This window comes from Hibiscus syriacus, unplaced genomic scaffold (assembly GCF_006381635.1).
Source record: "Hibiscus syriacus cultivar Baekdansim isolate YM2019G1 unplaced genomic scaffold, ASM638163v2 tig00111085_pilon, whole genome shotgun sequence".
Lineage (NCBI taxonomy): Eukaryota > Viridiplantae > Streptophyta > Magnoliopsida > Malvales > Malvaceae > Hibiscus > Hibiscus syriacus.
The window spans coordinates 311,992-440,059 of NW_024062976.1; the positions used below are offsets into that span (position 1 = coordinate 311,992).

Here is a 128,068-nt window from a genome sequence, read left to right on the forward strand (position 1 = left end):
CTCTAGTCGTTGTTTCCACGGAAGAGGAGGGTTTTCGGTGTTGTAAAGATGATCACGAAGTGTTCCATTGGCCATGTAATCGTACACGAGGATCATCTCGCTGCCATCGTTGCAATAGCCTATCAATGAGACCAAATGGACGTGGCGTAGCTGGGAAAGCATCTCGATCTCGGTCCTGAATTCGTGAGAACCTTGTTGAGACCCCGGTTTCAACCGCTTGATTGCAACTTGCGTAGCCCCACAGTCAATGAATCCTTTGTACACGTTGCCGAAACCTCCGACGCCGATAATGGAAACATCGTCGAAGTTGTGAGTTGCAACTTGGTTGACTTGGATGATTTCACTGTAGAGGAAAACTGACTCAACTGTAAAACTCCCTCAGTATCTTTGACTCTCATCTTTCGACGCAAAATGAAGAAACAAAGAAGAGAAAGAACAACAAAGCCCGATATTACGCCTCCCACGATGCCGAATACTGCTTTGTTGTTCTTCTTGGAATTGGTTGAAGTCTGCAGGGAATTTCCTCCTTCATTTACTAGAAGTGGATCAGGGTTAGGTCATGTCCAGGGTTTTAAATCGCGGTCGCATTTTCGGTTATTTCGGATTTATCGTGATTACGGCCGTCGCGAGTAACTTGGACGGCGGCAAAATTGCTATATCGCGGCCGAAATCGCGGTCGCATACCGTTTTTTAAAATCCTGATCCTGCCAGAACAACATCATTGCTCAACTTGAAGATTTCCAGGCCACTCAAGATTGCATCAGAATAAAGAGTTCTCCAAGCTGGCGAAGGATGCAAACCAATAGAGAGATTTTGTTGTTTTTTATTTCCCTTTGGTCCTATTGCCACTACGTAATCCCTATATACTGGAATCACATGCCCACCACTCCATGCTATAAGCCTATAACATGTGCTTGAGTTTCCGCAGTTAAATTAGCTAAGAAGATCTCAAAGACTCGATCACCTTGTTGAGTTATCTCATTTTGGAACTCATAAAAATGTAACCTTACAAAGTAATTGAACCCAGAATCAACAGGAAACTCCCAGGTGAGAGTGTAGTTCTCATTCTCTGTCTTGTTCGTCCCCATGGTCCTGGCAGTTACATAAACCTCCTTTGGAGCAGAGAATGATGGGATTTTACTGCTGAAGGTGAGCTCAGTCGTGGTATTAACAGGAAGAGCACTTGGTTTCATTATTGTCGCATAGTCGTTGTCTTTTAACCAGTGCCGGAGCATCTCAGAATCATCTCCTGGTGAGATTTCCTTCCCACCAACATTGATTCGATACATCTTCTCAAAGGTAGTGTTGTTTTTTAGGGTGTACATATTATTTGTCATACAAAATTATTAGTTGTCATACAACTAATAATAGTTGTATAATGCATAATAATGATTCATAATGCATTGTAAGTTGGCAACAATAATGGTTCATAGTTGGCACTAAAAATGGTTGAAAAGTGACATGGCAAAATCTCACATTTAATCATTGTAATTTAGGGTATTTTCAATATTAGTCCTTAAAGCTTCTACTATAAATACCCTAGCTCATTTAGCTTTAAAACTATCCAAAGCATTCTAGCTTTCTTCCAATACTAGAGAGAATTTAGAGAGTTTCTTGAGAGTTGTTTTCTCCTTTTTATCAAGAGAGAATTATTATTGTTTTTCCTTGGTAGATTGAGAGAAGTTATAATTCTTATTTTCTCATAGTGAAATTCTTCTACCGTTGCCCGTGGTTTTTACCCTTTATTATTTAGAGGTTTTTCACGTAAATTTTGTGTCTCTTTTATCTTCATTTTTATTTTCTCAAATTATCAGTTGCGATTTTGCTCTATCCGATAGCCGTATTCCGCAACAATTGGTATCAGAGCCAGATTTGAGTGTATAAAATCTGTTTATTGTCTTTGTGGTTGCCATCAAAAGGTGAATCCTCCAACATAAGAAAGTAAGAATGTATTACCCATTCTTTGAAGGTTCCAGAGAACTATTCACGATAGTGAAATAGTGGGAGCTATCCGTAATAGCAGCTATGACAACGAAATTTGATATTGAAAAATTTAATGGGAGAAATTTCTCATTGTGGAAATTGAAGATGAAGGCAATCCTGAGGAAAGACGGTTGTCTAGCAGCTATCAGTGAAAGGTCGATAGATTTCACAGAAGACAACAAATGGATCGAAATGGACGGGAATGCTATGACAAACTTTCATCTAGCATTAACAGATGAAGTATTGTCAAGCATCGAGGAGAAGAAGACAACTAAGGAGATATGGGATCATCTCACCAAATTGTACGAGGCTACATCGTTGCACAATAAAATTTTTCTTAAGAGGAAATTGTACACTCTCCGGATGTCAGAATCTATTTTAGTGACGGAGCACTTAAACACACTGAACACTTTATTTTCTCAGCTTACATCCTGAGCTGTAAAATAGTAGAACAATAACGTTCTGAACTTCTACTTCAAAGTCTACCAGATTCGTATGATCAACTCATCATTAACTTGACAAATAGTAATATCACCAGTCTAGTCTTCGATGACGTTGCAACTGTTGTTCTACAAGAAGAAAATCGGCGCAAGAACAAGGAAGACAAACAAGTAAATCTATAACAAGCAGAAGCGTTGACAACGATGAGAGGGAGATCAACAGAACGTGGCCAAAGCAGCAGTCACAAACATGGTAGATCGAAGTCGAGAAACAAGAAGAATTTAAAGTGTTACAACTGTGGAAAGAAGGGTCACTTGAAAAAGGATCGTTGGAGTCTAAATAAAAACTCCAATCCACAAGGCAATACTGCAAACACTTCAGATGATGGAGATGCTTTATGCTGTGAAGCGTCAACCACCGTAGAAGGTAGAAAGAGATATGCAGACATATGTCTCATTGATTCGGGAGCTACATATCACATGACCTCAAGAAGAGAATGGTTCCATCATTATGAACCTGTCTCAGGAGGATCTATGTATAGTTGCAATGATCATGCCTTAGAGATCATTGGTGTGGAAACCATAAAATTGAAGATGTATGATGGAACAATTAAAGTTTTTTGAGATATGCGGCACATGAAAAGCCTGAAGAAAAATTTATTATCCTACGGATTGTTGGATAATAATGCAAGCAAGATTGAAACACGGAATGGAATCATGAAGATGTTCCGTGGAGCGCTTGTGGTGCTGAAAGGCGAAAAGATAGCAGCAAACTTGTACATGCTGAAGGGAGAGACTATGCTAGAAGCAGAAGCCTCTATTGCCTCATGTAGTTCAGATTCTGCAATGTTATGGCATTAGAAACTTAGACACATGTCAGAACAAGGAATGAAAGTCCTTGTGGAGCAAAAGCTACTTCCAGGCTTAACAAATGTATCACTTCCTTTGTGTGAGCATTACATAACAAGGTAAGAAGCACCGGTTGAAATTCAACATGTCAAATTCTAGAGCCAAAAGTGTTCTAGAATTGGTTCACTCTGATGTATGGCAAGCACCATTACATCCCTAGGCGGAGCAAATACTTTGTCTCATTTATTGATGACTACTCTAGGAGATGTTGGGTGTACCCTATTAAGAAGAAGTCAGATGTGTTTTCCACTTTCAAAAACTTCAAAGCGTGGGTGGAACTTGATTCTGAAAATAAGATCAAGTGTTTCTGAACAGATAATATAGGAGAATACACAAGTGAAGAATTTGATGATTTTTGCAGGAAATATTGCATCAAAAGACAGTTCACAGTGGCAAACACTCCTTAACAAAATGGAGTGGCAGAGCGGATGAACAGAACCTTGTTAGAAAGAACAAGAGCAATGTTGAGGGATGCATGCCTAGAAAAATCATTATGGGCAGAAGCAGTCAATACCGCCTGTTTTTTGGTGAATCGAGCTCCATCAACTGCAATAGAGCTGAAGACACCAATGAAGATGTGGACTGGTAAACCAGCTGATTATTCAAACCTCCATGTATTTGGAAGTATTGTGTATGTGATGTACAACGCCCAAGAAATTTCAAAGTTGGATCTAAAATCCAGGAAATGTAAATTCTTGGGGTATGCTAATGGAGTAAAGGGGTATCGCTTGTGGGATCCCACTGCCGCAAAGTGATCATCAGCAGAGATGTTGTCTTTGTAGAAGATAAACTACAAAGAAAAGAAGACGATGATAGCGCTGAAAAGTCAAAGACTACACATATACATGTGAAAAATGAGTTTGAACAAGGAGATTCTTCTGAAGTAGAACCAGCACAAATGAACAAGAACCAAAGAGCTCTGAAGTTTCAACAACTCGTCAATCAGATCGTGTGAGAAGACGTCACAATTGGCACTCAGATTATGTTATAGAAGGTAATATTGTATATTGCCTTTTAATAGAGGACGGTGAGCCATCAACATACCAGGAGGCAATAAACAACTCAGATGCTTCACTGTGGATGATGGCGATGCAAGAAGAAATTGAAGCTCTTCATAAAAATAATACATGGGACCTTGTTCCACTACCACAAGGAAGGAAGCCAATTGGTAAGAAATGGGTCTTCAAAATCAAACGATATGGTGACTATCAAGTTGAGAGGTATCGTGCAAGACTGGTGGTCAAAGAATATGCTCAAAAGGAATGTATTGATTTCAATGAAATATTTTCTCCTGTGGTTCGACTAACAACAGTTCGAGTAGCTTTGGTAATGTGTGCTACATTGAATTTACATCTAGAGCAGCTAGATGTTAAAACAACTTTTCTTCATGGAGATCTTGAAGAAGAGATTTACATGCTCCAACCTGAAGGTTTTGAAGAAAAAGAAAAGAAGAACTTGATTTGCAGGTTGAACAAATCTCTGTACGGTCTAAAGCAGGCGCCAATGTGTTGGTATAAGAGATTTGATTCCTTCATTATGTGCCTTGGATACAACAGACTTAATGCACCCAACAAAGATAATATTGAAGAATTGAAGACGCAACTGGCTAGGGAATTTGAAATGAAGGACTTGGGATCAACAAACAAGATTCTAGGGATGCAAATTCACCGAGACAGAAGTAATAGGAAGATTTGGCTTTCACAAAAGAATTACTTAAAGAAGATCTTGTCACGATTCAGTATGCAAGATTGTAAGCCAATTTATACCCCTCTTCCTATTAACTTCAAATTATCCTCCAGTATGAGTCCTAGCAGTGAAGAAGAGAGGATGAAGATGTCTCGAGTACCGTATGGATCGGCAGTGAGAAGTTTAATGTTCGCTATGATATGCACAAGACCAGACATTGCACAAGCAGTGGGAGTGGTTAGTCGGTACATGGCGAATCTAGGAAAAGACCATTAGAATATAGTAAAGATGATCCTGAGATACATCAAAGGGACCTCAAATGTTGCATTATGTTACGGAGATCAAATTTACTTATCAATGGGTATGTTGATTCTGACTATGCAGGGGATTTGGATAAAAGCAAATCTACTACAGGATATGTGTTTAAAGTTGCTGGTGGAGCTGTAAGCTGGGTTTCAAAATTGCAGTCAGTTGTGGCTACATCCACAACATAAGCAGAATATGTAGCAGCTACACAAGCCAGTAAAGAAGCAATTTGGTTGAAGATGTTATTGGAGGAGCTTGGGCACAATCAAGAGTATGTCTCTCTGTTTTGTGACAGTCAAAGCACATTGCATCTAGTAAGAATCCAACATTTCATTCAAGGACAAAGCACATACGAGTTCAATTCCATTTCATTCGTGAAAAGGTGGAAGAATGGATGGTAGATATGCAGAAGATCCATACCAAAGACAATATAGCAGATTTCATGACGAAGGCGATCAATGCTGATAAATTTACCTGGTGTCGATCCTCTTGTGGCCTGTCAGAAACGTAAGCAACATAAAGGTACAAGGTAGAAAGAATGGTGTGAAGATATGATTATAAGTTGTAAGTTGTATAAGTTGTATAATGCATAATAATGATTCATAATGCATTGTAAGTTGGCAACAATAATGGTTCATAGTTGGCACTAATAATAGTTGAAAAGTGACATGGCAAAATCTCACATTTAGTCATTGTAATTTAGAGTATTTTCAAGATTAGTCATTACAGCTTGTACTATAAATACCCTAGCTCATTTAGCTTCAAAACCATCCCAAAGCATTCTAGCTTTCTTCCAATACTAGAGAGAATTTAGAGAGTTTCTTGAGAGTTGTTTCCTCCTTTTTATCAAGAGAGAATTATCATTATTTTCTCCTTGGTAGATTGAGAGAAGTTGTAATTCCTATTTTCTCATAGTGAAATTTTTCTACCGTTGCCCGTGGTTTTTACCCTTTATTATTTAGGGGGTTTTTCACGTAAATTTTGTGTCTCTTTTATCTTCATTTTTATTTCTCAAATTATCAGTTGCGATTTTGCTCTATCCGATAGCCGTATTCCGTAACAGTACAATGTTCCCTGAGCCTGGCCTGTAAAAGTTACCCCATCTTCATCTCCGGCTGCTGCATAATATAGATCGGATGGCATGGAAACAACTTCGATTCCATTGATGAAGGCAAAAGAATCAGTGATATCAGGACTTGGAGGGAAGGTTATGTTTAACCTTTGACCCTAATCAACATATAAACAATATTCCTTGACAAGTTTAGGTTCACCACGAGCATGAAGTAGAGCACTGAAATTCCGGAGAAGTATAGAAGAACCAGCTTTAACAGAGAAGAAAGCTTTATTAGAATGGTCTGCAAAGTCTGGATACAAAGTTGGATGGAAGTAGAAGCGAATGAACTTTGGGCCAGCGGTGAGGGGAATTGAATAGGTGAACTCTGAGTAAGATAGACGTGCGGTGGAATAAGGGGTCGGATCAACTGATGAGGGCAGTTGGGATTCAAGTTTAACAGCTGATGATTTGTTCTTATTGTTTGGTTGCTCTATGGGGATGAATTTTGCACCGACATCTCCGAACCATAGACGGCCATCAAGAGAAGGGACACTCGTGGAAGAACCACAATCAATTCTGATGTTTTCTCTAGGGATGTAAGGTGTAGCATAGACATCTCCTGTAACAGGAACGACATGGTATTGAATGAAGAAGAAGAGGCAGGGAAGCAGGAGAAATAAGAGGTTTTGAAGGCAAAAAGTAGTTTTGCTTGAATTCTCCATTGTAGGGGAAAAACGGAGAACCAGAGAGAGATGCATAAGGAGAACAAAGCTTGCAAATGAATACAGCAGGACAGTGTTACTGTATTACATTTTAATTTTCTTACAACATTCTTCCTTTCCCTTCTTCCACATTTGTTTTCATTTGCGTAGTCTATTTACTGCAATTCCACATTGTAGATTGATGTATATTAGATTAAATGTCGCGAAAAACCATTAAGAAATATTTGATAAGTTACTGCCATTACACCGTATGGGCCATGGAGGACTTTGTCGTTAGTACTAGACCTTTCGGCACGACATTTTTGGTGCTATTTATCATCTGTCCAAATGATACGACGCAGTTGTCCGAAAAAATAGAGGTCGTGAGAGACTCACTTTGTAGATATTTTGTTTAACATGAAGTGAATCACGTTGACAAGTCAATGCATGTAATAACTATATCTACTCTGACTACTACTAAAAGTTCGCAACTACCCCATTTAATGTGAATTAATAAACGCCCTCAATAGGAAAAAATATTTTATTAAAATGATAAAAGTATTATTATAATAATATTTATAATTATTTAAATTTATATTATTGATTATATCTCTCAGTGAGTTGATACTAAAGTAAATTGAGAACTAATTAATTGAGAAAATATTAAAAATATACTTTTAAAATGATAATAAAATTATTATAAGTTTATTTTTATCTTTTACACTTAAATAAAATTTAAATAAAATATCTAAAAAAATTTATTTAATTCATATACATGATCAATAGAAATTTATATAACTCTTTAGTTAATCCACTTATAATTATTTGTTGAATAAATTTTTTAATATAAAGTATTTTATCCATTTAAATTAAAAGAGTGAAATTACCTGATATATATATAATTTAAATTTTTATACTTTTTAATTAAATTAGGATCAAAAAGCTGTTAAGTCACTTTATTCAGTAAATATTTGATAATATTAATGAAATGTGTGTTATATTTTTATATTAATATAAGTTAGTCTATTTTCTCCGTAGATATCACATAATTTAATATATATAATTTGTTTTCTAACGTTTTTTGTGTAATTAAATTTGTTTAACCAAATCAAATTCAATCAACGTTTAACAAGACGGACGGAAGTATAACACGTTGACAAGTCAATGCTTGTGAGTGAATAAGACTCTTGAAACCTAGTTTCCAGGAATTGATGTAATTCTCGATAACTATCTACCATCAAAACGGTTGCCTTGGAAAAGGGTTATTGTTTCTTTTAGATATTAAAAAAACTTAAGGATTTTTTATTTTGATTTTCTTCTATTCCAATATTTCGTTTATTATTTATGGAAATTTAACAGCCAAATTATTCATAATGAATTCGTTTGATAAATAAAATTAATTATTTTTTTCATAAACAATACAATTTGATATAAGTTAACATGAAGGCTTAATTAAATATTCAAATTTCTACTTAATTTTTTCTAGTAATTAAGAAAGAACCAAGGATTGATCGTTTTCTCTTCATATGGTTCTTGTTTTCCCCCAACCATATATGCAGGCATTTATGAACTTACTTCACGAGAAATTGAGTTGAAAGGATACGCACATCCACTTTTTTAATCATTTCAATGCCAAAAAGCTCTTAAATTTTGAAAACATGCACTATATATCTCTTGACGACATTGCATTTGTGTGGGGATATTTTCATTTCCAGAGTAGAAACATGGAAACTTGTTTCCCAAGACATATCTTTTTAGGAACTCTTATAATTACCCTTATGGTTCTGCATGTTACGAGCACCTCTCATGCAACCGGCTTTGCTTCACTGACTGAGAAGATCAATGTCACTGCCACCAGCTTTGCCGACAGCGATGATTTTGATTTGGAGTTCTTAACGAACCCCGATATCGGTAGAATGCTTTTCGACTTTAGATACCTGATAAGTCGCTCCCGCATCCGTATGCGGCCGATTGTGAATTGCAACAGAGGGAACGCTTATGCGTCATGCTTGCCTGCTAAAAACCAACGGATAAGATCAGAACGTTGCGGTATTTACAAGCGTCGTGGTTGCTTCTAGTTCTACCTAAGTTTCTTTGATGAGACCAATTGGTAACTCTTGTGAATGAACTTCCTTTATTACATATTTTTCTTTTCTTTTATCAGTTTCAATGTCAAGATTTATGGCTTCTATGTGTAAAATTTACTTAGCATCTACCCTACGGATAATGGAATTTTATGTTTTGTACTTAATTTCACATAAATTATAGTTATTTAACTGAATTAATGTAGGTTGATACTATATTTTTCAATAATAATGTAGATATATTTTGACGTGTTTACAAATAATTTATATGAAGTGAGATTTAAATTCAAGTAAAAAATTTATTACCTTAATGATGTTCTTATAGTGATTCATGAATTTATTGATAAATTATATATATTATCATCTTCATCGTATGATTGATGACTTGTGACTCTTTTAATATACACCTTTGATTTTGCAAGCCTACGACGTGCAATTAACAATGCAAAAGGTGTACGTTTGTTGGATGATTGTGGTATATCACTTATATCTCATAATTTATATATGCTAGTTTAATCTATTTACTTGGTTCAATTTCACATTGCTCCTATAACCTTCTCCTATGGCTTATAGATCTTTACCATGTAACCTATATGTCATAGTTTCATTTAAGTACATGAATCTTCCCCATATAGTTTATCTTACATGTTCGTATCATCATTTATGTACATGTCTCCTAATTGATATACTATTCTCATATTATCATATAGGTCAATACTACTTATCTTATCTCACTTCTCATTTAATCATATAATTCCATTAAACTAGTTCACATATATTATCACACAATCATGTACTTGCCTAGCTCATGTTCATATTGTTTATATCACATTTTCACATACTTACCAAGATCATATCACATATATCAATGTCATTGAACTTATTTCACTGTCTCGTGTTATTATATAGGCATATAATCTCATATGGTCACTTAGATCATAACATATACCTTTGCTTATATATCTCATGTCATTTCTCATATAAATCACATATGTCATGTCTAATAACATATTTCATATATGCATATAAGTATCATATCATATAGCTTATGTTTTATTCTCTTATATTCATATAGATCACATAACATATAATGCATACAAGGCATATTCACATAGTACAATCATAATCATTATTCTACTCATACCATCATATATTTAAAATGTCGAAGATATACTTATCGCAAGTCTAATTTCCATCAAATAATATTTCATCCTAGTATGCACTCACCTTAGCCTCACTAGTCCAAACAATAAACTTATCTCTTCATGATCGATCGTATCTCGTTGACTCATCTGGTACTTATTTCCTTTCGATATCTACATAATTCATATAATCGATATAAATATTGGAATTCGAATTACTCTAAAAGATTTTACTAATGTAAACTAATCAAAGCACTAATTTCTAAATTTCCATTTGACTAGTATCGGTACTACAAGTACAGTACCGATACTTCTATGCTTATGGTATCGATACCATCCCACGGTATCGATACCTATTTTGGGTTCTTGTTGAGTTAATCGATTGACAGAATCGGCCAAGAGGGGGTGAATTGGCAATAAAAATTTTGGTGGAAGCTTTTGCAGAAAATTGAAAGAAATTGCACAGCGATTTAGAGTGGTTCGACTTTATCAACCAAAGTCTACGTCCACTACCTTAGCTATCCACACTAAGGATTTTCCAACAAATTCACTAATTTATTCTTTCTTTTAAGGCCAAAGAGATAACCTTACAACTCCCTCAAGAATATACCCCAATTCTTGAGAACACTCTTTTCTCAAAGAGAAATATAAATTTGCAAACTTACAAGAAAAACCTCACAAGGCAAATATGTTTTCACAATTCTAGAACAAAGAAAGAACACTCAAGAATAAATACAATTGAGCACAATAAGTGTTCTTGAAAGCAAAATGAATATTGAATGAAAAATAGGCTTGAAATGCTCAAACTTGAGGTTTGATGCTTTATCTTTGATTCTCTCTTGATTCTAGTTACTTAATGTTTCTTGTTATTGATCAATGGCTTCTAAGCTTGCTTAAATACACCTTGAATCACTTCTGAACGTTGGGGATGATTAGAGAAGATAATATAGCCGTTTTAGTGTGAAAACAATTAATAAAACAGCTTGGAGCGTGGGGGGAATTGGTACCCCCTATGGGGAATCGGTTCCCTAAATGTAAAATTCAAATATTTTGACCGTTATATAAGGGGGGAATCGGTACCCCCTGGGGGGGAATCGGTTCCCTCTGAGCATACTGGAATTCTCAGAGCCAAACCATTCAGGGGGAATCGGTACCCCCTTGGGGGGAATCGATTCCCTTTGAGCAATCTAGAATTTTTATCTTTTAAATGGTTCAAAATACTTTGTAAGATTATTTTGAAATTTTTTTAAGATTAAAACTTAATTTTACACTTGAGTAAGGATTAAAAATGATTTTTGAAAGTTTTGGAGTAATGTTTTGATATTCGAATAGTTATATCGAATATACTTAGAAAATTATTTGGAAAATCTTAAAATTCATTTAACTTAATTTGTTATATCGAAATATAAAAATGTTTTCAACAATCTCCCCCTTTTTGATATAAAAAAACATTTTAGTAATTTTAAGATTTTGAAATCAAGTTTTGAAATTACTCCCCCTTACTTTAACACTTCTTCCATTTATCATTTAAAACACACACTTCTCCCCCTTTTTGTTAAATCAAAAAGACATTTTAAAGAATTTAAACAAGGTTTTGAAATCATTTATCCAATTGATTATATATAATATAAGCTGCTAAGATCACAAGCAAGAGAAACGTTAGCCATTAGTTACATAATCAATATTCATAATTAATGTGACATGACAAAATTGGTCATATTGCTATAATGATGTAAATGATGCAACAAATTTAACTAAACCATCAAAAGAAAATATATAAATTCAAACAAACAAATCTAAAGTCACAAAATCAAACAATCCAAAAAGTTGAAGCAATAATCGTTTTAGTTCAAAGTTTTAAATTTAAGCACAGAATCACATATCCGGATCGGGAGGAGGAAAACAAGCTCGCATAGCGGCCATTTCTTGAGTGAGGTCATTAATACGTGCGTTGGTTGCTTCATTGTTTGCACGCATCTCCCGAATAATTTCTAATTGTTGAGCTCCCATTGTGGATAAGTAGGACTCTATAGAAGTAAAGCGCGAATCCATGGTAGCATATCGGAAATCGAATGTCTCCATAAAGGATTGAAAATATGGAGGCATTTGATGCATTTGTTGTGCTTGCTCCTCGGGCTGCTCAGGCTCATCTTCGGCTTCATCGATGTCTCGCTTTAATTGCTCAAGCTCGAGATCTTCGTCAGCTTCGGGTGGAGCTTGTGAAGAACTAGCTCCCGGAGTATTTGCAAAAGATCGAACCCATTCACCGATTTCCTTATCCTTAATCCATCCCGCTCTCGTTAAGGAAAGAAGGTTAATTTGTTTCTTAAGGGGAAAAACGGCATCTAGACCGACTCTAAGCCCAGCTTTGGAAAACATATTACTCAAAATACAACCGTAAACAAGAGATTAACAGAGTTTCTTATTAGGAACAAGATTTACGGTTTCAATAATTTCAACAAAAATAATCTGAGGTAGGTTAATTTTAATATTGTTTTCGAAACAATATAACCACCAAAGATCTAAGGCTCTAAGAGTAGAATAACGACCTCCGGATGGTTGAAACCACCAAGAAATCATTAAATGAAGAAAACGTTCATATAGGTCTAAGACACTCGCACTATCTCTTCTTTTATAACGAGATCCTAAAACATGTTTTTCATTTGAAATATCATTGTTATCTAATCCGAATGTAATGGCTATGTAAGCCGAGTCAATATATAAGAATTGTCCTAGGAGGTAGGAACGAATTCCTATGGTTTCAGTTTCAGTTTGGTTTTTAACACAAACAACATTAGAATAGAAAATGCGAACAAGTTGATGGTAAACGATGGGTTCAAGGTCAAAGAGTTTATCAAAATTTCACTCTTGTAAAAGAGGAAGATATTTAAAATTAATAGCTAACATAGCTTGACGAGAAGGAATACGTTCTTCCTGGATTTTGTAAGAGTCGAAATATTGATAATACCAAAAACGATGATTTCTAGGACCAGGATGATTGAAACACGAATTTTGGATAGTCAAGTTAGGATCAATGGGATTAGGATTAGAAATTGGAATAGGAGGAGGATTTGGAGGTGGATTTGGTTGACGATGTGAGCGACTAGATGATGACCTAGCACGTTTAGGATTGGACATGGTTTAGGAAATCGGAATAGAATGGATAACCTGCAATTTAAAACACATGTATGCAATTCAATCAATCCCAAAACTCAAATATTTCAAGGTTCTCTAAATCAATCCTAATGGGCAAAGTTTTTTTTTAGAAAACTTTTGAAAAATATGATTTTGAGAAACAATACATGTATAGTTTTCATAACAACAACATAATTTAATCAAAACACAATAATTTGAAAATTAACAATTTTTTTTTAATTTCGAAAATTTAAAAAAAAATGGAAAATTCTTGTGTTTTTATGAAATTAGTTGTAATATCTAGTTTCTAATCACTAAACAATCAATGTCCGATCTAAAGTTCATCCTAGAACTAATTAAAACTAGTCCTATGTTCAAAATCAATAAAATAGTGAGTTTAGAAAATTTTACCTTGAAGGATGAGATTGAGTGGATTTTGATGTTGTTTGCACAATTTTAATGATGATTGCAAGTTTAGGAGATGATATTTGAAGTGAATTCCGATTAAAATTGATGATTTGAGGCAAGAATGGAGATAGGGAGAGAGTTTGGTGGCAAGGAAGAAAATATAGGGTTTTTGAGGATTTTGAAGGGTTATGCCCGTGTATAACCAGAACCCCAGGGGGGTATCGATTCCCCTGTGGGGGGAATCGGTTCCCTCATGGGGGGATCGATTCTCTCTGCACCAAAATGCTAAAATCCAATTTTAAACACCCAAAATGCTAAATTAATTTCCTCTAGTGGTATTGGTAACTCATATATTGAAAATTAAACTCCCCCTAACTAATAGCAATGAATGCAATAAAAAATTACTATTATAAGCATTTTTCATTTATTCTTAAAAATGTTAAAATTATTTTTAAACACTAAGTGAAGATAGGTTGGTCAAACCTAATTCTCTCATAAGTGTCCAAAATCTTTCCTTGTCTAAAGGTTTTGTGAAGATATCTGCTAATTGGTGCAAAGTATCAATAAATTCTAGAACTACATCTTCCTTAGTGACATAGTCTCTAATGAAGTGATGTCTTATTTCAATGTGCTTAGTTCTAGAGTGTTGGATGGGATTTTTAGTGAGACAAATAGCACTAGTATTGTCACACTTGATAGGAATGGTACCTACTTCAATTCCATAATCAAAAAGTTATTGTTTCATCCATAAAACCTGTGCACAGCAACTACCAACTGAAATGTATTCGGCTTCAGGGGTAGATAATGCAACACAATTTTGTTTCTTTGAAACCCAAGAAATTAGCATATTTCCAAGGAATTGGCAAGTACCAGAGGATCAAGTCTAGCCTTGTTCCTCACTATATTACCACTTTCATCAAGTTTATTTCTAAAAACTCATCTAGTACCTACAGTAGATTTATTACTAGGCCTTTCAACTAATGTACATACTTTACTTCTCTCAAATTGATTTAATTCATCTTGCATAGCCATAATCCAATGTTCATCTTTTAATGCTTCTTTGATGTTCTTAGGCTCTATGCATGAAATAAATGCAACATAATTACAAATATTTCTAAGAGAAGATCGAGTTGTTACCCCTTTGGATGGATCACCTATAATTTCACCATCCTTGACATAGTTGTACTCTCTTGGATAAGATACTTCCCTTTCTTCAATGGTTGGATTCTCAAGAGGATCATGAGTTTCCTCATTTTTCGTTTCTTCCTTTGATGATGGTTCTCCAACGGCATGTCTAACATCATTTGTATTTATAACACCTACATCATCATTCACACAAGAATCCTTCATCGGAAGGGGATTATCATCGAAAACAACATGTATAGACTCTTCTACAACTAAAGTTATTTTATTAAATACTCGATAAGCTTTAGAATTTAAGGAATAACCCAGAAAAATTCCTTCATCACTTTTAGCATCAAATTTGCCAAGGTTTTCTTTATCGTTGTTTAAAACAAAACATTTACATCCAAAAGGATGAAAATAACTAATGTTAGGCTTTTTATTTTTGAAAATTTCATATGGAGTTTTCTTTAAAATTGGCCTAATCGTTACTCGATTTACAACATAACAAACTGTATTTGTGGCTTCCGCCCAAAAATATTTTGGCAAATTATTTTCACAAAGCATGGTTCTAGCCATTTCTTCTAAAGTTCAATTTTTCCTCTCAACAACTCCATTTTGTTGAGGGGTTTGTTGAGGGGTTCTAGGTGCTGAAAAATTATGGCTAATACCGTTAGAGTTACAAAATTCAGTAAATCCAAGATTTTCAAATTCAGTTCCATGATCACTCCTAACACTAGTTATAGAGTAACCTTTTTCATTTTGGATTACTTTTGAAAACGTGATGAATTGTTCTAATGCTTCATTCATCTTTAGTACTTAAAAATAGAACCCAAGTATATCTAGAATAGTCATCTACCAAGACAAATGCATATTGTTTTCCACCCAAGCTAGTAGTCCTAGTTTGCCCAAAAAGATCTATATGGATCAATTGTAATACTCTACTAGTTGATACGTCATTAATGGATTTAAAAGAAATTCGCTTTTGTTTTCCTTTAGCACAAGCATCATAGATTTTATCATTATCAAATTTTATGACCAACAAGCATAATCGAAAATAGATGCAATGTCAATCAATTTTGCAATCATTTAAAATAAAACATTGTATCTTTTATCAAATTTATTTTTCAAAAGATTATGCTTTTAACCCATTCACATATAAAAACATTATGCAATGTTGATTATAGAGATTAAGAGCACATGCATAAAGTTTTTGAAAATATTATGCATTAAAACTTTATAATATTTAAACAAAAATCTATGCATAAACATTAAGAAAAATTTCAGGTCAAAATTTTGCAAAACCAAAGTTCTTGAAAAATCGATATCAATTGTTAAAGAGATATCAATTACTTTTTAAAAACAATTTTGACCAAAAATTAATATGATGAACTAAAGTTTATAAAACATTACCAAAAATTACCATGTTCATCATACAATATTTTTCAACATACATGAGATAAAACATAATTCAACATTTAAAACCTCATGCATGCATAAACTAAATGAGCAACCAAATAATAAAAACATTAAGTTTAGAGGTTACTCATTCCCTTTTTATGTGTGGCTAGAGCATCTTGAATATCATCATCTTTATCACCATTGCTCTCGCACACCTACAAGAGACATTTAAGTAGATTTTGATATCCAAATTGCTTTGGATCCTTGAACATTAGTTTCAATGCCTCTTGTTCCTTTTGGAACCCATACTTGTCTAATTTTAAATCGTTTTCATTTCTTTAAAGGACAAGTATGTTCCTTATGACCATAATAATGGCAATGCGAACATATTGTCATTATTGAACTAGATGAATTATTTAGAATGATCTCTTTTTCTCTTGTTAAACATTCAAGCTTATCTTTCAAATTGAAAATTTCTTTTTCAATACTTTCAAATTTCATTTTTGAGAGTTCTAAATCCTTCTTCAAGATTTCATTTTGATTTTCAAAATCCATTTTCATTTCTAGAAGAAGTTTGTTTAATTTGAAAATTTATTTTTCAAAGTTTTCAGATTTTATTTTTGAAAGCTCTAACTCTTTTCTCAACATTTCATTTTGATTTTCCAAGTCTGTTTTAGCTTTCAAAAGAAGATCATTTTTAGCAATAAATTTAGAAATCAATTTATTGTATTTGGAGTTCATGGTCTCAAACTCCGAATATAATTTATCATAAGCATCTTGTAACTCATTAAAAGATTTTGAATTTGATATATTTGAGTTAGAAGATACCTTTGGCTCTGTGAGAGCTAATAGAGACATCACTTTTATTGATTCTTCTTCTTCCTTGTCTCTATAGATCTCCTCAAGCTTATCCCACATTTCCTTGGCACTTGAACAAGAAGAAACTCCTTTATATACATTATGATCAATTGCACAACACAACATGTGCATAGCCTTTGAGTTTTGTTGAGCTTCCTTCCGTTCTTGAACACTCCACTTCTTTGCCTTCTTAGTAGGAGAAGAATATTCTTTATTGATTATCATCCAAGCTTCCATATCAAATTCTTTGATGAATATCATCATACACCTCTTCCAATGACGATAATTTATTCCATTGAAGTGTGGAGGCACGTCAATAGGTCTGGATTCTTCCATAGAGAATGAACCGGAAGTAGACGCCATCTTTATCGATTTAACTCTTCCTGAATCGACTCAAGAGGCAATTAAACCTTCAAATGAGTGAGGCTCTGATACCAATTGTTGAGTTAATCGATTGATGGAATCGGCCAAGGGGGTGAATTGGCAAAAAATATTTTGGTGGAAGCTTTTGCAGAAAATTGAAAGAAATTGCACAGCGATTTAGAGTGGTTCGACTTTATCAACCAAAGTCTACGTCCACTACCTTAGCTATCCACACTAAGGATTTTCCAAAAAATTCACTAATTTGTTCTTTCTTTTGAGGCCAAAGAGATAACCTTACAACTCCCTCAAGAATATACCCCAATTCTTGAGAACACTCTTTTCTCAAAGAGAAATACAAATTTGCAAACTTACAAGAAAAACCTCACAAGGCAAATATGTTTGCACAATTCTAGAACAAAGAAAGAACACTCAAGAATAAATACAATTGAGCGCAATAAGTGTTCTTGAAAGAAAAATGAATATTGAATGAAAAATAGGCTTGAAATGCTCAAACTTGAGGTTTGATGCTTTATCTTTGATTCTCTCTTGATTCTAGTTACTTAATGTTTCTTGTTATTGATCAATGGCTTCTAAGCTTGCTTAAATACACCTTGAATCACTTCTGAATGTTGGGGATAGTGTGAAAACAATTAATAAAACAGCTTGGAGCATGGGGGGAATTGGTACCCCCTATGGGGAATCAGTTCCCTAAGTGTAAAATTCAAATATTTTGACCGTTATATAAGGGGGGAATCGGTACCCCCTGGGGGGGAATCGGTTCCCTCTGAGCATACTGGAATTCTCAGAGCCAAACCATTCAGGGGGAATCGGTACCCCCTTGGGGGGGAATCGGTTCCCTCTGAGCAATCTGGAATTTTTGGCTTTGAAATGGTTCGAAATACTTTGTAAGATTATTTTGAAATTATTTTAAGATTAAAACTTAATTTTACACTTGAGTAAGGATTAAAAATGATTTTTGAAAGATTTGGAGTAATGTTTTGATATTCGAATAGTTATATCGAATATACTTAGAAAATTATTTGGAAAATCTTAAAATTCATTTAACTTAATTTGTTATATCGAAACATCAAAATGTTTTCAACAGTTCTAGAATTTATTCTAAAATGGTACTGATACTAATACATTGGTATTGATACCCATGGTACTGATACTACCACTTCAGTATCGGTACATCATGAAGAATTGTCAATATTTGCCTTATGGTATCGATACTGTTCATGCAATATCGATATCTACCCAATATTTTTATGTATTATTGCTTTGTAGTATCAGTACTACTCATCCAATACCGATACGACCAGCCCAGAATAGACTTCTACCACCCGAAAATTATCAACACTTCACATAAACTTCACTTCTAGAACTCATTTCATACTATCAAACTCAACTATATTCACTTTAATCATCTTTTATCATTCTAACACCTTATCATCTTCAACGTCTCATCATGATTTTTTAAACTAAGAATCTTACTAGATTTTCAATATAGTCCAAATCCCTTTTTAACACTTTAGATTTCTTATTCCAGCTTATGACAAGTCAAATTCAATTTTAAAATCCATTTACTTCTTCTTTTTCAACAATTCACTCAAAAACTCCTTATATTCAATCTCTCATAACGTATTCATTTTTGAGTTTTAAGCCACATTAAACTTTCCTTAAGCTTATGTATCACCCATAGACCAAAACCCAAACTTAAAATCAAAAAAATACCAACTTACCAAGAACTCACCTTTGAAATGAAGCTCACGGGAAGAGAAGAAGAAAATAGCTCTCCAGATTTTTCTTTTTCCCCTTCTCCACGTGCTTAAATACCTTATAAATAAAAGATAAAAATATTTCCATTGAAAATACCAATTTGCCCTTATTTCATTCAATATTTACTAAACAATGATTCACAAAACATTCCCTATAAATCCCTGAACTTATTAAAAATTTTCGAATCTGACCTCAAATTTTCAAAACTTACATTTTAGTCTCTAGCCCTATTTTTGGGATGTTACAGTACCGATATTGTTCTTCTAGTACCAATACTCGTACCCAAAAATGCCTTATTTGGGCACGAATTTATCTCCCCAAACTACCCTAAATGCCATGTTGAGGTTTCCCAAACATTATTAAGTCTTATATATGTAAGAGAGGGTAATAATTATGTCTTTAACATGCTAAAAACACCAAATTACTTGTATCTACCATGAATGCTAATATATGTTTTTCAACTCAAGACTCATAAGCTAGGTACATTCCAATGACCACAAATAGTATAAAAGAGTTGTGAAAGTGCTCTCAAATAAACCAAGGGTCAACTTCTCCTTCCATCTAACCTTGAAGTTTTCTCTCACCTCTTTCACTAATCAATGACAAGTTTAATGAGTTACTGGCTCATCTATGAGCTTGGATTGAAGTTAATGACACTTCCTAACACTTAAATCCACTAAAAATGAGCTGCAATCATTTGGTTTCTTAAACCTACACTAAAACCCATTTTTTAACTACCATGGCTAAAAATCTATATTTGGGGGCTTGAATTGAAGCTCTAGTGATGGAGATGAAAACTTTTACCTTTGCAAATCCGAACAAGGCTTAGAGAACTACAAAGTTTTAATCTCTACTTAGTTTTTATGCAGTGGAAAAGAAGATGGAGAAGAGAGAGTGAGACAAAGTGGTGGAGATAAAGATGACAACTTTTAGCCTCTTACATCACCCCCTCATTAAAAGGATTTTAGCTTTTGTTTTGAAAGATGTGAAATTTTCTCTTTTTTTATAACATAAGACTAAGAATAGTTCAAACTACACTATTCACCATTTGCATCATTTTGTAGAAAATCCAATATCTTATTTGATGGAATTATATTTTACACACTCCAATTGATTTCTTCCCGCAATTGATGCCATGTAGTTTACCGCTCGATTACATTGTCTTGATTCATATTGCACTCTAACTTATCATTCTCATTTCATCATTTTATCAAGATGTTGTAGAAGAGTAATCTAGGCAAGGCCCGGGTAAGTATGTTGCAGCGTCGTGACAACCTCTAAATTATCCAATACCAGTATGGCATGCCTCATACCCAAATCCCATACATATGAGAGACTTAGATACATCCCCCAACGTTTTCTCTCAAAGACTGAACAATGGCCAAGAAACTTGGAGAATCTAATATGCCATTTCCCACTAGAATTTTGTATTGTCCCACCACAAGCAGCTAAACCATCCTCCTTATGGCGAGCCCCATCAATGTGGGTCCTAACATAAGCACAATTCATACTCCAAATGGGTCTAGCTCTCCTAAATGGTTTTTGGGCTCATCTAAACTCTCTTGGGTCAACCCGAAATTTCTAACCTAAAATTTGGGGTGTTACAATAGGGGTATAACTATAAATTTAACCTTAATGTTTATGATTTTCAATAAATTAGTCATTACTATTTGAAGATTAATATCATATATATTATAAATCAATTAAAAGTAATAATTATGTTGGGATTTGCGGAAGCTCGAATTGGCAACCGAAAAAGTTTACCAATAGGGGTTGAATTGGTTTTTGTGTTTAGTGAGTAAGGAGATTAAAAAGATAGAGAAATTGCACAACGTTTTATAGTTGTTCAACTTCTCAACTAATTCTACCTCCACTACCTTAGCTCCTCACCAAGAATTTTCTAAAAAATTCACTAATTTGTTCTTTCTTTTTTATAGGATCAATAGATAACATTTACACTCCCTAGTTTTTCACTTGACTAAACTAGAACCAATCCTTTTTACACAAAGGAAAAGAAATATAAACAAATAAAACCTCTAAAAATGAAGGTGTTTACAAAATTTATCTCACAAGAACAAAATATCTACAAAAGAAAGTAAAATAGGAATGAAAAAATATTCTCTTGTGTTTGAATGCTTTGATAGGTGTTCTAACCCCTCTTCAAGCATCTTGAACTTGTATTTATATGTTGGAATGAAGTTGTGGACGTTTCTAGCCGTTGGGGATGATTTTTAGCAGTTTGGGGATGAAATCTCTACAAAATAAAACTGTCAAGTACAGAGGGTATCAGTACTCCTAAAGGGAGTATCGGTACTCCTAAAGGGAGTATCGGTACTACCTTTGTTATTTTTAAATCAACTAGTTGTTACTAGCCATTAGGGCCTGATGGTATTGATATTATGCCTATGGTATCGATACTACTATGTAAAGTAGTATCGGTACCCCTTTGGGTATCAGTACCATTTTTTCATTCTGGAATTGAGTAATGCTGATAGTATCAATACTATCTAGTGGTATCTATACTTCCCTTATCTTTGGTATCAGTACCATATGAATAATATCGGTAATGTTCATGAGGTATCGATAATGTAAGAACAATATCGGTACTGCTTGTCCAGAAAATTATTTTGTTCTCAATTCTAAGTTAGATGGACTTTGCATTATTTTTGAAAAATTTGAATAAATTCAATTCAAATCCAAAAAAAAACATTTTGCTTAATTGTTATGTCAAAATATAACAAATTAAAATATCTAAATTCAAATATTATATAAATCTTAAAAAACAATACGTTTATCTTAAAGTATTTAAAATTCACACTACCTCTTATTATTATCTTAAACAAAATGAGGACAAAAAGGATGTTTTGTTTGTGATAACATGTGCTATGTTATAACGATAATAATAAAGGGGGAGCAGCTTATATGTAGTAAATGATGAGTGGATTGGGTTCACCAACACTTATGTTCCATGCAATTTATAATTATAAAGGGAAAATACACAAATGGTCCTACGATCATATAATATTATTTTATTGAATATTTTAATTATTAAAAGTTATTAAATGATAATAAAGTATATGATACTGCTTTATTGAGTCTTTTAACTATTAAAAATTACTAAATGATCATGGCTACAGGGAGTTGCTTTGTTAAGTCTATTAACTATTAAAAGGTACAAAATTTAACAACAATATGAGTTGTACGTTAACCTATTGACTGAGATATGATAAAATATGATCCCATAATCTCAAACGACTATTATATTGTAGTCAACATGTAAACATCCAGCTCAGACGATCATTAATATTATAATGGAAAATAATGATTTTGGAACATAATAAATAGTTAAGTGATTATTTTATAATTTTTAATAGTCGAAGAAACTAACAAAACAACTTTCTATAATCAAAGGACAATTTTATAACTTTTATTGATCAAGGGACTCAATAAAATAATATCTTATATTCAGGGGACTATTTGTGTACTTTACCATATTGATAAAAGGTGTCATATTATTTTTCGGTATTTGATAAGTCGGATAAGACAACATATATATATATATTCGACACTTCAGCATAAAAAGTGGACATTTTACCGCAAAAATGGAAACATTGCTCGTGATCTCGGCAATCCGTGAAGGAGAAGAAGTTTGGTCCAAGTCTGTGTACCACACCCGTTAACGTCAAATATTTTTCATTCATAAGATTTGAGCATATACATTCTTCAAGCAATCTATACATCTATAATTACTCTAATAATAATAAATAGCAATAATTTTATGCGAATACTATTGTTAATTATTTCTTTTAAATACTTAAATAGACTAAATTTACGGTCCACATCAATAGGTACACGTCATAAGGGTGGATGCCATATAGATTATTCTAAAAGGAAATCATGGAGAGGAAAGAACCCTAGCAATTAAAAAATAATTATTTGACATGCTAATAAAAGAAGATAATAATTATTGTTAATCCCTAGGATTTAAGGTTTTTTTTCCCAAAGACGAAACCTAAGATTTAAAATAGACATTGTAAAACAGAAGTATAATCAAATTTCATTTTTTACGACGGGTCTCCGACAGAAGATCGACCAGTATATCAGAAAGGGTATGACTAACTGAAACGCCGTTACCACCATCCCGCGTAACCTGTTCCCCTGCCCTTAGCATTTCTTAATGATTTCCAATTGCATAACATCCTATTTTCATTATTCACGTACGTACCCTCTCGTGCATGGCTGATGTAAGATGGTCGTTCCCTTCATGCAACCCACTCATTGCTTTCTCTTTAGAGTTTTGCATGAGCATCAGACCAACTAAAACTGATTCATTCTTATCTTGAGCTTTTGCACCCTTCTTCGCGTGAGAAGGAGCTGTTTGCACTTCCAATTATCAAAGAATCCTTAGGATAAGTGGAGTGCCAACTGAGTCATCCACACGTGTCGGAACCCCAGGTTGAGTGTCAACCTGAGTCATCTGCACATGTGTCGGAACCCCAGGTGGGTTTATCAAATGTACATGCGCCACTTGTTTTTTTTATTATTATTAGCAACGGTTTGGCGTCGTATTAGTCATCACAATCGCCTTGTAATAATTTTAATAATATTGTATTAAATTCTTTAATTTTATTTGGTTTATTACGTATGTGTATAATATATGCATATTTATGCGTACAACTCTTATATACTAAAATATTACTATTTAAATGATTACTTTTGTTGATCGTAAATTTACTAATAAGTGATTCAAATATTATTGTGATCATATTTTTTTCATACTTTTATAAACAGATACAGATGGCCATGTAATCTCTCACATTTTCTTTTATAATTTGGATTATTTTTTATAGATAAAACCATTTTTTTCTTTTCTGATTTTATTTAATTGACGACGCACTAATTTTGATATTCATTGTCGATCGTCGGTTGTCTTTCTTTTTTTTTTTTATAAATAATTATATATTTATGACATGTTTATCTATTTCTTTGTGGTACGTTTATTTCTGTCTTTTGGCAGTTTTCGATTTTTTGCCGTTGGTTTAGTTTATCTCGGTTTTTCATAAATATTTTTTAATATTACACAATTATTATTATTTTTATAAAAAATATGATTTTGATTTTGGTGATAGCTTGAAAATGCGGGAAATTGATATCTACAAGTATAAGCATCGTTGATAGAGCAGCCATGGATGTGATTGGTAGTCGGAATGGCAATCCCGACAATTGTATTCGATAAGCTATTAATAATCTTCCATTAATTGATTACCATTTTAGGTAATATACTGATTTAACTTTAAAAAAATTATCACTCGACCATAACTATAACCGAGTAACGAAATCGAGAAAACTGAAAAAATCGATTCGAAATATATGATTTAATTTGGTTTAAGCTTTTCTAATTTGAAGCTCCATTTCAGTTCGGTTTTTAAAAATAAATATACAATTTGATTCGGTTTCAACCAAATTAAAAAATAAAAGAAAATAAGTATCTAAAATATATTTATTTTAAATTTATTATAAAAACAATTTAAATAAATAAAATATTAAAACTAATAACATTTTCTTATAAATTTAAATCTATATATTTCCACCCAATTTAACTTTAAATTTGTTTTTTAAGTTGAGTTTAAAAAATGATGAACAGTCAAAAATAGTTGAACTGATTCGACCCGAATCGAGCCAACTACAACATCATGATTTTTATGTCATTCGATTTTGGTTTCTATTTTTAAAATCCATGAAGTATGTTTAATTCATATTTTAGTGAAAACCAATCCGAACCGAATCAAATATAAATAACTAAATTTAATATAAAATTAATGAAGCAGGGTTCGGTGCAGTGATTGACGCGTATACCAGTGGTGACGTTGCATGCTTCATTTGGTGACAGCTGGAGAGAATAATAATATGTACGATAAACGACATAATAATTGATAATGGAAAATGAATAAGAAGAATTAACAGCTAGGGTTTTTTTTTTGTTTGGTTTTATTGCAGAGATGGCGTGTATTGAGAGAAGGGTTTTAGGGTTCATGAGCTGATTTAACTCGGTTAAGACGCCATCAATATTTTTAATTCGCTGAGCGCCGCAAATGTAAACAACATTGATTGAGAGGTACACCATTTTTGGAGCTTTGTTTTTTGACAAAGAATCCCATGCATGAGCATAACTATCGCATGAAGAGTTCTTGCTTTTCAAGCATAAGCAATCTGGATATTTTGGAGAAATTAACTTGGGGTTACTGCTTACTGGATCTTGAAAACTATCCTTCACCTACATATATACATGCATGACTCACTGAGTCATTAGCCTCCGAGCTGTTGTTTTCAACCCCAAGCCCTAGTATAGCACCTGATTGGCATTTAGCCTGACATAATATTATTCTTAAATGACATATCATTAATATTTAAAAGATTCTGTTAAAATATATAAATATGTAGGGATAGTTTTAGAATCTGATCCATAATTTAAGGATGTTATGGATAATTGATCCAATTATATGTACCCGTGAAGTTTAAGCTAAGAAAGATCATTAGTCTTCGATCTTCTTCTGTCAGCTCAACCTGTTTTTTCTTTTTCCTTTTTAAAAATGAAATTTAATTATAATTCTCATCGACTGTAATTTTGTAGTTGAAAGACAAAGGAAGACGCGTGTCCTTGTAATGCTTGGTTGTCGATAAACACTGACAAACAGTAACGATGTTCTTTATCACAAGCAAAACAATTATGTCAATCAATCTTAAGACATTCTATGTAAAAAGAAGCATCTGTGAAACTGGAGGGGCCATAGCTGTATAGCTTGACAACATCTGCAGCTCTTTGATTGCCCTTTGGATTTAACTCTAGGATCCATTAATCTAAACCATAACCCTAATTATTACCCAAAACTTGCCCATTTCTTACTTTCTTATTCATCATTAATGTTTTGTTTTTGGCAGATAGCTTCATCGTCATATTCAATCAAGCTCGACTTCTTCTGCTCAAGGGATTAATCCCAATCTCATTATTAGGCTGATCAATACGAGTGTTCAAACGGTTAATTTAGTCATCGATTAAACTAAATTTTCGTTAATCGAATTAATTGAATATTTTTTAACCGTTAATCGAATCAATTTTTTTTTGAAAATATTAATCGAACCGAACAAAATTTGATTATTTCGGTCGGTTAACCGAATTTACCGAACAAAATTTGATTATTTTGGTCGGTTAACTGAATTTACCGAACAAAATTTGATTATTTCGGTCTGTAGAAAATCTGCGCTGGAAGATTCACCCACCGAAATTAGGTGTGCGATCCGTGTCGATTTAAATTATTTAGGACAAAACCTTAGAACCGGAGAAAAAAAAGAAAGAACCTTGAAAAGATCAAACTACATAAAAGGATAATTAATTACTTACAAAGTATTTGAAATTGATATTTCGCACATAAAATACTTTTAAAAGATTCTACAACATACATCACATTATGCAACGTACCATTAAAGCGACGTATTAAAATGTACCACAAATAAATTTGTCTTTATAATGTAAATATTAAAAAGTATAAGGATTTATCTAAAATTATTTATTAATTAAAATTTTATTTTTTAATATAATTATAATTAAATTATGTTTTTATTAAAAATAATAATTAATTTAAGCGATTTAATTTATTTATAATTAGAATTTGTAATTTTTTTTGGATAAGTAAATTATATTTCATCCAAAAGAAACAGCATAGTTGTTACAAACAAACCTGCCTCAGCCTAGATCAGGCTCCAATTTGTGTACAAGTATCTATTACCCTCATCAACTCTGTGTATACTAAGGCTATACATTTTTGTTTTCACCGCTACTTTAATTCTATTTACAATTACCTCGCTAGTGCTTGAAAGACCACGGAACTGCCTGTGGCTGCGTTCTTCCCAAATATGATAAAGAAACCCCGGTCCAAGCAAGCTTAAGGATCCGACTGCGAAGGGATTTGCCCTTCAAATTCTCGATCAACCAATAAAGACGCTGATCCCAGCTGAAATCCACATAACGAATCTCACACAGTCGTAGAACATTACTCCATACATCCTTAGCATAAGGACAATCTGCAAATAGATGATCACGTGATTCCCTACCAGAACCGCAAACCATACACACATCATCAATATCCAAGCAAAAACGAACAAGCTTGTCCTTAGTTGGCAGCCTATCGAGGGTAACCATCCACGCAATAAGGGAAAATTTTGGAATATGAAAAGGGAACCAGATAATCTTGTGCCAACTCACCTTCTCTCTACTTATTCGAACACCATCCCAAATCCATTTACCATTGATCTGGCTTAAATCAGTACCAGGAGTAAATAATCTCCTCGCATCGTCTCGAAGCCTCAGTAGTTTACTTAAAATCCAACTATAATGAGGCTTGCAGGGAACTTGCCAGTAACTATCTGATTTAAAGCAGTAAGCCTTTATCCAAACTATCCACAATGAACCAACATTAGCTAGGATATTCCTAATTAGCATCAGGCAACACGATTTGCTCCATAGAGCAAGATCCCTGAGTCCCAACCCACCCTCAGACTTCAAGGAGCAGATCTGACTCCAACCTACTCGAGCTCCTCTAGCCGGGGTGTCACACCCTTCAGAAATTGTAAATTATTTAAGTTAAATGGTAATAAGTAGTAGTCATTGTCGGTGACCTTAATTTGCCAAAAATTTCGTCAAAAAACTCATCGAAAAATATTATATTATAAATCCAACGTTGCTGTTTGACAACGTCCGGTTCACCGTCGCCCAACAATCACCGAAAAACCATTCAACAGTCGCCCAGAAGCTCTGCAGAAAAGTAGGCGACGCCCCCCTCTATGTTTCCATTGAATTGCACGAAGGTGAGAGGTGAATTCTAATTATTGAATAGTAAAATTACATTCCAACCCCTACCTTATTTGTGTTATTTTCAAATGTTTAAATTAATGAAACCCCCCATAATTTCTCCAATTTAGATTTTAGACTGTTATATGATTCTTTTAATAAAAAAATTATCCGACCATATTCCCATATGTAATAGGGTAAGGGGGAGGTAGGGAAGTAGGCTGCCCCCAATGCTAGGTTGAGAGTAACTTCCGTGGAAGACTTCCAGCAATTATGAATTGCCCACCGTGAGACTCGATCCCACGACCACAAGGTTAATATGATTATTTTAATAGACATGGCTAAATTACACTAATCTCATACTTTTGTTTTAATTTAAATGGTCGAATTTCATACAACCCCCTCACTTTCCCCTATTTAGATTTTAGACTTCTAGGTTTTTAAATCTTCTATAATTTTTATTTTATTTTTAGTTTGATAATTAATTTCAAATTTATTATTTAATTTTAATTAAAAATAATATTAATATCATTTTATTCTTTCTTATCATTTCATTAATTTTGATGTTTAATTTTAACTTGTTATTCATTTTTATTATTGCATTTGATTTAATATTAATTTTGACACGTAAGTTTGATATCAGATTTTATAACTATTTGAACTATTTAATGGATCTTAATTTGACTCTTTCAAAACAAGCAAAAATGGAATGTAAGCGACATCTCGATATGAATTCATAAAATATCAATATTAGGGTATATTCATTGTGATTAATTGAAAGAGTTTTGTATGTTTAGTGTAGTGGTTAAAATGTTAAATATATTGTCATGAAAGAAAATTTAATTTTTATTTATTAATTATAACAAGTTTTTTTTGTACTTTATGTAATGTTTATGTTGTTAATTTAATGAAATTTTTATGGATCTCTATATTTTGTATAAATGTTATTTTACAATTATTATTTATTTTATTTTTATGTATGAAATAGTTGAACTTGTACATAAGGCACGTCCAATAAGTTTATAGTATTGCAAACAAATTAGATACCATCATCGACATTAGATTTAAGTTGTTTTCTTTGGTATAAGTTTTACTATTTGGGTAATCTATTTAGTCTTTTTATTAGATATAATTTATTGTTTCCTTGTTCTCAATCTTTCCCTCATCATCGATAGTCACTAATATGCTGCAATTTAAGTTTGATGAAAAAATTAATATTAAATTAATATGAATGCTCAACAGTAATAGCAAGTCAAACTTACGCATCAAAATTAATATTATATAATCACAATTAATATTTGATTAAAATTAAACATTTAAATTAATATTATTAAAAATCAATTATGTTTTTATAATAATCAATGGTCATTTATTAAAACAAACTATTAGAAAAGTTTTAAGATCCAACTTTATTAGCATCAAGTTAAAAATTAATGAATAAATTAAAATATTAATATTATTGTTAAATAAAATTAAATAATAGATTTGAAATTAATTATCAAAAATAAAATTTGACCATTTAAACTAAAACAAAATTAATATTATAGAAGATTTAAAACCTAAAAATCTAAAATCTAAATAAGGGAAAGTAAGGAGATTTGCTGAAATTTGACCATTTAAATTATAACAAAATTATGGGGTAATGTAGTTTAGCCATGTCTATTAAAACTGAAACATATAATTGTCAATGTAAGTTAAGCTTTTTGACGTGACTGTTATTTATGGTCATTTTTTTTATTAATTTAATGTAAGTATAAGATAATATCTGTTTAAAAATAATTTTTAATATTTTGATAATGATCGTATACACTCCTGACATTTATGACGTTCGAACTTGAATTTTCAATCAATAACAACAATTAATTTAAGATAAGTATAAGACAATATCATAATCATTTCTAACTTAAATAATTTACAAATCTTAATTCTAAATAAATTAAATTACTTAAATTAATTATTATTTTTTAAAAAAATTATAATTTTATAAAAAAAAGAATTAAATTTTAATTACTGATTAATTTTAAATAAATCATTATAATTTTTAATATTTACACAATAAAAATAAATTTACTTATGATATATTTTAGTATATCATTTTAATGATATGTTACAGTAAATAATTTATGATTGGAAATTTGGTTTCCATCATAAGTTTCTATGGTGAATTTGAACAACAATAAGGGTATTAAGGATAAATAGTATTATTAATTTTGATTTATTTTAATATTTTTATTTTTTATTTTTTAAATCATATATAAATTTTAATTTTTTTTATCATGTTAATAAATTTTCGTTAAAGATTTAAGTTTTTATTTCATTTTAGTATTTCGTTCAATATTTAATGTTAAATTTTGAAAAATTAAAAATTTAGGTACTAAAATAAATCAAAATTAATAGTTTAGATATTAAATCTGTTAAGTTTTTAACGATAATATACTAAAATAAAAATTAAACATTAGATATAATTTTGAAAAAATTAAAAACTTAACTATTAAAACAGATTAAAACTGATAGTTTAAGTATTAAATTAGACCAAAACTGAAAGTTTAAGTGCTAATTGTATAGTTTACCCGGTATTAAAGCTGCCGCGAAAAGATGTAAGGGACTTCGGACATCTACTAAAATGGCGGAGCAAGATTGTTACAGTTCAGTAGAAGAAAAAGAGAATGGAGAATCGAAAACCATCGCCGTATGTGGTATGCAATTTGCATACCAATTGCAGCATCCACTCTTTTTCGATTTCAATATCGATATCGCTCGCGGATCTCGTTGCCTTCTCGTCGGTGCCAACGGATCTGGTAATTTCAATCACTTCCGATTTCATTTCCCCTCTCAGTTTGCCTTCAAACAGAGATGATTTTGCAAAAAGAAAATAATAATAATAAATAAACTGTAGTTTTTTCATTGTGAGCAGGGAAGACGACATTGCTGAAAATTTTAGCAGGAAAGCATATGGTTGGTGGAAGAGATGTTGTGAGAGTACTTAACCGTTCGGCTTTTCACGACACTCAACTTGTTTGTAGTGGTGATTTAGCTTATTTGGGAGGATCTTGGAGTAAAACTGTTGGCTCCGCTGTCAGTAATTTTTCCCAACTTATTTTTTCAAGATTAGGTTTAGTTATGAATTTCATTTACACAATTTGAGAAATTAATCTTTCTAGAAGGCATTTGATCCTGGTACTTAGCAAAAAGCAGTAGTTCAAGTTTATATTTTTGTCGATAACTAGACTAACTTCTGGGTTCCGTAAAGGATGAGGATAAATTTTGACAAATTAAGGTTTAAATTTTTAGTTTTCTTAAAGTAGAGAGAAAGAAATTTGAAATTAGACCTAAATATCAATTGTCCATAATTTTTTAACTGTAATTTTGCTGGGCCAAACATATGCAGGGGGAGGTTCCATTGCAGGGAGACTTCTCCGCGGAACACATGATATTTGGAGGTGAGTGCAAATTAGCCTCTTGTTTGATTGTTTCTTTCCTTGCTTGCTCTTTAGTTCCCTTTTGAAATTAAACAGCTACCTTTCGGGGTATAATTTCATTGTTGGCAGTTGAAGCGATTGATCCTGTGAGGAGAGATAAATTGATTGAGTTGCTTGATATTGATTTGCAATGGCGAATGCATAAGGTATCTGATGGGCAACGGCGTCGAGTCCAAATTTGTATGGGTCTACTTCATCCTTTTCAGGTATATCTGAAGTTTTGAGTGTCACTTTTGTGTGATCGATATCATCACTTAAACCTTTACCAATCTCCTATTGCTATTATCTATGTACTGATGAGTGTAATGATACCTTTTATTATCTTGTGACAAACAAAAGTACAACTGCCACCTTCCACTATAATTAAAAATACATGTTTTGGGTAATTTTGTCTTTACTATCCTGCATGATTACTCGTTTTTTTAATTTGTTTGCTGTGCAAACTCCATTTTTTCCAAGGTTCTTCTGCTAGATGAGGTTACTGTCGACCTGGACGTTGTTGCAAGGATGGATTTACTTGACTACTTTAAGGAAGAATGTGAACAGGTACTGACTTCAGTTTTCTGTTCTTACATTTACATGCTGTGGACTGATGTTGAAGAGCTAGAAAATGAGAGATTACGTATGAATAGGGTGCTGGAATTTCACTATGTTGAAACTGTTGTAGCTTTTCATCATCGCATATATTCTTTCTGCAACAATCAGCTAAAATAAGAGTTTCATTTTGATTGACTTTGTCTATTAATTTTTACACAGGCTCACTTATTCAATTGCCAAACATATCTAGAGCATAGATGTTGGTGTTATTGTTCAAGCACTCTAATTTATGATTGCTTCTTTATTCTGTGACCAGTATGTCATGTTCATTGTCTAACTAGCATTTACTATTGTATTTTAGAGAGGAGCCACTATCGTATATGCTACCCACATTTTTGATGGGCTAGAGACATGGGCAACGCATCTGGCTTACATCCAAGATGGTCAATTGAAGAGATCTGAGAAGTTAACCGAGACCAAGGAGTTGAAAAGTTCAGAAAACTTACTCTCTGTTGTTGAAGCCTGGCTTCGCTCTGAAACCAAGTGTGAGAAGAAGAAACTGTCAGACACCCCTGCCCAAGTCCAGAAGGCCTCGCCTCATGCTACTTCTCCTTTCATGTCATCGAGGCACATGGCATACTACCGTTGATCTCTCTGAATCCAGTTGTTCTTCTATAACCTTTAAAGACCACAGCCAGGTATAGAATTAGCAAAGTTCTTTTGTAGTCATCTTCTACTGACGTATAGTTGGCCACAATCGATCGATATGCTTGTTTAGCTCATGGTTGCCTAATGGGTATAGCTACATATTTCTCCTTTTGGCTGCTTCATTTAGAAGTGAAAATGGTGACACCGATGGACTTTCTTTGGCAAATAGTTTCGTAATTTGTAATCTACTTTGGTAGTGAAATACCTTTGGTGTTTGTTGAAAGAAGCCGATGCCGAATAGGTGCTTCCTGATCTTGTTGGCCACACAAGTGAAGCCCTGATCCAACAAAATTTCCTTTCGGTCAATAATGTCTTTCTCTCATTTGATTAGTGGAAATGCTTCGAGTTCATTTTATATTTATCTTCTATGTTTTTCTTTTGAAGAAACGCTATTATAGAAGAGTGATTAAATAAATATTTACCTTAAAATATCTTAAAGTTTTGGATGAATTTAAAATACGAATTATAATTCTAAATATTAAATACAATTAATCCACTTGCAATAGACATTTTTACTCATAAATGTATTAAAATTAGAGAAATAAAATAAAATATTAGTATTAAACATAATTATATATGTTAAGTTGATTTATAATTATTCTATTACTCGAGTGTTGGTGTGTGGTCTTAACGTGTGTCATCATCATTAACCAAACCAGGCATTATTATTACCCTTTCTAAATTAGTTAATGGTTAATACCTTAAATATACTTTTATATTATGAACCGTCATATTATTATTATATACCGGCTTACTAAATCAGCATTTGACCAAGAACACTACGAGTTAAGCTTTTGCTTAAAGTAATTTCCTTCTGATATTTTTATTAATTAATGCATGTTATTGATATTAGAATTTATAAATTATTTATCAAATAATATTATTGAATTAATGGATAATCAATTAATTGCGTCATTTCAATCACTTGTAAAAACGAAACTATGATATTTGTAAAGATAAGTACTTTATTGAAGATCTAAAGGAGGTTAATAATGGTGAAAATCACTACCAAAATGACGTCTGCATGTCTTTTAGCTTCTTAGATTCATCTCTGTGTCCTGGCTACGCCGGCCGGCGGCCGCGCTGTTTCATTAAACAAATTCCCAAAACTTTCAAGTCTTGGCTCATTTCTTCGGTCATCATTGCCCCAAAATTTCCCTTTAAAAAATGCTCCCCACCTTTCCTTAACACCCTCCACCATTTTTCTCTTAATTTCCACCCCTTTTTTTGCTTCGTCTTCCAATGATGAAAGGAGGATTCGAAGTGGTTCATTGGGAGAATCAGCCCCATTTGGAACCCATATGGGATTTCACAAGCTCCATTCCGAGACAACAAACTCACTCTCGAAACTCAGTGCGTAAACTCGGAGAGAAACGAACTCTCCGAGTCCAGGCAACTCATCGATGACTTTCCGGCTGCCAACACGGAAACCAATCACCGTAGCAGCCTGCAGGCAGCTGATACATCAATGGCATGCGATGATAACATCAATGATTTCTGGCCGAGGGAAACTGTTAACAGTGAAGGGCTTCAGTGGAATAATAGGTTAGACGAGCAAGGTTTAAGCTTGATAACGCTTCTGTTAGAGTGTGCTGCTGCTATCTCCACCGACAACCTTGGGGAAGCTCATAGAATGTTGCTTGAATTGACTCAAATGGCTTCTCCTTACACTCTTTCTTGTGGCGAAAGGGTTGTCGCGTATTTCTCCAAGGCCATGTCTAGTAGGGTTATTAATTCGTGGTTAGGGCTTTACTTTCCGTTGATAAACTTCGAAAGCGTTCTCTGTGCTCTCCAAGTTTACAACAATGTCTCTCCGTTTATCAAGTTCGCTCATTTCACCTCCAACCAAGTCATCCTCGAAGCGTTTCATCGACGCGATCGAGTTCATATAATAGACCTTGATATCATGCAGGGTTTGCAATGGCCGGCCTTGTTTCATATCCTCGCGACTCGTATGGAAGGACCTCCGCATGTAACGATGACCGGCTTCGGCAGTTCGATTGAGCTTCTCGTGGAGACGGGAAAACAACTATCGAATTTCGCTAGACGCCTCGGGATGTCGTTCGAATTCCACCCGGTCGCGAAGAAGTTTGGAGAGATCGATGTTACGACGGTACAACACCGAAGAGGGGAGACACTAGCTGTTCACTGGCTACAACATTCACTATACGATGCCACGGGACCGGATTGGAAGACGATGACACTAATAGAGCAATTGGCTCCGAAAATTATGACATTGGTGGAGCAAGACCTGTCCCACGGTGGATTATTCTTAGACCGATTCGTCGGGTCTCTCCATTATTATTCCACTATGTTTGAATCCCTCGGGGCGTACCTACCGGCCGACGACCCCAACTGGCATCGCATCGAGCATTGCCTATTGTATAGGGAAATCAACAACATACTGGCAATAGGAGGCCCAGCGAGAAGTGGGGAAGACAAGTTCAAGCAATGGAGAAGCGAGCTCGCAGCGAGTAATCGCTTCGTGCAGGTGCCGATGAGCAGCAACTCGATGGCGCAGGCACAGCTGATATTGAACATGTACCCCTCCGGCTCACGGCTATAGGCTCGTACTCGGAGATGGCACACTTAGGCTGGGCTGGAAAGATACTAGCTTGTTCACTGCTTCGGCTTGGACATCCCATTCCTCTCCATAGCTTTGTAAACCTGTTGGGATTCTTTTGGTGTTTTTCTTGTCTCTAGATCTGTTTGTAAAATTCTCCTTCTCCTTCTTCAATACAAAAACTTTAATTAACGAATATTCTTTCACAGATCTTAAAATTGAAAGAAATAGATAAAATTATTTGTTTCCATCAATAAAATATACTATATGGTTTATGAGAACACCGATATTGTGGCTTTCTCTTTTCAGCTTCGGATTCTCTTGCAGTCGGTCCAGTGGATATAGTAAGTTAAGGGGACGTGACAGTGAAATGTGAGGAATTAAGAACTTAAGGTAAATGCAATATATTATAGGACTTTGGCTTTAGACAAATTGGGAATCTATGTTTACTTAGGGTGCGTTTGGTTTACGGAATATAAGATTACTAGTGGGAATAAAAGATTACCAAGGAATATGATTACTGAGAATGTTGTATTTTGTGTTTGGTTGGTTTAGCATGAATGTAAGATTGACGTGTTTGGTTAAAGGAATAAAATATTATTAGAATGTATATTTAACCAAATTGTCGTTATTATATATTTGTATAATATTACAAATTGTAAAATATTTATATATTTTCTTTAAAAAATTAAATTCATAATATTTATATAATTTTTTTACTAAATTAAAAATATAAAAAAGGTTTAATGAAAGGGTAAAAAAAATTTAATCCCTGAACTTTATATAAAATTTTAATTATAGATTTTTTTTGTAAATCTAAAATAATTTAAGGATAAATTTGTAATTTAACATTCGTTGAATTTTTATTATTCAATGACAGAAGAATGATATTTTTGAAAAAAAATAAAAATTTAAAGGCATTTTAGTCCAAAACGCCGGTAATGTTACAATACCTAAGGGAATGGAGGTAATGACATTTCCGGTAATATTCCCAAAAAAATCTACTATTGGTAATAAAACATTACCGGAAATGTGGGAATGTGGGATTCCCATCCCATGAGAATCCCACAATCCTTGAACCAAACACCCCTCTTTAAATATTGATGATTGTTTACCCCGCCAAACTGCTTTGTCACAATAATGTATTCACATGGAAATGTTTCAATATTTTGGGCCAAACTATACTTAAAAATAAATTTTAATTAAATTTATACAATCTTAAAATTTTAAATTTAAATTTTACTAATCAAAATTTAAAGTAAAATTTAAACTTTTGGGCCAATATTTTATTTATTTTTACTAATTAAACTTGTACATTTAAATAATTTCTCATTTAAAATTGATTGTATGTATATTTTAAGCCTTACAGACTAAAACAATAATAATATAATTTTAAATACATAAATTGTGGTGGTTAATAATAAGGGTAAATTACAAATTTGACAACTGAAACTTTCTCTTTTCTATTCCACTCACTATACTTTAAATCTTTTCAATTTCTCCATTAAACTTAATATATTGAGTTTTTTTTGTCACTCAATCATTTTCTCACTAACGACGTTATAAATGGGCTTTAATATAGATGCAAAACGACGTCGTTTTGGTGAAAGTTTTATTTTTTTAAAGTGATGTCATTTTTATGGTGTTAACTATTTAATGGTAAAGTGAACAAAAAACCCCAATGTATTAAGTTTAGTGAGAAAATTAAAAAGTTTTAAAGTTAAGTAATCAAAATAAGAGAGTGTAAAGATTAGTGATGGGATTTGGAATTTACCCTAATAATAAAAGTTAAAAGAAAATCGAAAGTCGAAAAGTGAGAAGGGAAGAAAGTGTCAGAGCAGGCAGAACACTTGCAATATTATAATGGGTAAAATACATTAGAGGTCACTAAGCTATTATATAATAATAGTTTGGTAATTGATTTTTTGAAACTTACAAAGTATTCATTAAATTTGTCAAAATATTGTAGAATAGCCATTATATTTTTTAAATTTGCATTTTTATAATAAAGTTACAGTGATTATTTGATATCATTTTGATAAATTTAACAATTATTTTATAACTTTTAAATATTTATTAATCAAAACAATTATTTAAACATAGTTCAATGGACTGTAATGTACTTTACCCTATCATAATTTTAATTTATAAAAGGCTTAAGTATAAAATAAATGCCCAAACTACAACTATTTTCACGAATAGTTGTCTAAAGTATTTTTCGATCCATCTAAGTGCATAACGTTACTAACGTTAATTTCTTCCGTTAAGTGACATATGTCACAATCTAGTGATTTTGAAATTATTTTTTTAATATTAAAAATATTATTATTTTTATAAAAAAATTCATTTATCTTAAATTATAAAATAGCCTCTAAATCCCCAAAATCTCTAAATCCTAACCTTAATTCGTCGTTCTTTTCGACCACGACCACCGTCGCCGATGTAGTCTTTGCCATCCTCCTAGCCAAATTCCACCGTATTTTTTTTTCGATTGGCCGCAGGAATCATGTGGGATCGTATTTTTAACCTAGGGTTCGAGGGGTATAAATCATCGCTTTGCCGTCAATCGATCACGATTTCATAGGGGTTTTGATTGTCGAGAGAGGTGAGGTCGGATGCAGCTTCGTCGACGAGAAAGGGCAGTGGCCGATGTGGGTTTATGAGTCAAAATGAAGATTTTCTATGTTTTAGGTTTATTTCAAAATTTATGTGTTTTAATTTTAATATATATATATATATATATATTAAATTTTATACAAAAAATTTAAATTTATAAGATCGTGAAACATATTAGTTAACGGAGAAATTAACTCCATTGATGATCCTGACACCTAAAATTTAACGTTTGTAACGTTAGACACCTAAATAGATAAAAAAATATTTTAAATACTTATTCGTGAAAATATATATAGTTTATTTTTTTTTATATTTAACCTTTATAAAACAAATATATATTATAGTACGCTACTGTTACTTTGTCTCTTTCCCCTTCCATACTGTCAAATCTCTATTTATTTCCTTCAATTTCATCGTTAACAAACACCTGAAAATTATTTCTTTATTGTCCCCCCCCCCCCCAAAAAAAATTCATCCCAGATATTTCATCTGATTTGTAATTTCCGGCAATTTCTGATTGTTCAACCGTTTTTTTTATTATTTGATTACAGTTGGCCATTTGGATTTGCCAGCTGAGCCCTCAAGTCAATGTAGCTGCGTTTTTCTCCTTAATAATGTTTTCCGTTTCAGACTTTGGGGTTTTGCTTTCGAAAATCAAACTGTGTTGTGGGTAAAGCTGGATATGAATCTCCAATTTCTCCTTTGCCAAAGATTTCTTTTTTCTTCTTTGGTCAAAATCTTTGCTTTTTTGTTTTTGGATCTATTAGAAACTTGGAGTAGTCACTTTGGTAAATCACTTGAGCTTTGAGGGAGTATTTAGATTATATAAGTGAAGTTAGCTTAGATTAAGCTCTTTAGGTTGTTATTGAAGATTGTCCCCTCTCCCTTTGAGAATGGATAATGTGATTGGTGGCAAGTTCAAGCTAGGAAGAAAGATTGGCAGCGGCTCTTTTGGAGAGCTCTATTTAGGTATAATATTCCAAAGCTCTCTTTGATGGCTTTCTTATTAATTGAAAATATGTGTTATTTTTCTTCGATTTCTTTGTCAGCTTGTGCCCCTTCCCCCCTGATTTTTATGGGGTTTTTGTTGAAGGTGTAAATGTGCAAACTAAAGAGGAAGTTGCTGTCAAGCTGGTATGATGATATTTTCTCAAGGATGTGTTTTATGGTAGTGTTTTATATTGGTCTGCATATGGATTTATTTCTAGTTCTGGTATTTATATTTATGATTATATGGATCCTTTAATACCCATAAATAAATCAATCTTTAGTTTTTCTTATCCTTGCTTTGTAATTCGTTGTCTCTAAAAAGCAAAAGAACAAACCTTTGGAGTTTAAATTGCATTAAATCTTGTACATTGGTCTAAAAGAACGATCAGTAATATGCTCTTTAGTTTATTGATTGCTTTTGTTTTAAAAAAGGAGAAGTGGTTCATTTTTTAATTTGGGTAAAGAAAGCTTCTTTTTCCGATACAATGTTTCCTTATTTAGCCTTGTTAAGATTTATATTGTTCATCATTTAAGTATAAAGGGAAAGGACATTTGTTATTGTTGCACCCAATGTTTCTACACAAATGAGAAATTGAAACCACATGTTTATGCTGATTGTTAGGCGTAATTCCATTCTGTAGTTTCATAATCTTTTGTCATTTGTTTTGCCACCTTGACCTTTTTCTTCCTCTTCCTATTTTCAGGAATCTGCAAAGACCAAGCATCCACAGCTTCATTATGAGTCAAAATTGTATATGCTTCTTCAAGGAGGAAGTAAGCATCTATTTGTGCTTTGCCCCCCGCCCCCTCTGTCTCAAAAATGATTTGGTCCTACATAACTTGACCACGGTCTTCTTTCCTTTACATGATTTTTGCACCACCAGATTAGGCTTGAAACTATTTGTTCAATAACATATTACAAACCCTTTTTTTGGGAACATGCTAGCATGTTATGTTTTATCTCAAGATGATGTTGCTAGTTGTTTCTTGGAGAAATCTTTAACTTAGTGAGGGTTCTCATTGATATAGCGGGTATTCCCCACCTCAAGTGGTTCGGAATTGAGGCTGATTACAATGTCATGGTAATTGACCTTCTTGGACCTAGTTTGGAAGATTTGTTCAACTACTGCAACAGGAAACTTTTTCAGAAGCTGATGCTTGCCGATCAACTAGTAGCATAAGGCTTTTTTGAAAAAGGAATATGAGTTATATATTATATTCTCCCTGTTTAACTTTATTTATTTTTCAGATAATAGATATATGCATTCAAGGGGGGGTTCTCGTGATATAAAGCCTGACAACTTCTTGATGGGCCTAGGACGCAAGGCTAATCAGGTATTTAAAATTATTGTCTTTTCTTGTATGTAATGTTGGTTGATACAGCATATATTACATTGTTGGCATGGCCACCTTCAATTTTGAATTTCTGGGTATTGGACTTTGTTATACTTGAAAAGTATAAAATATTATGGTATTAATTTTTCATTTTTGTTATTACAGGTCTATATCATTGACTATGGTCTTGCGAAGAAGTATAGGAATCTTCAAACTCATAAGCACATCCCATATAGGTGATTATCTTTATGTTGACCTGTGAATACCAAAATTCAAAGTTGAAGCTCTCAAGATTGTATAGTTTTCATAATCATGCATCATGCATGACTATTGAATTAAGATACTAGATAAGAGTTAAGAGTGTTACTTCTTGATCTGTCTACTTTTTTTCAGCTGTGTTTTTGCTTTTCAAGCGGTTGCAACAAATTATATTGCCTTAGCATGTTGTACAATTCAAGGAAGATCATAGTGAAAGTTTATCAGCCTTCTGAGCCTTGTAAATAGGGAACTCTTAACACTTTTGGAAATACCCACATCATGTGCTATTTTTTTTAATTTGGATGGCATTTTGTTAGCCATTTACTTTTTTCAGCTGTGTTTTTGCTTTTCAAGCGGTTGCAACAAATTATATTGCCTTAGCATGTTGTACAATTCAAGGAAGATCATAGTGAAAGTTTATCAGCCTTCTGAGCCTTTGTAAATAAAGGGAACTCTTAACACTTTTGGAAATACCCACATCATGTGCTATTTTTTTTTAATTTGGATGGCATTTTGTTAGCCATTTAACCATGCATGCTGCCTCCTTGGAGTGAGATCAGTCTGACTTAACGGAATTGACTTTGATACGGATAAAGTCAGAAAGGTCTCTTTTGTTTTCAGTGGATTTGAACTTGGAGTTAGTTCATGTACTCTTGACTCTTAACCGGTTATAGATCGCAAATTGCCAGTCAAATTTACTCATCTTCCATCTATACACTTATACATAGTTGCCATCAATTCTCACTTTCTTGTTCGCTCAGTTTTCTTTCTTTGCCAAGTTACCTCCTTTGTATTAAGTTCATACTCGGTAATGATGTACCGATTATATGGTGCAACCTTGTACCAAATTCATTTGTCTGTGAAACAACTCATCAAAATCTTTGCTGCAGAGAAAACAAAAACCTTACAGGCACTGCTCGTTATGCAAGTGTGAACACTCACCTTGGAATTGGTGAGTCATGTTACTTCTGTGGCACAACTAGGAACATTGAATCATATATAATAGATGCAAGTTTCCTTCTTTCTTTTTATTAATACTATCTTCTCTTTCATTGGCAGAGCAAAGTCGCAGAGATGATTTGGAATCCCTTGGTTATGTGCTTATGTATTTCCTTAGAGGCAGGTTGTTTATATGATCGCCCCATGCTATTTCATTCAGAGTTTTATGCATTTCCGATGAATAATGTTTAATTTTTTCTTGTTACTGAATCTTCATTCTTGGTTTTCCTTCACATTGATTTTGATTTTAATTCAGTTTGCACAATTTCTCTGCTTCAGTCTTCCTTGGCAGGGGCTAAGAGCTGGCACGAAAAAGCAAAAATATGATAAGATTAGTGAAAAGAAAGTCTCAACTCCTGTAGAGGTGTGTTTACTTACATCATCCTTAGACAAACTGGCTTCCTTTGGAAAATTCGATTGATTTTTACTAACCTGGTGTAGGAATTGCTAGTGCTTTATCTGTCTCTGTCTTTGGCCAGGATTGATATTTGTGGCTCGCCCTGTCCCATTTTTATGAAATGTTCAATGATATCCTTTTTTAAGCAATTTGAATTCTTTGATGATACATTGTTCTTCATGAATTGATGCTTCGATAAATAGTTTTGAGATTCCTTTTCTTTTGAGATAAGATTAATGTAAAAGGCAGAGAATTAAATTATTTGATTTTATTGTGGTGAAGTTTAATTTTGACTTAACTAGTAAATGGAACGTGTAAGGTAAAAATTTGATAAAGGGAATACGGACATAAGGCTAAGTTAATGTTCTCATGTGGTCCCAAGATTTCAGTGTTAATCCATCGTATGATTATTATTTTTTATTCGTTGTTGAGTAACATTGGTGTATGCATGTTTAACAGGTACTATGTAAGTCATATCCATCTGAGTTTGTATCGTATTTTTACTACTGTCGTTCATTGCGGTTTGAAGATAAACCAGATTATTCTTATTTGAAGAGGCTTTTCCTAGACTTGTTTATAAGAGAAGGTTAGATATCATCATTGTTGCTAATTCCTATGTAGCCTGTGTTCTTCTCTTTCTTCATGGAATGTGAAGTTTGAATCCCCCCCCCCTCTTTAGTCGGTTGAAAAACTCATATTGCTGCAGGTTATCAATTTGACTATGTTTTTGACTGGACCGTATTGAAGTACCCACAGATTGGTGGAAGCTCCAAAGGGCGGGTAAGTGCTTATAAACTTCTTGCGGTCAGTTACCGTCATCTCAAGAATATCACTCAGTTTTTCCATCTGTTTCTCAGCACTCCAGTGGAAGAGCAGGTTTAACTGCAGGAGCAGCCATTGAAAAACCAGAAAGAATCTCAGGTTTTCTTTGTTTTAAAAGACTAGATTTCTTCTTAGGTTGTATACTCGTATACCTTTTTTCGTGGAACTCAACTATTTGATACTGAACTATTTGGCTTACAAGGTGGTCATGTATTAACTATTATGATGTTAAACTAGCCTCTATGCATTCATTTTTCGGAATCTCTTATGGGTTATTCCACTTGATAACAACATTCAGTGGGAAGAGAGATTCGGGATAGATTCTTCGGTGCCGTTGAAGCATTTTCCAAAAGAAATGTTTCAAGTACTAGCCCTCATCGTGATCATTCTAGACACAAGACTGCTGAGGGTGCAACATTATCAAAGCATGTGGTGAGCTTTAATTTCCAGTCACAATTTTCTTTATCTTAGCCTATGCCTTGTTTACTGTTTCAGTGCATTATATGATTAACTGACATTATAACAACAATCTCTTGTTTCCGACACCCTAATCTCCGGTTTCCTATTTTCAGCAACCAGATTCAGAAAAAAGACGCAGTTCTTCTCGGTATGGTAGCACTTCAAGGAAAGCTGTAGTAGCAAGCAGGCCTAGTTCGTCCGGTGAACACAATGACATATCGCAAAACCGGCAAGTATCCAGTGCCGGTCGCCTGTCTACCGCACAAAGATCCCAAGTTGCCTTTGAGTCCAAAACATCCAGTCGTGCTGCTGCTGTTAGAGGTATCCGTGATGATCACCCTCACCCTCTTCGAAGTTTTGAGCTCCTCTCGATAAGAAAATGATAGAGCAGTTTATCAGTTGTAAGCCGATGTTTTCAAGAACTTCCGATATCGGTTGTCGACACCTTACTTCGTCCAACATCTTTCGATAATCTTATTCGTGAAAATGTCGAATCGGATTACTAGATTGATTCTGTTTTCGGCTTAGTTCGGTGTTCATTTTAATTTGCTTAAAGGCAACCCAACTTTTGTAATTCCATGGTTAAATTTCAGTAAGCAAAATTCGAGGTTCGTGTTTGGTACACCTTTTGGAATCCATAAACTTCTATATTATCCCCACCACAGTCAGAAACAGGAGTTTAAACGAGTGGAATCAAGTTCGAGTTTTATTGAGTTCAACTTGATTTGAAAACTCTCTAAAATAAAGTTCAACTAGAAATGGAAATTCACAAGTTAAAAATTTTCAAACTCTACTTGAAAACTGAACCATATATATATATGGATAAACTACATAAATGGCCACTGAATTTTTAGGATATTTGCATTTTGATCACCTAACTTTTATAATTTGTAATATAGTCATTAAATTTTTAATTCGTTTTCCAAAAGACCCCTTATGTTTTCTCTTATTAGTTTTATCTGATACGCTACCTTCCGTCAACCCCTTCTTATTTTTTTCTTCTTTTTCTTCTTCTACTTAACGATCCCACCAACAATAAAAAAATGACATGAAGCTAAAAGACAAGAAGGATAAGGACACTATGGCTTAATTTGTTTTCACTGTGCAAGCTCTTCAAACCACTTATGTCTGCGCCGCGCAGACATTAGGCTTCGCAGACTGTTTGTTTTTTATAAGACAGAAGCTCTTCAAACGTCTGCGCGTGCTCTTCTTGGTGCAGACATGATTTTATGTCTCCAAAGGTCTTCAAACCTCTTCAAGAACAATTATAAAATATAGCTATTTATTAAAATAATTTTAAATAATTTAATAAGGTTATTTATTTTAAAATAATTTATTTTAAAATAATTTATTATAAAATATGGATTGACTTTTAAAATTTATTTTAAATAATTTATTAGTATGGATTGATTTATTTTAAAATATTGATTGATTTATTTTAAATAATTTATTAGTATGGATTGATTTATTTTAAAATATGGATTGATTTATTTTAAATAATTTATTAGTATGAATTGATTTATTTTAAAATATGGATTGATTTATTATTGTAGTTGTATGAATTGATTTATTTTAAATAATTTATTAGTATAGATTGGTTTATTTTAAAATATGGATTGATTTATTTTAAATAATTTATTAGTATAGATTGATTTATTTTAAAATATGGATTGATTTATTTTAAATAATTTATTAGTATGGATTGATTTATTTTAAATAATTTATTTGTATGGATTGATTTATTTTAAAATATGAATTGATTTATTATTGTAGTTGTATGGATTGATTTATTTTAAATAATTTATTAGTATGAATTGATTTATTTTAAAATATGGATTGATTTATTTTAAATAATTTATTATTGTAGCTGTATGGATTATTTAAATTTCAGTATTGTAAAACTAAAATTATTTAAATCTCAGTATTACAAAACTCTTTTAAGTTTAAAAAATCAGTTTATTTATATTTCAGTTCATTTTAGCAGTCTGCATATGTTAAAAAACAAACAGTATTCTTCTCGTAGACTGCAGACTTTTGATCCACCTCTTCTGCTGCAGATGCCTGCAGATATAATCCGCAGAGTGCATACCTTTTACCTATGAAAAAACAAACGCCACCTATATACTTTCATTCTTCTTTTTTGTCAATCGAAATTCGAAGGTTGAAGAAGAAACAAAGAAGCTGACATACTTGGCATTTGTGCAAGTAGCCAAATCCATTAAGTTCTGTTGTTCACCAACCTCTACACTAACCTAAAGCAAAAGTCAGGGCTCTTGAAGCATATTTTTGAGATAGCTGAAAGAATAATTAAAATTTTACTCGGAACAATTTTCGATAAGCTCTTTGATACCCTTTACAAGCGACTCAAATCTGTTGATGACAAGGTAAAGCCTTTGTTCATTAAATTTGTTGATGATGTATGAGAAAATGAAAGGAGATTTAAGAATTCTTCTTTATTTTATTGTAGGTTGGTGAATTTGTGACTAAAATGGATAGACTTGTACCTTCAATTATCGAGCAGGTTTTATCCAAATTCATCTGTACTGTCCGAGATGCTTTAGAAATGACTGTCGATGTGCATATCGCCTTCAGATTCCTCGAGCAGATCTCATCCAGCGCCGTCCCGACTGTAGAAGGTGTGACTAGTAGTCAAGTTCAACATTCTGAATTGGTGAGTTCTGCCTCAAGAAGAATGAAAGCATCTTGTAACACACCAAAAATCCCCCAAATTAAACCCTAGAATTTGAGAAATTTTGACTTAAATTCCTAAATTAAGAATAATGACCAAATTGTAAATTTAAAAGTTTGGAGCCGTTTCAAAACCTTAGGAAGTTTGGTGGCTTTCTTTGTAATTAATCCATTTTTGTTTAAATCGAACTCCTCCCCGATTATAATACTGTGCGGCGCGCCTTAGAATCTCCCCCACCGTCGCCGTCAAACACCCAAGGTAAGGTCACCGGACGTTCTTGAGACCCTCGTCGCAATCTCCATCCTTCTTTTTGTTGATTCCGAACAGAAGTTATAATCAAACAAGGAATTCGCTATCTTTAGCAACCAGGTCAGCCACTTCAATCGGTGCTTCATCATATTGAATCAAACCAATCGGGTTTCCTCTAGCCATGCTCGCAAACTTATCGGCAACTTTATTCGCCTCTCGGTAAATGTGATGAACCTGAACTTGCCATTCCTTCTTCAGTAAATCCTTAATCAGAACCAGCAGGGGTTGACCTTCAACGGCAATCTCCATCCTTTTCCTGTCGTCGTTGAGCAACTTTGGGTTGTGAAACCCACGAACCGTGGTTCGCGTCCGCCGTCGTTGAGGCCTAGTTTCGGCAGTTTATGGCCTTGCGCGGCAGGCGTTCGCAAGAAGAAGGACTAGCCTGGTCGGGGGCTCTCCAGGGAGGCCCCCGTCGGGCCTGTTTGTTTGCTGCCGCCGTTTGGAAGCATATGGGCACTGTGGCCGGCTGTTTTAGGCATCGGCAAGGCCGGCCGTGACATTTCCTACCGTTGGGAACTGCTGCCGGTGAAGTTCGTCTCCGGCAGTCCCATTTTTCCGATCTGACAGATCACTAGATTCGAACCAAACTCTCTGTCGGATCCCCGTTCGATTCGGAAATAATTTTAATGTCGTCTCTAATTATTATTTTGTTCTGAGTTGGTTTCTGTTATCGGTTTAGCAGATATAGAGCCCCGTTATCGCCACTCTCTTCTTTACACTGCTATTCGCTGCCGCAATCGAGATCTTTAGCGGCGGAGGTACGCGCTGTTATCCCGAAATAGCTGCGTCTATATTTCTATCCACCGCTGTTTGAAACACTAGTAGGCAGAGGAGTTGCTGCCCGGAGAAACCACCGAAATGGGGAAAAGAAAGAAAAAGAGAAAATATTCTGAAAAACCATACACATCGGACCAACTGGTCCCCGTCCCCATCGCCTCCCCCACTCCTCTTGCTAATTTATCCCTCAATTCTGTAAGTTTTTTCTTTTTCTTTCTTTCTTTAGTTGCACTATTTTTTCATTCTAATAAAAATTGAATTTCGGGTTACAGGTGTTGCTGTATAGTTGGTGGTTGTGAACGGTGAAGTCCCGAGGTTTAGCTGTCGGAGGGTTTGAATGCAGAGGGTACCCTTGATAACTTGTCCTTTAATTTTTTGTTCTTTTCATTTCTATAAATATGCATATTCAAATATCAGTAGGAAAGACAAGGAGGGATTTACTTTTTATCTCAAGCACATGGATTTAAATAGCTGTTGTGTCCATCGCTACTGCACAAATAGCCGGTGCCGTGATTGCGAATATCACGGTCATGCAAGGTTTTGGATGGCACCACTACCCCTATTTAAGGGGCGTTATTGTGATAGCGGATCGCTATTTAAATCCCTGCTCAAGCATACTAGTTAGACATAACACATTTGTAATTTTTTATGAAAAGTTGTTTTTGTGTAATGGCTTTTTAATAGTTGTAATGAGGTAATGGATGACAAACAGGAGACAAGGACAAAGAGTGTTGTACTCGGCAGCCAACGCCAAAAGACATGATGCCACCACTCTTGAAACTGCCGATGGCATCATGGTTGCTATCAGCGGCTTATCAATAGCTCTCGTACACTTGAAAATGGCTTTTCACCTAAGGTCGAGTTTCTCATTGCGCTGCTATTAATGCTTATCCTATTAATATTTGCCAACAATGTCATCTTATCACATCCCTATGCTTGAAACTGCCGATGGCATCACAGTTGCTATCAGCGGCTTCATCAATACCTCTTGTACGCTTGAAAATGGCTTTTCATCTAAGGTTGAGTTTCTCATTGCACTGCTATCCATGCTTATCCTGTTTATTTGCCAACAATTTCATCTTATATTATCTCTAGTAGTAATACTATACTATATTATCTTCTTTAAACCCTGCCTTTGCTTGAACTTTTTGCATCTTTGGTACATCTAATTATCTAAACCAATTTGTTTATTCTGTTTCTCCGTTTTGGCAAGAATTGGAGCTCAAATTTCTCGATCTTAACCCCTTGCAGGTTTGCAGCTATTTACTTTTTGAGTTTCCATTTGAGTGGGAGGAATATGCATCACCTTCAGAAGGTTGTTCTTCTAATGAAGAATCTGTTTGTCATGGAAGCTGTGCAATTTCTTCCCTGCCACCTTTAGACAAGCTCCCTGTCCCTGCTGCCAGGATGCGCAATCTTCTGATGTTTTCTGCCGGAGACTCTCGAAAATTGGTTTTCAATCACATGCTGCAGAAATTGAGCTCCCATGATTTCAAAACACATTTATTACTGTCGATTCAAACACGGGAAGTAAACATCCGGAAGTACGTCCTTATTCTGCTGCTGATGGTGAAAATTCAAATTGCAAAAAGAAGGTTAAGGTTATCGAGAATGATAATAATACGTCGTGTTCAAGGAGTAAAACAAAAGCGGAATCCAAGGAGGAGGATCAGTTGAGGATTGGCGTAGGCAGCATTACTCAAACTGTAGGTGTTACAACCAGAAGCATGATACGGTTTAAGCAGAAGAGAGATTGCCTTCGTTCATCAGACTTCCAAGAGAAAAGCATTGCAGGGAAAATCTACAATAAACATGAATTAGTATTGTAGCACTTCAAGGAAAACTGTAGTAGCAAGCAGACCTAGTTCGTCTGGTGAACACAATGACATCTCACAAAACCGGCAAGTATCAAGTGCCGGTCACGTGTCTACTGCACAAGGACCCCAACTTGCCTTTGAGTCCAAAACATTCAGTCATGCCGCTGCTGTTAGAGGTAGCCGTGATGATCACCCTCACCTCTTCGAAGTTTTGAGCTCCTTTCGATAAGGAAATGATGGAGCAATTGATCAGCTGTAAGCCGATGTTTTCAAGAACTTTCGATCTCGGTTGTAGACATCTTACTTCGACCAACATCTTTCGAAAATTTTATTCGTGCAAATTTCGAATTGTATTACTAGATTGATCCTCTTTTCGGCTTTAGTTCGGTGTTCTATTTAATTTGCTTAAAAGCAACCCAATTTTTGTAATTCCATGGCTAAATTTCAATAAGCAGCATTCGAGGTTTGTGTTTGGTACACCATTTGAGAATCCATAAAGCTTATATATTACTCTTCCATTCAGAAACACTAGAGGCTAGAGAGCCCAAGACACGAATGGCCGTAGATGGGCAAGAAGGAAATCCAACGGTTAAGCATCACTCAAAACAATACTAAATAATTTTCATTAGTCGGGCTGAGCAACGAAACCGAGAAAATCGAAAAATCGACACGAATCGAATAAAACGGTTCAGTTCGATTCGGTTCGGTTTAAAGTCTTCATTTTTTTGATTCAGTTCGGTTCGAGTTTTTCATATGGAACCCATTTTTCCATATTGAACCGAATAGATAATTTTTCTTAAAAAAATTATAGTTTCAAGTGATTTTTTATTGAAAAACCGATAAATCGAACCGAAAAATTGAACCGTTAAAAAATTGAACCGAACCAAAAAAACCGATTTCAGTTTTTTCGATTTTTTAATCATTTAATTTCGGTTTCGGTTTAGATTTAAATTTTAAAAAATCATTTATTTCGATTCGATTCAACTTTTGGTAAAAGATCAAACCGAATCGAACCGAATACACCCTAACCAAACGGATAAGAACTACGGATGAGATGACCAATGGTCAACCCAAGTAGACCGTATAATAATCCTTTTTGACTTTCTTCTTCCTTATTATTAATTATTATCATTTTTATCGAACATAAACTGTTCGAGGTAAATGATTCTCTAAGTTTCGTTTTCATGGCAAAACGGGTTGTATTTCGAAGAATTTGATGTTTCACTTTATTCTTAAATTGACGTGTTAGGGTTTCGGTGAAAGGCGTGGTTTAATCGGTGAATTTATACTTCCGGTGAGGAAATAAAAAAGATCGTCTAGTCCTTTTTAAAAACCGGAGTTAAGTTTTGTAATAATTATTATTTCTATTATTTCTACAGTTTCGTAAGTCACCTAGGCTTTAGAAGCGCTTTCCCTCGGTTATAAAATTCTTAAAAGTGAAGTGGCGTTGGTTTCTTTTGACTGGTGAGTTTGAAGAATTGAAAGAGTTAGGGTTTTAGAGTGGTTGATAAGGTATGCGAGATGCCATTATCTTTAAAAATGGAGATTGATACAGCGGAAGATGTTACCTGTTTGGATCCCGAGCTTTTGCAGCTTCCTGAAGTGTCTCCATTTGCACTAAAAACCAGTCCTCATCTTGTCGATGATTTGTTCTCTCAATGGCTTTCGCTTCCAGAGACCGGCAATCTGGTACATCACTTTTTTATAAAATAAATAAATAAAATTAAACTGTTGTTACACTTGATTTGTCTTTATATATGTTTTCCCAATAATTTGTACATGTTAGATTTTGGTTTCAACTTTTGTTGGCTTCCTATTGTTGAATATAACGTCTAATATTGTTAATTCTTGTAATTTATTGCAACCTAGCTCAACATTTTGACTCATAGTCATGGAGTAACTTATTTGGTAGTTGCTTATGGTAGTAATTGCAAATACTTTATTTGAGTCATATTAATGTCATTAGTTCTTGGTAATAGATTACAAAATTCGTGTGTATTAACATGGTATTCTACAGACACAACGTGTTACCTATAAATTTATGGTAGAATTTTGAATGATTTTGAGATTTTTTATCATTTAAATGGCTATGATTGGAATAATTTTGACTTCCCTTAATGGCCGGAGTTTTCTGCTGTTAGGTCATTTTCTTTTCCGTTTGCCGGAGTTTCCTTTGCTAGCAACTTTCCTTTATCAATATATGAATATTTTTGTCTTGCAATGAGCCTTTATTTTTTGAGAACAGGTGAAATCTTTGATTGATGATGCAAAGACGGGGGCTGCTGTAAATGCCTGTGCAAACTTTTCTAATGCAAATGCTGTTGGGAGCAATTCATTGCCTTCCATGTTTTCCAGTGTCAGTGCACCTCCACTTTCTCCAAGAAGCTCATCTGGTTCTCCTCGCTCATCAAAGCAGAAATCCAGCCCTTCAGCCCTTGGCTCTCCATTGAAATTAGTTTGTGAACCAATAAAACAAGTCATTCCACAGGTTTGCTCGCTACTGGAAGTCCTCTTCCAGATATTGTTATCTTGAGAGCTCTCTTGCATATGTGGCTTTGGATTTTTACCACCAAAAGTTGCTAAAATGTACTTACAAAGGCTGTCTGATAATTGCTTGCAGTTTTACTTCCAAAATGGTCATCCTCCTACAAAGGAATTGAAAGAACAATATATTTCAAAAATTAATCACCTTTTCGATAATCCTCTAAATGGATTGAAAATAAATGGTGAGATATACAAATGATCTTTATCTGTTCGTTTATATTTTAAATAGTATTCTCCCCTTTGCATTCTTCCAGTTATTAAGGTTTAACCTCCCCCCGCCCTTGAAAATTGAACGAAATTATCTTTTCTCTGGCTATACAGAATATAAAACAGTGACAAAGGAAGTTTGCAAGCTACCATCTTTCCTCTCTTCCTCGCTTTTTAGAAAGATAGATATAGACTGTGTGGGATTGGTGACCAGGTATGCACTCTATTCATCTATCTATAAAGATGAATAGTTGTTCTATGTGAAGAATAACTCTGACTGCTGAAACACCATGGTGAATGACCAGGTATGCACTCTATTCATCTATCTATAAAGATGAATAGTTGTTCTATGTGAAGAATAACTCTGACTGCTGAAACACCGTCTGGTGAATATACTTGGTAGATGGGATTGACTGCATTTTCATTCAACAAATGCTTCTATCATTAATTATTAAGTTGAACGCTTTGTTTCAGAGATGCTTTCATTAAGTATTGGGTGGATGGCAATATGATGACAATGGATATAGCAACTCAAATATTTGAAATTCTTAAGCGGCCAGGCTGCAGATTCCTCACTCAGGTTTGTTTTGCACTCTACCACTTAGGTTTTCCTTGTGTTTGCTTTGAAAAATTGTCTTGATTAACACTTGTTCTGTTAAAAGTATCCTTTTGAAGGCCTAAATTTTCATGTATTTGACACTTTTCTTCATGATCATTTGGGATTTGGGATGCAGATTGACTTCAAACCTGTTGTCCAAGAGCTTTTGGCAACCCATCCAGGATTAAAATTCTTGCGAAATACACCTGAATTTCAAGATAGATATGGTATGCATTTGATTAATTGTGAGTTATTTTAATAATGTCTATAAAGTTGTGAATATTTCCTTTTTCCATGTGTTTTCTTTTTTGAAATTATTCAGGCAAATCTAGATTAGTTTTTGAACATACAATATCCTAGCTAATTTGAATGCAGTTTATCCCATTGATTGATTCAATCTTAAGGACGGTGATGTTGATTGGAGAACACCATATGCTCATAATTTATCAAGGACTTGTATGCATAGTTGATAGTACACAACATATGTCTAATGTTCTTATAGTCTCCTTGAACCATCTTACTTTTTTTTCTTTAAAAAAAAGAAGACTAAAATAGGATTAAACTTTGGGAGGTTTCTATGTCAATGAATTTTCTGAATGACTCAAACTGAATTAATATAATTGAAATCTAATCCTAAGCCTTGCCCTTGTTGGTTGACAAGCACTCAGAAGTCAGAACATTGTTTTTTAACAGCAGCTAATTCATACATCCCGAATTTAGCTGGCAGGCTGAACATGTTCATGCCAATTTTATATTTTCCTGTGGAAATCTCATCAAAAATTGAATCTTGAACCTCATGATAAAAAAAATTAGAGCGGTTATCAAATGAGAAATGTATAGCTGGTGAAACTCTCAATTTAGTAACCAGGATAATAACCACAGATTCTATGCAGTTTTTTTACAATAATTATGTGATTAAGAGCTAGTAAATAAAGGGACCTAATGATGGGAATTGTCATTCTTGATTCTCAAGACAACATATTTGATTCAGGAATCGTTATCACTTAATTTAAAATTAAGGGAGAAGATGGAATTGGGGAGGGGGGACCATTCTCTCTGCATTGTTGGGATGATAAATGTCTCTAGAAGAGTTGATTTTGTTATAACAGTTTTGGGGGGGGGGGTAACAGGGACCATTTTATTCATTTATGTTATTTTTGATTCACCAATATTTGGACATTCTATTCTGCGCAACTGATACTGGACAATATATATTTCTTTGTTAATGTTTCAGCTGAAACTGTCATATACAGAATCTTTTATAACTTGAATAGATCGGGAAATGGCAGTCTTACCCTCAGGGAGCTCAAACGTGGAGAACTGATTTCTGCCATGCAACATGCAGATGAGGAAGAGGACATAAACAAAGTCCTCAGGTTAGTTTCCGGGTGGAATTATTTACAGTATATGTGCTTTCTTTATTGAAAGCAGTGGCATACAAAACCTTTCACACCAAACAGTAATTATGTAAAACCGAGGCTGGACCATCTCTGTCTACTGTTTTTACTTGGGTGGTAAAATCAAGGAAATTATTTCCCCTTGCTCTCCTGAATGTTCAGTTAACAATTGAACATTGTGGAGAGCTGGGTTTATTAAATTGTTGTCATGTGATTTACTAATGTTGTAAATTATACATCTTTTAGGTACTTCTCGTATGAACACTTTTATGTTATATACTGTAAGTTCTGGGAGTTGGACACAGACCATGATTTCTTCATCAACAGAGAAAACCTCATCAGATATGGCAATCATGCCCTTACCTACAGGATTGTCGATAGGATTTTTTCACAGGTCAGTTTTCCCTGGTTCTGGGAGTTAGACTCTATTTTCAAATACAATATAAACCATTTCCTATTTATGATGTTGCTTTGGCCGAAATCCTAAATGCATGAATTCCCTCTCAGGCTCCTCGGAAGTTTACAAGTGAGGTAGAAGGGAAGATGGGTTATGAAGACTTTGTTTACTTTATGCTTTCAGAGGAGGACAAATCATCTGACCCTAGTCTTGAATATTGGTATCTTTACATTTGTTTTTAAATCTCCCATTTCCAAAATGAATTACACTACAGAGTTTTACTTATTTCAAGTTAGTTGATTCTTGTTGTCCATGTATTTACAAGTCAACACACTCCTTGTTTATCCCTCCCCCTAGTCTTAGGTTGACATTGAGGGTTTTAATTTATGTTTTCTGGTTCTCCTGCAAAATTCCCTGTGGTTCATCATTTCAAATTAACATTTGTTTGCAAAAACAATATATGACCTTTCTTTTGTGCCTTGTATCATTAAAGACTTTTTCCCTCTGGTCTACTAAATCAGCCATCCAAATCTTTGCTTGGGAAGATGATTCAACTTGCTGATATTTTGCAGAGAGAAGATTGTATCACACTAAGGGACTTGAAAGGTAGCAAACTTTCAGGAAATGTCTTTAACATCCTTTTCAATCTTCACAAGTTTATGGCATTCGAAACCCGTGATCCATTCCTCATCCAACAGGTCAGCGATTGCTCAATTAGATATTGAGCACTAAATCGATGCCTACTTTAGTTCTGTGGGATGACAATAGCCTGATCTTTTCTTTTGGCTGTGTGTATGAGCAGGAACGAGAGGACCCAACTTTGACCGAGTGGGATCGTTTTGCACATAGGGAGTATATCAGGCTTTCAATGGAAGAAGATGTCGAAGATGCCTCAAATGGAAGTGCCAATGTATGGGATGAGTCCCTCGAAGCTCCGTTTTAAGTTTACCAAAGCAAGTTTCTGAGGAACCCTTGTCAAACACATTCAAAATGAATGAAGCTACATGAACTGCTCTGATCAGACCAGCAATTTCATCTGCCAAAAATACAAAGTCGGTTAGTATAGTTTTTTCATGCATGTATTCTGATCGGCATGATATATGCTTTTGCCGTGTTGTGCGCGATGAAAACTCTCGTATTAGGGGAAAGCCAATCGCTTCATTCAATGAGGGAGGGAGATGATGAATGGCTGACCCTTTTCCTTCCCTGCAGTCTCAACCCAGGTATCAACATATATTTGCTAGTGTGCTAAAGGTCGTTAAAGTTCCATTAATTGATTAAACAACCATCTGTCCTTTTTCTCATCCCTTTCTTTTTACCTTTTGTTTTTGGTTTATGTGGTCTGTACAATGTAGATGTTCTTTTGGGATTCTGTAGGGGTAAAAGGGGGAAACATTAGTTCCCGCGTTAAAATATTTAATTTTATTTCTTAAATTATCGCCAGAAAGGAAAATTGTAATTTATAAATAAATCAGAATAGTTTTTAATTAAGATTTTTTTTTGAATAAATTTAGATTTGGGAGAATCCATACATAAACTCTCAAGCAGGTTAATAACAGTTAATAATTTTTAAATATAAAATCGGTGAAGTCCTACCTTAATTTTCTTTATTAAAAAATTAAATAAATAATTTGGTCTGGATTTTAAAAATTAAATAAATTTATTTGTGTTTGATATAGTTTTTCATTACTCAACTAAATTATTAAAAAATAATAATAGATTAAAATAACAGACATTAAACGTTGTGTGTTATAACCAAATTAATGATTAAAATATTACATCAATTTATGTGCCAAAAATTATCAAACTTAAAGGTTAAATATTTATTTTGTTTAAAATATGATTTTAGTGCTTTGGGAGGAAAGATTAATTCCCAGATTAGGTAGCTGTAGGGATGGCAAAAAAGGGAAAATCGAAAATTGAATTAAACGAGTAGGGTTCGAAGATAATAAATGGGGACGGAGAAAAATTATTTATGTTAAATCGGGACGGGTTTGGTAATCCCTGCTCCGATTACCTGGCCCGATAAATATTAAAAATAATAATTATTATATATATATATAATATTAATAAATTTAATTTAAATATATATATCCGGTTCGATATACTTTTAAATAACTGTTTATGCTAAACGGGGATACCCGTTTTTTCATGGTTTTTCCCGATTACTCGATGAGGATCCCCGTTTAAATCTTTGCGGTTTTTTAAGTGGAGATGAGTACGAATTTTTTAAACGGGACGGAATATCCGGCCCGTTGCCATCCTAGGTAGGTGTCAAAAGGAACGAGAAATTTCCCGCTTTGCCGTATTTAAGATACGGATAAATTATACCCTTAGCTATTAATTTATTATATTTTTTATTTTGGTCACTGAATTTTTTTGGCCAAATCATCATTATCATTATGGTTATTTTTTTTTATTTTGTTCATCAGAGTTAAAAAAATTAAAGAAAATGTTTTAATAATTTTATTCAGATCAACTACGTAAGACAACATATTAGCATGTTATTAGTTGAATAAAACTAAAAAAAATAAATTCATTGCTGTTGGATATGGACCGAATTGTAGGTGTCAAAAGAAACGAGAAATTTCCCGCTTTGCCGTATTTAAGATACGGATAAATTATACCCTTAGCTATTAATTTATTATATTTTTTATTTTGGTCACTGAATTTTTTTGGCCAAATCATCATTATCATTATGGTTATTTTTTTTTATTTTGTTCATCAGAGTTAAAAAAATTAAAGAAAATGTTTTTTAATAATTTTATTCAGATCAACTACGTAATGACACATATTAGCATGTTATTAGTTGAATAAAACTAAAAAAAATAAATTCATTGCTGTTGGATATGGACCGAATTGAACCAAGGACCTCACATATGATTAAGCCGATATAAAATATAACAATACACCTAATTACTTGTTTTTAAATTTAATGGTTTTTGCTATTCGAAAATATATTTAATTAATTTTGAATTTTATAAATTTTAACTTTAAAATTTAGATATTTAATCTTAATTTCAAAATACTTTTAAATAATAAAATAATTTCTTTAATAGAAATATAAAGTTATAAATTTTAGCTTTTTGAAAAGTACTCTTAATCTAAAAAATTATCTATTTTACATTTTTATCCTAAAAGTACTTTTAATCAAAAAACATTTTTAAAAAGTAACATAAATTATATGAAAAATAAAATTAAGGATATAAAAAATAAATTTAGGGATCAAATTAAAATAAATTATTGAGTGCAAGGACTAAATGTTATTTTATCGTATAATTCATTTCATCCCCGTCATTCGTCGTTGCGTTTGTTTCACTGCTGCCTTGTGCCCTTGTCTCCTAGAAAATAGAAAGAAAATACAAAAGAAACGCGGCGATGAAGGAATTTTTGTAGCATTTCCAATCCGTTGCTACTTGCCTGCAACGAAGTTGGCTTTTTCTATCCAATTTCATCACTCTGCAAAGTAAGCTTTCGAAAGACAACGATAATGATGTTACATAAAGATGCAATTTTAAACATACCCTTAATTCAGAAATTCCCATTTGGATTTGGATCTTCCATGATTGGGGAAAGAGAGGGAGACTCTGCTCCAAATAGGGTGATGGGTTGTTTTGAATTTGAGAAATATTTGAATCTACCATTGGAGTTTGGATTGCCTAACGATGATTTTTATTTCTGGCTTTGAATCAATGAAATTGATCTGGCATTCTAATGTTTGCATGATGTTATTTATTTGTTCTGTTTCTTTCATGCTGGTCATGTTTTTCATCGTTTCCTTCTTTCTATTTACCAGTGACAACGATTTTGATGTTTGTATTCACAGTTTCCTATGTACTATTTTGTTAATGTCTTTAATTTGATTGTGTTGGCAGTAAATGATTAGGGTCTCTTGTTTAGAATTAGATGGTTGATTGGGCGACAATATCAGGGATATTTGGTAGAAATGCCGGAGCAGAGGAGTTGGACTCCTTTTATCCAATAAGACCAGAATGCTTAGCTGATATTCAAAAGACCCGCTTTCGGCCTAGGGTTTGCATCTTTTACTCATCACTTCCCTTAATTTTCTGTTCACTGTGTCTTGCTTTTTTACTTGACCTATTTTCCTAGGTAGGAAAAACACTTAGTTCAAGGAGATGGCATGCTGCATTCTCTGAAGATGGTCACCTCGATATAGAAAAAGTTCTTAGACGGATCCAACGAGGAGTATGCTTCTTTCGAGTTCTATTTATAATTAATTATGTTTATTCGACTACACAAATTGACATATACATATATTTAATGTTGGACATTGAGTAAGGAGCATGCTATACTATTTAAGATTTTTGTTAGTATGATTAATAGTTGATTAGAGGAGATTTCTGAGTCTTTAATGACATTCTTGAATGTTTTTTCAGTGTGTGATTGCCTTTGTAAGTTTGATCATTGATGATATTAGCACCCCAATAATCAATATCATATTCATATTTCTTTAAGCGTATGAAAACTGAAAATCTCAGGAGGCTATGGAGAACTGAATTTTCTCAGGGCAATCAAAGCAAGTTTGAGTGGGTATAAATTACTCGTACATCATATATTATAAAATGTTTCACCTTTGCCTTCCCCAGATTCCAACGTAACTGAAAACCTTATTACTCTCCCAATCCATCAACTGACTTATATATACGTGAATGCATATTTATGTGTTTATGCACAAGTTTTTGTCTCTTTTTTCATGAATTTTATTCAACTGGTTGTCTGCTTTTTGTCATTTTGAAGTGGTTAAACATCTGTAACTCCTTTGAATTAGCCAATAACTCCTTGTATCTGTTCACAATGGTGTGGTTTGCATATAATTGTTTAATGTTTTTCTATTTCTATATGTTGAAAAGTTTGAACAAACTTATTATCGATAATTAATTGTGTTTAGCTTTACTTGATTTGTTATGGTAGGGTATTCACCCTTCAATCAAAGGGTTAGTCTGGGAGTTCCTTTTAGGTTGCTTTGATCCTAACAGTACCTTTGATGAACGGAATCAGCTTAGAGAGCAAAGGAGGTAACAACTTTACACCGATACTTCGAACTGGGAAATTGATTCTAACATCTCAACAAGTATAAGTTATTCATGACTCATTTCCTTTTTTTCACTTCTAAATTTAATAGCGCTTCATATGGTTACCACTTACCCTGATTAACATTTTATAGCTCAGTAACTTTTGAAGGACCCTTTAGTAGTTTAGTTTGCTTCATTCACAACGCTCAGCTTTTTCTTTCTCTTAACTTTGATGTTATACTTTCCGTAAGTTGGTTGATCACTGTGACTGAACTTTTCACACTAACCACCCCAGGGAGCGTTATGGCATGTGGAAGACTGAATGCCAGAAGATTGTGCGAGTCATTGGTAGTGGAAAGTTCATTACAGAACCAATTATTACTGATGACGGCCAACCAATAGGAGTCGTATGCGGTGATGTGCCACCTGATGTTTCAGACCAGAAAGTTGCTCAGTGGATGCGATCCTTGCATCAAATTGGTATGTACGATATATAGTTTCATGCTCAACTGATTGGATCTTCCATATACTTTACAGCATTGGAACATAAATGTCTAGCATATTCTTATTTATATAGTCTATGCTCCTAGGTTAATAGCAAGAAGAACCCGGGTTTCTTCTGCATCTCTAGATCATCCATGCTTCTCTCAGAAATTATAATTGTAGCTTTGTTTACATTGCAATGGTCCTTAAATGTACTTGATCTAATTGGAATGTAGGTTTGGATGTTGTTCGAACTGATCGAGCACTTGTCTTTTATGAGGATGAAGCTAATCAAGCAAAACTCTGGGATGTTCTTGCTATATATTCCTGGGTAGATGCTGATATCGGTTATGTTCAAGGTGAGGAGTAGCTGGTAATTGCATTATTTATTACCAAACTGAAGTCTTCTTGTCCGACGACATTTTTGGCTTTGTTCTTTCTTGAGCAGGAATGAATGACATATGCTCTCCAATGGTAATACTTCTTGAAGACGAAGCTGACGCGTTTTGGTGCTTTGAGCGTGCAATGCGCAGACTGGTAGAATGTTTGTTTTCTTGCAGGATTGTTGCCATCTTTTAGTATTTCATATCCTTGGAATTTGTTTGTAAAGATTCCATGATGGCATAATTGATTTGTGCTTTGGCTTTCATGCTTGTTTCCTGTAATGTTTATGATTTATATACCGTATAGGATGGAATTGAACTTCTGATTTTGTTTTATGCAACAGAGGGAGAACTTTAGGTGCAGTACAACTTCAATAGGAGTGCAGTCCCAGCTTGGTACACTTTCACAAGTTGTTAAAACTATTGACCCCAAGCTTCATCAACACCTTGGTATGTTATATTAGTTCGATTTACCGTTCTACTTAACATTGACCTTTTTTTGCCATCTTTGTAGTTTACAATTTTTACATTGTTCAACTAAAACCCCGGGAAATTTTTGTTACAGAGGATCTGGATGGAGGGGAGTATTTGTTTGCGTTCCGCATGCTAATGGTGCTTTTCAGGAGAGAGTTCTCGTTTGTCGATGCTTTGTATCTTTGGGAGGTGAGGAATGAATTATATTAATTCGAGCTTCAAGCAGTAGTGTGCTCTATTTAGCATGCTTATACTAAGACAGAGATTGGTTCTAGGTAATGTGGGCAATGGAGTACAACCCTAATATCTTCTCGTATTACGAGCAACCCGATGCAGCTCTAGATGACGAAGCTACAGAACCAATAGATCCGAAGACGCTTATGCAGTACGGTAAATTCCAAAGAAAAAATGTGCAGTGTGGGCATGCAGATAAAAGCAGCGCACTCTCAATCTTCCTTGTCGCAAGCGTTCTCGAGACCAAGAATAAACAGATTCTAAAGGACGCCAAGGGTCTCGATGACGTCGTCAATGTCTCTCTCTCTTAAATCTTCGTGAGTTTGCATTGTTCTTGCAGCTTTTTTCTGACCTTGAAGTCCTTTTCTTCTTATTCTAGATATTGGGTGAGATTACCGGAAACTTGGATGCCAAGAAAGCATGTCAAAAGGCACTGAAGATTCAAGACAAGTACTTAAAAAAGGTAAGGTTTTTTTTTTATTATTTATAAAAGAAAACAGTTAATTAAATGGATAACAGTGATTATTTATTTATTTAATTACATTTTTTAAAATGTAGGCCAAGAAGTGATGGGTGCAATCTCATCAAACCATCAATCTTTGTCGGAACCTTTCCTTGCTTTTGCTTCGTTTTGTAATTCTTTCTATTCATCAAATCCATTTAGTTTTTAATAAAAAAAATTAATTAAATTCTTATGAAAAAGTTAATTGGTAAAAGGATTATTTTATCCCTTACGTTAATCGTTTTCGTCAGATAATTAACAAACAAATCAAATCAAATCATTATTATATTTTGAAAATCTCGTGAAACAGTGAACATTATTAGAAATTATTAAAAAAAACGTAAAAAGTTGTCAAACTCATTTCACTTAACCAGGCAAATGATGTTACATATAGCCGTAATTAATCTTAAATTATTTTCAGCGGGACATAAATTCTGTCATTAGTTCATATATTATGTATTTGAATTTAGTCTTTATATTTTAATTTAGTCAATTTTAATACCTATACTTTTTAAATTTTAAAATTTCAATCATAACTCAAACTGTAAAATGTAATATAATTAAATTAATAGAAGCGAAAAACAAGAACTGAATTTATAACTTGTGCATAATCGAGAGACAAACAATAGAATTTTATTTAGCAAATTTGATGGTTAATATCTGGGCCAGGACTAAAATTCCAAAACCTAAGATGTACGAGACTAAAAACATCAAATTAAAATACAATGACTAAGTTCACAATTTATACTAAAAACGATGACTAATAAAAGAGTTTGATAAAAAAAAGGGTAAACTACACATATAGTGCATAAACTATCAATTTTGATCTGCTTTAGTGCTTAAACTTTCAATTTTCAAAATCATACCTCACATTTAGTTTTTATTTCATTTTAATATCTTGTCATTAAAAACATAACGCATTTAATACCTAAACTATCAAATTTGATAATTTTTAATGCCTAAACTTTCAAAAACAATTCAAAATTTAACGTTAAATTTTGAACGGGATACTAAAATGAAACAAAAACTAAACTTTAGGTATGAATTTAAAAAAAATGAAAGTTTAGATACTAAAACAGACCAAGATTAATAGTTTAGGTATTAAACGCATAGTTTACCCAAAAAATTGTATCATGTTAATAAAAACAGGAAAAAGAACAAAGAAACAATAATCTGAATGTTCTTACTAAATAAGACAATTTGTTAAAACCTTCCGAAATATACATCCTCCAAGTCTAAAACCTAAATTATCGTTAAATCATTGTTATTTAAGATTGCATTTCCATTGAATTAACGCACGTTTTGCCTTAAAACAGAAAATTTCCTTCCTAATAAACACACGTTTTTCCTAAACGGTCCAACTTTCTGATCCAATATTATCATTTCTTTAACTTATTTTCCCCCTATTTAAGGCTCAAGAAACAAAATTACTGCTCCCCCTCATTTGCATTTTAAATTCCTTGCACACCTGCATGTGTTTTTGCATGCATGAAAACCATGCATGCTTGTTCTATCACACAACCTTTTGTTCCTTCCCTGAAGGTGAAATGTGTTAGCAGGGCCAATGTTCCAAAGCTGTAAGAAAGAAAAAAACACTTCTTGTGTTATCTGGTCAAGAATCTTGTACGGATATATTCGTTTTTTCATGTATTTGAAGGATCGTGCCTGCGTCGATACGCAAATATATGGCAGATAAGATGATGATGATGATTTTTCTCTTTTTCTCGGTTTTCAGATTCAGATTTGAAGCTTGATTTATTCCACATCCATATGCTGGTTTAGTTTAGATATCATTAAATCAAACATGATGAAAGGGTTGCTAAAAGGTCTTAAATACTTTACTCACATATTTGGTATGTATTTCCATCTCTCCTTATGACATTATAAGATGCATATATATACACACAATCATTCAGACATGTATATATATATATGACCTCAAGAGCAAAGCAACCACTGGATGTGTTTGGCTTTTGAGTTTGTTGGTAATAATGGCAAGAAATGGATGGAACTTGTTTTTGCAGAGAGCGAAAAAGAGCCTGAAATGCATATTGGTATGCCAACAGATGTAAAGCACGTGGCTCATATAGGATGGGATGGTCCTTCAACAGTACACTCTAAACCTAGCTGGGTAGTTCACTCAAATCTAACTATAATTATATTACTACTCGGATGGATATAACCTCTAAAGATCCTATGTTCGATACTAACCCGTGTCCGACACTTGCATCCATGTTCAAGTACCATAGCTATTGAGTAAAAGTGTTTCATCTTGTTCTTGTAACCACAGAATCAGAAGTTGTCAATACGATGAATGGTTATATTTCTGACTCTTTTTCTTTAATTACATGCAGATGAATGAGTTTCAAACACCTGCAGGAGGGTTTCAGACACCACCTTTATCTCTTGGAGGTATAAACAAGAAATATTTTGGTTGCATCATTTGATTAATTTGTATATATGCAATCATCATTTTGGATATAATTTTACAGATAACAATAATTTGAGCCGGAAAGGCTCAAGGGGTAAAAGTTCTGCGGCAAAAGACTTGCCACAAGTGCCAAAATCATCGAAGCGCACTATATCCACAAACGGGAGTGGTGCCTCTTCAACAAAGGAGAAAACAGACAAATCAAAGCAATCAAAGAAGACTAGAAAACCCAAGGACTCGAACCTAGCTACCGAGTCGAAAGAACCAAAGAAAAGTAAGAGAAAGAAGGTGAAAGAGTTGGTTGGTGAAGGAAGCTCGAGGCGGTCCAAAGCCACAGAGTCGGATACTTTTTCGGAAGCAGGGTCCCAATTTAGTTATGCTTCGGATTTAATAGAAGGGGAGAACAATTGAGTTGAGAAGGAGTTTTTCGGGGAGGGGGGGGGCTCTTTTGGTTGGTATATAAACATATTGGTAAATACCATGACTAGCTAGTGTACCAGGCGCTTTTTACTTTAGCAGAAATCAAGAAGAGTTACAGATTCTTCCTTTACGTTTATATTTTCTTCTATTTATGTCTCCCACATCCGGGAAACCTTGTATGATAACAGAGGCTGGGGTATTCATTTTAAATATAAACTCGTATTTGATATTTATGCAATTCTTCAAATGTTTAGAATTTAGAAATCAAAAGTATGGAAAGATGATTCATTACTTGTTCATGCTTCCCTGGCTCAACTTCTGTTTTTTTGCATGGGTGTCCGTTATCTTCATCCAGGATAAGGCTTAGGGATTACTTGCCTTGAAGCATATAAAACCCCTGGTCAAAAGGATTACAAATATTATTATCCCAACCAAAAACAGAAGCAAAACAATTGACAACAAAGTACGACGAATAAACATTTTCTTGACTGTAGATTTGGAGTGTCAATATACAAACCTAATAAGGTTGACGCATGGATGCCTCATCAATCCATGCAGGCTTCTTCGAGTTATAATAGAAATACGCAATCATTTGGACCAATTCATCGGCCTTGCGAAACTCTGCAAGACCCTCAATAAGTTGTAGCATCAAATAAAGGAGCCGAGAGCAATTTGACAGAGCAATAATTTGTATAATACCAACCTTTCTCTCTGTACACGATCTTGTTTCCACGTAAAAATAAAACCTGCGGGCAATCCCTGACTTTAAGAGCATATGCCAAATCTCTCTCAATATTGATATCCAGTTTGACTGCCTGTTTCAAGGAATATTTCAAGGCATTTTTATCGCCGGACAAATAATACAAAATATTTGAAGGAAATTTGGACCTTTCCCTAACAAAATAGATCACAATCCGCTTTCACAAGCAGCCAAATGGATAAATTTGTACAAGAACTGAAACTTGTGTCTAACCAAATGGAGAGTCAATAAAGTTTTCGAGAGTGATTTATATTTCAGATAAAAGACAAAGCAAAGATTCTTACCCGAGGTGGTAGTCGGTCATTGGAGTTCCAATATACCTGGATTGCCTTCTCTAGCTCTTTCAAAGTCTTCCAATTGTGAGTTGCCCTGTCCACAAAATTAAATGGATGTTTATTCCTTATTAACCCGTAATTAAAATATGGCATATGACAGATATTAGGAAAGTATTTGCCTCTATATAAGCGCAAACATGAAAAACCATATTTATGCATTAAATTGTGCTTCATGCATCTGGAGGAGTTTTTTTTTTTTAATTAATCACTGGTATCCAATCTATTGACCGACTAATCCAAATCAGGTACAGTAAAGGCGAGGGCGACCCTCTCAACCCAGTTTGCTCCATTCGCAAATGTCAGGATTCGAACCTCTGACCTTGCTTAAGGGACCTACTGCCTCATCCCACTAGATCAACTAGTTGTTGGTTGGAGGAGTCTTTTTTTGTCCGCATGCTCTTACTAACAACAGGTAAAATTAATTAACAAAAACTGTACAAAAAACACAAACTAAATATCTCGTGTCATAATGCAACAATATCCCAAAAACTGGAGTGTGTCATTTGAAAGAGAATCACGGCAACACAATAAATTTGACACGAAAAGAGTTACCTATTGTATCTCTCAAATACAAGAACGATTAGCGGGCTTGGATGGAAAGCAAAGCTCTCCCACTCGAGACAGTTAATTGTTAGGAAAATAAACCGAGTACAAGTAATTTCCCTATAACTAGATTAGTGAGAATGCGAAATAAAAGCGGAAAAATAATACCCGAAAATTGATAACGGAGTTCAGCCAATTGTGCTTACGTCTCCGGGCTGCTGCAGATCTTTTACTAAGAGAGAAAATTTACATGTGTTTACAAAACACTCACTACTCACAAGAAAGCTCTCTAGTATAGGAAGAAAGAAATGTTTTGGGATGATTTTGAAGCTAAATGGGTAAGGGTATTTATAGTAGAAACTTAGGGACTAATCTTTGAAAATACCCTAAAGTGCAATGACTAAAGTGAATTTACCCATTCCTATTTTCAACAAACATCTACCAAAATTTTACCAAACTTTGAAAAACATTTTTCAAAGAAACATTTACCAAACTTTGAAAAAAAAACATTTTCCAAAGTTGGTTGCCAAACTTTGAAACTTTTAACAATCTCCCACTTGAAGACTGATTTTAATATGTCTTCACACCTCGATCAATGCAGCAGCATGTCTGGTCTATTTATTCTAGCATGCCAACTGAAGTTGAACACAACTTCAGTTTGTCCGTAGTCACCGTCTTTGTCAACATGTCTGCCGGATTTTGAGCTCCACTAATCTTTTCAAGTTTCAAAATCCCATCTTCCAGAAGAGACCGGATAAAATGATATCTCAATGTATGTGCTTTGTCCTGGAATGAAAAGACGGATTCTTTGCTAGATGGATAGCACTTTGACTGTCGCAATACAAGATATGTTTTCTTGTTTCTTGCCTAACTCTTCCAAGAAACTTTGGAGCCAAACCATCTCCTTGCTGGCTTCCGTAACAGCGACATATTCTGCTTCAGTGTGGGAGAGCAACTATCTTCTGTAGTTGAGAAACCCAACTCACTGCAGTTCCTCCTAGAGTATAGACATACCCTGTAGTGCTCCTTCTGATGTCGACATTTCCGGCTAAGTCAGCATCTACATACCTGTCAGTATCATATCTCCACCTTTGAAACAAAGTGCTTTGTTTGTGGTACCACGAAGATATCTGAGGATCCATTTGACTGCTTCCCAGTGTACCTTGCCCGGATTATTCATGTACCTGCTAACAGCTCCCACTGCATGAGCAATATCTGGTCTGGTACAAACCATGGCATACATTAGACTTCCAATTGCTGAGGCATACGGCACCTTCACCATGTGTGCACGTTCTTCCTCCGTCTTTGGTGATTGGTCTTTGGAGAGTCTGAAATGAACACCTAAAGGTGTACTTACTGGTTTAGCATCTTGCATGTTGAACCTGGAGAGTACTTTGTTGATGTACTCAGCCTGTGATAACATCAAAGTCCCCGACTTTGTGTCTCTCTTGATCCTCATCCCAAGAATCTGCTTTGCAGCGCCCAGATCCTTCATAGCAAACTGCTTCGACAATTTTTGCTTCAAGTGTATAATCTCTTGCATGTCTGAGCCTGCAACGAGCATGTCATCAACGTACAATAATAAAATAATGAAGCTGTTGTCGAACCTCTTGATGTAGCAACAATGATCTGCTTGGCATCTGATAAAACCACTGCTACTCATGAAGCTATCGAACTTCTTGTACCACTGTCTAGGAGCTTGTTTTAAACCATACAAGCTCTTCTTCAACCTGCATACCAGGTTTTTCTTGTCTGCCTCTATGAAGCCTTCTGGCTGCCTCATATAGATTTCTTCCTCCAAATCACCATGAAGGAAAGCTGTCTTTACATCTAACTGCTCAAGATGTAAATTCTCTGCAGCTACAATTTTCAACACCAGTCTGATTGTAGACAATTTAACGACTGGAGAGAAAATTTCATTGTAGTCAATACCTTCTTTTTGCTGAAAGCCTTTGACAACCAATCTTGCTTTGTAGCGTTTGCTCCCATCGTGCTCTTCTTTGATCCTGTAAATCCACTTGTTGTGGAGCGCTTTCTTGCCTGGTGGTAATTCAGCTAATTCCCATGTCTGATTTGACATAAGCGAGTCCATCTCATCTTTCATGGAAGACTCCCACTTGACTGAATCCTCCACTTGCATTGCTTCATCATAGCACTCTGGTTCACCATTGTCAGTCAGCAACAAGTAGTGTAAAGAAGGAGAATACCGTTGGGTTGGTTTAGGAATTCTGGAGGAGCGTCTCAGTTCTGGTGTGCCTGGTTCTTCTTGAACTGCTTCAGGATTGATCTGAACATCATTTCCAGAAATCTCCTCGAACTCAGCAAATTCCTTTGTTTCAGCTTCGGTATTACTTGATTCTGCGGTTGATCTATCTTTGTACATCACATTTCATTGAAAATGACGTCTCTGCTTCTGATGATCTTCCGATTTTCATAGTCCCAAAACCGGTAACCGAACTCATCACCGCCATAACCAACAAAGGCACATTTGTTGGACTTAGCATCAAGCTTACTTCTTTCAGCAGAGTCTATGTGTACATAAGAAATACAACCAAACACTCTTAAGTGTGAAAGGTTTATTTCTTTCTTGCTCCAAACTTCCTCTGGTATTCTGCCATCCAAAGGAACTGAGGGCCCACGGTTGATCAAGTAAGCTGCAGTGTTGATTGCTTCAGCCCATAGAAATTTGGGCAAGCCGGCATGTATCCTCATACTTCTGACACGTTCATTCAGAGTTCTGTTCATGCGCTCTGCTACACCATTATGTTGCGGTGTCTTGGGAACTGTTGTCTCCATCTTGATCCCATTGTTTGCACAGAAATCTCTGAATCTACTGTCTCTGTACTCTCCTCCATTGTCAGACCTCAACCGCTTGACTTTCAAACCAGTCTCATTTTCCACCATGGCCTTCCATTTTCTGAAGGTATCAAAGACTTCTGATTTCTTCTTCAGAAAATAACCCACACCTTCCTTGTTGATCATCGATGAAGGTGACATAATATAGTGAGCCTGCAAGAGATGGAATTGGGGATGGTCCCCATACATCAGTATGAATCAATTCTAACCTTTCTGTCTTGGGTGTCTTGCCAATCTTTGCAAAACTGACTTTCTTTTGTTTGCCAAAGATGCAATCCTCGCATAGTCCGACATCTACATTCTTTAGATCCGGCAGCTTCCCTTTTGACAAAAGTGTCTTCATCCCTTTCTCGCTCATATGGCCGAGCCTTTGGTGCCATAGGTTTGATTTCCATCAGCATCTGCTACTGCAATGATATTCTCTAAATTGGAGGTTACATAGAGAGTACCAGTCTTCTTACCACGAGCAATGACGAGTGCTCCTTTGGTAATCTTCCATTCACAGCCTGAAAAGGTTGTGCTATATCCTTCTCCATCAAGCTGTCCAACAGAAATCAGATTTCTTTTGAGGCCAGGAATATGTCTCACTCCTGTCAGCTTCCAGGTGGTCTGGTTTGGCAACTTTAGTCGGATGTCTCCTTTTCCGACGATCTTTAAGGTTTCATCATCAGCAAGATGAACCTTCCCAAAATCACCACTGACATAGTTCTCCATGATTTCTTGGCATGGGGTGGAGTGGAAAGATGCCCCTGAATCCAAGATCCATGATTCAATCAGACTGTTGACGCTTAGAATCATGGCATCACCTGTCTCCTCTGTCACGTTGGCAGATTCCTGTGCACCGGTATCTTTCTTCAGTGCTCGCAATCTCTTTTAAAGTGACCTTTCTTGCCACAATTATAACAGGTAAAATCTTTCTTTCCCGTTCTAGATTTTTCCCGTCTGGATTTTGATCTGCCACGATTTGAATATCTTTCTGAAGTTCTTCCTCTAGACTCCGTGTGCAAGGCTGAGGAGGTTGATGCTTCACCCGATTCTCTCCGTCGAATTTCTTCACTCAGTACCAGATCCTGAACATCGTCAAATTTTAATTTGCTGTTTCCCGACGAACTGCTGACTGCTGTAACAGTAGCATTCCAACTGTCTGGTAGAGATGATAAGAGAATTAAAGCTCGAACTTCATCATCGAACTCAATTTCCACTGAACTCAACTGGGTTGTGATTGTGTTGAGTTCATTTAGATGTTGTGCCACTGATGCCCCTTCCGTCATCCGCAAATTGAATAATCGCCTCATCAAATGAACTTTGTTTGAGGCCGATGGCTTCTCGTACATACTGGAGAGAGCCGCCATAAGACCCGCCGTGGTCTTTTCCTTTGCTATGTTAAAAGCAACATTGCGGGATAACGTCAGTCGGATAACTCCGAGGGCTTGTCTGTCGAGAAGAGCCCAATCTCATCCTTCATGCCCTCTGGTTGCTTTCCTGAGAGAGGTTGATATAGATTTTCTGGTACAAAAAATCTTCAATCTGCATCTTCCAAAAGCCAAAGTCCGCACCATCGAACTTTTCAATTTTCACCTTCCCTTCGTCTGCAGCCATCGCTCCCACTCGAATCTGGCTTCGTTTGGATCGTTTCTGACAATTCTTGCGAATCACTGTGTATTAGAACACCACCGTCGACAAACTCGTATCGCCGACCGAATTTCACTATTCACGAAATTTACTATTCACGTGAATAGTAATGAATAGTAACATCGCAGAAAATTTGACAAAATTCACAACCAAAAGCTCTGATACCAGTTGTTAGGAAAATAAACCGAGTACAAGTAATTTCCCTATAACCAGATTAGTGAGAATGCGAAATAAAAGCGGAAAAATAATACCCGAAAATTGATAACGGAGTTCAGCCAATTGTGCTTACGTCTCCGGGCTGCTGCAGATCTTTTACTAAGAGAGAAAATTTACAGGTGTTTACAAAACACTCACTACTCACAAGAAAGCTCTCTAGTATAGGAAGAAAGAAATGTTTTGGGATGATTTTGAAGCTAAATGGGTAAGGGTATTTATAGTAGAAACTTAGGGACTAATCTTTGAAAATACCCTAAAGTGCAATGACTAAAGTGAATTTACCCATTCCTATTTTCAACAAACATCTACCAAAATTTTACCAAACTTTGAAAAACATTTTTCAAAGAAACATTTACCAAACTTTGAAAAAAAAACATTTTCCAAAGTTGGTTGCCAAACTTTGAAACTTTTAACATTAATCTCCTTTACCCAGCTATCATCAATCTCTCCTTCCCAGTCAATCTCGGAACCATCTTCACCCGCCACATTCTTAATGGCATGCTGCTCGAAGTACTCTGATGCCCTAATCCCCCACCCAACATCTGCATCTAAAGGCCAATATGGGTCCTCCTCTTCCACCACCATCTTCTTTCCTCTTGTACCAATTTCACTATCCTCTTCCTCATCTTCATCACTGCTACTGTCACGATCGAACTCATTTTCAAGTCCTTCATCACATTTTCCTTATTCTCAAAAGCTTCAGGATTCTGCTGCCGGATTGATTCAAACGTTTGTTCAAGTGAGTCACGAATAAAATCTTCGACAGCTACAGCTTCACTCTTACGACCACGTCTTGGCTTCTTAGGAATGGTTTTTGGGAAGCTTTTATCATGATTTTCATCTTTGTTATGGGAAACTACAGACTTTTGGTTCTGGTTTCCTGTTTCAGCTTTAGATTTAGACTTCAAGCCAGCTTCAGGATCAGGACCAGGATCAGGACCATGGCTGGAACCGGAATTGGATTTTCTCGAGTAAGCAAAGCAAGGGGAAGTTTTTAAGTAACGTCTTTGGTGCACAAAGACGGGCCTCATGTTGTATGAATGACTAAGAATACTAGGAGTGACATTAGAAACAGGCAGCAGGTTACGGGAACTAGGATCATTTCTCACTACACAAACAGGCGAAACGGATTTGGGAACAAAGCCAGTCTGAAAGGATAACATTTTCTCAACAACAAAGAATTTCCCAGCATAAAGAAGAGCTAATTTAGCAAAGGAATACAGAAACAATCTCAACCAAAGTAACAATGATGAGCAGAACCAGTTTCCCAGAATTTGCTTCTATTTCATGATTTCAGTTGACCCCTTTTTCAATAATCAAAATCAATCATGTAATTCCAAAATACCCAATACTCTTTTCAATAGAAACCCTATAAAAAAACGTAATAAGTAAACGAAATAAGTAATCAGCAGTGGGCAGTTCATCATGTAAATCAATGGCTTAACTTTTAACCACGGCAATCATACAGCATGCTTATAAAAAAATCATTTGCTTACTCATTTCTACATACACTAATTCCCATTTTTTTTATTTACATATGTAATGGAAAATTAACTTTACAACATAGGGATGGGAAAATTGAAAGAGTTGGTAGTAGTGATGTATATATATATATATATGCATTTCTCTACCTGGAAAACGTTTAGGAAATTTTGGTTAAATGAAAAACTATGACTTACCCAGATTTTTTTTGGAGAGGATTTGTGCAACGATTTTGATGGATTTGAAGAAATGGAACACTCCAAGTCATTAAACTGGAAAAATGGAGAAGAAAGGATGAGCAAAGCAGACACCACCAGTTAGCAAAACCCAAAACCTCGCGCCCCTTTTCTTATCCAAGTCCGACGGTGCCGTTTTACAATGCTAAAAGGAAGCACCTGTTTTCTATAACTTTTATTTTTCTAATTTCTCGTTTTGCATAGTTTAATTGCATCAGATATATTTAACTTATAATCCAAATTTTAACTTATTTTTAATATAATGTCTAGACCAATTATACTCCTCACTTTAAAGCATCCTCTTATAAATTACACTAATAATAGATCAATTCAATTCAATTCAATCAGCTATTTAAATTTAAATTAATTTATTATTATTAATTTATAATTATTTTATTTTTGATATCATGATTTATATTAATTATTATTTTATATTTTTCTAATTTAATTATCAATATTTGATTTATTGATTTTATTTTATAAATTGATATTTTTTTACTTTTACAAAAATTATTTGTTTTATGTTTTATATTTATTTCATAAAAAGTATTAATGAATCATATATTCTTTCGTCTTACAAAATATGTCTCTTATTGATCAAAATTTTTAAACTTTAACTATTATTATTTTAAATAAATAAATTTTATAAAATATATATATTTAAAAATTAATTGATTGAAGGTTCTTAAAATATATTTTATCACATATTTTATAAATAATAAAATTTAAATGATAACGAGTCAAATTTTTAAAAAATAGAAAAAATTAATAAAATAACAAATTTAGTGGGAGGAGTATAATATTTGTAAGTTATTTTCATTATTTAAAGCATAAATATTTATTTTACTGTTATAAAAAGTTATTATAAACTAAATAAAAATGAGTTTAATTTAAATAGAGCTTAAACTAAAAAAAAGAATACTCAAAATTTGTTATTTTTTTTCTTTAGATATTTAAACTATTTTTTTTCAAAGTAAATCTTTAAATTATTATATGTAATTGTACCTAATTTATTTTTTTTATCAAAATAAGTTCTTAAATTATGATTCTTTTTTATTTTAAGCCCTTAAACTATTTTTAATCAAAATAAACACTTAATTTTATACGACGAGTTAATTTCTTATTAGTTAAAAATATTTTTATAGTTAAAAAAATGATAAGACTTAAAATGATTAAATATAATAGTTTAAGAACTTGGTTTAACAAAAAAAAACAATTAAATACTTGAAAATAATGCCTAATTTGAGTACTTATATTTACTTTAAGCCTTTAATAATCATAATCTTTAAACTTATTTATAAATTATCTAAACCTGTAATTACTTTTCTGAAGTTATCAGTCTAGCCTTTTCTTTAATCCATTGTATCTCCTTTGGACCTTTGCCAAGAAATCAGAATCGGTTAAACATTCATAACCCATAACATCCATCCAAAATTTACCGAACAAATCCCATTAAGACGAAACTTTTAACAGATTTTTTTGGATCTGACACCCAATCTTGCTATGGCATCGTTGACGTTAAAGTTTAAACTGGGATCACTCTCCCGATTAAAAATTTGAGGCCGGCGACCGGAGAAGGATTAGAAAACGATAGAAAAAAGATGGCGTGAAAAGGAAATAACGAATGGGGAGATAGGGAAAATTAGCGCTTCAGTTTTATATATATATATATATATATATATATATTAGAGTTAGGGTTGGGTGAGGCGTAAAAGAAAAGAGACAGTGTTTAATCAAATTAATTAACTAATTAATAGTTTCCTCAGTGATATTATGCTGTATCGGGTCAGGTAGTGGGTCCCACAGACACATAAACGCCGAACCGAGGAGGCCGGTCCATTTGCCTTGAACCTACCACGAAACAAAATTAAAAAAAATATTCAAGCTTTTAGTTTGAGTCTAATTCTGATTTTAGTCCTTCCACCAATTCTGAAATTTGGAATTTAACCTCTTGATTGACATGATTTGCTCTCTTCAGTATATGTAAATCAGTAACACAATCAATTATTGTCATTAAAGTGACATGATTTAAAAGAATATGCAACTTTAAATATCCAAATAATATATAAATTTCTTAATTAAATAAAATTAACATAGTAAAACTCAATAATTTAGCATAAACATCTTCACTACAGACACCAAATTACAAGTGTTTTATAAAAAAAAGTTGGAGCAACCTTTAAATTTAAATCTAAGTTCAAATTCAAATTTTGAAAGTTTTAATCATAAAACCATTGCAGGGTGAAACAAAGTTAATAATATAACAGTAATAATGACAGAAACTATTAAAAAAGTAATAATGACAAAGAAATTAAATATATATATATATATATATATATTATATGGATTTCGTAAGGGGAGGTTTCTTTTCTTATAAGAATTGTTAAAATATATTTGATACTTTCAAACACAATTTAAGAATATGGTGTGACAAAAAACCATTGATAAATAAGAAAATCTTATTAAACAAATATTATAAGACTCATGAAATAATTTCACTTTATTAACCAATAACACACTATTTACTAGCCATGTATAGTTAAACAATCGGTGCTTTACCATTGGTACGAAAAAACATGATACACGATATGGGAACATAAATAGTTTGATCTAGCTAACCCGTGCTTATCGATGGCTAATTAGATAATTAGATCTCAATCTTGCAATCTCGAGTTTTCGTAGATTTACTTTATTTATTAGATTAGCTAAATCCAATGTCGGATTCTGATTAATTTGAATGCAAAATCAATCAAATCTGATAAAATGTTTGGAGAGCAATTTATGTTCTTGAACAAGAACGGGTATTGGGTTTTGATTAACCTAAAAACATTATGAAATTCCGAGATTATCATTTGAATGTTCATTCAGAATATAAGCGAAAACATCAAATGCACAATTAAAGGAAAACTGAAGAGCTATGCTTACGAGTTATCAGTTATGGCTACGTATATTCCACAAGAGAACTTCTCCGGTATGAGCAAAGACGGAGAAGAAAACGAAGAATGCTCTAACAAGAATTCAATCTCGTTGTTGGAACTTTGGCACTTGGGGGGAAAAACCTACGTCCAATGAGATGTCGCCACGTATAAAAAACCAACCTTACATCTCTAAGAAACGAAAGAGCTGGCTCGGGTTGACGATGCCGGGAACGTAGGTCCCATCGGTCTTCAGCAAACTCGCCACTTCCACGTACCTTTGACGCTTGTTCTCCTCCCTCGGCTTCGGCTCCGGCTCGGCGTCGCCCGTCGCGGATCTCTCCGTCGGCTCGGTTTTTCCTCCGACCGCCCTCCTGGATTCGGCGGCCGTTTGTAACGGTCGTGTCGAGTCCCATGGCTGGCCGAGGAGCGTCCCGCGGGTGAGGAACTCGTGGGCGAGGTATCCGGCGAGGAGCTGGTTGGGTAGAACCGGGTGAGCGGCGGCTGCTGCGGCTAGCATGGACGGTTTTGTGGGCGGAGGAGGGGTTAACTGTTTGAGGTCAAAACCGTCTCTCTTTGCGCTTATTGTTGTTGTTGGGCATAGAATCGGGAACCCGTCGAGGAGGGAGACGCATCGTTTTGGTGTTCATTTGTTGCGACTTATAACTTATTTGATACACGCCACGTCAGCTCCAAATATATACTACAAATTATACATCCACACATATATATATATAAATAAAATGTATCCGATGGATAAAAATCGGATTGTTTGGGTAAAAAAAAGCGGGAAAATCGAAAAGGGTAAGAAGGTAAAACAACAACAAAAGAAGGTTCAGATTCAGTGACCGGAATCTGGATTTATACAATTAAAATTGTCGCTGTTTATAAATGAAAAGAAGAAGAAGAATTGGGAGAGATTGAGAATTTGAGATTTGAGAAAAATGGGTGGAGTGCGGAGAATGAAATCCTGGTGGATTGTATGAATTTATAGAGAAGAGAATAACCATTAGCCTTGCAGATTAAGGAAATTACTAAGTTTGCCACGGAGATATTAAACGACTAAACAACGCTCATGTAATGTTTTAGATCCTTAAACAAAAACAAAAGTTTTAGGTCCAGTCCCTTAAAAAAGTCCATGTGCACTTGTATCAAATTTAGGCCTCGTTTGGCTGTTTTCTAAAATTATTTTTAGTTTTTATTATATCTTTAATATAAATATGTACTACATTTTAATCAACACATACAATTCTAAAAATTATTTTTTATTCTAAATTTTTTATAAAGTAATTATAACTCTTTTAGGAGATAGACATTTTTTTTTGATTTTTTGAATAGTCCTGATGATTATAAAGTAGTAAATACTCAAATTATTTTTAAATAATCGAAAAGTATATCTAAGAGATGCGACTGCTCGAACTTAAAACTTTTAAAATGAATAATACTCCCTTTACCATTAAAACTCTTTTAAGAATTTTACTATATTTTAAAAAATTTAAAATTCCCGTTAAATCTTAAAACTTTTAAATTTCTAATTATAAAATTTTAGATTAAATTCTTTAATTTTTTTTATAAAAACTTAATTATTTTTTGTATTATCAAAATCCACAAATGAAAAACTGACGAAGTAAAAATAACGTTAATAACCGTCAAAGTCAACACTGAAATATATGAAAAGCATCACACGTGGTATAGAAATGGCCCACCAGCGAGGCAGCCGTCGTTAAGGTGGACCCAGAATCCCATCTCCAACCCAGAATCCTATTGCTTCGGGTTCGAAGAGGATTTGCTTCAAGTTTCGTGTATTAAATGCTTGGTCAAGTCTTGAAAAGGGCTGGGAATATTACAAGCATGAAGGACCCTAACATTCTTTATCTTCTCAGCCTGCAAATTGATGAGCAGAGAAAGTTGGAAGAAGCACTTTCATATGCAAAGTCATTGCTAAATCTTGAAGGTGGTTCTAACATTAAGGAGTGGTTGTTATTGGTCCGCGCATTTTCAGCCCAAAAACGTTTTGTGGATAGTGAAACCATCCTGGACGCTGCCCTGGATCAAACTGGCAAATGGGACGAAGGAGAACTATTGCGCACCAAAGCTAAGCTTCAAACTGCACAGGGGACATCTCAAGGGCGCTGTTGACGCATAGATTCGACTTCTAGGCATTCTTCATGTAAGGACTAAAAGCTTCAGTTCCGGGAAGAAACTTTATAAGGTCCGCTAATTGTTTAGCATTCATATGCATTACCTATGGCTGTAGTTGATTTCTATGTCAGAGAAGAATCTAAAATGTTTATCCTACTAAGTTGACGTTAGGAGATGTATCAGTTTTTGTTATTAGATTGATAGATTTCAGATATGCTTATTGGAAATCATCTTTGTTGCCGGTATGACTTGTCACTACTCGGATACCCGTGCATGATACAAGTTTGAGGCTTGTTACTGTCAGAAGACAGAATGGGTAGGTTTTGAAGTTGGAGTGTTAACGCTTTTCCGTCATTTTTCGTGAATAACACTTACCGATAAACAATTTTAAAAGCGGCTTACCTTTTTCAATGATTGTTTAAAGGATCGTGGATGCTTTTCTAGAAGTTTTGAACAGGAAATATGGCATGATCTAGCTTATCTCTACATAAGCTTGTCACGATGGCAAGCTGCCGAGATTTGTCTTTCAAAATCCAAGGCCATCAGTTCTTTCTCTGCTGTTAGAAATCATGCCACTGGTAAGTTAGTAGTCCCTTGTTTATCTTATTTTTATCATATTATATGGAACTAGAAAATTTCCTGTTATATACCCAGCTTACACATTTTCATGTATAAACTCGAGTCTTCTGAAATCAGCACCATTCATATACTCGTATACGATCCTTGTCATAAATTAAACATTGAAAAACTAGAGCGATTTGGTGTTAATCTTGTTGGGGTGGAAATAAACCAGTAAATGAAGGATCCAAGACAATTTTGTTTGCAGGTGTAATTTATGAAAGAAAAGGCAAACCAAAAGAAGCTCTCAACGCTTTTTGGAGCGCTTTGGATATCTATCCTGATCTTGCCCCAAGCTTGATATCTGCAGCTGGCCTGCTCAGACAACTCGGGAGCCAATCCGATGCAGTTGTAAAAAAACTTGCCGATGAATGCTCTCCGAGCCATATAATGAATCCCTCGGCATGTTACAATCTCGGTCTGCTTCTCAAAGATGAAGACACTCCATCTTCCCTGGAAGAAGCAGCCGAATGTTTTCAGGCTGCTGCCATTCTTGAAGACTCGGCACCTGCCAGTTTATCCCTTTAGATAAACAGCCCTCTGCTGCTATGCCCTATTCTTGTTCCCCGTAAATATCATAAACTAGTCTCAATACACCGATACTTGTACATTGTTCTATGTTATTTTTCTTGTGAATTTGCACATCATAAAGCTTTCAAAGTCAAAGCGGATAGTACTTTATAATTTATGAATGGGTTCACATGAGCAAAATATCATATATTATTAGAGATCCATGTTGGTTTCCCCCCCCCCCTATGAAAGCTGGATTGATGAATGATGTTTTGTAATATTATTAATGCCAGACTGCCATTGTGTCCAGGTTTACACATTCACCGACAATACAAAAAAAAGTGAAGAAATTAAGACAAGACACTGACAAGAGAACAAACAAACTCAATAGTGTAAGAAATAAAACTGACAAAAACGTGTACCATTTGGTTTAGTACATAATAGGTTAATATACTCGGAATAAGTCTTCTTATTTGGAAAAACCTTCCATTTATTTTCTCCAGCAGCCTGGAAAAAAATTCCCATTTATTGTTCACTGCACTGCAGCCAACGAGAGAGAGAGAGAGAGAGAGAGACAGAGAGATGGAGAGTGCGAAGAGAGCAGAAGCTGGGTCTTCAACAGGTCTTAGTGAGGAGAAGAAAGAGAGAGAACAAAAGGAAGTATGTGAGAAACCCTTTCCTCTTGAAGCTTGCGATGATCATGAAGAAGAAGATGACGAGGAAGATGGTGTTGGAGCTTCGTCTTGTTTTGTTCCTGGCCCTCTTGTTTCTCTCAAGGAGCAGATTGAAAAAGACAAGGTCTTTTTTGTCCTGATTCCATTTTCTATCTTTTGTCTGGATTTTTTTGTTGAATTTCTTGATGGGTTCTTGTGATCCGTGCTTGATTCACCTTTTAGTCCGGCACAGTTCATTTCCTTGATTGGTTTAGATTGCTGATTTCTTGGTTTCTGGATTGTTTCTTCTTCTTCTCAGTTTACTTTGTTTGCAGTATATGGATTCTTAGTTCACTTTCCTCAACAACACTATATCAAAGTTTAATGACATTTTCCAGATTGTTTTAGTTGACTCTAGTGCCTCTTGAAGGTTTATTTCTGCTCTGTGATGCCAATGAAACATGTACTAGGCTCTCCTTGATTGTTAGCTAGGTATCTTTTCGGGGACTTCCCTTTACAAATTGTCGAAAGATTCGCTTCGTTAGAATACGTCAATTCGGCACTTAATTATGCTCTTGCAGGATGATGAGAGCTTAAGGAGATGGAAGGAGAAGCTTCTTGGTTGTGTTGAAGGAGACTTGAATGGTATCTGTTTGATTGCCTTATTTTCTCGGCTTTAATTCGATCGTCCTCTTTATTGTAATGTTTTGAATTTTATGATTGACTAGACCAAATAGAACCTCAAGTCAAAGTCCACTCCATAGGAATTATTTCTGATGAGCTTGGGGAAGTTAACTATCCCTTGCCGATCGATAGGGATCGGAACGGTAATGTCCTGTTTACTCTCAAAGAAGGATCTCGGTATCGGCTTAAGTTGACATTCAGTGTTCTGCACAACATCGTTTCCGGCTTAACATACTCCATCATGGTGTGGAAGGCGAGAGTTCAAGGTGAAGAATCGTCTCTTTCACTCTTTCCGTTTAAGTTGCATTGATTATGTTCCTAACACATTAACTACGAACAGCCCTCTAATTGCATTGCGGAAATTTGATTAGGGTGATTTGGTTAGCAAGTGGTTGAGTACTATTTCTATGTAGTCTTCATTGAATATCACAAGCTCTTGATAGCCCTATTACCGGCATAGGCTCGTGTGATCGAACCAAACTAACGATTTCACCTTAACCGTTGTTTCAGTGAGTGACGGTTTGTTTTGATTTATTGCTTTGTCATCAGTTGATCGAAATGAAGGAATGCTGGGAACTTTTGCTCCTCAACGAGAACCATATGTGCATGTTTTCGATGAAGAGACTACACCGTCCGGGGTGCTTGCAACGGGAACTTACTCTGCAAATCTCAAGGTATGTATGTATAAAGCAAGATTACGATGTTTAGCAACAGATTCTGTATCGATAAATCTTGATCGACTTAAAACCAAAAAAGTTCATCTTGGTTACAAATTTGACACACCAGTTTTTGAGATGCATTAGTCATCGTAGATATAGATGTATTAACAAGGTTCTGTGTTTTGCTTCTCGGCTTCTCCGTTGTTCTCGACTTTAGACATGGTTCGGTGACAGCATTTCACGAACCTTAATTCTAGGAAACATATACCGTCTTTTATGTCGTCGTCGATACACATAAAAAGTGCTACTACTTTTCTGTTCATGAACCAATTGGATCGAGTCCAAGTTTTTTCGTGTCCGTTTATCACACCTGCTAACTAGTGATAGTATGAATTTCGCACTTACATGCAGTTTGAAGACGATGACAGAAGATGTCACATGGAACTCAAGTACTCCTTTGAGATAAAGAAAAGCAGATAGGAAGCCGAGTTTTGAAAGAGTTATGTACGTTGTTTTCTCCCTACTCGATCTCGTTCGGGTTTTCGAGTGATTAGATTACTGCAATTTTAGCTGATCGGTATCCATCGATGTCGCCATACTGTAACTCGAAGATGGATCAGAGGAAGACTGTTCACGGGACTCAAAACTCTCACATTGCTTGAGTACTCTAAACGCATGTTGCTATGATTGGAAACATAAATTTGAAGATTTTGATTTAATTTGTTATATAAATCATGTGGATGAGATGCTGTTTAAATTAAGGGTAAATTATGAGTTTGGTACTTAAATTATCGATTTTGATCCGTTTTATACTAAACTTTCAATTTTTTTCAAAAATATATCTAAAATTTAGTTTTTGTTTTATTTTAGTATTTTTGTTTAAAATTTAATGTTAGATTTTGATTTTTTTTTAAGTTTAGGTATTAAAACAGACTAAAATTTATAGTTTAGGTATGAATCGCGTTAAGTTCTTAATGACAGGGTATTAAAATGAAATAAAAATTAAACGTTAAATATGATTTTGAAAAAAATTAAAAGTTTAAATACTAAAATGGATCAAAATTAATAATTTAATTACTAAATGTGTAATTTTTCATTTTATATAGTTATGTTCTTGAAAGATATTGAAATCAAGTATTTCAAATTCACCGTTAAACAAACATCTAGCAAATTTGTATTCTTAAATTTTAAAAAAATAATCATAATTATTTTAATATAAATCTAAAAAATAATCTTTTAAGTTTTAATCATGTCATTTTTCTTATCGGATTTGAACCGTTGTATTTGCAGTCTGCAGTGTGTACATTATAAAAAAAATTTAATTTTTTGTATAAATTTTAAATTTTAATATCATAAAAAATTAAAATTATTAACGCCACCTATAATAAATTTTTATCATATTTTATTTAAATTAATCTGTTAATTAATAAAAGAGTAAATTATGTGTTTAATACTTAAATTATTAGTTTTGGTCTATTTTAGTACATAAATTTTAATTTTTTATAAATCATACCTAAAATTTAATTTTTATTTTATTTTAGTATCAACCGTTTAAAGTTTTACTTTTTGTTTAATTTTAGTATTCGATCAAAATTTAACGTTAAATTTTAAAGAATTAAAAGTTTAAGTTCTAAAATAGATCAAAATTAATAATTTAAGTACTTTTTTATTTTATTTTAACATCTACCGTTTTATTATTTTAGTAATTAATTCTTTCCACAATGAGATTATTTAATCGCTTTAAAATTCATTTATTATACAAAAATGATAATAAAGTTTATATTACATGATAGTGGACATAAATAGTGTCAAATCCGCCTGCAAATACAAACGTCTAATAGGTCAATTTTCGGCATCAATCCTTGTAATATGTAAATTGTGATTGTAATGTACTTTTTTTAAAAAAATTCGTTTTAATAATAATTTAAGTAATATGATGATAATATGATTAAATTTTCATTTTAAAGTGGAATCGGAGTTGACTTGGGAATGGGTTTTGCGTTCTCTGTACGCCCTTTACAGACACGTGGCTGTCTGGGATCGTTTCTTTACATCTCCATCTACCATACCATAAACGCTGTTCACCAAGAGCAAGAAGAAGAAAACCAGAAAATGGCGTTGGCGGGTCTCTACAGGAGAGCTCTTCCATCTCCTCCGGCGATCGAGTTCGCTTCTCCAGAAGGAAAGGCAAGTCTTTTTTCTTTCAAGTCTTATTCATTTTTCTTACCTTTTAAACTTCAATTTTGAAATTTTTTACAGAAACTCTTCACGGAAGCGTTGGCAGGAGGAACCGCGGAAGGATTTTTCAAACTAATATCGTACTATCAAACGCAATCGGAGCCTGCGTATTGTGGACTCGCCACTCTCGCGATGGTCTTAAACGCCCTGGCTATCGATCCCGGTAGAACCTGGAAAGGTACTTTTCTAGTTTATTTTCCCTTTTTAATTTTCTCTATTTACTTAAATTTCGAGCCATCGGGCCAAACTAAGTTTCTTTTTTATTTCTTTCTTTTTTTTTCAATTTAATCAGGGCCTTGGAGATGGTTCGATGATACAATGCTGGATTGCTGCGAGCCTCTGGAGAAAATCAAAACTCAAGGCATCACTTTCCGTAAAGTTGCTTGTTTGGCTGTTTGCAATGGTGCTCAAGTCGAACCTTTCAGGACGGATCAATCTAACATCGAAAATTTTCGGGAACGCCTGGTTTCTTGTACTTCCTCTGAGGATTGCCATTTGATTGTCTCCTACAATAGAGCAATTTTCAAACAGGTACGCATTTCATTGAATCACATTTCCACTAATTGACCCTTTATTTTCTCTTGATTGCTTTTCTTACCAATTTGAAATTGTAATTGGTTTGCAGACAGGGACGGGACATTTTTCACCCATAGGGGGTTACCATGCTGCAAAGGATATGGTTCTAATCTTGGATGTTGCTAGATTCAAATACCCTCCTCATTGGGTTCCTCTTTCGCTTCTTTGGGACGCCATGAATACTATTGACAAAGCAACTGGACATCTTAGGGGGTAATCGACCCTTTAATTGTTGTTACTTTATTTCCTATGAGTATGATCAACTTGTAAAACAGATTATAAAACCTGCCCTTTATCGGTTCATCAGATTCTTGCAAATTATGAGACTTGCTATCTTGTTAGTAGTTGTTACTACCGCACTGCTGTGATTTAGGTTTTAAAATTTCCTGATTGCATCTCATGCTTGCTTTCTTCAGGTTCATGGTTATTTCAAAGTTTCAGAAAGCAGCATCTGTGCTTTACACTATGGTACTCTAATTTAGTCTTTTTGGTCTTTCTCTCTAAGCTTTCAGTTTACTAACCATATGGTAACTTTTGGATGAGTATGGTAACAAATTGTGATGTCTGAATTATCTAAAGTGGCATCAAAATTCTCAATGTGCTCTTCATTTTTCATGCAATCTAAACCTGCGACGCTAGGGGAATTTAATTCAGACTAAATATGGGCATGTTGACAGTTGCCATTAAATTTTAGGTCTTATTATGATAAATGTTACATTCTTTGCTGTTGATTGTTGCACTCCTTTCCCATCTTCTGGATTTACTGTTTCAATGCATTCTTTATGTTTGATACACCTTTATTGCTCAAAGAGGTGATAACTGGTACTGCTTCTATTGTGGATCAAATGCAGAGCTGTAAACATAAGGATTGGAATGTAGTTGCTGATTACTTGATGGAAGATCTTCCCCGTTTGTTCTCCTCCAAGAATCTAAAAGATGTTAATGATGTATTGAGTGTCGTATTTAGATCAGCACCTCCCAATTTGCGAGAGTTCATCCAATGGATTGCAGAGGTTCGTAGACAGGATGATGGCAGTACCGTTTTAAGTAAAGAGGAGAAACAAAGGCTTGCACTCAAGGTATGAAGGGCACAATTTTTTTTTTTTATTTCTCAACTTCCATTTTACTTTGTTGTTAATTCCTCTTTTGAAAGAGTGAATTTTTAATTTACAGCTCCTTTCGCTCAAACCTTTTTTCTGATTTCTTTCCATGACTTGGAAGAGAATAATTTGAAATTTCAGGAAGAAATATTGAACCAAATACGCGAGATGGACCTATTCAAACATGTGATGGGATATTTGGGACATGAGAGTTCGTTGTGCAAAAATATGGCACCTTTGGGTTACAAAGATAGCTTAGCTGACATTGCTGCAGATGTTTGCTGTCAAGGAGCTGAACTTTTAACAGGGAGAATTAGGTCGTTAAATGGATGCTGCTGTAAAGATATAAAACTTATAAAAGCCGAGTGTAAGGAGCCCGTCACAGTGGCTTCTGGCACCGTAACTACCGATGGGACTGAACAAACGGTAGATATGCTGATTCCATCATCTGCAACAAAGCCAAGCTGTTTCTGTGATTTTGACCAAAATGGTTGCCATGGTATACCTCCATCAATAGGGGATGGTATGACAGTTCTTCTTTTCGCATTGCCGCAAGATACCTGGTTGGGCCTTAAAGAGAAGGTACAGGCAGAGATGAAAGGCCTTACAGCCGTTGATGGTCTCCCAACTTTGCTCCAAGAGGAGGTAATGTCTGGTTTCTCATGTTTTTTCTTTTCTTTTCTTGTTTGTTTGTATCAAATTCTTCGTATTTTCACTTCAGGCATCGACTTTATCGGTTTTCTTGAACCATTTTCTGATCTCTTTTGCATGATCATTCTCATTTAGACAATCATTGTAGTCACTTCAGGCTTTTCACATCCTGACAAAAATTTTCCAATAGGCTTTTGGTAAAGAAAATCATTTTTCATGGTCGTGCCTGTTTGATTCTGGTTATTCAATGATAATTGACATTGTTTCATTACAAGTTTATCTCAAGATGTCTGTCTCTGTCAGGTTCTGCATTTGCAACGGCAACTCTATTTCCTCAAGGCTGATCTCAACACCTCACCTTCATCGTCTTGATACAAAAAAGAGAGAGAGAGAGAGAGGGCAAAGTACTCTAGAGGTCATCGAACTATGCAAAAATGATTTTTTTTGGTCAGCTACCTTTCAAGTATTATAAAACGGTCCCATACAATGTTAAAATATCAATAAATTCTAGTAATAAGTTTAAGGGTCATTTTGTCAGAGTTCGATAAATTTAAATATCATTTTATAACATTTCGATAAATTTTAATGATGATTTTATAATAATTTAAATCAATCTGCAAAACAAATATTGAGAACTCTAAATTCTTCAAGGCACTAAAATGCATTTAAGACTTAGATAAAAGTACAAGTTAAATATAAAAAAGACAACAAAACAAAAAGATTTTAAATAAATGTTTTATCGGTTGTTTCTTTTCGTTTAACTTTATCAAGCTCAACTGATTAAGATGTTTATTTATTTTCATGTTGATATATCTGTTTTAGATTATTGAATTGAATTTGGTATGTAGTGTGCGTTCGAAGATAATTGTCTCATAGCGTTCGACTATGATTTTTATTGTTGGTGATCTTTCAATAATTTCATCCACTGTCGATGTATTTTGATATGTTCGTATTTGAGTTTTTTGAATGAGCTTTTAACTTTTTTTTCTTATATGACCATTGTTTAATATCAAGTGCTTAGCTTCTTTTATAATAATTAGAAAAAATATTTTAATTATATATTTAATTTACGCTTATAAATACAAACCTCTCAGCATAACTTTTGGATATCTTCTCATTGTTTAATTACAATGTCCGCTTATATTACGATAAAGGATAAAGTACACAAATAATCCATTGTCTATAGTGTATTATTTTATTAAGTCTCTCAATTATTAAAAATTACAAAATAATTCTTCAATTATAGAATGTTATTTTATTGAGTTCATTTGACTATTAAAAGTTACAAAATGATCATTCGACTATTCATTATGTTCTAAAATCGTCCTTTTCTGCTAAAAAATTAACCATCGTTTGAACTGGACATTAATATGACTGTGATATGATAGTCATTTAAGATTCTAGGATCGAATTTTAACATATCACAACAAGTTAACGTTCAACTCTGATTGTTGTTAATTCTTTAACAAAAAAGATGCGTTTAGAATATAATGAATAGTAATGTGATCATTTTGTAAAGTTTAATAGTGAGGACTTAACAAAGCATGACCCTTGAGGGACCATTTGTTTACTTTACTTTAAAAATCACCTACCAGAATTAAGTTATATAAAGTAACTATATAAAACCCAAATCTCTCCAATTAGTAATGGACTGAAATTACTGATACATAAACGGACTTGTAAGATATCGAAAGGAATGTAACTAGGAGCTTCCAAAATACTGTCTACACATCCTTAACTTCTCCGCTTTGGAATTTGTTGAATTCTGATAGTCAGTTCCTCACTGCGGAAAGAAATTGCGAGTATATTATGAGACGGATCAAGTTCTTCTACGACCTGCGGCCTGATGAAGCACCTGGTTCTCCAGTTAAAGAATTTTCTGTGACTCGTGATGTTGAATATGAATTAATCACAACTTCCTACTCAGTTAAATATCATTACAAATTAACTTTCCTCGTTGAACTCGAACGGAATGTCCGAAAACTCGTGTCCTTGTGTTGCAGTCTCTAGAGCAAAATCAAGGAAAGCGCTATGAGCACTTCTGATGGTCTTGAATATTACTTCTCAAAATGACTCATGGTTCAGAGAACATGGCCTACATTCCAAGGGGATACAGCCGGGATTATTCCCAGAGCCAAATGCTGCTACAATGAAAGTCGATCTCTATGTTAAAAGTGCAATTCTTCCGCTTGATCCAGGTAGCTTTGCTTCCATGATCACTGATATAGTAGGTTCCTATTCAGTTATTCTATTATTATAGAAGCTCTATAATCTTGCCATAAGAATACTTCCTCATTTAGTATGTAGTTCAGCAGCTTCATTTTTCATTTCGTATATATATATTTACGAAAAACTGCAGGGGACATGGGCGAAAAGTTTTTCGCACATTGCTTGCCACGGAGAGGGTGAGAAGCGCAGTGGAACTGCTTCCGACATACTGGATATAGAAAGGGTAAGCTTCTAGTGTTGCCTGATTTAAGATTATCAAAAAGATCCTTCAGGTATTGATCTCCATGGCAGGTGACAGCAGAAATTTTCAAACCAAGAAATTTCACGACAACAGAAAAGTTAACCTTCACTAGATTCAGAAAAAAAGATTATGCAAGATACGTGGGCGGTAGTTGATTTAGACCTTGATTCGTTCACCAAAAGGCCATCGAGGATGACCGCTGCGGTTGAAAATGGATGCAGGAGAAGACTCTCAGGGGTGATTATTGGGATGTTTGATGATACTAACTCCAAGGTTAAATATGATAACTTCATTGTATTTGTTCCTAAACTAATCTGATTAAAATGGTTCTTATAAACTTTGTTTTCCATGTGCATGTGCAATCATCCATGCTGCCGTATCTTGACTAAAACTTCAAGGTTTAATTAATTTCCATATTCTATAATCAAATTTAGAACCAGCTTTATCAGATGTTAATTTGTTCATCTTCCTCGCTTAATTTTAGAGGACGGACTGTTATTGCTCTGCAACCTTCAAATGTAATACGAAAGTCAAAACTCGACAAACGCAAGGAGCCTATAAACTAAAGACGGAGCCATATTTCCCATTTCCCATCAGAACATTGTTCTGCAATATCATCATGAACCTTTTATCTGTTTATTTTTGGATTAAAGCTGAGATAACAAGCTAAATATAAGCTTATAGCATAGCTTCCTATGCTTAAACAATGGAGTTTTGGATTAAAGCAGAGAAAACAAGGTTAATCTAAGCTTATAGCATAGCTTCCTATGCTTTAACAATGGAGTTTTGAACAAGTATCAAGTTGAACAATGCATGAAATGAATGGTCAATTTATTCCGTTTTGAATAAGTATAAAGTTGTACAAAGCATGAAATTTCCTAGTTGGCATGATCAGCACTCGACTCCAGATTGTTTGTGGACAGGACCTGTTTGCTTGGGCAAGAAAGGATCGATCCGAACCCAGACCAATGAGAAGATCGATGCAAGAAGTATAGACCTCAATACAACAATGGTTGGGGTCCTGTTTTTCCTTCCCATCAAACCTTTGAGGAATGGATAGAGGTGAACAATGACCCAGAAGGCAAAGAATAGCTTGCCAAATAAAGGACCCCACGAACCATAATCATTGTTGATTGCATCAAACACCGGCCACAACCCCCACCATGTTCAATATTATTAGAGTCGTCGGTGGGATTAGAAGGGTGGTCCATTTGAAGAGGTAAAGCTCACCGAACTCAGTATCTTCAGCGGCTTTTGCTGTTACAGTGAAGTTGGTGTCGACTCCTGCAAGGACTTTTAGCTGGCCTTGGAATATGGCAAAAAGATGCGCTGAGACACCACCGATCTCCCAGAATTGCTCATTGCACCACCAGTCTTGGATGCTAACTCCACTCCATCGAAGTTCAAGAACACCAGTTGATATGATGGAAAGGAAAAGTGCCAGGAACCATACACTTGAAAGGTTGCTTAGCTGCCAAGAAAACGAAAATGGTCAAGGTTAAAGAATCCAACATGTTTCTATTTTCCAGGGCCTAATGAATAAATCACGTTCGGAATGTTTTTACGAGTAATCCAGAAGGTAACTTACAGTAGGGATGATGAATTTTCCGGTTAGGAGACAAACAGCTGGAATAGTACAGTAGGCGAGTAAGGGAATGAAAATGAAAGGGTAGACAATAGTGTTTGTGTAGGCAAGCCTCTCCAGCCATTTCAGTTTTCCGGCATAGCTAGCCATACCAAAGCGGGCAGTGACGACTGAGGAAAATTTCTGATCCGATAGATTGATCGGAGCTGACCCTTTGAATGCTGGTCTTTTCGGTCTACAATAGACCGACTTCCATCCTCTACAGTGCATCTTAAAACCAGTTAATATGTCTTCCGTGACCGACCCGTAAATCCATCAATCTTCACCATTAGTAAGTTACTACAAATCACTCTCTATAGTATCAATGTAATGTTGCTAACCTCTTTTCCCACTCTGTTTTCTCTTCATAGCCACAGCTGATTACACGAATGGCCTCCTTAACGAGTGATGTGGTATTAGTTCCTTCGGGAAGGCCACCATTTTCCATCAGAGTTGAAGCAATGAAAACTGGCAATTGCCCGAATCGTTTCTCGAAATTCTTCTGTGACATTAGTGATGATTTCTCCAATTCCTTGTATCCTTCAAGGCCTTCTTCGATTTCTTCGAGATCGAAGACCGGTGCAGGCCCTTTTCTCACGTAGTTCTTTCCCATCATTTTCTTCTTCTTGGACCGTAGGAGACCTCCAAGGAAGCTCTTCTTCTCTCCTTTATTCTTTGCCTTTTTTCTTGACCCTCCACAGAAACAGCAACACCATGTTGGCCAGAAGTCGCAATGCATCTTCGGTCGCTTCTCGGAGATTGGCGGATCATAGCCATACAGTGCCTTCCTGTTGAAGACACCCTGCGCCTACATACACAGGGCCTTGAAGCCCATCTAAGTCTAACATGTTGATCTATAACCAAAAAGCAGCATTGTAGATATTAGGTACGAACGGTAAACGAAGCGAAGAAAAGTAACTTCAATGACTTGCATTGAAGAAGACGACGTTTCGATTAGCATATCTATCATGACAATCAATACCATCGAACCTCTGCAGAAATTGAACATAGAAAAGCTTCTTTCCAAACTGAAGATCCATTAAAAAGCACATAGCTTCCCTTATGGCCTAGCTGTTGTTAATATAGTGATCACAATCCAGACTCAACATGAAGGATGCATTAGTAAGCACTGCAGAGACTCGAACCTGAAAACAACATTCATGATGAAGCAATAGGCAAGATTAGCCATAAACGTTCATCTTTCTTACAAACAAACGAGAAATTAGGCAAAACAGTGCTCACCAAAGCGTTCATGGCACCGGCCTTCTTGTGGTGCTGATAACTGGGCCGTTTCTCACGAGATACATACACCAGCCAAGGTAGCTCCTTGCCATCCACATCAAGTGCACCAGCACTTCCTAGATATACCTGTAAAGTAAGTAGATTACAAGTTACACTAGGCCTAAATTCCATGGATAGAAAATATTTGAGATCTTATATTGATGTACCTGAATCATCCCGGGATGATCACGAGTGTTATTTCTGGGCCATGGGGTGCCATCTTGCATCACCCATCCTTCTTCTGGTTTCTTCTGTGCTTTTGCCACTAATGCATTGACCCTCACTTTAAACTCTTCATATTCCCTTTGCAAGAACACCATAAGCAAAGTATGTCTTAAAACTTTGTTTTAACAAGATGAGGACATTGGTAGCACCAAAAATGTGAATAACAATTTGGCAACTAACTTTCATGGCTCTACGTTCTTTGACAAAGCTAGGATGAACCTTGTCTTTCAAGTAATCTATCTTCTCAGAGAAATAAAACTCGGGTGCACTCGGCTCTACGCTATGCTTCTTGCAGAATGGTACCCACCTCCTCGCAAACTCAGCAGTTTCCGATAGCGTGTCAAAAAGAAGAATAGAAGTGCCATCATCGGATGCATAACAGGTCACTTTTTCAACAGGATAATCGACAACCAAAATCGATAGAACCGTGTTTGCCGTTATGATGGGAGGTTCCTGAAGAGGGTCGACAGTATTCACGAAGACATCAACCAAGCCTAGTTGATTTGGCTCTCCCTCACGCTCAAACCTCAAGGAGAGGCGTTCCAGGTAAGTTTCACGAGTAATGGGGAACTGATCGAGTATCCATGAGAAAGCAAACCATGCTTCACGTATAACATAGATGAGCCATAAGGGAAAGGCGTCATAGGCCGGTGTTAAAATACGAAACCGGAGGAAAAACACGAGAACAGTGAACCAAAGGACGATGACAATCCGATAAGGGTTGATCAGGCTCGAGGGAATCGGAACTTTTCTCCACAGAGGTTGTCGAGCTTCAGCCATCCTACAAAAATCTAAAGAATTAAAAACAAGTGTTTAATTGTTGTTTACAAGGTTTAAAGATCAAAAGAGGAACTTACAGGTAATCTTCCTCTTCTTCTTCAGCCTGATCATTTCCTACATCATAATTGCTCACCAAACCTCTTTTTTCTTGTCTGACTTTCCATTTCTCGACCCTCTCTTTCCATTCTGAGTTGCCATAAATCTCTTTCTCCCCTTCAAGATCCTTACCAGCAGCTGCAACCCCATACGCCCGTAAATATATAAAACTAAATCAGGGTTTTAAAAGGAAAGCAAAAGTAAATGAAAACGTACTGCTTCCTGCAACCGAGAAAGCTTGACCACTAGGCTGCCATTGCTGGTTATTATCGTTCCCGTTTTCCAGTAACAATGATAATCTTGCCTTAGGAGGATCCGGGTCATCCTGGCGGTTCTTAGTCTGAAATTCGTCGACAAAATCATCGTGGTCGTCATAGTTGTCTTCTTTGTCTCCTGTAACTCTTGCAATGCCTGTTAGATAAGAATCAAAAAACAAAAGTTAATGAAACAAACATGTTAGGAAACTTTGAGATAAAAAAATGGAAATCGAGAGTGAACCTTTTTGACGCTTGTAGCGAGTGTTGCACTGAGGGCAACACTGAGTTCCTTCACTCCTCTCGTACTCATAACACGGCCGGTAAACCGGGAAGCCACACACATGGCAAGCCACGAACAACTCCGTCTTCCTTGTATCCAATATTATCCCCACAAACTCGGCATATCTTTCCCGAAAAGTGCCGAGCCGGCGCTCGGTTCTGCAATCCGACAACATCAAACTCATACTAAGAAACTCATCATATATAAAGAAAGGAAGAAGAAGAAGAAGAAGAAAAGTACCTGGACCTGGTCCACAGAAAGTGAAGTGAAACCAGCCATGGTAGTCGAGGCACAGATGTGGTGAGAGTGGTAGTAAGGGTATTATAAATGAGGAGGAAAAGGGAGAAACGTGAGGGAGGGTCTACTACCAAACTGTGAGTTGAGAGGTCGTAGGTTTGAGTCTAAGAGACGTTAAAGGCTAATGGGGATGAATCATATTAAGTAAAGCTTCTGGTTGGTTTCTAGAACTGTCATTTTGTTTTTGAATAGTTTCCACTCCCAGGCAGGGTGCGTGGTGTTGTCTGGTCGCTCCAACTCTAACCAAATGAACTCCAGCATTAAAGTCCGTTTAACTAATCGTTTTGAACATTAAATTCTAGGATAAAGTAAATAAATGGTATGTTATTGATTTATTGAGTATTTTGACTATTAAAAGTTTTAAGATGATCCTTTAGTTATAGAGAGTTGTTTCTTTTAGTGTCTTAATTATTAAAAATTATAAAATCGTCACCTAATTATTTATTATGTTCCAAACTTGTCTTTTTTCGTTAAAATTTGACAACAGTTTGAGTTATACATTAATCTGCTGGCTAAGATATGATAAAATATGATCTCATAATCTCAAACGATAATAATATATCATTCAGTATATTAACGGCTAGCTTAGACGACTATTAATTTTTTAATAGAAAATGATGAGTTTGGAACATAATGAATAGTCAAGTAATCATTTTGTAACTTTTAATAATTGATGAACTCAACAAATCAACTCCTTATAGTCGAGAGATCATTTTATAAATTTTAATAGTTAAAAGACTCGATAAAGTAATATCCTATCATCGATGACCATTTTTATACTTTACCCTAAATTCTAAGAATACAAAATAGTTGTCAAATTCTCATATTGTTATAAAATAATTATTATGATACTATAATAAATATAAGAATAATAATTTTAATAATATTTTACAATAATTTAATAAAATTAAATACTAATTGTTTTATAATAGTTTAATAATTATTTTATAATTCTTAAAACTTCAATTATTTAAATAACCTTTAACGTATGCATTTAGTTGCATGTGTCAAGTACCCCACGCTCTGCCCAAAAGTCAAGCATTGAGTTCACATAAAATTGGAAATATATAGGTTCTAAAATTAAATGACACATTAAATATAAAAAAAATGCAAAGGAACCAATTCATATAAGAGAAAATAACCTCAGTGACCAAAAATCCCATATAATATACGATTTTAACCAACTTTTTCCGGATTTGCCAAAATGACCAACAAAATCGCAATGCGATCGCTAATTCGCAACGCGATCTCCATTATCGCAAATTCGCGTTGCATTTTCGCAATGCGATAGTTGAAAATCGCGTTGCGATGGTCTACAGTGTCGTTGCGATTTTCCTAATTCGCAATGCGAATAAGTAAATCGCAACGCGAATTGGGAAAATCGCAATGCGAATAAGTAAATCGCAACGCGAATTGGGAAAATCGCAATGCGATACTGACTATCGCAATGCGATAATACAAAATCGCAACGAGATACTTACTTTCGCAACACGATACTGACTTTCGCAACGCGATTCTGACTTTCGCAACGCGATAATACATAATCGCAATGCTATTTTCAAAGCGCCATTAGTATCCTGGCCAAGTATTTTATTTTTAAATTCTAAACACGAATATTAATATATTGGAACACTGAACCGTCCACAGTATATCCCGTAATCGCAACTCATAACCTAAAACCTAAAATCACAACTCAGTCCCATCTCCATCCCTCACTCTCTCACCCATCTCCGACGAAATCCGTCCCCATCTCCGGCGAAATCCGTCTATCTCCATCTCTCAGAGCCACCCTCACAATCAAAAATGGAAAATCAACCAAATCAACCAACGAGGGTTAGTTTTTTTTAATTATTTTCTTTTTGAAATTTTTGCATTATTATTAGGTTTTTCATATTGAAATTGATGATAAGTTTACTGGTAATTTCAATAATAGATTAACCATTTCACTTAGATTGCTTATTAAATCAACCGAGAATCGCAACGCGAAATGAAAATTGCAACGCGATTTTAGTTTCGCGTTGCGATTCTCTCGTTGCGATAGTCATTTTCGTGTTGCGATTTTCATTTTCAGAAACTATTCTTCTTCTGCAAATTGAAACTTGAATGAATTGCATTACTTTAACCAAAAAACAAAGACAAATAAGAAATTCACAGTGTTGCAAATTTAATTTTAAAGAATAAACTACTACTCTTTATGTTATTATTGTTTTTGGTATATCTTCACAGTGTAGTTTTTGGTATATCTAACTTAGTATGTTTATTGTTTTTGTAGAACTTTTATTCGGCTCAATTAACCTTAAGAAATAAAGTCAGCCTGGCCAAAACAATTGCGTCGAAGCTTTCACCTGCACAAAGAAAAATGTTTGAGGATACTTGCTTCGGGCCATGGCTGAAAGTACAACATCCCGGTGGAGATGCGATGTTGACACACCTATTTCTTCAAACCATGACTAGGGATCTACCAGATACCATACAACGTCGTGATGAAGAGATATGGTTTGATTTCCACCGGCGTATACGTGTTTTGGGCGGGATGAGTTTTGCTTAATCACCGGTCTACGCTTCAGACACGATGATGTAGGTCGGTACACTAGACACATTACCCGCCCATCATGGTTATCCCGGGTTTTTACTGAGCTGGAGAGGCCGAATCTACACGTGGAAGACCTGACGATATTATTGAATAAGAAAGATGGTTTTACTCGGATGGATGACGTCGACGTTGTCCGAGTATGCCTTCTAATTCTTTTGCATGCCGGCTTTTTAGACAGAGAGGCCAGACAACCTATTCCAAATGATCTAATCAAATTGGTAGAAGACCTAAATGTGTGGAATCTGTTTCCGTGGGGCTCATATTTATGGAAAGCTACATGGAATAAGTTATCGTCTGCCTTGTATGATCGAAAAAGTTTGCATGGCGATGGTTCCAAATACACTTTGACAGGCTTTATTTGGGCCTTTAAGGTAAGAATTTTTATATAATGTTTCCAAAATTATAAGTAATTATTTAACAATTACTAATGTTTGTTATTATATTGTTTGTAGATTTGGATATTTGAGGCCTTTCCCGCCATGAAGACATATGCAATAAAAACTTCAAATAATATTCCTAGGGCTATTTCCTGGAAGAGGAAACGAACCTTGCAATGGGAAGATTTACTACGGTATACGACAATAAATAATGTAAGTTAACATAAATACTACCATATGTTTATAAACAAGTTATTACTAGTACACGTTTAACTTTGTTTGAGCTTTTATATTGTTAGGAGGCCAACACTCCTCTACAGAGGCTGACACCCACGGAAGCTGAGCTTGCCACTGATTGGTGGCAAGCTAGTAAGCGTTCTTTTGATGGAATGGTTGATGAGCAGCCTCCACTTCGGGAGCCATCACCTCGCCAGAGCTATCACCTCACCCAGAGCCATCATCTGATCGACCCGGCTATACACCTCCACAACGACAGCCATCACCTATTCTGTCACATCATCGAGCCTCTTCTCCACCATCACCGCAAGATAGGTGACCAGCAAAGATGCCACGACGTTTATCTCCCTGTTCTCCACCTCCACCTCAACGGGATGAGTTAGGGGAGTTACGTGATGAGGTCAATGCCTTGCGTGAGGAGGTCAGTACTTTACGCAAAGACGATGGTGCATGGCGTGTTGAGGTGTCTACATTACGCGGTGAGGTAGCCGCTCTACGTGAGATGGTAGCATCGTTGCAGAATGAGGTTCATACTCTACGCAACGAGGTAAGTTTAAGATTTTTCATACTCGTAATTCATTCGGTTGCTGCCAATACTGCTAAACTGTTTTTGTTAGTATTTGTTTTTTGTTTTGTTTTTGTCTTTTGGTTGAAGTAATGCAATCCATTCAAGTTTCAATTTGCAGAAGAAGAATAGTTTACTTTCGCAACACGAAAATGACTATCGCAACGCGGAAATGGCTATCGCAATGCGAAATGAAAATCGCAACGACAAAATCGCAACGCGAAATGAAATCGCAACGACAAAATCGCAACGCGAAATGAAAATCGCAATGCGATTTGTGTTTCGCGTTGCGATTTTGTCGTTGCGATTTCATTTCGCGTTGCGATTTTGTCGTTGCGATTTTCATTTCGCATTGCGATAGCCATTTCCGCGTTGCGATAGTCATTTTCGCGTTGCGATTTTAAGTTTCGTGTTGCGAAAGTAAACTATTCTTCTTCTGGAATGTTTATATATGTTGTCCTTTTAAATGTTTATATAAGTGCTTACTTCTGGAATGTTATCTGAGCATTTTGTGAACTATGATAGAATAATGACTTGGGTGAACACAATGTTAGTTTGAAACATATTTGTCTTTGTTTAATATCATGTCTGTTTATTTACTGATTTATGTATTAATTTTTTAGCGGCCCGATAAGGTGGATGCTTTACGTCGGGTTTTCCTTGCACGATGGAGTTCACGCATCAGACGGCGTGGACGTGCTATTACGTCTCCGTTCACCCCAATGGTGCGAAGACTCTGCAAGAAGAAGCCCGACTCACCGGTCATCCCTCAAGAGTCCCCTCCAATCGTTCAAGAGGCCCCTATTCTCCCTCAAGATTCCCCCCCCACCGTTCAAGAGGCCACTGTCATCGTTGAAGAGGTCCCTCCCACCATTCCAGAGCCCGATTCACATGGGGTAATATATCGAAGTATTGAGAAACCCCCACCGGTTCCGGACATGATGGATGAGAGTTGGCTCTCGTATGAGTTACCGGCTAGTACCCTTCCGATATCTGAAGTGGAGAGGAGACAACTACCGGAAACAATTGTGGATAATACCCTTTGGGCTAAGACCGCAGTTGATTTTTATCTACATGAGCGGAGCCAAGGGTGTTACACTGACATCAGCAAACTCAACGATGAAATATTTTTGTTGCTTGATCGGTCTTGGTGGGGTGTGTTATTAGGGGTTGAAGACAGTGGCTATTTGGATGGGGAGGTAAGTCTTATATTTGTCTTATATATGATTTTGATTAATTTGTTTAAAAATTAATGTAATTCACTAATATATGTATTTTTTTGTAAAACAGCATATCGATGCGTGGGTGTCACATCTACTAATAATAAGGAAGCTTAGGAAAAATAAAAAAAATTCGCTATATACAATAATGCCGACGGCTTTTCACGCAGTTCACTTGAAGAATCAACGAGATGAATCATTTTTGTTGGGCAATGGACAAGCTAAACTTTATCCTGCATGGTGGGAGGTCGATAAGGTTAGTGTTTATTTTTTAAATTTTTAAAGGTGTTCATAAATAAGTGCGCAAATAAATGAATTATTACTTATGATCGTATGTGTTTATCCTTGTTTTGGAACGTCGTCACTGGCTTCTCGTCCAACTTCAGCTCCCATCCCTGAAGATAATAGTGTATGACAGCATGATCAATTACATATCACTGTCTGATTTGAGAGATATTTTCAAGGGATGGAGCTCTCATTTGGCTAAATTTTTGGATGGGATTAAGTATTGGAGTCATTCTGGACACAAGAAGCCAAAGAAGTTCAATGTCACAATTGTCAGAGACGAGACCGCGCCACAGCAATCGCCGGGAGCCAGAGGGGATTGTGGTCCTCTCGTATGCCTTTGCTTGGCGCGTTTGACGACGGGAAGCACAGAGTTTTTACCTCCCACCGATAGAGATAGAGCTGCAGTAGGCTTGTGGTTTCGGCATTATATGGCTAGAGCAATATATTCGAGACGCTGCCTACCTGCATCCGCGTTATGAAAGTGTCCATTGTTAATTGGTAAGTCAAATGCAAGTTTTGTTAACATATATACTTCTTTTGGTTTGAAAATGTTTGGTTAAGTACATAGAATTCAATAATTTGCTGTTTGTAGGTTTTAGATGTGTAGGAAGTCTTGTTTGAGCAAATGTTTGGTTTCTGCAGGTTAATCCTTAAGTGAGCTGCGTGAAATGGATGTACGGGGTCACAAAGTTGTGGTTTCATTGATTCAATAATTGATGAAGAAATAGAATTATTATTATTTTTTGATTGTTTAATTGATTTGTAAAAGATGATTTGTAAATATTGATTTGTTTAATTGATGTGTACATAATTTGTGTTGAAATGTAATAGTTGATTTGTTGATTTTCAATCTGCTTTATGTTGAAGGCAAAACAGACTATCGCAACGCGAAATGGCTATCGCAACGAGAAAATCGCAATGCGAAATGAAAATCGCAATGTGAAAATGAAAATCGCAACGCGAAAATGGCTATCGCAACGAGAAAATCGCAATGCGAAATGAAAATCGCAACGAAAAAATCGTAATGCGATTTTCATTTCGCATTGCGATTTTCTCGTTGCGATAGCCATTTTCGCGTTGCGATAGTCAAATGAATGTCTAATAAGTGATAACAACTGAACAGATCATAGCAATGTTCAAACTCAAGTTACTAATACATGCCTAACTGAAAATGTTAAAAGTGCACACATAAAATACACATAATGCAAGTTTTGTTAACATATATACTCCTTTTGGTTTGAAAATGTTTGGTTAAGTACCTAGAATTCAATAATTGTTAAAAGTTTATGCATGTTAATCCTCGTTGCCTTTTTTATTTCGCATTGCGATTCTATCGTTGCGATTTGCATTTCGCATTGCGATGGTCAAATGATTGCCTTTCGTAACGAGATAATACAGAATCGCAATGCGAGTTTCAAAGTTCGCAACAGGTTTTAGTTTCGCAAGCCAAATTTTTTGTGTATATATCAACGCAGCAGCAATAACTCATAACCTAAATCCCTAAATCGTAACTCATTCCATCTCCATCTATCACTCTCTCCGGCGACATCCGTTCCTATATCCAACGACATCCTTCCCCATCCGGCAACAGGTCTTAGTTTCGCATCTCGTTTGTTTAGTTACAACCATGAAATCATCTAATGTTGATCATGTTTGGATAGATTTGTGTTTTGGAGGGTCATGGGATAATGTTCATGGTGTTTTACAATATATGCCTTTACCCATGAATCTTCAACTAAAACTGTCATTAAAGAAGTTAACTTATGAAACCCTAATGTTACGTGTTTCAAAGAAATTGAATTTAGAGCCCCTAAGTGGATTTAGGCTATCTTATCAGAGAAATGGTAAAGTTTATTTGTTAACCGACAATGAAGATGTTGAACGATTCATTGCTTACATTAATGTTTCAAGTGATGATGTTACATTGTATGTTGTTGAACCTAGAAGTAGTATTGTTGGGTCAGTAGCGGGTAGTAATCAACTAAGTGGGTCTCAAAACCCACAGCCTTTCTCTAATCCAAATCCAAATCAACTTTCAGCACCAAATTCCGGTTTTCGTATTGACCAATTAGACGATGATGAGCCAAGAGAAAAATTGTGAGTACTAGTCAGTATTCGAAATTTGATCTTGGTCAATACCCGGACTTTGATATTGGTCAATACACGGATTTTGATGATGTTTCAGAAGAAGAAACAAACCCTGCGTGTAATGATTTTGATATTGTTCAATACCCGAATTTTGATGATGAAACACCCGTTGCCGAGGAAGATGTTGTTGATGATAATGAGGAGGAAGTTACGACTGTGAATGAACATGTTGAACATCCATTCTGTAATTCATATAATTCTGAAGAAGAAAAAGAAGAAGAAAAAGTCCCCGAAGAAAAGAAAATGCCTCGGGAGTATGACTGGAATATGCCAGAATTACTTCAGCTACCGGAAGAAGAGTTGGCAAAGAAAGCAGTTGATTGTTACACAAAAGTTATTCGTATCAAGAAAGATGATATTTTTGATACAAAGGAAGACTTGAAGATAGCTTTGTATACGAAATGTGTGGAAGATGGCTATCAACTAAAAGTTAACAAATCAAGCAAAGATCGTTTCGAAACAAGGTGTACGATTGACAAAAACTGTACGTGGCGTATGATTGCAAAGAGGATAAAAGATTGCGCAATGTTTCAAGTTAGGACTTTTATTGATAAACATACATGTTCAAGAACCCAAGTTTTTCCTCACCATAGACAGGCAAACAAAAAGGTGTTGGGTGGTTTTCTGGCTGAGTTAATGTTTTTGAATGGCAGGGTATATCGGGGACATGAAATTATGACTGACATGAATGCTCGGTTCAAGATTAGTATATCATATTCTCAAGCTTGGAGAGCCAAATGTTATGCCTTGGAATTGTTGAGGGGGTCGCCAGAAGCATCGTTTGCCCAACAGCCAGCTTATTGTCACAATTTAAAGCTGAAAAATCCTGGGTCGGTAACTCATATCAAAACAGATAGAGATGGACGCTTTGAGTTGCTGTTTATCGCCATTGGTGCTGCGGTTAGTAAATCAATATAATTCTGTTGACTCATTTCTGTTAGTTACATGCATTTCACATTTAAATGATTATATTTCTTGTGTATATTATTTTGTAGATTTGTTCGTTTATTACTTGCATGCGCCCAGTTATTATAGTTGACGGAGCACATTTGAAAGGTCGATACCATGGAGTAAACCTATTAGCAGTAGCCATGGATGCTAACAATGGGATATTGCCAATAGCTTACGGGGTTGGCAAATCTGAAACCTCTTATTCATGGACATGGTTTATGGGGCATCTTAGGGATTGCATAGGTCCTATTAGCAATCTGACAATCATATCCGATAGGGCAAACTCAATTGACAACGCTGTTAGAAGGTGTTTCCCAGATGCTTTTCATGGACTTTGTGGTGTTCATTTGTATAGAAATCTAAAATCAAGGTCTGCTGGTATAAAAAAGCACAAATGGACATACTAGAAGGCTGTAAAGGCTTATCGGGAAGTGTATTTCAATAAGCATATAAACTGTTTAAGAAGTGTTTTGCCTCAGTGTGCTCAAACACTAGAAGATGTCGGGTTTGAAAGATGGTCAAGAGTACATCAACTTGGAGCAAGATATGGTTTCATGACGTCTAATAGTGCAGAATCAATTAACGCTCTAAGTCGTCATTCCCGGAAATTACCCATTACTATGTTAATGGAGTTTTTTCGAGCCTCTATTCAACAGTGGTACTACAAGAAAAGAAACCATGCAGGTATTATTTCTTTGAATTCGTAACTTATCATATATTTTACTAAGTATTATTTATTTAAATTTACAGGAACATTGGAACATTGTGTTACACCATGGACTGAAAAAAAGATAACGAAACGTGTTGTGAAGTCAACGTCATGGAGATTTGAACCATGTTCAAACACTTTGTTTGAAGTACTGTATAATAACTTAAATGGGCTTGTCGATCTAAATGCAAGGACATGTAGTTGTATGAAATGACAAACATCTGGTTATCCGTGTGGCCATGTTATAAAAGTTGCTCTTCATCTAAACCAAGATGATTCAAGCACATACGCTATGGATTGCTACACTACAGAAGTATATCGACAGACTTATGCCGAGATTGTCTACCCTATTTCACATCCTTCTGAGTGGGATATACCAGATGACTTACAAACAGTTTTGCCACCAGCCATGGACAGAAGGCTACCTGGCCGACCAAAAAGTCACGATCGTATACCGTCTAAGGGTGAAGAGAAGAAGAGATCGACATGTAGTCGGTGCAAAGAAAGTGGTCATACAAGGTTGACATGTGGATCACCAGTGCCATCACAATCATCTTTTCCTCTACCAAAATATGGATCATCATCAAAATCCAAAGCTCATATGGTGTCAAGAAAAAGGCAATCAAAATCGCAATCATCTTTAAAATCCCAATCACAACTGGCTTCACCTTTTGGGACTGTTAACTTAGGTGATTTTTAAATGCAAACTTTGTATTATATAGATTTTATGTGTGAACTTTTAACATTTTCAGTTAGGCATGTATTAGTAACTTGAGTTTGAAAATTGCTATGATCTGTTCAGTTGTTATCACTTAATAGGCAATCATCTTAATGTCTATCGCAACGCGGAAATTACTATCGCAATGCGAAATGAAAATCGCAACGAGAGAATCGCAATGCAAAATGAAAATCGCAACGCTAATTTCGCAATGCGAAATGAAAATCGCAACGAGGGAATCGCAATGCAAAATGAAAATCGCAACGCGAATTTAATTTTGCGTTGCGATTTTCATTTTCGCGTTGCGATTTTCATTTCGCATTGCGATAGTACTTTTTGCCTTCAACATAATGCAGATTGAAATCAACAAAATCAACCATTACATTTCAATCAATTAAACAAGCACAAATAAGAATTATGTTAACATCAATTAAACAAATCAACTTTTACAAATCACCTTTTACAAATCAATTAAACAATCAAAAAATAAGCAATAATTATTAGAGAAAATAACACTTCTACTATTGAATCAACTTTTGCAGCCATACATCATTTTCACGCAGCTCACTTCTGAGATTAACCTGCATAAACCAAACATTTGCTCAAACAACACTTTCTACACATCTAAAACCTACAAACAGCAAATTATTGAATTCTAGGTACTTAACCAAACATTTTCAAACCACAAGCCTATAAACATACCAATTGTTTATGGACATTTTTATAACGCGGATGCAGGTAGGCAGCGTCTCGTATATATCGATCTAGCCATATAATGTCGAAACCACAAGCCTACTGCAGCTCTATCTATATTGGTGGGAGGTAGATACTTTATACTTCCTGTGATCAAACGGTCCAACGCCAAGCATACGAGAGGACCACAATCCCCTCTGGGTCCTTTCGTTTGTTGTGGTGCGGTCTCGTCTCTGCTAACTGTAATATTGAGCTTCTTTGGCTTCTTGTTTCCAGAACTAGTCCAATAATTTATCGCATCCAAGAATTTAGCCAAATAAGAGCTCCATCCCTTAATAATATCTCTTAAATCAACCAATGATATGTAATTTATCATGCTGTCATATACTATTGCCTTAAGGGATGGGATCTGAAGCTCGACGAGAAGCCAATGGTTACGTTCCAAAACAGGGATAAACACCTGCAATCATAAGTAATAATTCATTCATTTGCGCACTTATTTATGAATACCTTTAAACTCAATCTAAAATAAACACTAACCTTATCGACCTCCCACCATGCAGGATAAAGTTTAGCTTGTCCATTGCCCAACGCAAATGATTCATCTCGTTGATTCTTCAAGTGAACGGCGTTAAAAGACGTCGGCATAATTGTATATCGTGTATTTCTTTTATTTTCCTTAAGTTTCCTAATTATTAGAAGACGTGACACTCACGCATCGATATGCTGTTTTACAAAAAAAGATATATATTAGTAACTTACATAAATTTACAAAAATATAATCAAATGAAAATATAAGAAAAATATAAGACTTACCCCTCCATCGAAATAGCCATTGTCTTCGACCCCTAATAATACGCCCCACCAAGACCGATCACGCAACAAATAGATATCATCATTGAGCTTGCATATGTCAGTGAAACACCCCTGGCTTCGCTCATGTAGATAAAAATCAACTGCGGTCTTAGCCCAAAGGGTGTTATCCAGAATTATGTCCGGTAGTTGTTTCCTCTCCTCTTCAGATACCGGTATGGTACTGGCCGGTAACTCATACGAGAGCCAACTTGAATCCATCATGTCCGGCACGTCAGAGGGTTTCTCAAGAATCCTACATATGACGCCATGTGAATCGGGCTCTTGAATGGTGGGAGGGACCTCTTCAACGATGACAGTGGCCTCTTGAACGGTGGGAGGGGACTCTCGAGGAATGATAGGGGCCTCTTCAACGATAGGAGTGGACTCTTGAGGGATGACAGGCGAGTCGGGCTTCTTCTTGCGGTGTCTTCGCACTATTGGGGTATACGGAGACTTAATAGCACGTGCACGCCGTCTGATGCGTGAACTCTGTCGTGCAAGAAAAACCCGACGTAAAGCATCCACCTTATCGGTCCGCTAAATAATTAAATACAAATATCAGTAAATAAACAGACATGATATTTAAACAATGAAAACAAAGATAAATATATTTCAAACTTTCAACCAAAAGACAAAACAAGACAAATACTAACTTCACAGTGTTAAAGTAAAAAGTTTAGCAGTTTTGGCAGCAACCGAATAAATTTACTAAGCAATCTAAGTGAAATGGTTAATTTAAGTGAAATTACGAGTAAATTTATCATCAAGTTAAATATGGAAAATCTTAAACTTACCTCGTTGCGTAGAGTATGAACCTCATTATGCAACGATACTACCATCTCACGTAGAGCGGCAACCTCACCACGTAAAGTAGACACCTCCACACGCCATGCACCATCGTTATCAAGTAGAGTACCGATCTCCTCACGCAAGGCATTGACCTCATCACGTAACTCCCTTGACTCATCCCGTGGAGGTGGAGAATATGGAGATAGAAGTCGTGGCATCTTTGCCGTCGCCTATCATGAGGTGATGGTGGAGAAGAGGCTCGATGATGTGACGGGATAGGTGATGGCTCTCGTTGTAGAGGTGTATAGTCGGGTCGATCAGGTGATGGCTCTGGTGAGGTGATGGCTCTCGAAGTAGAGGAAGTGGAGGCTGCTCATCATTCGTGCCATCAAGAAAACGCTGACTAGCTTGCCACCAATCAATGGCAAGCTCAGCCTCCGTGGGTGTCAGTCTCATTAATGGAATGTTGGCCTCCTAAAAATATAAAAACTCAAACAAAGTTAAACGTCTACTATTAATAACTTGTTTATATATGATAGTATTTGTGTTAACTTACATTATTTATTGTCGCATATGGTATTAAGTCTTCCCAATCCAACAGACGTTTCCTCTTCCAGGAAATAGCCCTGGGAATATCATTTGAAGTTTTTATTGCATATGTCTTCATGGCGGGAAAGGCCTCGAATATCCAAATCTACAAACAATATAATAACAAATATTAGTAATTGTTAAATAATTAATTATAATTTTAAAAACATTATATAGAAATTCTTACCTTAAAGGCCCAAACAAAGCCTGACAAAGTGTATTTCGACCCATCGCCCCGCAAACTTTTGCGGTCATCAAAGGCAGACGACAACTTAGTCCAGGTAGCTTTCCATATATACGAACCCCACGGAAACAGATTCCATGCATTTAGGTCCTCTACCAATAATATTAGCTCATGAGGAATAGGTTGTCTGGCCTCTCTGCCTAAAAAGCCGGCATACAAAAGTAGTAGAAGGCATACTCGGACAACATCGACGTCATTCATCCGAGTAAAACCATCTTTCTTATTAAACAATTTCTTCATGTCGTCGACGTGTAAGTTCGGCTTCTCTATTGACTCATCAGGAAAAACCCTGGATAACCATGATGGGCGGGTGATATGACGAGTGTACCGACCTACATCATCGTGTCCGAATCGTAGACCAGTGATTAAGCAGAACTTCTTCCGCCCAAAACAAGTATACGCCGGTGGAAAATAAAACCATATCTCTTCCTCACACGTTGTATACTGTCGGGTAGATCGCTAGTCATGGTCTGAAGCCACAAATGGGTCAAACTAGCATCTCCACCCGGATGTTGTACTCTCAGCCATGGCCCGAAGCAGGTTTCTTCAAACAATTTTCTTTGTGCAGGTGAAAGCTTCGAAGCAATTGTAGTGGCTAGGCTAACTTTATTCTTTAATGTCAATGAAGCCGAAAAAAATTTCTACAAAAAACAATAAACATACCAAGTTAGATATACTAAAAACTACACTGTCAAGATATACCAAAAACAAAACAATAAACATAAATAGTAGTTTATTCTTGAAACTAAAATTTGCAACACTGTTTTTGTATTTTGGTTGAAATGAAAATCGCAACGAGATAATGAAATCGCAACGCGGAAATGACTATCGCAACGAGAGAATCGCAACGCGAAATGACTATCGCGACCAGACAATCGCAACCGCGAAATAAAAATCGCAACGCGAAATGAAAATCGCAACGCGAAATGAAAATCGCAACGCAAAATGAAAATCGCAATGCGATTTTTGTTTCGCGTTGCGTTTTTTATTTCGCGTTGCGATTCTCTCGTTGCGATAGTTATTTCCGCGTTGCGATTTTCATTCTCGAAACTATTCTTCTTCTGCATTACTTCAACCAAAAGACAAAACAAATACAAATACTAACTTCACAGGCTAAACAGTTTAGCAGTATTGACAGCAATCGAATGAATTTAATAAGAAATCTAAGTGAAATGGTTAATCTATTATTGAAATTACCAGTAAACTTATCATCAATCTCAATATGAAAAACCTAAAATAATGCAAAAATTTCAAAATAAAAATAAAAAAAACTAACCCTCGGAGGTTGATTTTCCATTTCTGAATGATTGTGAGGGATTTTTGACTGTGAATGGTTGTGAGGGATTTCGTCGGCGATGGGGACGGAAATCTTCGGAGATGAGGACGGATTTCGCCGTAGAGAGTGAGAGATGGAGATGGGACTGAGTGTTGTGATTTTGGGTTTGAGGTTATGAGTTGCGATTACTGTGGACGGTTCAGTTTCCGATTTATTAAGAAAAAATTCGTGTTTGGAATTTGAAAAAAATACGCGTTAATACGAATGGCGCTATGTAAATCGCGTTGCGAAAGTCAGAATCGCGTTGCGAAATTCAGTATCTAATTGCGATTTTGTATTATCGCATTGCGATAGTCAGTATCGCATTGCGATTTTCCCAATTCGCGTTGCGATTTACTTATTCGCATTGCGAATTGGGAAAATCGCAACGACACTGTATACCATCGCAACGCGATTTCCAACTATCGCAACGCGAAATGCAACACGAATTTGTGATAATGGAGATCGCGTTGCGAATTAGCGATCGCATTGCGATTTTGTTGGTCATTTTGGCAAATCCGGAAAAAGTTGGTTAAAATCGTATATTATATGGGTTTTTTGGTCACTGAGGTTATTTTCTCTTCATATAATTTGTCTTACTATTAAAAAGTTATAAGACCATCCCTTAATTACAAGGTATTATTTAGTTGAATCTTTTGACTATTAAAAGTTATAAAACGATCATTTAAATATTAATATATTCTAAGCTCATATTTTTCGTTAAAAAATTAACGGTCTTATAAGTTGGACGTTAGCCTACTAATCGAGATATGATAAAATATAATCCTAGAACGTTTGAATTTTATATTCGTTTGAGATTCTAGGATCATATTTTATTATACCTCAATTAATAAGTTAACGCCTAGTTTCGACGACCATTAATTTTTTTAACAGAAAAAGATGAGTTTGAAACATATGAATAGTTGAGTGATCATTTTGTAACGTTTAATAATCGGGGACTGAACAAAGCATCATCTTATAATCAAATGATCGTTTTATAACTTTTAATAATCAAAGGACTCAATAAAATAACATTCAGTAGTTGAGGGATCACTTGTGTACTTTACCTTATATTATTCTCTTGTAAAATTATTGGGTTTAAAAAAATGGGTCTTATAAGTTTGACGGTAGTCTACTAATCGAGATATGATAAAATATAATCCTAGAATCGTTTGAATTTTATATTCGTTTGGGATTCTATGATCAGATTTTATCATATCCCAATAAATAAGTTAACAACCAGTTTAGACGATAATTAATTTTTTAACAAAAAATACGAGTTTGAAACATATGAATAATTATGTGATCATTTTATAACTTTTAATAATCGAGAACTGAACAAAGCATAATCCTATAATCAAATGATTATTTTATAATATTTAATAGTCAAATATCTTAATAAAGTAACATGTAATAGTTGAGGATCAGGTGTGTACTTTACTATTGAGTTTAAAAAACATGGGACAATTTATAGTGGTGATCATTTTTATTTCATTTTGTTTTGATTTTAGTGACCCAATTTTTAATTATTATTTAATCACTTATATTATCGATTAATTATAAATTAATCATTCAAATTTGAGAGTTGAGACTGTAAGTTTTTTTTTTATAGAAACCGACTAGCTTTATGAAAAATAAAAAATGTTTAGAATTATAATGGAGATTTTAATGATAATTATTTAAAAATATTTTTTATAAAAATATAATATATTACAAAATTATGAAATTAATATTTTATTTAAAATTTATAATGAGAATATAAATTATTCACTTTTATTAACATTTTATTTTATTAATGTGACAAATTAAATCTTAATAATAAATTTATAATTTATAAATAATATAAATAATTAAAATATAATAATTAAATATAGATAATCACAATAAGAATAAAATAAAAGCTACCGCTAATTTACTTGACCTAAAAAATAGGATAATATATTTCGAAAATTAAACTCTACGGACATTGTAAATGCGAGGGCAATAAGTTCAAACCCTAATTTTATCCATTCCTCCATCACTCACAAATCTCAATTCTCTTCTAAGCCTGCCGCCGTCGCAGCCGCCATCACAGCCGCTCGCTGCTGTCACAACCTGACCGTGAAGGTGTGATAGTCCACGCTCTGAAATCGGAATCAACACAGAGGAAGTCTTGAGATTGATCCAGAGTTTTTGAACGGCGCTTTGCTCGGATTTGGGATAAGCGAGAAATAGTATTCAAGGGAAGTTTTGTCAAACATGGGTAAGAAGAAGATGAGCGAAAAGGATGGGCATGAGAGAGGGAACAAACAGGTTGAAGAAGGCAAATCCGCTGAGAAGGTAAGTGATGGTTTAGATCTGTCTACTGTAAACCTGAATGATGTTACCAAATCAAACAATAGAGATGATAATAAGAATGAACAGGAGGATCGAATAAAGAAGAGGAAATCAGAGTTCGATTCAGATGAAAAGGAATATCATAAGATTCACAAAAAGTATAAGAAAAGTAAATCTGTACTTGAGGTTGAAGAGATTTCAAAGAAAACTGCAGAACGAGAAAGCACTGAGGCCATCAATTTGGAGAACAATGGGGAAGCAAAAAGGACTAGAAAAGATAAACACAGAAAGAACAGGGATGGGCTTGAAGACGCTAATAAGATTGTGGATGGAGAAGAAGAGGCAGACAAGAAGCGGAAGAAGAAGAAGAAAAACAAGAGCTTGAGAAGGTGAATGGTGCTGTTGCTGATGAAAATGGTACTAGTAAAGAGAATTCAACAGGCAATGAGATAGAATGCAGAAAATTGCGAGATAGTGCTGGTGATATCGAAGATGGTAATGGACGCAAGAAGAAGAGAAATCAAATCAGTGATAAATGATTCTGAGGAACAGAAAATCTGCAGCCATGAAGACGCTAATAAGATTGTGCACGGAGAGGAAGAGACATATGAGAAGCGGAAGAAGAAGAAGAAACAAGAGCTGGAGAAGGTGAATGGTGCTGTTGCTGATGAAAAAGGTACCAGTAAAGGGAATTCTGCAGGCAATGAGGTAGAATGCAGAAAATTGCGAGATACTGCTAGTGATTTTGAAGTTGGTAACGGACACAACAAGAAGAAGAAATCAAAATCAGTGATCAATGATACTGAGGAACAGAAAATCTGCACCCTTGAAGACACTAATAAGATTGCGCAGGGAGAGGAAGAGGCATACCAGAAGCCAAAAAAGAAGAAGAAACAAGAGCCGGAGAAGGTGCATAGTGCTGATGAAAATGGAACTAGTAAAGTGAATTCAGCAGGCAATGAGATAGAAAGCAGAAAATTGCTAGATGCCGGTGGTGATATCGAAGATGGTATTGGATGCAAGAAGAAGAATAAATCAAAGTCAGTGATAAATGATTCTGAGGAACAGAAAATCTGCAGCCCTGAAGACTCTATTAAGATTGTGTACGGAGGAGAAGAGGGATACGTCAAGGGGGAAGAAGAAGAAACGAAAGATGGAGAAGGTGAATGGTTCCGTTGCGGATGAAAATGGTGCTAGTAAAGAGAATTCAGCAGGCAATGGGATAGAAAGCAGAGAATTGCGAAATATCGGTGGTGATATAGAAGACGGCGATGGACGCAAGAAGAAGAAGAAGAAATCAAAATCAGTGATAAATGATGCGGAGGGTGGACTTCATGAAGGTGATCAGGTTGAAAATGCTACACCTAAAGATAAATCTAAGAAAGTGAGCTTCCGTGATCAGGTTGAGGTTTTCCCTTCAGATAATGCAAACAAAGGCTGCAAGGTTTTCCCTTCAGATAATGCAAACAAGGGCCGCAAAGACGGTTTAGTGTATGGTAAGCGATACTCGAAAGAAGAAGATGAGCTTCTTATGAAGGCAGTTGCCGATTATATCGAGTCTCGTGGCTTAGGTGATGAAGGTATAAATATGGTTATGAACTGTGGAGCTCACCCTGAAGTGAGAAACTGTTGGAAGGAAATTCAAGCCGCCATTCCCTGGAGGCCGCTTAGTAGTGTGTACGGTCGAGCTCATGTTATTTTTGAAAGGGATGAGAAGCATCCATGGACTCCTGAAGAGTTGGAGACTGTCAAAGAATTCGTCGAAAAACATGGACGGAATTGGAGATTGTTGGCCGATTCACTCGGCAAGCATAGGCATCATGTAAAAGATACATGGCGCAGAATAAAACTGACCAATGTGAATAAAGGTCGATGGTCTCAAGAGGAGTTCCAGAACTTATTTGACTTGGTGAACGTGGATTTATCTATGAAAGCTCACCAGGACAGGATATCCAAGCACGGAATGTTGCGAGACAATATCTGTTGGACTGCTATTAGCGACAAGATGGAAACCAGGCCCTTTGTCTCCTGTTGCGTTCAATGGTATGGGAAGTTAACTTCTCCTATGGTGGCTGATGGTGTATGGTCGGATGTCGACGACTATCGGATGATAGATGCTCTTTCTAGCTTGGATGCTTGCTGCATGGAAGATGTTGACTGGGACAATCTTCTCGAGCATAGGTCTGGAGATGTATGTCGGAAACGGTGGGGCCAGATGATTCAAAATTTAGATCCAAACAAGGACCTGTCATTTGCTGAACAAGTTGATGTTCTTGCTAATCGTTACCGTCCCGACATGATTGAGGCCAGAGAGACCTATGATAACAAAATTCCAATTGATCTGCCATAGGTGTGCTCTGCTATTGATATCTTCAGAACGTTTTATCTTGTTTCTAGCACTGTTTTGTTATCTTCAGAACATTGTATCTTGTTTCTAGCACTGTTTTATTTATTTTTATCTGAATTCTCATTATTATTATTATTTGGCATCTATATTTAAAAAATATGATTTTTTTTTCGTTTATTAAGTTTTTCATCATCTTTCTATTATTAGTTTTTAAAAAAAGTTTTCCTTCATGGATCAAGTTGTCCACAAGAACATTACAATTGGACCTAGAAACTTCAAAACCTCTATCCTTTATCCCAACCTGGTCTATCCTACTAACGCAATCATCAATGAAATAATTGTTCAGGTCAAACCCATCATAACTTATTCTTTGATTCTTGAACGCTTTGAGGGTGGCAAACTCGAATCGGAAACATCGGTTTCAGGTTTCTTGAGGTCAGCAGTCTTATGTGCCTCTTGCTGTCCACTCACTTCTCATGAACTCGTCTCCAAGATGGACTTGACATTAACGTCAGTTCCAGAATTTACATGATTTGTCTGGGAGGCTTCAAGTTTGCCTTTTGCAGGCGTCTCTTTGGTAGCATCTGAAGGAGTGGATCGATTCTCTGGATCAGAAGGTGACACCTTCAGCTTGTCAAAACCCGACTTTTGCTTCTCGAACATCATATGGAGGTACCGCCCTTGCTCTTCTATTTGCAACTGTAAATTTCTTTGTATCCGCAGAGAAAGGAAAGATACCATGGATCTGAATGAGAGCACACCAGATATTAAAAGATAAATTTATTTGAGCATGAATTATGTGCTTTTATGCCCCCAAATTCATACCTCAAGTTGTTCATGCAGCTGCTTCTGGACTTCCATCTGTAGCCGCAAAGCTTCAGTGATCCCCATACCCCTGCTCCAGTTCAAAATTAAAAAGAGTGCATTTAATACAGTGAAGCTTCATTAGACCTTGAACGTTAGGTACATTGCTCCTTAAGGATTCCATTAGGAATTGCCTATAATCAAACCTTTGCACAATGCAACAACGAAACAGGAATAAGACTGTAAAGTTTGCAGCTCCGTAGGATTTTTTGAACTAATAGGATCCTTCAACCATCCCTTTGCACTATACACTACAGTATTACTACAACAATATCAGTAGGAACCACTTACGCTTTCAAATCCAGAGATGCTAAATCTTCCGTAGAAGTCGTTTTTTTCTCCAAGGATCCTGCAAGCAAGTCATAATTTCAGCCAGATATAAAGTGAACAACCCCAATTATCCAAAAACCGAAGTTACAAAAAATGACAGAATATCCATGGCAACTACAAAGATAATCACTTTGTGATTAAATTAAGGGCAAATTTTGAATGAATGTTGGTGTGTGTGGGGGGGGGGTCACAACACAGCTGAAGATTCCAGTTTAACCAAATGAAGGGAAAATGATCTCCATTTCATTGAAGAGGACAGCATGGACCATACTCCTCTCAAGTATCAATATTGCATCCATTGAAATACAGTGCTATGATATCTAATGTATCGGTATGGGAGGATATGATTATTGAGTGCATGGTAGCATGCATCATAATTCACTGGACAGATAAAGTTTCTGGATCCAATTAAACCAAATGAAGGAAAAAAGATCACTTCATGGATAAAACATCGAAACAAAGCTAAACAGGCGGCAGATGGACACATGCAGTGAAGTAACACAGATAGGAAAAGGAAGGAAACTTAAAGGGAGCTTGACATATACCTTCTGATGACTCTGGTCTGTATCTGGCAGCCCTATATTTCTGCAGTTAAAGGAAGGAAAACGTAACCAGGGCTTTTGAGCACCCATACATATGCAGATTCTTTAATAACTAAAAGAGGTGTATTTACCTGCAAATGACTTTTAACATGATAAATAGTCAAGCCTTCAACCTTCATAAGCTTCAGAACCCCCTTTGGAGTAGCTCCTGAAATTTGGAAAATACCGAACAGATTGAGACAAAGGCCTAACAATTTTTGGCAAGCAATTTCACGAGAGCCAAAAGGTACGCACTGTCGCTGCCTCCTAGTTGGTTGACAGCCTCAACAAAGGCTTCATGAAGTTCTGGTGTCCACCGCATTCGTGGCTTTGCTGGGGCATTATTTGCTGATGAAGAGGAGTTTACAACACTGTGACTTGCTGCAGATGGAGAAGGAAGCTGCTGATGTACTTCGGGTTTCTGTTCAGATACGGTTGTGTATGGTTTTGCCACCTGATATGCCATGTCAAACAACATGAAACAAGGATAAACTATGCCAATAAGTTTAAAGTTTACGTGGTTAAGTATAATCTTCCATGATAGGAAAAAAAATCCGCACCTATGGTTCCATATCCATAACATTGTCAACAAGACGCTCATTCCAATTGGAGGCCAACACATCATCGTCAGTGATAAGCTGGTCTGCCCATTCCTGCCAATCATTACTTTTGCACAAGTCCTCGGATGTCATGATATCACTACAATTGATGCTTTCTACTTGACAGCTCTGGACATGGGTGCTTATAGGAAATCAGGGAAAACCATATTGGTACACCAAGAACCACTATTTTCTTTGTAGTAATGACTTGACATCGTAGATTGAGGCAGCGTTTGGTTAGACGAAAATCCTGAGGATGATGAGAATATATGATCAACCACCCGACAATTGGTGGAAGAACGAGTTACACGAACCAGAGAGTTCCCCATCAGTTCCCTTTTTGCAGAAGCTTGCTGAGTGCCAGGCAATTTCCGATATGTATCATCCAAAGGTGTTGAAATGGCTGGTAAAGATGATGCAGTACTTCAGACACCCCCAGGTTACTTGCATCTGATCTCCGGAAACAATGTGAGCAGCCACCAACTCTTCAGTCATAGTTTTGGACATTGAAACTTCCTGTAAGCAGTATACGATTTCCTGCCACACAGAATGTCAGCAAACACGTGCAAAAAAGGAAATTTTGGGTTTTATTTGTGAGCAGACTTTTACCTCTTCTGTAATCCTTCTGTGCAAAGAGATGATATTACTTTTTTCGTCGGTGGCAAATGTGAACAGGTGCTCAGTCTTCTCATCGGTCTTCGAATCTGCAAAGGAACGAAACTGCAATGCATGTTCTATTTCATCAGAAATGGAAAACAGTCGGTTAAAAAGAGTGAACATTTGAGATTTCTTTTCTTTCATACCTCCAATTGTATATCTTTTTTCATCAAAAATTGAATAAACGAGTGCGGTTTAGCTTGAACCCTGAAACTGTTTAGGCAGACGAAGGCAATCTGATCTGTTAGCGTATGGTTATGCAGAATCCTTATTGGATCTTCATGACTAGTTGCTACAGAAATTACAGATTCGTCAGGATAATGAGAAACACATTCAATAAAAGAACGCTTCATAGCTTGAGTTAAAGCCAAAAGAAAAGAACCAGCTTCACACCACAACACCAACAAATTATTGAATCAAAAACTTAAATTATCCAAGAATAAAACTGAAAAGAAAACAAGACTTATTATTACCTCTGGGATGCACAACAATTTTGAGATCAGCGAATGAACTCTTCTCGCGCTTCAGATTCCATAACAGTGTGTTTGTTGAACGTTCTGCACCGTATGCAACATTTGAATTGATTATTGAGGAGTATATGTTTTCTCTGGTTTCATCCACTTCCACGTTCTCAATTCATATAATCTGTTCAAGGAGAAAATTAAAATGCTATTTGAAAAAGGAAAAAGCTTTTCTATTTCAATGATTGAAGCAACTGTAAGGTAAAAGCAAGTTATCAAAGACAACAAACCTCACAATCTTGAGGTCCATGTTCCCTGATTATAACTCCTGATGGTCTCTTTTCACTATTACACTTTGAATAAGGATCACCAAAATAACGGCTTGTGAAATCAACAACTATGTAAACTCCATTCATTATCTGTTTCCCATATCGCAAGAACTCGAAATATCTTGTCGGAACCAATGTTGATGGTAGTTGAATCTCTGCATGCACCTATATACATGGAACATAGAAGTTTAGTATAGGGGACAAAACCAAGGACAACTCTGCCTGCAATTTCAGTTAAATATGTATTGGTTGAAGGATGAACAAATGACACTAACCGCATGCAATTTTACCTGTATTTACCCTAGATGGTTACATCAATCGTGCTTAAGTCCCGAAGACTGCCTGTTCTCTATATTTCTCTCCATGTTTGACAAAGGGAAACAGTGACTTAGACCACTTGGTGTCGTGGGAACATTATACAACAAGAACATAAGGGACAACTAAAACTGAATTAACGGAGCAAGAAAGCAAGCATGGAACAACTTCTAATATTTATGAACTACCGATTTGGCATTGATACACAAAACTTGAAATATAAGAAAAGCATGAAATACTCACCACATGCATCATGATAGCGACCAGTTCAGATGCTCGGATATCTGGAACGACTGCAGTTGCAACAGATAATTCTATCTTTTTTCCAGGAAGAGGAGGAGTTCGGAACTCATTTAAAAGATCATCCAGATTACCTAACCCAGGCTTCGCTCGAACCCAAGTGCCTGCTTCCAATGCCAATGTCATGACCTCCAGGTAAGCTGCCTTACAGTGATTGTTTGCAAACTGCAATTTTTGGTAAGCACGAAGTACTCGTTTATAATTAAATGTTCTGAACACAAATGGAGAGTCTCTACAGCCATATGTTTTATTTGCAGAAGGCTCGTCTTGTTGTCCACAGTTATTCGACTTAACAGAAGGGTCTCCTATGTGTTTTCCTTCAATTCCTCCTTCATCTGCAAAAGCTTCATCTGTAGAGTCTCCCCAATTATCTGCATATCCTCATACGCCTAGAAGGTCCAGGTAACTGTAGGTAAGCTTCATCTGTAGACAATATTTCTTCAGGTGGAGAAAACGAAAGCGAGAGAGTGGGAGATGGGATTTAAAGAGGGTTTTTATAGTGAAACAAAGGATCGTTTCCGTTTTCGGTTATATTCCCGCCAGAACTTGAAAAGTCCAGAAGGGTACTTATGTAAATGGACACGAACGGGGTCACATATATTTTTCATAATCATAGGTATTTGAAATGAATGTTTTATTTGGTAGATCAGAAAGAAAATGTCTATGCATTATTTTTGTAGAATTAAAATATAAAAGAGAATATTTTAAAAATATATAATTTTAAATTGATTTTGTTTCTCTTTTTTCTATGTAAAATGTTATCTTATGATGTCATATTATTTAAATATAACGAAATCATATAAAAACACTTGAAAATAAATTAAATAATAATTAAAATAATAATCACTCACCAAATTCTCATTGGATTGATTAAAATGTTAAAACACTATATTTAATGATCTCTACAAACTCCTATTTTAGCATTTGACCAAATAAAAAGTCTAGCAATGAAATTTCAAAGTGTTAGAAGATTGGCTTGAATTTCATTAAGCCATAAATCCACAGTTCAACAATGTGGCCACTGAAGTTGCAAATGGTTAAATTGTTAACTGAGATAATTGTTGTTTGATCCCTAAATTAATTGGACCTTTACACCTTAATCCTTAAGTATCAACCATAAACAGGTCTAACTATTTACTTTAAGAAATCATCCTAACAACATTTGTTTTTCTAACTTCCATTCAATTATTCTGTAAATTCTATTTGTTCATAAATCCTTCTTTAAAGATATCGAAAGTTATCATCCAGTGATGATGTTTAAAGGAAATAAACAATTTATCAATCGTTTTAAATTTAATATGTTTTTTTATTTGTTTGTTTAATTTTAATTTTTTTCGCAATAGTTGAATATTTAATAGTTGGTAAGGTCGACTCATTGTGCTTGGGTAACTTGGATCAGATATTAAAGTTATCAAAAATATTGATCAAGACTAGATATTATTGATTGATGTTGGACATATGGAACAGAATTTTAGACCCCAAAATCCAATGGAGTGTGATTTCTATGTCTGAATCAAACCGGCCAGTCTTAGGCGTGTATCTCTGTCTAAATCAGATGAAGCCTTGCCTTGCCTTTCCTCTCTCAAATGATCTCCCAACAACTGCAAAACCAAAGTTTAAGAGAGCTGTGAGAAGAAGACACCTCTTTTAATTAAGATTTCTCTGGTAATTCAACTTACCCTTTTCATTCAACTCTTCAATGATATACTCCAAATCACTGGCAAAATCTTCTTTAGCAGTCTCCACATGAACACCATCTCCTGAATAGTCATATTTTAGCTCCTTGAGAAAGGTTACCAGAGAGGCATCGCAGTGGAGGCCTCCAGGGCCATCAGGCAATATAGCAAACCCACTACGAGTTACGCTGATGCTCGTTCTATGTTCATGCCCGCCAACGATGTGAAAATCCACCTCCTCTTCACTAATCATCTTGGACAGGATAAAGGAGCAATATTCGTCCTTCGAAGCTTCCTGTAAGCCATATAATACGGTTTCCTACCACACAGAGAAAGAATGTGAGCCAACACTTGTACAAAAAAGAAGGAAAATTTGGGTTTTAATTGTGATCAGTCTTCGACCTCTTCTGTAATCCTTTTGTGCAGAGAGATGACATTACTTCTATCATCAGTGGCAAATGTGAACAGTTGCTCAGGCTCCTCATCAGTCACAGATTCTGTAAACGCATGAAACTACAGTGCATGTTCTATTTCATCAGAAATGGACACCAATCAGTTCAAAAGGAATGAAAATTTGAGATTTTTGTTACTTTCATACCGTCAGCTGTAGATTCTTCTTCATTAAAAATGAAAAACCAAGAGCGGTTTAGCTTGAACCCTGAAACTGTTTAAGCCAATGAAGTCGAGGTATTCCTTTTGTGTTTCGTTACGCAGAATCCTTATCGGATCTTCATCACTGGTTCTTAAACGAAGTGCAACTTCGTCAGGATACTGAGAAACACATTCCATAAAGAAACGCTTCATGTCACGGGTAAAATCCAGGAGGAAAGAACCAGCTGCACACCACAACACTAGCACATGATAGAATCAAAAAGTTTAACCATCCAAGAACAAAACTGAAAGAAAACAAGACTTATTATTACCCCAGGATCCACATCGATTTTGAGATCAGCGAATGAGCTCTTCTCACGCTTCATATTCCATAAGAGTGTGTTTATCGAACGTTGTGCACCGTATGCCTCTTTCGAATTGATTATTGTGGAGTATATGTTTTTTGTAGTTACATCCACTTCCACATTCTCAATCCATATAACCTCACATTCTGTAGGTCCATGTTCCCTGATTATGACCCCTGATGGTCTCTTTTCACTATTTCTAAAACCACAAGGATCAATAAAATAACGGCTTGTGACATCAACAATAACGTAAATTCCATCCATTATCCGTTTCCCGTATCGTAAAAACTCGAAATATCTTGTCGGCACCAATGTTGATGGTAGTTGAATCTCTGCATGCACCTATGCCAAACATATATGCATGGAACGTGGAAGTTTATTATAGGGGGCAATCTCAGTTTAACAAACATGTATGGGCTGATGGAGATCAGTTTACCTGTACTACACCCTCGATGGATGCATCAGTCATGCTTAAGTTCCGAATACTGCCTGTTACTCTATCCTCATATGCATGTTTGACAAAGGGAAACAATGTCCTAGACCACTTGGTGTTCTGGGAACATATATACAGCAAGAACATAAGGGACAACTAAAACTGAATTAATGGAGCAAGAAAGCGAGCATGGGACAACTTCTAATAGTTATGAACTACCGATTTGGCATTGATACACAAAACTTGAAATATAAGAAAAGCATGAAATACTCACCACATGCATCATAATAGCGACCAATTCGGATGCTCGGATATCTGGAACGACCGCAGTTGCAACAGAGAATTCTATCTTTTTTCCAGGCAGAGGAGGAGTTCGGAACTCATTTAAAAGATCATCCAGATTACCTAACCCAGGCTTCGCTCGAACCCAAGTGCCTGCTTCCAATGCCAATGTCATGACCTCCAGGTAAGCTGCCTTACAGTGATTGTTTGCAAATTGCAATTTTTGGTAGTCACTAACTAGTCGTTTATATTTTCTGAACACAAATGGAGAGTCTCTATTGGCAGATGTTTTATCTGCAGAAGAGGATCCAATGACTTTGCGTTCCTTTGCAAAAGCCTCAATTCTTTCTTTATCTTCCAAAGCTTCATCTGTAGAGTCTTCAGAATCATCTAGACATATCCACATGCGCCTAGAAGATCCAGGAAACTGGCAAAACCAAAGATTTAAGTATCGTTTTAGTTCTCTGAATTGCCGCAATTAAATACTAAAATGTTTCATCTTCATTGTTTCAATAACGAAAATTGGGGAAATTTACACTTTACCGGTCTAGAGTCCATGGTTGAATCTTCGAAACCTTGGTTTCCAAGACTGTATACACATAATGGATCAAAATTGAAACTCAAGTTTACAAAAGAAAAAAAAACCTACCTGAAGAAGATTAAATTATCTTTCCAAGAATCAAAATGTAGTGATTCAAGAAACTAATGTAATACATACATACCTTTGTCAAGAAAGGCAAACGATAACAGAAAAGGAAGAAGGATTAACGAAGAACAGGTTGAGTATAATGAAAATCTTTACAAGATTCGTTTGTTCTTCGATACTGATGATGATTCAAAACCAAGTGCAACCTATCTTTCAATTGAATGTAGGAAAACGGATACTGAAAAGGATAAAATGGATACAAAAAGAGCAGAGAAAATACCTCGAAAACAAGAAGTCAAAATTTTCCTCATGCGGAGAAAAATAGCTCTGAAAATGGGATTTAAAGAGGGTTTTTAAAGTGAAACGAAGGGTCGTTCGTTTCTGTTTTCAGTTATATTCCCGCCAGAACTTGAAAATTTTCCGAAGGGTTTAAGGGATAATAGACACGTGTTTTTCTTCGATTTGTCAGCTTTTTATATATAAATATATTAACTTTTACCCAGAAAAACTAATTTCTCCTTGGCGATACTTATTAATAATATTTTTTTTATAAAAAATTATTTTCATATTATGCTTTTATTTTATTCTTTAGAATTCATTTGAGATATGAAGGGGTAAGAAGGAATAAAAGGGATGTTAGAATGTGATTGCACTTTTAAAAATTTTAAATTGTTGTATAGTCAAGTTATTTTTATATTTTTATCGGTTATTTAATTTCATATTTCTTAAAATTTTATAATTTTATTTAAATTTTTAACATAATTTTATAAGTTTATACCCTTACCATGAACTCCTATGCATGTCCCTTGTTTTATGAGTATAAATGTAAAATATAAATATATATTTAATATGTATTAATTCTTTTACAATTTATTAACTATTAATTTGTCTAATACGAAGATTTCAATTTCATCTCTAGTGTTAAATTTCTTAAACAATATTAGTAGTTTAAATCATAACATTATGGATAGAGCGAACTAAATTAAAAGAATCATTTACATAATAAATATAAATTACTTCATCCAAATTAATCGTCTAATAAATCAAACATAATAATTACAATAAAAATATTTCAAAATTTCAAAAATCCTTAAAAGAGTCTTATTGACATGCCCATATTCATATATGTATATATTGGATAAAAGTATTATGTTTCTTTAAAAATATTGAAAATCTAGAAAAATCTTTAAAAATACTAAAAGTTGAAAAAAAAAACATTTAATTTTAGAGAAAAATATTATTTTACAATGTGGATATAACATATTCGGCCCACACGTCTATATAAACAAAGGAAATAACTAGTTCCAAGCATGATTCTCTGCTTCTTTCTTTACCCTTTTGCATTTGCAATACTCGGACTATCCACCTTCATCTGCAGATGATAATGCAGCAGCTCCTATGGCTGCGGAGAAGCCAACCGAGTGGCACATCCCTTGACGATGAGTCAAACACAGAGCTTTAGGTGTTTCTTGTTAAAATCAATTAATCTTGCATGCGGAAGCAATTAACATAAGGATATTGAAAGGGTAATTAAATCAACAAAATCAAACTGATCATGACATAATTATTAAGAATTACAGTAAAAGGAATGAAAACTTACTTGATGATTCCATTTTGAAAGTTGAATATACCAAAAGCAAGGAATATAAATGTTATTCAATCCCAATACTGTATAATTTTCAATTCGCCTTGTGATGATATCAAGACTTGTTTAATTCTTGATGAAAGAATCAGAACCCAAAACATAGAGTGTTATTGTTTTCTTTTTAAGAGAGGAGAGAGCATGAAAAATAAAATTGTCAGCTACGTGAGTTTTAAAAAAATTAATTCAACTATGTTTTTAAATCACAAAATAACCGAAAGGTCCCTCTACTTTTCAGTTACACATACCACTCAAACTTATATTTCTTCTTTACAGTCAGTTGCTTTTTTTGCAGCCATGTTCAAATTTTCATTTTGTCAAGAAAAGCATCCGAGGTACAATGAGAATTAACAAATATGAACCAGTGATTACAAGCTTTTTAACAACTCTTCGGAATGCCATGGATGAATGCTTAGCTAATTTTATGCTATTAGGGATTGTTTGATTCATTCTTATCTCTTCACGGTTGCTTCAAGCTTCCATAAATTTTTAGTTCCCTTAACTTCTCATAAGGAATTTACCCATCGCACATTTCACCATTTAATCATTGATGCATAGATAATTCATTTTCTCATATGCCTGTGCAAAACAAAAATGATCAATTCTAGTTGGCTCGTCACTAATGTTTTACTTGTCGCATTTTTTTTGTAGGATTGGATCCTTGAGCCTACTTCCCATGGTGAATCATTGCTAAAGTTTTGTGGTGAGAAATAGGATTATGATGAATGCTAGTTGAAGAACAATATAGCTGTAAGGAACAGATGTGAATCCAGTAACATTCAGAGCTCTACATACAATGACCAAGAATGAGTTGCTGTATAAACTGTTCGATTAAACTATTGACATTTACAAGGATTTGCAGGTAATAACAAATCTCTGATCTTCTAAGCATCACATCCCAAAAAATATCAGGGATGGTAAGAGTTGTTTGCAACCTCCTTTGTCCTATGGCATTTCCCAATTATTACATGTTACAAAATTCTTCTCTTTTTTTTCACGACTGTTTGCTGCAAACAAGTTCACATCTTGTGGGTGGGCCTCTGCAGCATCGATTTGTCATTTGACGTGATTTAGGGTCACTGCCAATATAGTTTCGGATATCATCATTTTCCAGGCCATGAATTTTCCTATTCTTTTTGGCTTAATTAAAAAATAAGTACCTATATTTTTTGTCAAAGTAGTAACCTAAGGTATATTGCCTTTTTCATCTAGGTACCTATAATATTTTTTTGGTCAAACAATGTACCTAAGGTGTACCACCTTTTTCATGTAGGTACCTAAAGTATTTTTTAATAGATGTCATGTCTCAACTTTAGTTAGATGAAAATATGACATATTTTAGGTATATACTTGATAAAAAAATACATTAGGTATCTAGGTGAAAAAGATGGTATACTTTAGGTACTTTAACCTAACCAAAAATATTTAAAGTACTTGAGATGAAAAATGTGGTATATTAAAAGGTATCTATTTCTGAAATAAGCCTTTCTTTTTTATAGCTGATGGGGGATTTGCATCTGGGAAATTTCATGCAAACATACCTGGTAGTTGGTGGGGTGGGGTTTTTAAGTTAGCGCTCATTCTCATAACTTGACAGACGAGAATCTGATAGAACAGTGAATAATTGTGTGTCTACAAACAGCTGCAAACAACAAAAGAAAATTATTTAGTAATGGAAGCTGTTCAGTAACCCATAATTTACATCATCTACACACTTTTTCAGTAGTATGGATGAGTGTATTCTTTGCTTTTGCTAGTATCAGTAGTTTAAACAAAAGTAGTCTATTGAGTTCAAGTTTGGTTGGCATCATTGTCGTTCCAGCATGTTTAAACATGTAATGTCCTGTTAATGGATTTGAGAGGGGTTTAAGTAGTTTAAACATTGTATCAAAAAAATATTAAAACGAAAGGAGAGAAAATACCTTAATGAAAGGCTGGTCATTGACCGGAAAAGAGTGGATAAAACTATCTTTAAGTAGTATAGAAACCTGTTGGTTAATCAAACACGTAAAATCAAGCTGAGAAATATGTGCATTTCTGCATCGATATTCTTGGGAAACAAACTGGAAGAACAAGAAGATAAGTGCCAACCCTGTCATCGTTCGATTGTACATTAGTAATTGTGTGAGACCTCAGGTTTTCACAAAGCGACTCTAGGTATTCCCTCATGACTGCCAAAAATTGGGTTGCGGCTTCAGCCTGAATCGGTAAACCGGAAAGTAGGAAGTTAGTTTTTGTTGGAAAGATGGATATGAAAAAAGTAAAGATGAAAAGGATTGGAGATTAACATATTCTAAGAAATAAGTGCTTAAGTTGTAACATGAAACATTTGGTTATGGTGATGAATAAAGCACCTGCGCTTCATTGCACCTATATGTAGGATGCTTTGTTAGGTATGGCTCATAAATATACCAGTACAGGGTTAATTTTGTAATTATGTACCAGGATTTTCTATTATAAATAGAGATGTAACCTAGACCTAAAATATCATTGAATAAAAACTTCTAGCGCCGCCTAGGCACCGAGGACGTAAGCACATTGCCGAACCTCGTAAAATTCTCGTGTTCTTTTGTTTTCTTTACCCATTTTCGTCAACAATTGGTATCAGATGTCAGGAGCAAAATTCGAAGTCGCGAAATTCGATGGTCAGGGTAACTTCGGATTATGGCAAACGAGGGTGAAGGATCTATTGGCGCAGCAAGGGATCTTGAAGGCTTTGCGATCTACAAAGCCGGCGTCGATGGATGAGGAAGATTGGGAAGAATTGCAGCAGCGAGCGGCAGGAACCATACGATTATGCTTGGCGGACGAGGTCATGTATCACGTCATGCGTCTATCGTCTCCAGACGAAATTTGGAGGAAGTTGGAAAGTCAGTTTATGTCCAAATCCTTAACGACAAAACTGTATCTGAAGCAGCGGCTGTATGGGCTGAAGATGCAGGACGATCACGATTTGGCGCAACACGTGAATGTCTTCAATCAAATCGTTTCTGATCTGGCTCGGCTTGATGTGAAAATTGAGGATGAAGACAGAGCGATGATTCTGTTGTGTTCGTTGCCTCCCTCTTACGAACACATGGTGACTACTCTTACATATGGGAAAGAGACTATCAATGTTGAGGAGATTACTGCAGCCTTGTTGGCTCACAACCAGCGGAAGCAGAATGCAGGGGAAAGCTCTCAAGCCGATAGCTTATATGTCAATGGTAATCGAGATCGTGGACGGAAGCCAGAGAAGGCAGGGTCCGGAAGCGGAATTCCAGATCCAAATCCAGGGATAAGAAGACGATTCACTGTTACAAGTGCAAGGAGGCGGGACATATGAAGCGAGACTGTCCGAAGTTGAAAAAGCAGACTGATGAGAAGCGTGATGGCTCATCCAAGTCTGTGAACGTGGTCGAGGATGATAATTCTGATTGCAGTGAGGGTGATATGCTTTCTATTTCAACGACACAATTGACGGATGCTTGGATTCTTGATTCTGGATGTTCTTATCACATCACGCCAAATAGGGAATGGTTTTCGACATACAGGCCGGTTAATTCTGGTTCGGTTTATTTGGGTGATGATCGATGTTGCAATATTGTTGGTATTGGTGATGTCAGAATTAAGATGCACGATGGCTCCGTTCGGACGTTGAGTGGTGTTCGACATATCCCAGACTTGAAGAAGAATTTGATTTCCTTGGGCACTTTGCACAAGAATGGTTTTATCCCTAAGGCTGACGAGGATAGGGAACCATTCGGATTGTTAAAGGAGCATTGACTGTGATGAAAGGCAAGATGACTGCATGGAATATCTACAGATTGTTAGGGAGTACCGTTGCAGGTGGAGTTCACTCTGTTGAGTCCTGTGATGATACGACAAAATTGTGGCATATGCCTTGCTCTTAGTGAACGTGATATGGCAGAACACAAGAGAAACTTGTTGCATGGTGTCAAAAGCTGTAAGCTCGACTTTGCAAGTATTGTGTTCTTGGTAAACAGACTAAAGTCCTTTCAAGACTGCGAAGCACAACTCAAGGGATTCTTGTTATGTGCATTCTGATGTATGGGGGCCTTCCACGACATCGTCTTTGGGTGGATCTAGGTACTATGTTACTTTTATTGATGATTTTTCACGGAAGTTTGGGTGTATTTTTTGAAACAGAAATCTGAAGTTTTTGAGAAGTTCAAGCTGTGGAAAGCTGAGGTAGAAAACCAAACAGGACGAAAAATCAAGTGTTTGCGGTCTGACAATGGTACGGAGTACAGATTCCAGTTCCTACAATTCTGTAAGGAGCATGGGATTCAGAGGCATTTTACAGTGCGCAAGACACCACAACAGAATGGTGTTGCGGAACGAATGAACAGGTCGTTGAATGAAAGAGCCAGATGTTTGCGGTTGAATGCGGGGATTCCCAAACACTTCTGGGCTGAGGCTGTTAACATGGCGTGTTCCTTATCAACAGATCGCCAAGGGCATCGCTGGCTGGGAAAGTTGCAGAAGAGGTATGGACTGGTCATGATGTTATTTTTGATAACTTACGGATTTTGGTTGTCCTGCTTATGTCATGTACTGCTGATGAGAGATCCAAACTTGATGCAAAATCGAAGAAGTGCATTTTTCTGTGTTACAAGAAATGTGTCAAAGGATTCAAGTTCTGGGATCCAGTTGCGAAGAAAGTTGTGATTAGTAGAGATGTATTTTTTGATGAACAATCCATGTTGCAGCAGAAGCAAGACACGACAGTGGTGGATTTCGAGCAGTTTCCAGTTGAGAAACCAGAAACTTCTCAACCGACTTCTGGTGGTTCCACTACGGATATTTGCAGGATTATAGTCTCGCCAGAGACAGGGTGAGACGGACGATATAAAGCCTCCGAACAGATTGGGTTTTGAAGACTTGGTATCTTTTGCACTTATTGTTAGCAGTGATGATCCGATTACTTTTCATGATGCCGTTACTAGTCAGGAAAACGACAAGTGGATGGCAGCCATGGTTGAGGAGATGGAGTCTTTGAATCACAATCGCACATGGGAGTTAGTTCCCCTTCCTGAGGGTAAAAAAGCCGATTGGTTGCAAATGGGTGTATAAGAAGAAACCAGTAGTAACAGAAAAAGAGGGGGGAGAAGTTCAAGGCTCGTTTGGTAGCGAAGGGTTTTTCACAGCAGAAAGGAGTTGATTATGATGAAATCTTTTCTCCTGTGGTCAGGCACACTTCAATCCGAGCAGTACTTGCATTGGTGGCTAGTTGTGATTTGCATTTAGAGCAGATGAATGTTAAAACTGCTTTTTGCATGGTGATTTAGAGGAGCAGATCTACATGCGGCAACCTGAAGGTTTCACTCAACCTGGAACGAGCATTTAGTTTGCAGATTGAAGAAATCTTTGTACGGGTTGAAACAGTCTCTGAGACAGTGGTATAAACGGTTTGACTCCTATATGATCAAGATTGGCTACAAACCGATGTGAGTATGATTGTGTCTATGTTAAGAGCCTTGATGATGGTTCTTTATTTTTCTATTACTGTATGTTGATGATATGTTGATTGCTGCGAAGAACATGGATGATGTTATCGGTTTGAAAACTTATTGAGTCAGGAATTTGATATGAAAGATTTAGGTGCTGCAAAGAAATTCTTGGAATGGAAATTTGCAGGGACAGAGACTCAAGGAAACTGCGGCTATCTCAACGGGGTTATGTTGAGAAAATGCTAGAAAGGTTTGCGATGAGCAGCGCAAAACCAGTTAGCACTCCATTGGCGAATCACTTTAAGCTCTCATCAGAACAGTGCCCCAAGACAGATAAGGAAGCTGAAGATGGCAAAGGTTCCGTATTCTAATGCTGTTGGCTGCTGATGTATGCGATGGTATGTACTCGTCCTGATTTAGCTCATGCTGTTAGTCAAGTTTGTAAGTACATGTCTAAACCTGGTAAGCAACATTGGGAAGCGTCAAGTGGATCTTTCGGTACTTAAAGGGTACTGTGGGACATGGAATTGTTTTTGAGAGTCAGCGGGATAATCCTTTGGTTGTAGGATATGTGGATTCAGACTATGCAGGTGACTTGGATAATAGAAGATCTACGACAGGGTATGTCTTTACTCTTGTGGAGGGCCTATTTGTTGGAAGTCTATTGTTCAATCTATTGTGGCTCTATCTACAACTGAAGATGAGTACATGGCAGCGGCTGAAGCTGCAAAGAAGCTTTATGGCTTACTGGTTTAGTGAAGGAGTTGGGTGTTCAACAAGGTGGAGTTCAGTTGCTTTGTGATAATCAAAGTGCTATTCACTTGGCTAAGAATAAGGTGTATCGTGCTAGAACTAACATATGATGTAAGGTTCCACAAGATCAGAGAGTTGGTTGCATCTGGAGAGGTTTTGTTTCAGAAGGTACATACTGATGAAAATGCCGCTGATATGTTCACTAAGCCAGTTACGACAGACAAGTTCAAGCATTGCTTGGACTTGTTGAATGTTTCGAGTTGTTAAAGAATCAAGGTAACCCAACCCACATTGAATTTTCAAGAGGCAGGATATTCGCCAAGGGGAGATTGTTAGGTATGCTCATAAATATACCAGTAAAGAGGACAGGAGATGGAGCGGAGTGAGCGAAGCGAACGCAGCGACATCAACTGTCCTTACAAAGAAAGTCTCGTTGTGGGGTTACGAATTATGTGGGGGGGCGGGGGCGCAACCCCCGCGGTACGGTGGGGTGCGGGGGCGCAACCCCCGCGGTACGGTACAGGGTTAATTTTGTAATTATGTACCAGGGTTTTCTATTATAAATAGAGATGTAACCTAGACCTAAAATATCATTGAATAAAAACTTCTAGCGCCGCCTAGGCACCGAGGACGTAAGCACATTGCCGA

The 128,068-nt window shown here is 35.4% G+C and overlaps 10 protein-coding genes, 1 long non-coding RNA gene and 6 pseudogenes across 14 annotated transcripts; 11 read left to right on the top strand and 6 right to left on the bottom strand.

Moving 5' to 3' along the window:
• The window catches only part of LOC120152115, a 12,678-nt pseudogene extending 5,540 nt beyond the window's left edge, over window positions 1-7,138 (bottom strand).
• Window positions 7,139-30,831: 23,693 nt separating this feature from the next.
• On the top strand, window positions 30,832-33,067 carry LOC120152111 (ABC transporter I family member 21-like). The gene is made up of 6 exons (XM_039164399.1): window positions 30,832-31,014; window positions 31,131-31,291; window positions 31,605-31,656; window positions 31,765-31,901; window positions 32,155-32,241; window positions 32,594-33,067. The coding sequence occupies exons 1-6, from the start codon at window positions 30,840-30,842 to the stop codon at window positions 32,879-32,881; spliced, it is 900 nt and encodes a 299-aa protein (XP_039020330.1). The 5' UTR covers window positions 30,832-30,839; the 3' UTR covers window positions 32,882-33,067.
• An 897-nt stretch (window positions 33,068-33,964) lies between these two features.
• On the top strand, window positions 33,965-35,597 carry LOC120152125 (annotated as a pseudogene).
• A 2,988-nt stretch (window positions 35,598-38,585) lies between these two features.
• On the top strand, window positions 38,586-43,999 carry LOC120152104 (annotated as a pseudogene).
• Window positions 44,000-46,253: 2,254 nt separating this feature from the next.
• On the top strand, window positions 46,254-49,401 carry LOC120152101. 2 transcript variants are annotated; one of them, XR_005518657.1, is made up of 4 exons: window positions 46,254-47,349; window positions 47,427-47,500; window positions 47,867-48,010; window positions 48,406-49,401. XR_005518657.1 is itself a non-coding variant. In XM_039164394.1 (2 exons), exons 1-2 carry the CDS (start codon window positions 47,856-47,858, stop codon window positions 48,829-48,831), a joined length of 480 nt encoding a protein of 159 aa, XP_039020325.1. In that variant the 5' UTR covers window positions 47,560-47,855; the 3' UTR covers window positions 48,832-49,401. The 2 variants fall into 2 exon arrangements, 1 of the variants encoding a protein (XP_039020325.1); XM_039164394.1 differs by lacking the exons at window positions 46,254-47,349; window positions 47,427-47,500 and having other exon boundaries at window positions 47,560-48,010; window positions 48,507-49,401.
• A 761-nt stretch (window positions 49,402-50,162) lies between these two features.
• On the top strand, window positions 50,163-55,507 carry LOC120152103 (annotated as a pseudogene).
• Window positions 55,508-57,438: 1,931 nt separating this feature from the next.
• Window positions 57,439-61,337, top strand: LOC120152098 (TBC1 domain family member 15-like). Of its 3 annotated transcripts, none has more exons than XM_039164391.1 (12): window positions 57,439-57,580; window positions 57,990-58,146; window positions 58,225-58,320; window positions 59,047-59,150; window positions 59,443-59,627; window positions 59,867-59,989; window positions 60,079-60,167; window positions 60,358-60,463; window positions 60,579-60,676; window positions 60,763-61,017; window positions 61,101-61,184; window positions 61,280-61,337. In XM_039164391.1, the coding sequence occupies exons 2-12, from the start codon at window positions 58,021-58,023 to the stop codon at window positions 61,289-61,291; spliced, it is 1,278 nt and encodes a 425-aa protein (XP_039020322.1). In that variant the 5' UTR covers window positions 57,439-57,580; window positions 57,990-58,020; the 3' UTR covers window positions 61,292-61,337. The 3 variants fall into 3 exon arrangements, with proteins under 3 accessions (XP_039020322.1, XP_039020324.1, XP_039020323.1); XM_039164393.1 differs by having other exon boundaries at window positions 58,015-58,146; XM_039164392.1 differs by lacking the exon at window positions 57,439-57,580 and adding an exon at window positions 57,697-57,715.
• Window positions 61,338-62,720: 1,383 nt separating this feature from the next.
• LOC120152126 (CRIB domain-containing protein RIC7-like) lies at window positions 62,721-64,065 on the top strand. Its single transcript, XM_039164409.1, has 5 exons — window positions 62,721-62,800; window positions 63,006-63,076; window positions 63,248-63,354; window positions 63,578-63,635; window positions 63,716-64,065. Exons 1-5 carry the CDS (start codon window positions 62,721-62,723, stop codon window positions 64,063-64,065), a joined length of 666 nt encoding a protein of 221 aa, XP_039020340.1.
• A 230-nt stretch (window positions 64,066-64,295) lies between these two features.
• LOC120152099 lies at window positions 64,296-72,269 on the bottom strand (annotated as a pseudogene).
• A 2,694-nt stretch (window positions 72,270-74,963) lies between these two features.
• Window positions 74,964-75,811, bottom strand: LOC120152102. The gene has a single exon (XM_039164395.1). It carries the CDS (start codon window positions 75,567-75,569, stop codon window positions 75,234-75,236), a length of 336 nt encoding a protein of 111 aa, XP_039020326.1. The 5' UTR covers window positions 75,570-75,811; the 3' UTR covers window positions 74,964-75,233.
• Window positions 75,812-76,858: 1,047 nt separating this feature from the next.
• Window positions 76,859-78,404, top strand: LOC120152127 (protein NPGR2-like). Its single transcript, XM_039164410.1, has 4 exons — window positions 76,859-77,108; window positions 77,209-77,261; window positions 77,616-77,769; window positions 78,018-78,404. The coding sequence occupies exons 1-4, from the start codon at window positions 76,859-76,861 to the stop codon at window positions 78,335-78,337; spliced, it is 777 nt and encodes a 258-aa protein (XP_039020341.1). The 3' UTR covers window positions 78,338-78,404.
• Window positions 78,405-78,808: 404 nt separating this feature from the next.
• On the top strand, window positions 78,809-81,059 carry LOC120152113 (rho GDP-dissociation inhibitor 1-like). The gene is made up of 5 exons (XM_039164401.1): window positions 78,809-79,117; window positions 79,554-79,617; window positions 79,701-79,922; window positions 80,206-80,330; window positions 80,727-81,059. Exons 1-5 carry the CDS (start codon window positions 78,902-78,904, stop codon window positions 80,793-80,795), a joined length of 696 nt encoding a protein of 231 aa, XP_039020332.1. The 5' UTR covers window positions 78,809-78,901; the 3' UTR covers window positions 80,796-81,059.
• LOC120152112 (glutathione gamma-glutamylcysteinyltransferase 3-like) lies at window positions 78,975-85,409 on the top strand. The gene is made up of 9 exons (XM_039164400.1): window positions 78,975-78,979; window positions 82,405-82,502; window positions 82,575-82,731; window positions 82,846-83,084; window positions 83,179-83,342; window positions 83,546-83,597; window positions 83,981-84,208; window positions 84,371-84,874; window positions 85,184-85,409. Exons 2-9 carry the CDS (start codon window positions 82,428-82,430, stop codon window positions 85,250-85,252), a joined length of 1,488 nt encoding a protein of 495 aa, XP_039020331.1. The 5' UTR covers window positions 78,975-78,979; window positions 82,405-82,427; the 3' UTR covers window positions 85,253-85,409.
• Window positions 85,410-88,241: 2,832 nt separating this feature from the next.
• Window positions 88,242-92,214, bottom strand: LOC120152128 (annotated as a pseudogene).
• Window positions 92,215-108,466: 16,252 nt separating this feature from the next.
• On the top strand, window positions 108,467-111,248 carry LOC120152146 (cyclin-D-binding Myb-like transcription factor 1). The gene is made up of 3 exons (XM_039164424.1): window positions 108,467-109,089; window positions 109,414-109,808; window positions 110,068-111,248. The coding sequence occupies exons 1-3, from the start codon at window positions 108,719-108,721 to the stop codon at window positions 111,144-111,146; spliced, it is 1,845 nt and encodes a 614-aa protein (XP_039020355.1). The 5' UTR covers window positions 108,467-108,718; the 3' UTR covers window positions 111,147-111,248.
• Window positions 111,249-111,617: 369 nt separating this feature from the next.
• Window positions 111,618-113,638, bottom strand: LOC120152129 (protein PHOSPHATE STARVATION RESPONSE 1-like). The gene is made up of 7 exons (XM_039164411.1): window positions 113,421-113,638; window positions 113,174-113,384; window positions 113,011-113,087; window positions 112,883-112,922; window positions 112,299-112,356; window positions 111,969-112,038; window positions 111,618-111,860 (listed from the first exon to the last, which is right to left on the bottom strand). Exons 1-7 carry the CDS (start codon window positions 113,580-113,582, stop codon window positions 111,618-111,620), a joined length of 861 nt encoding a protein of 286 aa, XP_039020342.1. The 5' UTR covers window positions 113,583-113,638.
• A 9,125-nt stretch (window positions 113,639-122,763) lies between these two features.
• LOC120152139 lies at window positions 122,764-123,402 on the bottom strand. The gene is made up of 3 exons (XR_005518660.1): window positions 123,306-123,402; window positions 123,137-123,202; window positions 122,764-122,856 (listed from the first exon to the last, which is right to left on the bottom strand). It is a non-coding gene; the product is annotated as an uncharacterized LOC120152139 (long non-coding RNA).
• Window positions 123,403-128,068: the final 4,666 nt, after the last annotated feature.

Excerpts from the sequence above, each read along its gene's own strand:
- LOC120152111 (XM_039164399.1), top strand. The coding sequence starts at position 30,840 with ATGGCGGAGCAAGATTGTTACAGTTCAGTAGAAGAAAAAGAGAATGGA. Across the intron at positions 31,015-31,130 it reads CGTCGGTGCCAACGGATCTG|GGAAGACGACATTGCTGAAA; the intron begins GTAATTTCAATC and ends CATTGTGAGCAG. Across the intron at positions 31,902-32,154 it reads GTCTACTTCATCCTTTTCAG|GTTCTTCTGCTAGATGAGGT; the intron begins GTATATCTGAAG and ends ATTTTTTCCAAG.
- LOC120152101 (XM_039164394.1), top strand. The coding sequence starts at position 47,856 with ATGACAAACAGGAGACAAGGACAAAGAGTGTTGTACTCGGCAGCCAAC. Across the intron at positions 48,011-48,506 it reads AAAATGGCTTTTCACCTAAG|CTGTGCAATTTCTTCCCTGC; the intron begins GTCGAGTTTCTC and ends TTGTCATGGAAG.
- LOC120152098 (XM_039164391.1), top strand. The coding sequence starts at position 58,021 with ATGGTTGATTGGGCGACAATATCAGGGATATTTGGTAGAAATGCCGGA. Across the intron at positions 60,168-60,357 it reads AGCGTGCAATGCGCAGACTG|AGGGAGAACTTTAGGTGCAG; the intron begins GTAGAATGTTTG and ends TTTATGCAACAG. Across the intron at positions 61,018-61,100 it reads GTCTCGATGACGTCGTCAAT|ATATTGGGTGAGATTACCGG; the intron begins GTCTCTCTCTCT and ends TTCTTATTCTAG.
- LOC120152126 (XM_039164409.1), top strand. The coding sequence starts at position 62,721 with ATGCATGCTTGTTCTATCACACAACCTTTTGTTCCTTCCCTGAAGGTG. Across the intron at positions 63,355-63,577 it reads TACACTCTAAACCTAGCTGG|ATGAATGAGTTTCAAACACC; the intron begins GTAGTTCACTCA and ends AATTACATGCAG. Across the intron at positions 63,636-63,715 it reads ACCACCTTTATCTCTTGGAG|ATAACAATAATTTGAGCCGG; the intron begins GTATAAACAAGA and ends ATAATTTTACAG.
- LOC120152102 (XM_039164395.1), bottom strand. The coding sequence starts at position 75,569 with ATGCTAGCCGCAGCAGCCGCCGCTCACCCGGTTCTACCCAACCAGCTC.
- LOC120152127 (XM_039164410.1), top strand. The coding sequence starts at position 76,859 with ATGCTTGGTCAAGTCTTGAAAAGGGCTGGGAATATTACAAGCATGAAG. Across the intron at positions 77,262-77,615 it reads CCGGGAAGAAACTTTATAAG|GATCGTGGATGCTTTTCTAG; the intron begins GTCCGCTAATTG and ends GATTGTTTAAAG. Across the intron at positions 77,770-78,017 it reads TGTTAGAAATCATGCCACTG|GTGTAATTTATGAAAGAAAA; the intron begins GTAAGTTAGTAG and ends TTTTGTTTGCAG.
- LOC120152113 (XM_039164401.1), top strand. The coding sequence starts at position 78,902 with ATGGAGAGTGCGAAGAGAGCAGAAGCTGGGTCTTCAACAGGTCTTAGT. Across the intron at positions 79,118-79,553 it reads AGCAGATTGAAAAAGACAAG|GATGATGAGAGCTTAAGGAG; the intron begins GTCTTTTTTGTC and ends ATGCTCTTGCAG. Across the intron at positions 79,618-79,700 it reads TGTTGAAGGAGACTTGAATG|ACCAAATAGAACCTCAAGTC; the intron begins GTATCTGTTTGA and ends ATGATTGACTAG.
- LOC120152112 (XM_039164400.1), top strand. The coding sequence starts at position 82,428 with ATGGCGTTGGCGGGTCTCTACAGGAGAGCTCTTCCATCTCCTCCGGCG. Across the intron at positions 83,085-83,178 it reads ATAGAGCAATTTTCAAACAG|ACAGGGACGGGACATTTTTC; the intron begins GTACGCATTTCA and ends ATTGGTTTGCAG. Across the intron at positions 83,598-83,980 it reads CATCTGTGCTTTACACTATG|AGCTGTAAACATAAGGATTG; the intron begins GTACTCTAATTT and ends GATCAAATGCAG.
- LOC120152146 (XM_039164424.1), top strand. The coding sequence starts at position 108,719 with ATGGGTAAGAAGAAGATGAGCGAAAAGGATGGGCATGAGAGAGGGAAC. Across the intron at positions 109,090-109,413 it reads AAAGATAAACACAGAAAGAA|GAAGAAGAAGAAGAAACAAG; the intron begins CAGGGATGGGCT and ends ATATGAGAAGCG. Across the intron at positions 109,809-110,067 it reads TGGTGATATCGAAGATGGTA|ATGGACGCAAGAAGAAGAAG; the intron begins TTGGATGCAAGA and ends TAGAAGACGGCG.
- LOC120152129 (XM_039164411.1), bottom strand. The coding sequence starts at position 113,582 with ATGATTGGCAGGAATGGGCAGACCAGCTTATCACTGACGATGATGTGT. Across the intron at positions 112,923-113,010 it reads ATGTTAAAAGTCATTTGCAG|AAATATAGGGCTGCCAGATA; the intron begins GTAAATACACCT and ends CTTTAACTGCAG. Across the intron at positions 111,861-111,968 it reads AGCTGCATGAACAACTTGAG|ATACAAAGAAATTTACAGTT; the intron begins GTATGAATTTGG and ends CTTTCTCTGCGG.